The 104149-nt window shown below is 31.9% G+C and overlaps 6 protein-coding genes and 1 long non-coding RNA gene across 10 annotated transcripts; 4 read left to right on the top strand and 3 right to left on the bottom strand.

Moving 5' to 3' along the window:
- Positions 1 to 18549: 18549 nt before the first annotated feature.
- LOC139527667 (uncharacterized) lies at positions 18550 to 78389 on the top strand. Of its 2 annotated transcripts, XM_071323240.1 has the most exons (3): positions 18550 to 18699; positions 46593 to 46680; positions 74408 to 78389. In XM_071323240.1, the coding sequence occupies exon 3, from the start codon at positions 74529 to 74531 to the stop codon at positions 75954 to 75956; it is 1428 nt and encodes a 475-aa protein (XP_071179341.1). In that variant the 5' UTR covers positions 18550 to 18699; positions 46593 to 46680; positions 74408 to 74528; the 3' UTR covers positions 75957 to 78389. The 2 variants fall into 2 exon arrangements, with proteins under 2 accessions (XP_071179341.1, XP_071179350.1); XM_071323249.1 differs by lacking the exons at positions 18550 to 18699; positions 46593 to 46680 and adding an exon at positions 64668 to 64714 and having other exon boundaries at positions 74408 to 76743.
- LOC139527675 (cholecystokinin receptor-like) lies at positions 23156 to 24549 on the top strand. The gene has a single exon (XM_071323262.1). It carries the CDS (start codon positions 23253 to 23255, stop codon positions 24414 to 24416), a length of 1164 nt encoding a protein of 387 aa, XP_071179363.1. The 5' UTR covers positions 23156 to 23252; the 3' UTR covers positions 24417 to 24549.
- LOC139481546 (uncharacterized) lies at positions 50675 to 56540 on the top strand. The gene is made up of 4 exons (XM_071265331.1): positions 50675 to 50733; positions 53128 to 54916; positions 55932 to 56064; positions 56251 to 56540. Exons 1-4 carry the CDS (start codon positions 50675 to 50677, stop codon positions 56538 to 56540), a joined length of 2271 nt encoding a protein of 756 aa, XP_071121432.1.
- LOC139519272 (uncharacterized) lies at positions 56608 to 59373 on the bottom strand. Its single transcript, XM_071311241.1, has 3 exons — positions 58908 to 59373; positions 58064 to 58135; positions 56608 to 57713 (listed from the first exon to the last, which is right to left on the bottom strand). Exons 1-3 carry the CDS (start codon positions 59143 to 59145, stop codon positions 56701 to 56703), a joined length of 1323 nt encoding a protein of 440 aa, XP_071167342.1. The 5' UTR covers positions 59146 to 59373; the 3' UTR covers positions 56608 to 56700.
- LOC139527664 (uncharacterized) lies at positions 70701 to 72231 on the bottom strand. Of its 2 annotated transcripts, none has more exons than XR_011665412.1 (2): positions 72001 to 72231; positions 70701 to 71471 (listed from the first exon to the last, which is right to left on the bottom strand). It is a non-coding gene; the product is annotated as an uncharacterized lncRNA (long non-coding RNA). The 2 variants fall into 2 exon arrangements; XR_011665413.1 differs by having other exon boundaries at positions 72014 to 72231.
- An 8796-nt stretch (positions 78390 to 87185) lies between the features above and the next one.
- On the top strand, positions 87186 to 90207 carry LOC139527661 (toll-like receptor 4). The gene is made up of 2 exons (XM_071323210.1): positions 87186 to 87264; positions 87541 to 90207. The coding sequence occupies exon 2, from the start codon at positions 87576 to 87578 to the stop codon at positions 89130 to 89132; it is 1557 nt and encodes a 518-aa protein (XP_071179311.1). The 5' UTR covers positions 87186 to 87264; positions 87541 to 87575; the 3' UTR covers positions 89133 to 90207.
- An 8260-nt stretch (positions 90208 to 98467) lies between these two features.
- On the bottom strand, positions 98468 to 103371 carry LOC139527651 (uncharacterized). 2 transcript variants are annotated; one of them, XM_071323198.1, is made up of 3 exons: positions 103357 to 103371; positions 103003 to 103048; positions 98468 to 100454 (listed from the first exon to the last, which is right to left on the bottom strand). In XM_071323198.1, exon 3 carries the CDS (start codon positions 100346 to 100348, stop codon positions 98918 to 98920), a length of 1431 nt encoding a protein of 476 aa, XP_071179299.1. In that variant the 5' UTR covers positions 100349 to 100454; positions 103003 to 103048; positions 103357 to 103371; the 3' UTR covers positions 98468 to 98917. The 2 variants fall into 2 exon arrangements, with proteins under 2 accessions (XP_071179299.1, XP_071179289.1); XM_071323188.1 differs by lacking the exons at positions 103003 to 103048; positions 103357 to 103371 and adding an exon at positions 100554 to 100820.
- Between the last annotated feature and the right edge of the window lie 778 nt (positions 103372 to 104149).

Raw genomic sequence — 104149 nt, 5'->3', positions numbered from 1 at the left:
TTTAATTGTTTCAACCCACCATTTTTATCTTTAAAAATGTCCTGTACCAAGTCAGGAAAATGGCCACTGTTATATTATAGTTCGTTTCTGTGTGTGTAACATTTTAACGTTGTGTTTCCGTTGTGTCGGTTGTTTTCTCTTATATTTAAGTGTGAATTCACATTACTATAAGACGTGTCACGGTACTTTTCTATCCCAAATTCATGTATTTGGTTTTGATGTTATATTTGTTATTCTCATCGGATTTTGTCTAATGCTTAGTCCGTTTCTGTGTATGTTACATTTTAATGTTGTGTCGTTGTTCTCCTCTTATATTTAATGCGTTTCCCTCAGTTTTAGTTTGTTACCCCAAATTTGTTTTTTGTCCATAGATTTACGAGTTTTGAACAGCGGTATACTACTGTTGCCTTTATTTACCTATTTGCAGAAGAGCTTTGTTTTATTAGTTGTTAGTGGCTTTGAACTAGCAGTCAGAGTACTCTCAGATCTGTTCCTAGTGTCTTTTTTTGTCGGGATGTACAAGTACCCGGCCACGTCCACTTGTATTTTTGTCCATCTGATGAGTTAAGCCTTTTTCAACTGATTTTTATAGTTCGTTCTTATGTTGTACTGTTATACATAAAGGCAACAGTTGTATACCGCTGTTCAAAACTCATAAATCCATGGACAAAAAACAAAATCGGGGTAACAAACTAAAACCGAGGGAAACGCATTTAATATAAGAGGAGAACAACGACATAACACCGAAACGTAACACACACAGAAACGGACCAAGCATCAGACAAAACACCACGAGAATAACAAATATAACATGAAAACCAAATACATGAATTTGGGATAGACAAGTACCGTGCCACGTCTTATCTCAATTTCTCAAAAATAAGAGAAAACACAAACGACTCAACGTTAAAATGCAACACACACAGACACGAACAATAATATAACAATGGCCATCTTCCTGACTTGGTACAGGACACTTTTAAAGGAGAATAAAAGTGGTGGGTTGAACCTGGTTTTGTGGCATGCCAAACCTCGCACTTTAATGGCAAAGTTAAATATAACATTGAAATGACAACGTAATATTACAGGACTACAATACAAATTAATAGGAGAACATATTAGACAAAGAAAAACATGATTAATAGATAACAAAAAGCATCAGGTTTAAAATTCAATACGCCAAAAACGCGCCTTGTCCACACAAGACTTACAAGTGACGCCCAGATATAAAAGATCGAAAGTGAAAAAAGTACAAAGTTGTACAACACTGAAGATCAAAAGTTGAAAAGGTTTCGCCAAATACGGCATTGTTTTTATGCCCGGGATAAGAACATTCTTATTATATAGAACAATTCATGCTATTGCAAACAGTAAATTTTATCAAATGAATATGAAAGAGATATACATAAAGAAACTGAAGTATTAACTAATTACAGAAAACTAAACCCGAATACATAACGCCCAGATATAAAAGATCGAAAGTGAAAAAGGTACAAAGTTGTACAGCACTGAAGATAAAAAGTTGAAAAGGTTTTGCCAAATACGGCATTGTTTTTATGCCCGGGTCCCAGGTTAGGGGAGGGTTGGGATCCCGGTAACATGTTTAACCCCGCCACATTATTTAAGTATGTGCCTGTCCCAAGTCGGGAGCCTGTAATTCAGTGGTTGTCGTTTGCTTATGTGTTACATATTTGTTTTTCGTTCATTTTTTTATTTAAATAAGGCCGTTAGTTTTCTCGTTTGAATTGTTTTACATTGTCTTATCGGGGCCTTTTATTGCTGACTATGCGGTATGGGCTTTGCTCATTGTTGAAGGCCGTACGGTGACCTATAGTTGTTAATATTTGTGTCTTTTTGTCTCATTGGCAATCATACCACATCTTCTTTTTTATATTTAAATATTTGCTTGTCATCACATCGTCAAGATGGCATTTGCTAAATCGGGAAAAGCCTATTCTAGAATGAATAAATATGATCGAGAGAAAAGAGTTGAGATCGTATAAAACTACATTAACACTGTTAAATGATCATGAGTCTGTCCAAAGTAAGGAAGCGAGCCACAACGTTTGTATTAAGTTATACCTAAATGATTAGATTTAAGTCGTTTTGGGAATTTTAGTATCTTAAGCCTCGGTCACACCTTACCGGATAGCTCGAACGGACGCCTAACGGATAACTTTTTTTCAATCCGTTCATGTCCGTTAGACGTCCGTTCTTATCCGTTAGACGTCCGTCCATATCCGTTGCATGTCCGTAAAGCGTACGTTTTATCCGTCGGCGTCCGTTCTGTCCGGTTGAAAATTTTGAGCATGTTCAAAACTTTGAACGGACGTCCAACGGATAAAATATCCGTTGAACGTCCGTTAGGTGTCCGTTTTGTACGGTACTCGTCCGTTTCGTTTCCGTTTTGTATCCGTTACGTGACCGTTATACATCCGTTGGTGGTCTGGAAGATAAATTCACCAACGGACTTCTACCGGACGTTTAACGGATAAAACGGATGTTGAACGGATGAGAAACGGACTTCTACCGGACGTATAACGGATAAAACGGATGATGAACGGATCTGAAACGGATAAATGCAAATTGAAAATTTCGCTTCAGAAATGCCAATTATTGGTATGTCAGATTTCTTAAGGTTCATGAATTCTTATTATTCATAATCGATCTTAGAGTATAGGCACGTCTTCACAATCAAGCAGTTCTTATTCAGGCCAGACACTGCCCTTTGGCGGAATTTTGAAGAATAAACCAAAACCAGTTACACAGAAACATTTTGAATATATATGCGATTTACATGTATTATTATTGTCGCCTTTGATTTTTGTCGTATATCTTGTTCATCCGTTTTATCCGGTACGCTTCCGTTAGGTGTCCGTTTTATGCGGTACTCGTCCGTTGGATATACGTTCGACATCCGTTCTGTCCGGAACGTGTCCGTTTCTCGTACGTTGCATATCCGGTGTGTGTCCGTTATGCATCCGTTACACGTCCGTTTTATTCGGTCATTACATCAACGGACTTTCAACGGATAACAATTTTGTCAACGGACAACTTTTATTTTCATCCGTTAGGCGTCTGTTCGTGCTATTTGGTAAGGTGTGACCGAGGCTTTAGTCTGATAGATTTATTTTGTTTTTTTAGTTTCTGGACTTTTATATTGACATTTGTATATAGTCGGAGTCCTCTATGTGTCTATCTTTTGTTTACTTACGTCGTTTGGTTACTGCGTTATGTACATATATCCAACATCTGCTTTTATTAATAAAATCAGTCAATGTAAACAATTTCGTATAAACTATCATGTTGGGCGTTTTATTCAATGTTTGCCTTTCTTCAATATCTTAAATATATTGCTAACTGGATCAGCGCATACACTTATGCATGGCCGATCAAGATTTTTGAATACTCATTACGCTTATGTCATTAGTTGAGAGAAAGGTAATAGAAAGAATATGCGGTATGGGTTTTGCTCATTGATGAAGGTTGTACATGACCTTTATAGGCGAGTGACTTTAACCATAAAATTAAATTTTTAATGCACCTACCTAACACACGGCTAAATTATATATCATTTGAAAGCTACACATCTGTACTATTTGTTTTGCCCGGTCGTAAAAAAATCGTACGGTGCAATTTCTGTCAAATCAAGATCAAAGGCCAAGGACGAATAAGTGCATATTTTCTAAGATTTCAGCCTGATTACATAATATTACTTTTATATACTAAATTCACACATGCAAACAATTTAAACTTTTAGCAGAGAGATTAACAGTCATTATTCAAATGCATTTTTTAATATTTAAAGCGTGTTTTTGACAGAGAGCACATGTTTCCTGAAATTCGAGTAAAAGTTAACAAAATGTGTGAAAACCCAAATTTCTCTTTCTGGTGCAAATGCTAATCAATTAAAACTGAGTAAAACCCTGTAATGACTATCAAAGAAGTTTTTGACATCATAAAATTTCCTAAAATTATGCTTACTTCTAATCAAACAGCAAATCATAACAACTCATACAGTTGCCCAAAATACCGCCATCTGCGAAAAAACAGCTTTCAAGCATTTCTTCCTATTTAAACATTGTATATGGTCAATATAAGATTTAATAAACAAATTCTTAAGCATCTGAAAAATTTAGAGTAAAACAATATGTGCGCGAATCATCTTATTGCTTGAAATAAAGGGGGTGAAACTAAGAGATTGCAATCTGCATTGTAACTACCAGACTGAAATAAACATATTTCGACTTTTCTAATTGTTTGATTTGTTTACGTAGCTTCATTATAAATATTGATGTTGTGAAAAGACCTTTTATTTATTTAATGTGAATTGAAAATTTAGACCAAAATAAATAGAAAATAAATTGATGAAAATTGAAATTTCAAAGAATTTCAAAAACTAGTAAACACATTATAAAACTTGACTACTTGATTGCTTAAATTGCGTTGTTCATTGTTTACATGCATTAATTCATCACATAAGAATAATTTTGAAGAAAAAATAACCATTAATACGCAACGATTCTAGTTACAACTAGACTTCCTGAATAGCTTGAATGACTAATTCATTTTTCATACGAGGATGACTTCATGCAAGAGTTTCTGATGACGACTGAAAAGATGCTATCATTATCTTGAAACTTCACTTTCCATTATATAGATGATGTCATCTCACTGAATAGTGCAAAATTTGTGACAATGTTGGACTCGTATTTTCAATTGAAATTGAAAATAAAAGACTCAACAGATATAGTTTACTCTATCACGTATCTTGAAATAGATGATGAGGGTTGGTTGAGAACAAGTTTTACGACAAAAGAGATGAGCATAAAACAACCCATAAAAACACCCCTTACTACCTTACTACTATAAACTTTTCATTTCTATGTAACAAGATTATAGCAACGCCTGCATATCTATACTACTAAAGGAGGAGACCGATTTCATTGAGCCTCAACTCCTCTGAAATAAAGGCAACTATAGTATATCGCTATTCAATAGTCATCAATCGATTTACTAGTAACTGAAATAAATCCGGGTCACAAAGCAAAAACTAGGAAAACGCATCAACTATAAGAGGAACACAACGATATAACAGAAACACAGAACTGCTACAAAAACAAACGCCAACATACAAAGAAACAGATTATTCGATACCAACTGCCATATGCCTGACTTGGTAGAAGACATTTGAAGAAAAATGGTGGTTTAAACATGTTTTAAACCAGAGTTCAAAGTCAAAGTTAAAATCATCCCTTTGGAAATTTCATGGCGCCACTACGAGTTGGTTGACAATTATGAGATATCTGTTTCGCCAGATGACGACTGATAAGTTCCATCGACGTAACCAAATTGCCGTCATTTCTGCCGTGAATGTCACTAACCGAATAAGGCTTGGCATCGAGTTCGGAAATACATGAGCCACAAGACGGGTAAAAGAGAGCCGTGGTGTAGTGGTTAGTGCATCGGACTACTAACACAAAGGTTCCTGGTTCGATTCCCGTTCCGTGATGAAAATTTCAGGGACTGAATTTTCGACTCTTTCTTGACACCATTTGTGAGTATGGTCTTGAGGAAACGATGAAAGTCCGTCGGAAGGGGACGATAAATGGCTGACCCGTGTTAAGAGAGAGCCATATCTCTTGCACGTTAAACACACCTTTGTAGATTTCGAAAAAGAGCAGGCTAATGCCGCTACAAGGCAGCACTCGCACCCGCGAAGTGGAAAGCGATTAATTTAAGTTGAAAAGCTTGTTTCCCAATCCACTATAAATAAAAATGTTTAAACTAAGACGGGTGTCACATGTGGAACATAATCTGCCTACCCTTTGGGAGCCCTGAGTTCACTCAAAATTTTTTTGGGGGGTTTGTGTTACTCAATCTGTAGTTTTATATGTTGTGTTTTGTATACTGTTGCTTGTCTTGTTCGTTTTTTGCCCGGCTTTGTCAGTTCGTTTTTATGCGTTTGATGTCCCTTTGATATACTTCGTCACTATTCAAGTAGTAAAAGGTTTTAAAAATTATAGATTAGTGTGGCTAAATGTATCATGATAACGATTTAGTTCTATATATATATATCACCGTGAGCAAATTAAGCTATTTTCGCGGATATTTGTCTTATTGCGTTAATCTTCTTCACTTTACTTTGAGGTGATTTTTTGGCCGATTTTCATTACTGCAAGTTAATGTCTTTAAAGTAAAATAATACCAAAGGGACAATCAACATCTCAAACCATGAATCAGATAAAGTTAATTAAAACCATGAACAAAATAAAATTAAAGTCCAAGAGGCGAACGACAGTCCAAAAAACACAGCATACCATGAAAACGAACACTCCTAAAACAGCGAATGATCTTATGAGGTCAGGAAGGGTATTTTACTTTTTCATTTTGTTATTTCACAACTGCTTATAGTGTTTTACATACACAATGACATGCATTTGTATTTTTAAATTTTATGTAGAAAATACTCAAAGCATTCAAATAATTAAAGCGATTAAACTTCTAAACAAATTTAATATGACTTACTATAACACGATTTTAAAATAAATAAGAAGCAGCCGCATTTTATTTAGTTCGTTTACATCCCGCTTTAGACAACCAAGTGGTTCTAAACAAGGTTACTTATTTCAATGTTGCCTACGATTTAGTCGCAAAGTAATGTTTCCATTTAAACATGATTACAAAAAGTGAAAAAGTTTGACTTCGTAAAAAACATATTTTACCCTCAATTACCTCGCATATATTCTTTTCTTACTTTAAATACCCCTTCTTTTATTATGGAAAATCATTCTCCTCCCTGATATTCACAATTAGCGATGTGCTATTTTAACATAGATTAACAAAATGATCGCTATTTGCAGATGGCAGATTTTTGGGCAACTGCAAACACTTCAATAGAAGGCTGTTCTATGAACAATAATTAATAATTGCATCTTAAAATTACAAAACAAATATTCCTTGACCTAAAACATATACATTTATCTATTTTTTTAAGCATACAAATATCGATTCCCCAAGATATATTTTGCTTTTTGAATAATTTTTCATTTTTTTAGGATTTGTGATAAATTTCAATTTTCGGGAAATTTTGCGCATCGAATCTCTTATTTTTTGTTTGATTTGGAAATTATGTATCATGTTCCATAAAGTTCATATGATCTTTTGGAAAACTTTATGGTACAAGAATTAGAAAATGGCGTTTTATTTAGTAATCGCAAAAATTGGATGTTTTTTCATGACCTTTGACCTTGATTTAACAAAAATTGCACCGTACGATTTTTTTACGACCGGGCAAAACAGAAAGTACAGATTAACAGCTTTCGAATGATATATAATACAGCCGTGTGTTAGGTGGGTGCATTAAAGTCGTTAACTAAGCGTCTTTTTGAAATAAGTCACTCGCCTATTAATTGTTAATTTCTATGTTATTTGGTCTCTGGTGGTGAGTTTTCGTATTCGCAATCATACCATATCTTTTTTGTTTTATATTGTATTCAATATGCTAAACTAAGATCAATAAAAAATGTAATATACCGAAGTCAATTAAAAAACATAAGTCAAGTTACAAAGAATAAAGTAGGAGTTTGCATCATAGCAATCTCTTGCATTGTATGTATCACCCGTTGTGCACTTTTAAAGCCATATTCATGTCATTTGTCTACAAGCTGTACTTTCCGCTATATAGATGATGTTCTCTCACTAAATAATTCAAAATTTGGTGACTATGTTGAACGCATCTATCCAATCGAACTAGAGGTAAAGGATACTACAGATACAGTTAAGTCGGCCTCATATCTTGACTTACATCTAGAAATTGACAATGAGGGTCGGTTGAAAACAAAACTTTACGACAAAAGAGATGATTTCAGCTGTCCAATTGTGAACTTTCCATTTTTAAGTAGCAACATTTCAGCAGCTCCTGAATACGGGGTATATATCTCCCAACTGATACGATATTCCCGTGGTTGTATTTCCTATCATGACTTTCTTGATAGAGGGTTGCTGCCCAAAAGTTAGCTATTAAACCAAGAGATCCGAATAGTGAAGTTGAAATTATCCCTTCGTAAATTTTACGGACGACAGCATGAATTGGTTGACCGTTATGGAATAACCGTTTCACAAATGATATCGGATATGCTCCTTACGTTGTAACTACAGGCCCTTCCCTTTAATGAATGTGACCTACCGAATAAGACTATTTGCCGGATTTGTTATCACTTAAGCAACACAACCGGTGCACATGTGGAGCAGGATATGCTTACCCTTCCAGATCACCGGAGATCACCCCTAGTTTTTGGTGGGGTTCGTGTTGCTTATTCTTTGGTTTTCTATGTTATGTCATGTGTCCTATTGTTTGTCTGTTTGTCTTTTTTCATTTTTAGCCATGGCGTTGTCAGTTTATCTTCGATTTATGAGTTTGACTGTACCTCTGGTATCTTTCGTCCCTCTTTTGTCAGTGCATCGGTATTGATATGATTTATAACCGACCTTTATTAAATTCCCCTTTTGATAAATTAAGATAATATACGAAACTATGATTCTAACTCTTTCAGGTCAGGTTGACATTAGGTGGATTCAGCTATTATTTGTTTTAGCCGCTTGTCATTATATATTCGATGAGTCACACATCCTTAACTTCTTAATTCTTATGTTTGAGATTTCCTTATGAAGGCAGCCCAGCCCTTCAGTTTTTTTTCATATTCAGCAGCAAATGGCAAAGTTGAGTGGGCTCTTTTGTAAGGAATAACCCTTTCAATTCAAATGCTCTAAAATATAAAATATGAAGAATTAGAAATAACAAGGCTATGCTATTGAATATTTCAATTTAAAGCAACCAGTTATAGCTCTGTAGACCTATATTTTTTTATACTTAATATCGAAGTAGACGGTTATATAATATGAAGGGAAAAAAACTTGTTATAATTACAAAGAATCAATATTTTCCTCTCGTTTTGAGATTGATTTTGCTTACTGGATATTGATATAGACTAAATATCCACACATATATGTTAGTAATTACTGACATACACTTGCTATTCATTTTATATAATTAATGGTTCATCGGCTTTGCCTGATTTGACAAAAAGTACATACCAGTTGTGATAAAATATTGAACATTGAAGGTACAACTAATAGGCTTGTCTTGTAAAATTATTAACATCGACATTTGTCAGAACAAAAGATGGTGACCGTTTGTCGTCTAGAAATGGGTATATACAGACAGAATAACTAAATGCTCACTCGTAATTTCAGGCCCAAAGTAGACACAATGAACATTTCTAGACAGTATAGTTTGCTAGATTTCGATAAACTTCATCTTTGCATCGAAGAACTAAAATTCGCGGTTATATCCTCACATTAATTCCCGTTAAGATAAATTGATTTTGAACTTTCTCTCGACAAATCCTCTTTAAGTTAGGATTACATCCCTTATATTATGTATCCTGAAAAAAAATATGACAAAACTTCCGAACTACAAGGCAAAATCAAAATCGGAGCGTCCATAACAAACTGACAAGGCAAAAGTTATCAACCAATGGATCGAGTGAAAAATAAATGCCAAAATCCGAATATACATTAAAGCAATAAAAATAATATATGACCGACTTTTGAGAAAAGCTTAGAATCTTGATCAAAGCGGCAAAACTCAATAATCACTATTTAAAAATATTACCACAGTCGCTAAAGAAAATAAAAAACTGAATTCAAAAACAAGAAATGTAACATTAATGCATAAAACCCTTATCCTCCACAAGAGTCCAAATGATACCGACATTTTGTCTGCCAGAGTTGGATATCAAAACTCGTAAATCCATAACGTTTACCAGCAGTGTTATCTATCAGTTGTAATAAAGTTATAAAAATATCAGTCTTACATATAATTAAATATTTAGTTGTTTTTTTCACAATTGTTTCTGAGACCATTCAAGATTTCGGTAGACAACCTTAATATTTTAAATGATTTGATTATTGTATGAACATTTTGTTTACAGAAAATGAAACTATCTATGATATTTTTTTATCAGCAAATGATTGGTGATACCGTTCATGACGAAAGTCTCCCAATAGGAGTTTCGACCCTATCAAAAATACACCACAGATATCAGGCTTGTAAATATATCAGCCTATATCAGACTTGATCATTAGTCGCACTCGAATCAAGCCGTAGGAAAGCCAAAACAATAACAAAGTTGAAGGGAAATGAAAACCAAAACATGCCGAAAAACAAAAGTTTTGCAACATGTGCATCAGGCTATAAATCCCGAAGGTAGCAAAATAATTTTGTTTCGAAAAATTATGATAACAAAAATACCGAACTCCGGTAATACATTCAAAACGGAGATTTCATCTGAAAATTGCAAATTCAAAAGGTCAAATACATCAAACGAATGAATAACATCTGTCAAACTCTTGACTTGTTACAGGTATTTTCTTATGTAGAAAATACTGGATTAGACCGGAATTTATAGCTATATTAAAGGTTAAAATGTCGAAAATAGTGGTACACTATAAAAACAAATAGATAAAACAACATAGGAAAACAAAAAAGTGGAGTGCTTTTATTATCTTTTGAACAGGAAATTACTGAAATTTAATATAACTCAAATCAATCAAAGGAAATATACTTACAAGAACATATTAATGAATACAAATCACAACACTATCCAAACAAACAACACATGCAATATAACATACATATAGATTGATAATGATTGTTAATGATTTAGAACAAATATGGAAAATATTTTATAACACCAAAAGTCCACAAACTATAGTATTCGACAGTGATCTCCTGATTCAAATGATTAGGGGAAAAAGTCAGAGAGAATATTGGTATGAATCATGACCAGGCGCTATTTACCATGTTTACTGTAAATTTAGAAAATATTGCGAGGTTATTATTAATGCAAATGATACAACTGGGTGAGTATCTCAATGATAAAAATACGCATTTTACCAGATGATTCATATATCTGTATGCAGATTTTTCTAAATTTGCAGTTATAATAAATCTCGCATTTTTGTATTTTCCACGAAATAGTCATGATTTGGACAAAGTGCAATGCAACTCCTGAAAAAGCGACAACATTTAATATAGATCAAAGCAAACAAAGCAAATGTGTTTAAAGCTTACATAGAAAATATTAATGAATACAAAACACAAAGTTCTTACAATATCAACACAAGCAACACAATCTAACCTACGTACTGATGTTAATGATAAAAAATGATAAAGAACAAATATGGAAACATGTAAATAAAATGTATAAAAAGTAAACTACTGGATAAAGACAATCGTTGAAAACAACCCAATAGTTGGAACAAAATTGACAAGTCTTCCTTTCAAATTAATATTATGTTCCACATTATAACTAATCGTTGACAATGAAATTATTCGCCTACACTATCAACAGAAAATAGTAGGAGAGTACAGTAATGATGATGATAGAAAAAGTACTGACCGTGCATTTATACAATTGATGTTTGGGGCTGATAGGTTGAAATATTTATATCATTTTATAGGAATGCTTATGTAAAGGTCAAAATATGATAAAACAGGTTGTATGAAAAGTGAAATCACAATTCAACCGAACTCCGCGGAAAATTCAAAACGGAATGTCCCTAATCAAATAGCAAATTCAGAAACTCTAACACCTCAAACAAATTGATAACATGTGTCATATTCCTGACTAAGTTCATGCATTTTCTTATGTAAACAATTGTTGATTAAACCTGGTTTTATAGCTAGCTTAGCCTCTCATTGTATGACAGTCGCATAAAATATCATTGTATTGACAAACAAACAAACATAATAGATAAAAATTTGTAAAAGGGGGTACAGCAGTCAATATTGTGTTATAATCTAAATCACTATTAAAACAAAAAATTTGTCAAAAAGCAAAAACGAAAAAGTGGAGTGTTTTAATTATGGTTTGAAAAGGAAACAGTCACAAATCAGGCGTTCGTGATATTTCCTGTGAGCAGTATTATACAACATATTTTATAACCCGGAAGTCAACAAACAATAGCATCGACAGTGATCTCATTCCGAATGATTTCGACAAAAAGTCAAACAGAAAATAGGTATGAATCATTATCAGGCGCTGTTAACTGTAAATTAAGGGACTATTGCGAGGTTTAATTAATGCGAATAATGCGACTGGGTGAGTATCGCAATGATAAAATTTCGCTTTTTACTAGATAAACTGATCATAGATACCAGAATTGAAATTGTGTAAATGGGCCAGACGCGCGTTTCGTCTACAAAAGACTCATCAGTGACGCTCGATCAAAAAAGTTTAAAAAGGTCAAATACAGTACGACATTTCAGAGCATGGAGGACCAAAATTTCATAAAAGTTTTGCCAAATACAGCTAAGGTAATCTATTCCGAGGAGGAGTAGCTTTATTTTTTTTTAAATTCAAAGTTTTGTGAACAGTTAATTTATAATTATGACCCTATCAATGATAATTTATGTCAAGACAAAAGTGCTGACTAAAAATTAGATGATACATAATTCTGTATGCAGATTAGATGATACATATATCTGTTTGCAGATTTTTCTGGAATCGAAATTACAATAAATCTCTCATTTTTCTATTTACAACGAAATAGCATTAATAAATGTATGCTTCAATTTCCGAATTTACAGTATTGGGTGTTTTGGCACTACCTTCTTTTTAGTCATGATATTGACAAAGTGCAATACAACTGCTTAAAAAGCGAAAACAATTAATATGAATTTAAGCAAACAAAGCAAATGTGTTTAAAGTATCTAAAGGGCTTACACAGAACTTATTAAAGTCATAGGATACTAGTCACTGGTGAAAAATAAAGTTTATGCAATTCTTGAACCAATGCATGTATATATCATAAACTTAGTCTTTTGTGCACGATTTTATAAATTTTTACGCAAACATATTGTATGATCGTCATTTCTTTTCTTTCTGTCTATTATGATATGGCAGGTAATTAATTGTCGTGTTTTGAAGCCGTAGTTTAACGATTTTCACCTTAATGTAAACAATCAACAAAGAAGCATTGCTATTTGGAACGTGTATAGCATGTACAATCAGATAATAGTTTTTTGAATAACAGACCCATGCTTACTGTGATCACTGGATTTTTACTTACGAGAAAGGTCACTTTAAGGTCACTTTGCATACGGGAAAAGATGTCGAATCCTGGCAGCAAGCAATTTAAAAAAGTAAATTTCTTCAAAATGTGGACAAATCAAATTTTATTTTAATTTGAGGTTTCATATGACTTTAATGAATACAAAACACAAAGTTCTTACACTATCAACACAAACAACACATGCAGTCTAACCTACGTACTGATGTTAATGATAAAAAATGATAAAGAACAAATATGGAAACATGTAAATAAAATGTATAAAAAGAAAACTACCGGATAAAGACAATCTTTGAAAACAACCCAATAGTTGGAACAAAATTGACAAGTCTTCCTTTCAAATTAATATTTTATGTTACACATTATAACTGATCGTTGACAATGAAATTGTTCGCCCACACTATTAATAGAAAATAGTAGGAAAATATAGTAATGATAATAATAGACAAATTACTGGCCTTGCATTTATACAATTGATCCTTATGGCTGTTTTTATTGGTTAAATATTCATATCTTATCAAAGAATGACTATGTTATCTTAACAAGATGTCAAAATATGATAAAAACTGTTTGTGTGAAAAGCAAAAACGCAATATAACCAAACTCCGGCGAAAATTTCAAACGGAAAGTCCCTAATCAAATTGCCAATTGAAAATCTCAAATGCATCAAACGAATAGATAACAACTGTCGTATTCCTGACTAAGTTCAGGCATTTTCTTGTGTAGAAAATTGTTGATTAAATCTGGTTTAAAAGCAAGCTTGGCCTTTTACTTTTATAACAGTCGCATAAACCTTCATTGCATTGACAAACGAATAACAAATAGGTGAACATATTTGAAAAAAAAGGCGGGGGGGGGGGGGGGGGGGGTACATCAGTCAATATTGTGTTATAATCTTAATCCCTATAAAAACAAACCAATATGTCAACAAGGAAAATCAAAAGAAGTGGAGTGCTTTTACTAATTTTGGCTTTACTTTCCCACTAAGTGCAATGTAATTGCGGAAAAAAACTATCAAATATAATATGGATAATATCAGTCGAGGCAAATGTGTTTATTTCTCATTAAAATGCTGACATAGAACATTAATTATTACAAATTAGAAAGTTCATACAATATCCACATAACCAATACATGCAATCTAACATACAAAATGCATCTAAATAAATGAAGATGGAAACACGTATATACAGTATATAAAAAGTAAACTTCTGGACAAAGACAATTTTTGAAAAACAACCGGATAGTTGGAACAGAACTGACAGGTCATCCTTTCAAATTAATATTATATTCCACATTAAGAATGAGCGTTGACAAATGAATTATTCGCCTACACCATCGATAGAAAAAAAAAGTGGGAAATACAGTAATGAGAGGGAAAGACAAAATACTGACCTTTCATTTATACAATTGATCATTATTGCTGTTAATGACCTTTGTTGAAATATGTATATCCTTGGTAAGAAATGTTTATGTAAACTTAACCAGATGTAAAAATATGGCAAAACTAGTTTATGTGTAAAGTAAAATCCCAATAAAACCGAACTCGGGGAAAATTAAAAACGGATTAGTCCCTAATCAAATGGCCAAACCAAAAGCTCAATCTCATCAAACAAAATGGATAACAACTGCCAAATGACTTGCTTAGTTCAGGCATTTTCTTAATTAGAAAATTGTGGATTAAACCTAGTTTTATAGCTAGTTAAACCTCACACTAGTAAACCAGTCGCATAAAATTCAATTATATTGACAATAATACGTGACCAAACCAAACAGACATTATAGGTCAAAAAGTGTAAAAAAATGCGTTCAGGAGTCAATATTGTGTGATGATCTTAATCACTATAATAGCAAACTAATATGTGAACAAGAAAAAACAAAAAAGTGGAGTGCTTTATATTTTGAAAAGTAAATTAAAGAAATAAGGCGTTTATGAAATTTCATATGAGCAGGCTGATACGACATAGTTTTATAACACTGAAAGTCAACAAACAATAGTATCGACAGTGATCTCATTCCCAATGATTTCGGCAAAATGCCAGAGAGAAAATTAATGTAAATCATCGCCAGGCGCAATTTACTGTAAATTTAGAAATTATTGCGAGGTTTTTATTGATGCGAATAATGAGATTTGGTCAGTATCGCACTGATAAAAATTCGCATTTTACTAGATGATACTTATATATGTATCCATTTTTTTTTTAAATCGCAATTATAACAAATCTCGCACTTGTCTTTTGAATGTACAGTATTTCGTGTTTTGGCACTACTTTCTTTTCAGTTATGATATCGACAACTTGCAATGCAACTGCTAAAAATGCGAAAAAAAAATAATATAAATAAAAGTAAATGTCTTTATTCTTAATCAAAGGGCCCATACAGAGCAAACACATCAATATAAATCACAATGGTCATACTATATCCCCGCAAGCAGCACATTCAATCTAACATCTATATTGTAGGTAATCATTAAATAAGATTAAGAAAAATATTGCAACATGTATATAAAATATATAAAAAATAAACTACTGGATACAGATAATATTTCAGCCCAACCGGATAATTGGAACAAAACAGACAAGTTATCCTTTAAAATTAATATGATATTCGACAGTATAACTGAGCGTTGAAAAAGACATTATTCGCCTACACCATCAATAGAATATAGTGGGAAAATACAGTAATGAGGATAATAGACAAAATACTGACCTTGCATTTATACAATTGATCATTATGGCTGATAATGACCTTTGATTGGTTGAAATATTTATATCATTGTGTAATATATAAAAAAAAAGATGTGTATGATTGCCAATGAGACAACTATCTACAAAAGAGCAAAATGACACAGACATTAACAACTATAGGCCTTCAACAATGAGCAAAGCCCACACCGCATAGTCAGCTATAACAGGCCCCAATAAGACAATGTAAAACAATTCAAACGAGAATACTAACGGCCTTATTTATGTAAAAAAATGAACGAAAAACAAATATGTAACACATAAACAAACGATAACCACTGAGTTACAGGCTCCTGAGAATGATTATGTAAACTAAACCAGATGTCAAGATATGATAAAAACAATTTTGTGAAACATTTTTTGAGTACGTCAATGTGATGACAACCCAACGATACAATACAGCAAGACACCTCGATGTTACCTCACGTATGTCACAAACTTCTAGTCTATAGATAAAGTATGTCAAGTTCTAAAATAAAATACCCCATTAGCTTTGACAAATGTTGAAAATGTTTATAGACCATTTAACCAAAAATAAGCTTTAATACTAATTATTCTTCTTATGTCCATGTTTCTAACTAGTACATGTTAGGAGTCACATTTTACAGCTGAGTTTACTGTATGAGCTCAGTCGTGTTTTAAAGCGGCACAATGATCAATATGTATAAAGATCTTGGCATCGCTAAAAATAGTGGCACCACATTTTCCTTGCTGAAACATGCATATGATTGTCCTAGAAACCTATTTGAAACAAAAAAGCCTTCATGGTATGGATCAATCAACGTTTTAAAGGAAACAATGTCTAGTATATAAAACCGACAAAATATTCAACATGTAAAATAGACTGTGGTCAGATTGTTAAGGGAATCTTTATTGCAATTTGGGGAAAACAGCTAGATATATACGAAGATAGTAATTTACGAACTTATGCAATATTAAAGAGTTGTTTTGGTTTTGAAAAATATTTGTAAATAATGCGACTTTTTGAGCAAAAGAAATGTATAACTATATTAAGAAAATCAGTTTCCAAATAGCCAATCTAGCAGATAACAGGGTACTGTTCGACAAAACCAAATTTGTCTCAGGTGCATGCCAGGTAACGTCGAAGATGAAGATGAAGTTCAGTTTTTATTTAAATGGGCGTCCCATTTATTACAAAGAGAGTAATTGATGCAAAGTATATCAAAATCATGTTCAAATTTCCAATACATGTATTAACAAAATGACAACAAAGTCATTTAGATAATGAATAAGGAAGATCCCAATGTACTATTTACATTTTATAAATATATATAAAAGATACTATTTAATATGAGTTTGGATACTTTATTAATCCTACACTGACCATTAGAAGAATGTTATGTGGTACCGTGCCTAGGTGATCATTGGTGGCTGACAATAATCTTTAATCTTCTTACTGCAAATTTGTCTAAAATGTTTTCTGCATTACACCTCAAAGTTAAATATGACTCTTTTTTTAGAGATTCCTCCAAACGGCACACACTTCTTAATTCTCCAGTTTATTGATAGTCAAAATACATAAACCTGGTGCATTGAAGTCCATGTCAACACAATTAATTTAAATATAATATGCTGCATTATATATGTTATTGTTTGTAATGATATTGTAAATATGCTCCATGCCCGTCTTCTTTTCTATTTTATAGTTGCTAACATCCTAGTCATTTGGACTCTGGTGGATAATCGTTTCATTGGCAATCATACCACACATTTCTATCTTATATGAACATCTTCTTATTTATATGTTACAAATTTAATCTTATATTTTGACTCATAATCTGTCCTTTGAGACATCCATTTATGTTCACATTTCTTCATATATTTATAAATGGTAAATGAATGTGATTACTTTCTTAACACGACGTCGCTAGGGGATATCAGGAATTTAACTGCAGAATTATCGAATTATAAGCTGACAATTACAACAATAGTATTGTTTTTATGTCTAGCCTACGACAGTACGTAAGGTGGGAGCATCACGAATTCTAGTTATTTGTCCGTCCGTGCGTCTATACCGAATCAGGTTGAAGTTTTTGGTTAGACGATCGCTTACCAAGACGTTGTTGTCATAGAAACTTTTATATAAACAATTAAGATCATATAATTTTTAAAATGGGAACTTTTTAAATATATCTAACCTATTAATGTAAAATAAAGTTAGGTTATTTGCTGCATTTAGATTATTATTCAACGTTTACATTGTTAACGTACACTTACAAATATTCCGTGAATTTAAGGACGACGCTGCGATTAGAATATTGTATGAAACTGTTATTCTTTCATTACCAAGATTTCAGTGTGCAAGGAATCACCACGATAACTTCTTGATTTATTATTTGCATGACTTTAATATTGTGTTTAAAATAACGTGCAGATTGAAATCAACATGTTGTCTTTGATTCCTTACGAAATTATTTTTTCTTTGTAATTAACTGCTTTGTAAAGAGTCAAGTGTACGCTCATTAGTTAATTCAACAGAAAAATATACTTGGTAGAAAACACACATTTATGTATTGATTGATAAATCCTTGAAATCAAATCACTGAGGCAATTGGTACTTTCCTGATATTTTTAAGGAAAATTAATCAATGTTCACATGTCAAATCCTTTTACTTATCTAGATATAAGATTCAGAAGATTATTGATCACTAAAGATAAAGCTAAACGCGCACCTGTTTCCGGGAAAGAAATTGCATATCATATTGTTATTGAGTTTTTAATGTTTTGTTAACGGCAGTTAGAAAAAAATGATCACATATTGTGTTCCAGGACATTCTCCCAATTGCCAGTTTCAACGGTAAGTGGCATGTATGATTTTTCTTACTTATAAACAATATATCTACACTGAATACTGAAAATGAAAAACATTTTTTTTTCAGAATTATTTTACGTTGTATTTATGTAGATGCAAAATACTTCCTCAATTTGATTAATTTGCAACCGATTTCTAAGTCTTTCTTAGGTTTCTGTCATGCAGATACAAGATTATCTCGACGATAAACAGTTTTAAATTCCAAATGACATGTTTGTTAACCTCTCCCCTCTACTTTCTTTGACTCTCTGCTGTTATTTACCAAGGATGGGTCATACAGATGAACAAATTTGTTTTTGTTTTGATAATACAGTAGTAAATAAAATATTGAACTTTATACCCTGCAATCATTTATGACAGGAAATTGCTTAGTAGGTTCTTAGATTTTATAAATGAAATGGTTTATATTTAGTGATTTCCATCTATCAAACAAGAAGTTACAAACCAACACTAGCTTCAAATTGAGGAAAACAATGTAAATGCCTCCATTGAGGCGTGCAGTTTCCGATACTGTTCTTAAACCAAAACTTAATCCAGAATGATAATATTCAAAATCTTGATTTACGCTAAATCGGCTTGTAACCAATTTAACGAAATTAATGGCATTTTGTCGGTTCAATGTCTCAACTTTGTTAACTGAATGATTTTTTTTTCAAATTCTTAATTCAATGGGAAACAACTAAAAGAGAGACAAAAATAATAAATCAAAACTATAACAGGTATACGATACTAAGACGGCAATCATGAACCATTATTCGAAGAAAGAACAATACCTTCAGGAAGACTATAAGACAAAATAACAATTCACAATACACTACTCAGCAAACATACCGACTATACGGTATGAGGATCTTATTTTGTCACGGCTGGTAATCTACACACGCAGAACATTTGGTTGTGCAATGCAAACCGTGAGAGGATCTTCCGGTTGTGCTTGAGTGGAGTAATTATCACCGCTTCAAAAGGTATGTACATTTCTAAATCGTTTCTAAGCGGTGATAATTACTCCACTCAAGCACAACCGGAAGATCCTCTCACGGTTTTCATTGCAGAACTAAATGTTCTGCGATGGTAGATTACCAGCCGTGTTTGTTGAAAGCTGTACGGTTGCCTATAATTGCTTCAACCCATTTCATTTGAGGTTTGGTGGATAGTTGTCGTATGAGTAATCCTGCTACTCCTTATTTGTATAAAAAGATTGCAATGAAGGCTTGATTTACTATGTCCGTAAGGCAAAGTAGATCTATAAATTTCTACAACTTAGTTCATTTACTAAAGGAGTACATGTAAGACCAGTAAGACAAGAAAGGCCCTTGTTGGCTCCAATATAGTTTTACAACATTGATAAAATATAAACTTTAAGCTATTTATTGGAAAGAAGAATACTCTTCTTACATTAATTTGGAATGTTGTTGGCAATACAATGCACATATATCGGATACTAACATCATTAAGTCATGCAAAATTACTGACATCTTTAAATTTTAGCATTTGAGCTAATTTTTAGATGGTTTCCATTTTAAATGGAATTGGCCGCATTATTTGTTCTGTCTTAATATATAAAAGTATATTGTATTGGGTGATAAAACATAACATATATAAAGGTTGAGAAATGAACACAAATGCGGCTACTTTAATTTTTAACCAAAAAAAAACAACTGAAGAGTGACATTTTATGGCACATTTAATAGAATTTTTCATATTTAAGCTTAATTTTGAGGTCTTCAAAGACTAATTCAGTTAAAATCTTTCACATCCACTAATTGAATCGACTGAAAAAGACACTTACGTGTTTAAAAAGTGTCCAAATCTTTTATAAGATTTTCCTGAAATTTGAGGCCAAAATTGGCCATTACCGGACCTACTCCTTCGGTATATATTTTCTGATTTTCGATCGTCTCGTCAGTAGTATTATACAACTTGGTTTTCCTCTGGATGGTTCATGTTGTTGCTATCCCATATTGTTGAATAGATTTCATATTCACATGCATGCAATATTATTTTTGATCGTATTGACAAATATTTCAAAGGAACAAATAACATTCTTCGGTGTCAATCAGTGGCTTTTTATTCAGGCAGATAATGTGTAAATACTAAAATAACATTCTCTTAGTATATTCCCATCTTATATACATGTAATAGTATCGGTGCAAAAATGTCATATATAAATGCATATATAGATATATAATTTTGTGTCGCTAATTGAGAGGTACATTTGTATTTTCTTATCCCAGGCATAGATTACCTTAGCCATATTTGGCACAACCTTTTAGAATTTTGGATCATCATGCTCTTCAACTTTGTACTTGTTTGGCTTTATAACTATTTTGATATGAGCTCACTGATGAGTCTTATGTAGACGGAAGCGTCTGGCGTACTAAAATATAATCCTGGTACCTTTGATAACAATTGTTTTGTTTTCTTTGATTTTAAAACTAACATACCACAACATCTGCACATTATTCAACGGTATTTTTTTTTATGTTTACGTTATTTGTGCTTTCCCTCAGAAAAATATTGTTTAAGTATTACAACGCTTTTTTAAAGCTTTACAAAAGACCTTAAATTCTTACCAAAGTCAGTTGATCTTAAAAAAGTTGGACCGTTTTCCATCAACTGCTCAATAGCATCTTCAATATAAATACTTGAAAACTGCAGGAAATTTATTAACATGATTACCAATTATCAACAAAATATGCTTATTATGTATGTCAAATTGAATAAAATTAAGAAAAGTCGATAAGTATGAATATCTATGTTATCCATGTCTTTGTTTTACAAACACTCAAACTGACACGCCCTTTCGCATCATTCAGTTTTTTTTCTGCAATTACATATACATTATTTCTCAAAGGCTATCAGGTTTTCAATTAGTGGAAGATTAAGACGGAACATGTTGATTTTAGAAAATAAATATGGTTATCTGATGTAAAAATAGTGCCCCTTTTCAATTCTTAATCGGATACTAGATATTAATGCTAGTAAAGTACTTTTAACCCAATTCAGTCTTATTCAAAGTCGGATTGGGACCCAGTTATTTGTCCCTTTTTCCAAGCAAAATAATTCAAATGAAATATGGCCTTGGCTCATATGTAGATATAAATGACAAGATCCTAAAATAATACCTTTGTTGCATCATTTGCGGTTTTATTATAAAATGCATAAAGTTGTTAGCTCTAAGCAAATGTGTCTTTTAGACACATTTCCTTTTTCTTTTCTCAATTTAAATTTCTTGTGAACGTATGACGGAGCTAAAACAAATTATTTTCAAATACAAGATGTCATAAAGTGGCCATGTCAACTCAGCATTCGCTATATATATGCAATTCTACGAAAGCATTTAGCAAACTTATGCAATTTGAAGTTAGCACAGGATAATCTTTTCATACACAAATGTTTTAAGAAGTGAACAATTTACTCATATTGTCTTCCTTAATAATCATTTAAGTTAAAATGTTAAAAAAAACACCTATAAAAACTACAAATTAAACCGCCTTTACAAATATTTTCAACTAGATACAATGTCACAGCCAAAAGATAGAGAACCAGTTCATTCTAATGTACCGGACACGTTTCCTGTTCACTTAGGTCTTATTCCAAATATCCTTATGCACTTTCCCTTTTATATGAAATTTAATCATTTGTAATGCCTGCACCAATAAAAAAAAAAAAAGGCGATGTGGTATGATTGCCAATGAGACCATTTTTTCAATGTGTTTGAGATTTTGAATTTGCCATTTTTGATTATAGACTTTCTATTTTGAATTATTCTCCGATTTCGTTTTTTCACTATTTTGCTTTTTCTCATTTTCTATATTTACATGATATGAAACACATTCTTTGTCCTTCATATAGAGTTATTAGGTGACAAGACATCGTGAAATCAGCTAAACATTTCTCATTTCGTTCACATTCGCCATATCCTCTATTATGATATTACAAATTGTCATATACCCGTCAAATGACTTTATATGTTTTGTTAATTTGTCATTTTTTGAGGGAACAGGTCGCTTAAATAGAAATGAATTTGCAAACTAGTAAGAAAGAGGTTGCTTACACACAGACAAAGAAAAAAGTTAGAATGCCATAAAAACAAAATCTGATTGTGAGTTAGTAAAAGCATGTCATTAAAATATACATGTATTGAAATTGATATCGTTTAAACAAGTATAGAACTGTTTCAGTCAACGCCATCACCTTCCGTAATCCTAAACCAAACGTGACCACTTCATTTTCAGACGACTATAATAGCGTCAGCTATGCGTACATTCAAATATATATTAATTTCAACTTTCAATCGAGTTAACACGAAAAAGGAAGGTGATAGTTAAGTAAGATTAACTCTGACCAACCTTGAACACAAATATTTCCTTAACTGTCTTTTATATGAAATGAAACAATATTTTGTACACTTACTTTTTTAAAACTACCACAATAAAAAGGGAACAAAACAAAAAAAACGTTTTTAAATATATGTATGAAACATTTCAATCAGATCATTGGGGTTGTGACGACTGTATAAATTCCTCTGTATCGATATGAATATTACGGCTTTGGAATGGAATGATGAAATAGTGAAAAGTCTTATACCAAACATTGTCTTACTCTCTATATATATCATGACTGGAATATTTGGAAACGGTCTCGTTTTGATCGTTTATACACTTCGTATGAAGAACTTATCAGATGAAAGATATTTTATACCAATTTTAGCTGTTTTTGACATGATAGCAAGTGTATATCTTGGATCTTTTGCAACTTATGAGTGTCTAAACCAAGTAATTTTTTCAAACAGTATAGTCTGCAAGATAGCGGAGTTTTTTGCTGGATTTACGACTTTCGTTCCAATATTTGTTTTGCTCATTATTGCAATTCAGCGATATTTGAAAGTTTGTCATCCTCTGAAATCTCCTATACAACGTTCGGTAAAAAGAGTCTCATTGTGTCTCGCAAATTTGTGTTCATTTATAATTGCGCTACCTATACCCTTTGTGTTTGATACGAATTCCTTTTACAGCTCTGATTATGGGATATTAGGAATGCGCTGTGGAGGAGTTAAAGATGGTGAAACAACATTCCGGATTGTATACTCAATATTATTAGGAACGTTTGCCATTGTTGTTACATCAACACTTATCATTTTATACTCCAAAATTGGGTACACAATATATCATCAGCTTAAGGTCAATACAACGAAGAGCAAGCAGACACAAAACGATTCAGACCAGGAAGGAAAGACAATTTCGACCGAAATAAGTGCTGCTTCTCTGAGTGGAGACGTGCAACTAATGGAAACGGAAAATAATCAAGAGCAATCAACCGTTATTAGTGATCCAAATAGTTTGGATGCAAAGAAAAACATGACAACCTCGACTGTGAATAATTCCAAGCAGAGTGGATCCATGAGACGACAGAAAACGAATCGTCGAATTACCCATAATATAACAATTATGTTTCTCATCATAACCTTGATATTTTTACTTTGTTATATATCAAAGGTAATAGTGCTTATTATTGAAGGACTAAACAAGGATTTTTGGGAGGAAATGTCAACAGCGAAAAGATCAGGTGTGCTGTTTGTATCGGATATGTTTATAATTAACAATATTGTGAACCCTTTTATTTATGCTTTTATGGATACTAAATTTCGAAATGAATCCAAAACACTTTTAAAACGTTTGTTTATGTTTTGCTTGTGTTAAGATCATAAGTTTAATATACCACACATCTACTTTCTTTCATACCTAAATGTCACGCATCAACTTATGTTTTAAAGTGCAAACACATAAATTCTTGGTAAACACGTGCAATTATTTCTCTCCTTAACTTGTCAATTAAAACCCCATTTAATTATAAAATGTTTTGAATAAACGTTTATTGCTTATCTTATGCACTCTTTCAAATCCAATAACATTCGCCTTACACATACTGTTGTCTTCTATGATAATAGTGCATCGAAAACGTAAAGGATAATACCAATATTTTTTAGTTGTATACTGTGTTTAAACACCTATATATATATTCTCACTTTGGTGCTGCTGATACCTTTTCTATTTGTCAAAAGGAATTGGGACAAAAATCACTTGAATGATATAAACTTACTTGCCCGCAATCTTAGTTTTCTCTTATTAAATAATTCAAAATTTAGTGACTATGTTGAACAAATCTATCACACCGAACTAGAGATAAAGGATACTACAGATACAGATAAGTCTGTCTCATATATTGACGTACATCTAGAAATTGACAATGAGGGTCGGTTAAAAACAAGACTTTACGACAAAAAAGATTATTTCAGCTTCCCAATTGTGAACTTTCCATGTCTATGACGCAACATTCCAGCAGCGCCTGCATACGGAGTATATATCTCCTAATTGATATGATATTCCTGTGCTTGTATTTCCTATCATGATTTACTTGATAGAGGATTGCTGCTCACAAGGAACCTATTAAACTAAGAGTTCCAAATGGTGCAGTTAAAACCTTCTTTCGTAAATTTTACGGACGCCATCACGAGTTTCACAGATGATATCGGATATGTTCCTTATGTCGTTACTACAATACCCTATCCTTTTCATGAATGTGACCTATTGAATTTGACTATTTACCGGATTTGTAATAACATAAGCAACACAACAGGTGCCACATGTGGGGCAGGATCTACTTACCCTTTCGGAGCACCTGAGACCATTCCCAGTTTTTGGTGGGGTTCGTGTTGCTTAGTCTTTAGTTTTGTATGTTGTGTCTTCTGTACTATTATCTGTTTGATTGTCTTTTTTACAGCCATGGCGTTGTCATATTTTCAATCTATGAGTTTCACTGTCCCTCTGGTATCTTTGGCCCCTCTTTTATTGCTTCTTGGATTATCTTGTAGAGATTACAAGTTTCTAATAACCTTGGATACTGCTGTGGTTGTTTGTTATGTTTCAAAACATCTACCACCAACAATTATAAAATCTAAGTTACGATTGATGGCTAATGTCAATTCCTGTTCTAATTTATCAATCCAGTTAATTCATGAGTAATTTTGCACTAGTTATTATACAGGTGATGAATTTCATTTCTCCCACCATTGCGGAAGAAAAATAAATTAAGAAATGATTACTTGTATGAAGTTGTTTCTTAAAAACCGACCTTTTGAACTTAACTTATAAAACAAGCTACACAGTATATTATAAATCCAACAAGGTACAAAGTCTATGTTTTTTAAACAATCAACGGAAACGAGGACAAGAGACTCTTGATTTACCGATTGTTAAAAACAATGTTGCATGTATATGTCTTTAAACTTTGTTTTCTGTTTGTCAAAAGCTTTACTTGTATGCTTTTGTGCACTTAAGATTATATATCATTTACTAAAAGAATCCGTTTCAAATATCTTATAAATTCCCTCATTAATAGAGTCTCCTTTTTAGCACCACTTTTTGGAATTTTGGAGCTTCAATGCTCTTCAAATTTGTAATTGTTTGGCTTTATAACTATTTTGATCTGAGCGTCACTGATGAGTCTTATGTAGACGCGCGTCTGACGTAATAAATTAAGAGCCTAATACCTTTGGTAATTATTAATGTGACAGTACAGAGTTCTGTCAACTCATTACTTTTTAGAAACCTACCTATTAAAGGTTATACTCTTGGATATGCATATGTAGTCATGAATTGACTAATTGGTATTTGTTTCAAATCATCCGTTGTCAAAAAACACACTGTTCCCACATTTTTCGTTATAGCATCACTATGAATTGCTTTTGGTACGTATAAAAACTTGCAGAAAATAGTATTATTATTACCAATTATCATGCATATCATGAACATCTAATCTAAGAACGGTAGAAAAAATAAACTATCCATTCCCCGTCTACTCTATACGCATGCACTTACAAAATTCCAACCATTTCGATTTTGGTTCACATGTTAAAAAAAAATGAGAAAAAAACAACATCCACCATCTTATTCCTTGACAGATCAAGAAGGGAATCAGGGGAGTTTATCGAGGAAATATGAATATATGAACATAAGGGTAACAAAAATATAACAGTTGTTTATATCTGAATTCAGATCCCTATTTTATTCAAAGAAAGTATTATAGTTAGCTTTGAAATATGTATTAGCTTTAAAATATGGCCTGTCTGCAACTGTTATTTTCTACTTTTTTTCAAGACAATTTCATTGTAATGTTAGTGCATTTATTTTACCTATTTGACTGCTAATCTTACTTTAAACCCCGTACAATATTTCTGGTAAAATTCTGGAAAAACCGTCAACGACTTAAAAAATATAAATTATTAAGATTTCCCCAAGTAAATGATTAAAGATTAGAAAACCCGAGTTATGTTCCTCTTTATTGTGTGAAAAGAATTCTTTTCATTATGTTGTTCATGGAAGGAAACAGCTATATATGTATTATTCATAACATAATATGAGGAAGAGGATACAGAAATGTTTTTAATCTTTATATTGAAATTTATAAGAAGTTTATGTTATTTAATGTTCAACTAAATAAATATGAACATCACAGTTTTGGAATGGAACGCTGAAATAGTGAAAAGTCTGATACCAAACATCATCATACTCTCTTTTTATATCCTGACTGGAGTATTTGGAAACGGTCTTGTTCTGTTTGTTTATGCTCTTCAAATAAAGAACCTATCAGATGAAAGATATTTCATACCAATTTTAGCTGTATTCGACATGATAGCAAGTGTTTATCTTGGATCTTTTAAAATCATTCAGTGCTTAAATCAAGTAACCTTTTCAAACAATATAATCTGCAAGATAGCAATGTTTTTTGAGGGACTAACTACTTTCGTTCCAATATTTCTTCTGCTAATTATAGCTATTCAGCGATATTTGAAAGTTTGTCATCGGCAGATATCTTCTATGCAACGTTCGTCGAAAAGAGTTTCATTGTTTCTCGCAAATTTGTGTTCATTTATCATTGCAATACCTATACCGTTTGTATTTGATACGAATTCCATTTACAGCTCTGATCATGGGATTGTAGGAATGCACTGTGGAGGAGTTAAAGATGGTGAAACAACAGTTCGCATTGCCTACTCAATTGTAGTGGGAACCCTTGCTACTGTTGTAATATTAGCCCTTATCATTTTATACTCTAAAATCGGGTACACAATATTCCATCAGCTTAAAGTTCAGGAACCAAAGCTCAAATATGCGCAAAACGATGCAGACCTAAAAGGAAATACAATTTCGACCGAAATAATTGCTGCTTCTCTTTGTGGAGACGTGCAATTGATCGAAACGGAAAAAGATATTGAGAATCCAACCGTTATTCGTGATCCAAATAATTTAAACGTAAATCAAGACATGACAATTTCAACGGGAAATAATTCCAAGCACAGTGGATCCAATAGAAGACAGAAAATTAATCGTCGAATTACCCATAATATTACAATTATGTTTCTCGGCATAACCTTGATATTTTTACTTTGTTATATATCAAAGGTGATATTGCTTATTATAGAAGGACTAGACAAGGATTTTTGGGAGGAAATGTCAACAGCGAAGAGATCAGGTGTGCTGTTTGTATCGGACATGTTTATAATTAACAATATTGTGAACCCTTTCATTTATGCTTTTATGGATACAAAATTTCGAAATGAATCCAAAACATTTTTAAAACGTTTGTTTTGCGTATGTTAAGATTATTAGTTTATTATACCACGCATCTACTTTAAGGACTTAAATATCACGTATTCATAACGTAATCATCATCTTTAACGTGCAAACAAATGAACGATGAGGTAACACGTGTATTAATTGTTTACCTTTTCTTGTAAATTACAAAACGTTTTGAATAAACATTTATTGCTTATCTTATAGTCTCTTACAGTATTTTTGTTTTTTAAACCCAAAACATGTCCCGTAAAAAGTTTTTGTCATCATAGCTAAAAGTGCATCGAAAACGTTATGGATAATTATACAATTTTGTAGATGTTTAACAGTTTAATATGTTCATCAAATTGTTTACATACCTATTAAACTATTAATATTTTAAATGTGGTGCTTCTGAAACATTTTATATGTGTCAAAAGGATTTTCTTTAAAATATCATGTAAATGTTACAATCATTAGTTGGGGAAATTTTTTTTTTTTGCCCCATTTCCAAGTATAAAAAAAAACAATTGACATATGTATGAACCCTTTTTATTTATGTTTTCGAAGACAGGGGTACTTTTAGTCCATGTCCACCGCCAGCTGTTTTGCAATATATTTCATTCTTTCGATACGATATATGGTAACCAGAATTCAGGATAGTTGTAAATTAAACTATGTAACACATCTAAAGTGCTGTAATATAGCAGTTTTATTAGAAATTAAAACAAATCATCTATTATACATTCTAATATTGATACATGCATATCAAAATTTAGTCATAGATTATAAAAGTTAGTAACATCAATTTAACTGCTTAATGATACTTATATCTGTTCAAAAGAAGTGTTCAGCATTAAACAGTTGTCAAGGCACGAGTCCAATATCTCTGATTCCTGCAGCATTTATTTTTGGGCCATAGGCAAAAAAAAAGGCATCCTATGATTTCATTGTCAGTTAACTTGGTACTGTTATTCTTAAATATACAATATGTTTTAATTGTATAGACTGTTCGGCATATTATATGCTGCAAGAAAAAGAGGAGGGGACTTTGCGGATATGTATAAATACACAACTTCGTCTTCCGATTGGACACTTAAACACACTTATAATATATGGCTTTATCCAATTAAGCCTCGTTCTATTTTTAATGAAAATACAAATTCCCGACCAATCTTCCACTTTTGAGAACCTACCTGTTTAATATATTGTCTGCATTGTTCTCCTATTGAAAATGCATATGTAATGATAAATAATATTTGGTGTTTTTTTTTTAAATACACGGTATACATATAACATAACTGTTGATTGCTTTCGGTAGATCTATAAAAAAAAACCTGCAGAAAATAGTAATATGATTAACTATTATTAGCCATGTATGCATATCATGAACATATAATCTAAAGATATATCCATGACGATCAGAATAAATACTATATTATATTTTTCTCTTCTATCCTCTACACACGCAATCACAAAGTACCATAATTTCGATTTGTTATGTTTTAATTCGTGGCCACATGTAAAACATAAGAAATAACATCATACATCTTCCTCAGACAGATTGAGAAGAGAACAACATGAGCGAGCATATGAAGAAACTATGGATAGGTAAACATAAGATTAAAATAATGTGTATAAAAGTAGGTCTCTTTACACTTTACACCTGAAATCAGATCCGTATTCTATTTAGAGAAAATATTATCCCTAGTTTTGAAATATAGTCGGTAACTGTTTGTTTTTTTTTTACTTTTCTTAAATACAATTTTATTAAAATGGTAGAGCAGAATATTTTTTACAATTTTCTTTGTTGAATTTTTGAAAACCGTGACCGGCTTAGAAACACTTTAAATTATTAAAATTTTCCCATTTAGATCTCAAGATCAGGAAACTAAACCCTTAATTGTCATTAAGTGGTATGCCTTAACATTTTTCTCTCTTATTTTTGATTTTAATCAAGGAAGGGAATTCTATGTTTACAGCAACTATATAGATTTATAACATCATATGAGGAACAATACATACAAATGTTTTGATTTATAATCCTGGTACCTTTGATAACTATTGAATCTTTATATTCAAACTTCTAAAAAGTGTATGATTATTTTTGTTCGGTTTTGAATAAACATGAACATCACAATCTTGGACTGGAACACACAAATAGTGAAAAGTCTGATACCAAACATTATCGTTCTTTCTATCTATATCCTTACTGGAATATTTGGAAACGGTATTGTTTTGTTTGTTTATGCACTTCAAATAAAGGACCTATCAGATGAAAGATATTTCATACCAATTTTAGCTGTTTTTGACATGATAGCAAGTGTATATCTTGGATCTTTTGCAATTTATGAATGTCTAAACCAAGTAGTTTTTTCAAACAGTGTTGTTTGCAAGATAGCACAGTTTTTTGCTGGATTTACTACTTTTGTTCCAATATTTGTTTTGCTCATTATAGCAATTCAAAGATATTTGAAAGTGTGTCATCGGCAGAAATCTCCTATACAAGGTTCGGTAAAAAGAGTTTCATTGTGTCTCGCAAATTTGTGTTCATTTATTATTGCACTACCTATACCCTTTGTGTTTGATACGAATTCCTTTTACAGCTCTGATCATGGGATATTAGGAATGCGCTGTGGAGGAGTTAAAGATGGTGAAACAACATTCCGGATTGTATACTCAATAATGTTAGGAACGTTTGCCATTGTGGTAACATCAACACTTATCATTTTATACTCCAAAATTGGGTATACAATATTTTATCAGCTTAAGGTCAATACAACGAAGAGCAAGCATACGCAAAACGATTCAGACCAGGAAGGAAAGACAACTTCGACCGAAATAAGTGCTGCTTCTCTGAGTGGAGACGTGCAATTAATCGAAACGGAAAAAAATCAAGAGCATTCAACCGTTATTAGTGATCCAAATAGTTTGGATGCAAAGAAGAACACGACAACCTCGACTGTGAATAATTCCAAGCACAGTGGATCCCTGAGACGACAGAAAACTAATCGTCGAATTACCCATAATATTACAATTATGTTTCTCGTCATAACCTCGATATTTTTACTTTGTTATATATCAAAGGTAATAGTGCTAATTATTGAAGGACTAAACAAGGATTTTTGGGAGGAAATGTCAACAGCGAAGAGATCAGGTGTGCTGTTTGTTTCGGATATGTTTATAATTAACAATATTGTGAACCCTTTCATTTATGCTTTTATGGATACCAAATTTCGAAATGAATCCAAAATATTTTTAAAACGTGTGTTTATGTTTTGCTTGTGTTAAGATCATAAGTTTAATATACCACACATCCACTGTCTTTCATACCTTAATGTCATACAATCACTTATGTTTTAATAACGGGATCATCATCTAAAAGTGCAAACAAATAAATTATTGGTAAACTCGTGCAATAATTTCTCTCCTTAACTTGTGAATTTAAACCCCATTTTATTATAACCGTGTATTGCTTATCTTGTGCACTCTTGGAAAGGTTGTTTTTGAAATCCATCAACATACTGTTGTCTTCATGGATAATAGTGCATTGAAAACGTAAAGGATGGTAACAATGTTTGGGTTTTTTTTGTTATTAAGGTGGTATGGGAGTCTAAAATAAAAAAGATAGAATTTGTTCATACTTCGCCAAAACATAGTATCTATTGTTATATGTTGAAAAATATAATAAAAATGATAGGTCACTGCGCATTTTTTCAAGCTACAGGACGTGACAAAATGACACATTTTGTATGGTTTATACAGGAAAAAACACCGTTTTGGGATTAAAAACTAAACAAAATGATAGAATTGTTAAATACTTAAGCAACAGATAGCTTTCAAACAATGCTTTGAGAATATCAAAAGAAAAGATAGGGTCACCGTATGTTTTTCCGGCTAAAATTCAAAATAGGAAAATTCCATGTACAATCCTTCAGAAAATGCACTGTTTTAGAGTTACCTCCCCTTAAAATGCTTTTTTTTTTATAAACAACAAAAAATAATCAATATTTGCAAAAGTATTAATTCTTATAAATTGGTTCTTTTCAATGAAAATTCACATTTAATATCTGCATTCCTGCATCAAATTTTGCTAACTTGATAGAAAATCTGGACCTTTGTTTCCCGTCTTTTTACAATCCAAGATGGAGGAAGACACCCATACCACCTTAAGTTACAATTACAAATTAAAAATCCATGAATGTAGCAATTTTATCAAAGATTGGAAATTTTCCTCTACATTTTGTTATTGTTAAATGCGTATATAATGTTGGCATAGATTAGAAGCTACAGGAGAATCCATTCTACTTCGGAATAATGCCTATATCTGTTTAAAAGAATTGTTTAGTAGTAATTGAGAATTTCACTTGTTTTTATTGAGGTAATTTTGCATAATCATGGCTAATGTTTACATATCTGACTGTTCTTATGTTTGCAACACATGATGTAAAACAGTATCAAAAGTATTAAAAACATTTCATTGACATACTTAGTTCTAACATCAACTTCATTTAGAAGCTGATTGTTTTTTCTTGCAAGGATGGGTTAAGACTGTGAGTAATATTCACATATTTTTTGATGTTTTTTTTTTTAAATTTTACCAAGTTGAATAAGAATTTCTCATAATCATCAACCATAAATTTTTAAAACTTTTGTTAGTTTATTGTATTTCTGTATCATATTCCTGTCATCTATAATTTCATTTGTTAACCATTTCGGTCTCTTTTACTTCTTTTATTGACAATAGGTTAATGTTTATCTAGAGCTCTGTTAAATATGTCATAACACATTTGAATACTAGTACATGTATTATGATGACTTTCATGTTTAATTTTCTCTGAAAGTAAATTTGCTTAATCACTGCAATATTTTTCTAAATAAATTGCTTAAAGTTTCTGTATGAAATTGCAGTACGAATACCTTTTGTTTAATACGAGTGGCATTCCTTCTTTTATAGTTAAACAAACTGAATAATGATCGCTTCTTTCCGCAACATATTTAACATATGATTCTGGTATCATAGCCTTACTGGTGACATAAACATTATCAAGTATGGTGATAAAATTCTATTGTAAATCATGTTGCTTCTTGGATTTTTCATGTTGAGACTATATAAAGAGACTATAAGTTTCTAATAAACTTATCTATTGTTGTGCTTGTTTGTTTGATTCTAAAACATCTATCACCAACAATGATCAAATCTAAGTTATAACTGATGGTCGTTGTCTATTCCTTTTCGAATTCACTAATCCAGTAAGTTTCTGAATAATGGTCACTTCTTTAAAATTTAGCCACATATTTAACATATGCTTCTGGTATCATATCCTTAAAGCTAATCTTCCATGAGGCCCTCATGAAATACAATGAAATATAACAAACAATTACAAAATATCAAACAGACACACATGCATGAATAATGAAATAAAAAATTGTTATGAAATATACAATTTTCAAAACAGGTAAAAGTTACAAATTCATTTATGACATGTATAGTATTGGCATCAACAATATCATAAGTTTGAGTAAGTGTGTGAAAATTATTATGCATATAAAAAACGCACAGCTTCTTAATGTTCCATCAAGTAGTTCTTTAAATCTTTTTTGAATGAGCTTGTACTTGAGGTTGATTGTTTTAGGGATATTGGTAAGTTGTTCCATAAAATAGATCCTGAATATATAAAAGATTTCTTATAAATCTCTGCTTTGGCTTTTGGAACTTGTAAATTTTTGCAAGAGGCATTTCTCAAACAATATTGGTTTATTTCTGACATTTCTTTAAATTTTTCAGTGAGATATACAGGGGCTTCATTCTTAAGGCATTTATGCACCAAAACTGATTTGTGGTATGATATTCTGTTCTCTACTGTCATCCATCAAAGCTGTTTAAACAGTGGAGCTGATGATGAAAGTGGATCTGCATCTAAAATAAGTCTTGCAGCCCCTTTCTGCAATTTTATTATTCTGACTAGCTCATTGTTAACACAACCACTCCAAATAATACAATAATCTATCAGTTGGAGAATATAACCATTTTAGAGAGTAAAAAAAGTCTAGATGAAATAGATGAACATAAGTAATTAATATGGCCTGTCCAGGACAGATTAGAGTCAATTCTAACACCTAAAGTTTTTCAATTGATGATTTTTGAAGAATATTATTCTCAATAGTTAGAACTGGTTCTGCTTGATTTAAACGCAGCCTTTGTCTTGTACCTATAACCATACATTTCGTCTTATCCGAATTTATGAACATGCTATTTTCATGACACCCTTTTTCAACACTTGTACTTTTAATTGCATATCAGCAATAGTCTTTCCTGATGTATGCATAGTTGTGTCATCAGCATACAAGTCTGTATGGCAGTTTTTGATGTGTAATGGAAGGTCCTTGGTGAACAAAACATACAAAAAAGTATTGAGCCCTGTGGAACACCAAAATTTATGAACTTTTTATCAGAAAACTAATTATTTATATGGACTTGCTGTGTTCTTTCACTCAAATATGATTTTAAAAAATCCACTGTGTTTTCATGGAAGCCATAAATTAGAAGTTTTTTACATAGAATTTCATGATCAACAACATCAAAAGCTTTCTTAAAATCCAAGCGGACTGCCAAATTGATATTTCCATTATTCATTTCATGTAGCCATTTATCAATAATATAAATGAGGGCAGTTTACATGAAGGGTTGGGTCAAAAAACCAGACTGGGAAGGGTGTAAAATATTAAACTTTGTACAATATTTGTACAGATGTCTCTCTATTAATTTTCCTAATATTGACAAAACAGATATTTGTCTGTAATTGCTAGCTACATTTTTTTCACCAGATTTGAAAATTAGAGCTACTTTGGCATTTTTTAAAACAGATGAATAAATACCAGTATCAATCATTCGATTAAAAATGTATGTTAAGGAAGATGCTATGAAAGGAGCACTCCGTTTTAAAATCTTTGTCAGAACCAGAAGATGTCTTAACATCTAATCTAGTTATTTCAGCAAATAGTTCTCAAACTTTTACTGGAGGAATGATGAATTTATTATGCCTTTTTCAAGTATTTCATTTGTACATAGTCAGAGTATTAAAATTTGAGTTGCTTGGTGCCCTACTATGGCTTAATTTTTCAACACATGAGGTGAAATAATTATTGAACGTATTAGCAATTTCTTTATGATCGGTTGTTTTATGGTCTCCAGTTGTAATAAGTTCATGATGGATTAGATCGATTTAGGTTGTGAATACATTTCGTTTTAGAATCGTTTGAGTCTTTTATCATATCATTATAATATTTCTGTTTAGATGTATCAATGATATGTTTTGTTCTGTTTCTCCAGAATCTATATTCAGCCCTCATTCCTAGTGAATGATATTTATCTCTCAATTTATTTGCATATGAGATTTCTTTATTGTACCATTAAATGAGTTATTCATGAGGGTTATAGATCAAGTTTAAGTTTCGTTCCGCTAGGCTAATTTTTGCTGTAATTTAGGGCTTTGGACTTTGATAAATTTTTGAAAATCAAAGTTATACGGACCTTTTTTCTAAATGCTTTCAGATATTAGGCTGATTTTTGGTATGTGAGCTAAACATGATGCGTTACATATCAAGTTTAAGTTTCGTTCCTTTCCGCTAATTTTTGCCAAAATTAAGGGTTTTATACAAGTGCAAAGTCAAGTTTTCTTTTTAAAACAGTCAACGGAACTGAGGACATGAGACTCTTGATTTACCGATTATAAAAGCATGTTGTACATATGTATTGTGCTATTGTATTCTGTTTCTCACAAACTTTTTATATGCTTTTAGACAATTAAGATTATATATTATATATAAAAAAAAAAGAACCCTTTTCAAAACTCTAATAAATTATGCCTATCCTGAAAATGTAATCTAAAGATATATCGATTGATATAAAAACTAAATTATCCATTCCCCATCCTATACGCACGCACTCACAAAATACCGACCATTTCGAGGTTCTATATAAAACATCAGAAAAAAATCAAACATCTTCCTCAGTGATAGATTTAGTACGGAACCAGGGGACCTTATCAATCAAATGTAGGTATATACATATATATAACAAAAAAATCAGAGTTTTCCTCTTTACATTTGAATTCAGATCCGTATTCTATTTAAAGATAGCATTATCCCTAGCTTGGAAATAGAATTAATTGCATAACAGTGTGGTCGACAGTAAAACGTTTGTAGGGTGTAACTTGTTTGTCAACGGCTATAATTTTATGCTCACCCAGTCTGTCAGAGGCCTTCCAGTGGGGATTGAAATATTCACTTGTTACACATTCCGATACATAAAATGAAACTTTCTTTTTACAAAGCTTGAAAGGAATTTGTTTTAAATGTTTATTATAATCATCACATACAACCGTGTCATTTATAAGAATAATAATGTTCAGAGATGATATTATTTAATAATAATTAAAAAAAATAGGTTTATCCATTGTAAAAAAACCTATTAAGTTGATGGGGTTAATTCACAAAATATCTCATTGATTAAGAGCACAACTACTTCTACGGTGTGCTCATTTAAGGTTGGCCTACTATTTATTCAATGCGTATACATGTGGGTTTTGTTTGTGAAGAGTTCTGGATAATTAAAAAATCATTTGATTTCTTTGTTTAATACCATAAAACGATTCATTCTTTCAGATATTTGTCACTTTGCCTTATCTTCAAGTCCAACACAATTTCTCACGTTTCTTACAAAACTTATATTCTTGTGATGTATTCTTTTGTTGAAAAAAAAATGTATAGATATAGATAGATATAGGAAGATGTGGTATGAGTGCCAATGAGACAACTCTCCTCCCAAGTAATTTATAAAAGTAAACCATTATAGGTCAAGGTACGACCTGCAACACGGAGCCTTGGCTCACACCGAACAGCAAGTTATAGAGGGCCCCAAAACTACTAGTGTAAAACCATTCAAACGGGAAAACCAACGAGAAACGAAAAACACATATGAACTACATAAACAGACGACATCATGCATTGTAACTTTTAAAGCCAATTAAGTAAAAAAAATAATCTGAAAGAACGTGCGATATCATATTAGGAAAATTGATGGTCAAACCATAACAAAAAATCAAGTAAAGAATTTTAAGTATTCAACCGTTATAGCTTGCTGTTCGGTGTGAGCCAAGACTCTGTGTTAAAGGCCATTTTTATTTATTTTCAAATTACAAAGGTTATTCCTGATTAGTATTTTTAATTATTTTATTTAGGCGTTTAGAACCTTTGGTGTCCTCACAGTTTAAATTTCTATGATAAGTACGTCGTGAGCAGTGGGCATTACAGACGAACGTTCACCTAATTTTCCCCAGTCAATGAATGGCCATAGCTACACTGTTATGAATTTCATTCTATGTCCCTTAGCTGTTATTTTCTAATGACAGTGCCGATTTTAATGTTTTTTATTTGACTGCTTGTTTTACTTAAAACCTCTTACAATATTTCTGGTGATATTTTTGAAATGCCGTGACCGGCTTCAAAATATAAAAAAAAATCAAAAAAATCCAAGTAATGATTAAAGACTAGGAAACCTAGCCCTTCAATGGCTTTTAGTGGGTTGCATAACATTTCTGTTCCACTTTATTGTGTGAAAAGAATTCTTTTCATTATTTTGTTCAAGGAAGGAAACAGCTATATATGTATTATTCATAACATTATATGAGGAAGAAGATACAGAAATGTTTTTAATCTTGATATTGAAATTTCTAAGAAGTTTATGGTACATAATTTTCGACTAAATAAATATGAACATCACAGTTTTGGAATGGAACGCTGAAATAGAGAAAAGTCTGATCCCAAACATCGTCATACTCTCTTTTTATATCCTGACTGGAGTATTTGGAAACGGTCTTGTTCTATTTGTTTATGCTCTTCAAATAATGAACCTATCAGATAAAAGATATTTCATACAAATTTTAGCTGTTTTCGACATGATAGCATGTATTTATCTTGGATCTTTTAAAATCATTCAGTGCTTAAATCAAGTACCTTTTTCAGTTGGGAGGAGATTTCAACAGCGAAGAGATCAGGTGTGCTGTTTGTATCGGATATGTTTATAATTAACAGTATTGTGAACCCTTTTATTTATGCTTTTATGGATACAACATTTCGAAATGAATCCAAAACATTTTTAAAGCGTGTGCTTATGTGTTTCTTGTGTTAAGGTTATGCATTTAATATACCACACATCCACTTTCTTTCATGCTTAAATGTCACGCGTTCACCTATTTTTTTTTGTATACCGTAATCATTATCTTTAGTGCAAACAAATAAATCCTGAGTAAACACGTGCATTAATTTCTCTCCTCTCCTTGTGAATTAAAACCCCATTTAAATATAAAATGTTTTCAATAAACGTTTATTGCTTATCTTATGCACTCTTACAAAGGTTGTTTTGGAAATCCAATAAGATATGCTGTAAAACATTGTTGTCATCTGGTCTTAAAGTGCATCGTAATCGTACAGGATTATAATAATATTTTTTAATTGTTTTATATGTTTATCAAATGTTTTTCATTTATATAAAAATTAGGGTTTACACAAAAGTGACTAGTTTTTTGTCTCTACATTTAGTTTTCAGAAAAACAATCATATGCTATGATAAGTTGTGTAACGATTTGCATGTGCTTAATGATACAAGCAACAAGCAAACGGAAACTCGTTATGATTGTTCGATCTTGGGGACTTTTTATCCATTTGCAGACAATTTTCGGGATGGATTTCTTTCTTTGGATTAGATATATGAAATCTTATTTCAGAACAAATGTATATGCAGATTTATCAGAGATTTGAAAGTTTTCTGTACATTTTGATGCAGTTAAATGCATATTCAAATTGAAGAATAGATAAGAAAATATAGGAACATCTATTCCACTTCTGAATAATGCTTATATCTGGGTAAGAAATGTTAAGCATCAAACAGTCGACGTGATGTACTTGTTAAATGACCAGATTTCCCAACATGAATAAACTCATTATAGATACCGAGCTAAAACAAAGTATGACCCGCGCGTTTCGTCTACAAAATCTCATAAGTGACGCGCGAATCAAAATTATTGAAATGCCAAATAAAGTACGAATTTGAAGAGAATTACAAGTAGTATTGGAAGTTATGCTTTGAGGAAATGACGATTGAACATATTATCGTTTGAGTGTATGAAAAAGCGATTTGAATTTCAAACATTATCCTATCAAAATCGATTGATTTTTGTAGAAATACAGTTGATAATACGTAACCTAGGAAAAGTATTTCCAGACTTCTTATTTCGGCACACAAACTTATGATAGAGCAGAAAGTTACTAGCACCTAGTTTTCTACATCTAAAATTCCTATCTGTTCGAAGTTCTCATACAACAAATTGAAAGATAAGACCCATTTACTCCTTTTGTCTACCAAACATGCACATAACCATACCCATTTATTTGTTTTAATCTGTAAAAGTTATGCACAATTTACAAATCTTTGGCCAATTGACTGTGAGGTTCTCTTCTTTCTTGTATATATGTATAGCTCAACTAATTCCAATAACGAAACAATTAAATCATATTTTCATTCTGTAACACAGACATTCTGATTTTACATTTACAGTTACGAGGAGTTGTATTGTGATCGTGTAATGTGTGTTTCCCCTTAGACAATAAACACTTGTAAGTTAAGATACTTATTCGAATTATTGCATTGTCGCTGATCTGAGGTGTCTACGATCTACTATTGGTATCCCCTGCTAATTGAACATCTCTAAAAGAATTGGGCATCATAAGTTGGTGTTCGGTATTTTGCTATCACATTTTTTTATGTTGCAATATTGAATACTCGTGTGGTCATTGTTGAATCTGATATAGGAAAATATCATATTTTTTTCTATTTATGCTGTAATTTTTATCATTGACTGTATTTGTTTTATACATGTTAATTGAGTACTTTATATTCATTATTATTAGCTATGGTGTATGACTCTTGTCTTCCTTTAATTAGACAATAAAATATGTATAATACATCATTTTATGATGTCGGATCTTTATTGGTTAATATGCACATACTAGTAGGCATAGGTATAACAATCGAAGATCAAATTCTGCTGTACATGATTGAAAAATCTGCTGTCACTTTAGAATAATAATATTTTACTGCTAATGCAGAACACAGATTCTATTCTATAAACCAGTAAAAGGGTGTGTTACGATGCTGATATTCTACTCCTAATCAAGATTCAGTGGGTAAACGAGCTCATCATAGATTCAAGATTCGCATTTACCATATTCTTCTATAAACCAATAATAAAATCGCTAAAATCCATAATTAAAAAGACAATAATTACAGAAAATTCACTTATAATGAATCAAATAACACATATCTATATACGAAGGTGATAGAGAAGATATTTTCGCATCGGTTGATTATGTATTTTTCTCGGGGTAACAATCTCCGTGTTATTTATGTACAAATCTATTCTAATCCAAATAACTTTTATATTTGTTATACTTTTGTTATCTCAATTTGGAAGTTCAATTCGAATCCTTATTTGCGGATATGCCAAGCCTTCTGTCAGTCAATAAATCTTTGCAAAATCTCTGAGAGGTATTCGTAAAATAAGATGTTTATTAAAGTTCTGCCTCTATCTTAACCCCACCCCTCCCCCTGTTCCACCCATTTTTGAAAACACATATCTCCGTTTTTACACGTAATCAGTTTAAGACAAGTTGATATTTGTTTTTATGTATTTGTTGCCAATCAAATATATGATAATTATAGTTATCAAAGTTACCAGCATTATAATGATATATTATATTGATAAGTCATTTATAGAAAGAACTATTCGAAGGTTTGTTTACGCAGCACGGAAGGCAAATAACTGCACAGTGTATAACAAAGGTTGTCCGTTTCTAAACACTTCATATCAGCGACAATGCAATAATTCAGATAAACTAATTAAATATGTGTATCTTAACTTACATGTGTTTATTGCTGACTATGCGGTATGTGTTTTACTCATTGTTGAAGACTGTACGATGGCCTTCTGTGTCATTTAAACACTTTTGAAGAGTTGTCTTAATCGCAGTCTCAACTCATCTTCTTATAATTATTATTACCAATCATATCTGTTATAGTTGCTACTCCATTAGTTGGTAATATTAAAGTAAAAGATAACTGATGCTGATTATGTTTGTGTTATTCAAGTCACAAGCAATTTCATTGGCCAGTATTCAATGCACATTAATAAATTGATGATCGGTGAATTTGTATCCGGTAAAATGTATAAGTGTTCCTTTCAAAACGATTGGACGGTTGATGGTTCTCATTCAGGGTGCATACACCTGCCATTCTTTCCCAGGGTTCACTGTCCATAGATTGCGTCTACAATATGAATGAAACTGCAAAAAAAATCATAGATGTAAGCGTTTACAATAAACACTGTTGATTGTTTTTGAAATATTCATAGCCAAATGTTGCCTTTCAGTGTATTAGCTTTACAATCATTTTATAATATCAGTGTCTATAACTCAGCATGCAACACAACTCAATTAACAAATGTATATGTATCTGCTCTGGGGACAAACTATTCATTTTACAGTGTCATCGTCATCTATATTAACACAATAAGTTATTAACTGGAATATGTCTGTATTCTTTTATGAATGCGTTGTGGATTATTTTGTTTGGTCATATCAGTTATGGTCAATTATTGTGAAACTTGAAGAATATTCACTGAAGGTAGGAACAATTATAATATGTACTGTGAATTCTAATCAAGGTTTAAAATTTACTTTTGAAAGATTCCTTTCATAATCGGCTACGAGACGAGCTCTTCAAAGTAAGGAAACTTGTGAAAATTGATTTTTATATTCAAAATGACATTTAGAAAAATGTATTATTTATCTGTTGGAAGTATCTTCCTGATTAAGTATCATTATGATATTGTTTATGTCCGTCGGGGCCAGATTTTTAGTTTATAACTGCATTTAACGCACTTTGCTCGAGTAATATTGGTCGTCTTGATCAAGTATAACTTGATAGACTCTTACCAATCGCCTTCATCACGTACACCTTGATCGAGCATTCTTGGTCGCTTTCATCGAGTACACCTTGATCGAATAGTATCGGTCGCTTTTACATATTCTAAACTTAATTAACTTATTATGTGTATAGATGTATGTAAACTTGTTGATCTAAAGATGCTTCTTGCAATTATAAATTATTGGATTAATTTTCAACATGAAAAAAAAAGCGTATGTGACTGTGGATAAATTATGACAAATGAAGCATATCCGTAATTCTCAGTTCAACAGGTATTCTATAACGATCAACCAAATCATGATTGCATCCGTGATAGTTTATATATATGAAAGACTTAATATTATCCTATTCAGAAACCTTTGTTCAATAAATTGCTTGTAAGCATCAAACACCAAGCAACAATACGAATTCCGTTGAGAGACAAAAATTTGTCAGCATAAAAATCTATATCTTACACTGTGCGGTGTAATTTTCAGACGTTATAAATATTTGTATAAACCCTGTATCTCAAACACACTCTTAACACTGCATCATTAAAGTGCACCATAATTGTACACATTTGCATTTTTATTAGTATTTGATAATACAGCTTGCGTATCCTGACATTTGTCAGAGTATACTTTAGTGTTATATACATGGTTTTCCCTTTAGTTGTAATTGGCTTTGGACTAGTTTTTACTAAGTGCCACTGTGATTACTCTCAGATTTTTGTGTTTGTATTGATATAACGAGTTACAACGTACATTTTTCATTTCGCCTTTTGTAGCTTGCTATGCAGTACAACTTTTCCTCATTGTTGGAGGGTGTTGGATGACCTAAAGTAACTTGTAAATTTTTTAGCTAAGCTTTCACGTTATTTGGTCTCATTAACATCTTCTTATTTTTGAATTGTTACGTTTGAATAATTCTGAAGATGGTCAGCCAAATAAAATCATATATAAATTACATAGTTGTAACAGTTATTAAATATGACAAACAAAGTTAAGTCTTTTATGATCATGAAGTTTTGAAAATATCATTTAACACAAAAGTATAAATGACAAATGTTGCATTTTCCACAGTATTGGTGTGTTGCTGGTGTTTATGTTTTTCAATGATTAAACGAAGCTGTATATCCCTTACTAGACATACAGATATTTAGATCGGGAAAATATGACCATCTCATTATTATGGAAACATTTTTGTCTTCTTCTTCAAATAGTACTCCATAGCGCAGTTCAATGTACGACTAGTTAAGTAGCTATATAAAATAAACATTCCTAGAGATCAACACAAAAATCTTTGCAACAATAGGAATTTGTGTATAATATTAGAGGTGGTAAAGGAAACATACAGGATAAACAATTAATTGGCATCAGCTGTTCAGATAAACTACTCCGTGTCATAGAGTTTATAAAGGAAATCAGCTGTCAAACTGTGTTGGTCATGCTATATTTATTTGTTACGTGTTGATGTTTTTCTTTTAGTTTTGGGGCAAGTAAGAAACATGTTTATTGAAGAGAAAATATGATATTTGTCAGTCGTAAACAATGTGTTTCCTGTTGCTCTTTGTTTAGTTTTTTTTTTATTTGTTTTAGGGAGTCATAGTGCAATTCTTACTGTGTTGTTCAACTGTAAAAGTCAAAATGAATAAAACATATGTATGGTCAAAGACACTGCATTTCAACCAACTGAAAAATCAAAGCAAAATAAATCTAGAAGTTAACCTTTTAGTCTTCCCTCTATTGATATCATTATTATTATGTTGTTTTTGTAACTAGCCTGTTTAAACCTTAATTTACAGTTTCTCTCCCAAAATGGCACTCATAAATATATAAAACTGGCTGTGACGCAAATGCCTTGCATAAGTAATCCTCTATAATATCAATACCGGAATTTTCTTTGTGCAGTTATTAGAAGTAAGGAATTAAAGAACAAAATAATTAGGGGCCACTTCAGTTACAGAAGTTTAAATCAAAAATGTTTTTATTAAATATTATTCTATATAAAAAATGTTATGGTTCCTTGTCAAAGCCAGCAGATCGGGGTGTATATATAAGATCATTTCCATGCAGGGTTTCGTGAGAAGTTTGTCTTATGTAATTCAATTTTGAGATCAATTCATATACATATTGACTTCATAAACTACATACTCTGTAGTTAACCTAGCAATTTCGCAGCAATTTAATGTTTATGTATGTGGCAATATGTCATATTTGAACAAATATGATGCTCTGCTTCATTTCCTTATCTGATATGATAGATTTGATGAGTTTACAACAGGGGAATTGGTGTTTTGATTATTTCTTTATAATGATTTTTTGTTCAGAGTCAACAACATGATAGGGCTGTAGCGACTTGCGATTTTGACAGATTTAAGAGTCTCGATGGTGAAATGAAATGACCTCGAGTTATTTATTTCATTGAGGATAAGTTCGATAGTATATTGAAGATAATTTCACTTTTTCAGGAGACAATTCCCTCATGGCAAAGAAAACATCGTTATTGAATTTGTATGTTACAGATTTGAGAAGTGAAAGAAATTTACATAAAAACGATCAATTAACTTCAGTACATACAAAACGTTATATAATTAATTTCACAGTCAAGTTCTTATTCAATTTGAAAAAATAGAATTTATTTTCTCATTGGTATAAGCGACTTATTCGAAAATAATCTGGATAATGGCAATCCTGCATGATCATTATTATCAAATTTTGTATTGCGTGTCAATGGGATAAATTTGGTTACGTTGAAAACAATCTTCAGATGAAAGATCTGAACATTGATTTCCTCTGCAGAATATCATTATTGTTTTCGTCATTTCAGTCAGTCGAACATTCACAAACGAATTTCTCCTAATCTTATTATTCATAACTATACATATACATGTATGTCCTAGAAGAAGAAAGTTCAAAAAGAGTATTCATGTTCTAAAAACGTTTAAAGGTAAAAACACATATTGCAAACTGTCAAACATTGGTTTCCACAGAAAATGAAATAACAAACTTAAACTATAAAATACTGATATATTTAGGGAGTCCATGTACATATTTTTTTCTGTCTTTAAAGAAATAACATAAAAAATTTTGTTGCACACTGAATAATCCATGTAGCATAAAACTATGACATAAGGAAGGAACATGGAAAATTTGACAATATATTGGTTAATAACACTGGGGGTTTTGCTCATTGTCAAAGGACATATGGTGACCAGTGGTTGTTTACATCTTTGTCATTTGGTCTCCATTGAATACTTGTCTCATTGAAAATCATACCACACTCTCTTAATTTTTTTTCATTTGAATTTTGCTCAAAATGTATAATTTTGAACAAGGACTCTTTACGAAACGAATGAATTCAGCTGTATTTAAATTGCTGTAAATCTGATTTTATTTATTTCAAATGTTTCTATATTTTTGAGTAACGGATTTGATTACTGATTTTATCAGTTTACAACCTAATCGATGATAATAAAAGGTGCGAATAATTGTCTTTTAACAGTTGCCGACTTGAAAGAAGCAATGATCGCTATTTTACGAAGTTTGGCTTGAGTACACTTATCCGTTAAAGTTATTATATAAGATTGGACAATTATTGTAAATATCTAACAAGAAAACATAGTTATCTTTTCATTCAATTAAGTTTCAATTACAGATAGCCGCCCAAGGATTCTGAAACTTAAACTCATTTGTAAATAAATCGGAATATATTGAAAGCATTATGTACTTCATTCAGTTCATTAACAGTGTCGAATACTGATTAAACGGACTTTGATGCACCAACCAAATATAGGGTTATTCATATTCAGGACTAGAGCAAGAAAAGGTAGGTCTGTAATGTAGGTGGATCAGCACAAAGGACTGAAAATTGAGAATGAGAGTTGAAATTTTACCGTAGTTATATATTTCGGAGACTTGCTATACGGTGTTGCTCGTTGTCTAAGGTCCTATGGTGACTAGTGAACAATCGACCTCATTATAGACTATAACGACTGTTATGTTCTTTATAATCAGAGGGATAGCATGGCAGGGTGTTATTATTTACGCCGTCCCAGCCACTAAAACAAATTTTCTTACATATTTAAACTTACATGTATTTTATCAATATTGTCTATATATTAATCACTTGTATAACTATGGTCAATTTTAGACATTGCCCTTTTTTAAATTTAAATCTATTTCACATGTTCCTTTAGCACACATTGTAATTGATTTTCTTTTGTTTCTTTATGTTTCTAGTCCACTGTATAATGTGAATTGTCCAGATGTCCAGTACAGAACCTGTGACGTATTAAATTAAGGTGTAAGATATTGGAACACAATGCAGGTGAGTTGGTCATTTGTATATTTGTAGCTATTTCTTAGTATATTTGATGAGAAGAGAGCAATAGGCTTCTTTGTCATAGTTAAGCGTAAGAATACACGCATTTTGTTCATAATGAAGCGTAAGAAACGAGCATTTCAATTGTTCATAATGCAGTCTAAGAAACAAACAAAAAAATTCATGATGAAGCGTAAAAAACAATAATTTTTGTTCATACTTAGAAACAAGCATTTTGGTTATAGTAAAGCGTAAGAAACATGCATTAAAGTAATAGCGAAACGTAAGAAACATGCACCCGTTGGAGTGTTTTTTTTTTCTGAATTAAGAGCCGCCAGGATTGTTGGTGATTATATAAAATGGCTTATATAACTTATATAAAAATAAATTGGAAACAATCAAGAAATAAGGGCGACTTAAACTATCAAAAGTCGTATAACATTATTTAAACTTGCCATATGTATATATTTAGAACTAAAGTTATGATATTAAATAAAATAAAATGGAGATGATACCAAGCGGGCACATTAAAACCAAATGTTCAATCAAAAACATACAACACCATAGTCCAAAAAGAAACATGACAGTCCCCAATATATCACATAAAGACTATAGACGGAGCAACTACGATCCAGCCAAAAACCAATAGGGAACACAAGAGATCAGAAAGTGTGTCATATGTACTATTGTTAAAAATTGAGAATGGAAATGGGGAATGTGTCAAAGAGACAACAACCCGACCAAATAAAAAACAACAGCAGAGGGTCACCAACAGGTCTCCAATGCAGCGAGAAACTCCCGCACCCGAAGGCGTCCCTCAGCTGGCCCCCAAACAAATATATACTAGTCCAGTGATAATGAACGCCATACTAATTTCCAAATTGTACACAAGAAACTAAAATTAAAATAATACAAGACTAACAAAGGCCAGAGGCTCCTGACTTGGGACAGGCGCAAAAATGCGGCGGGGTTAAACATGTTTGTGAGATCTCAACCCTCCCCCTATACCTCTAACCAATGTAGAAAAGTAAACGCATAACAATACGCACATTAAAATTCAGTTCAAGAGAAGTCCGAGTCTGATGTCAGAAGATGTAACCAAAGAAAATAAACAAAATGACAATAATACATAAATAACAACAGACTTGTTTGTCTGTTTGTCCTTTTCATTTTTAGCCATGGCGTTATCAGTTTATTTCCGATTTATGAGTTTGACTGTCCCCCTGGCATCTACTTTCGTCCCTCTTTTAGAACAATTTATTTTTACAAATTACAAAATGTATCACTTAAAATCAATGAAAATGTACGTAATCACAAAGCGCTAGGGAGATACATACACTAGCAGTTTTAACGACCCAGACGTCGAGTGGTAATAATTTATATTAGAATACCGATGTTGCCTTGTGTTTGAAGCTGTTCTATGAATTAAAACTAATGTAACAAAATCTGAAAGCTTAAGGTGTATAAATACGTTAGCACCTTTAAATGAAAAAAAGTTCATACTATAAAATTGCATACAATTCTAGAGCCAACTGATTGAAAGATAGACATGATATTTTGTTAATTAATCCATCATACATTCCCTGCAGTATGGTTGTATTCTCATTTTCCCTCTCCTTCTTTCTCTGAAGCAGAATTATCTAACAATTACAATATCTAGTATGCCAAAACAATGCCAGTAGGGAAAATGGTATTATAAAGTTTCAGTATCAAGTACCAGTTCAGAAGAAATAAGTTATTCAATTATAAAAAAAATATCAGTGCATAAATCTGCAAAATGTGTCTCCTATGACCCATATATCGACTGATAAGTCTTTCTTATACTCGTTTATAAAAAAACACAAGTAAAAATTAATCATTTATGTTCAAGTGTTTTGTTTTAATACGGTCGAATGTATCCTTGACTTTGCTATTAACATAGAAGCTAATATTCTATTTTAATTAGTTTGCATCTTTGGTGCGTAATCAACATGTTTGATACTAAAGTAATCAACATGTATCGATTTCATGCATGATAATTAATTTCTTAAACTACTTAAACGTTGTATTAAAACCAAGCAAAATAGTCTTTTTTAAACTAAGGATATACAAAAGTACAATGCACTCTATACCAAAGAATAATACTTCACAAGAAAATATTTAATGTTTATAAATAAACATGAAATGTCTTTGTTCTTTTGTTTAAAGGATGATCTTCCATTTGAAAAATGGCAGATACATTTAAAACGAGAGGATATACGTAACAAAAATAATCTGCATTCAAACTGTGAGACTGTAATTTCGAACATCAATTTCGTTCTGTTTTAGAAAAATCCTTTCAGTATAACTGTGAGCATTCATTGATGTGGTGTTATTTAGTGTTCTTTTGACTATTTGCTCTCTCTGTCGAACCAATTTTGTTGAAAATCCTTTTAAATAACGGAGTTTTTTTCTTCTGGTTTTCCCATAAAGAGCATTAAAACAGGACAGGACAAAAAAATAACATAATAAGGTGGTAATGGTGGTTGTTTTTTGTTTTATATTTTATTTCATTGATAGATAGTTTAGTTAACAGAGGCCTATACGTCCTCAAAACAGTTAGAAAATGAAAAAAAGATCCTCAATATACAAAGTAAACCTCAGTACTTGTGCCGCATGCAAGCTGTTGACGGAGACGGCCATGTTGCATTATCTATAACATACGATTTCTTGCAACTCATAAATATAATATAACCAAAGGAATCACAAAAATAAAACGAACGTGACTTCGTACTCTTTGACAGGAAACACCTGATTGTTTTGGGTGATTGTTTTCGATTCAATGTTGTTGTTTGGTCGCGGTTTTATTGACATATATATTACGACTCTCCTTTTATGCAAATTGATATCCGTAAGGAACATTTGTCCTCTAACAACCAAATTTGAAACATGATCTAGATGACAGTTATAACGGCAAAATCCTTTTAGTTAAGTTGACACAATTATGATATCGAAAATACATAATTTGCTAAAAAATAATAAATGGCACATAAAATCATAGAAATATCTCCTTTGCTTTGACATGTTATTTTTATACTTTATGATTGACAAATCTGACCCTTTTAGATATCCTAAATTGCTCTTGGGAAATTTAATTGCGTAAAGCTCTCAACAACATATGTTTTCTGAGGTAACAGGGAAAATCGTCATGTTAAATTCATTTAAGAACAATAAGCTTTTAGTAATTATGGATTTGCAAAACTTTTTAACAGATCAACGTTGATGTTTGAAACTCTTATTTTTAGTATATAAAGATGAGCATGCATGCAAGTTCTAATAATGAGACTTTCAATTTAGACGATCCTGCTGGTAATAGGTTCGTTGACTGGTTTAAAATATATGTGGTCGTTCTCATACGAATATTTACGCTTCAAGTTTTGATTGTTTAGAAAGACTAAATACAATTGACACTAAAAAGAGGTGTACGTTAATTTATTGTTTACTTCGTCGTCAATTTTTCTTAAGATATTATGTTGCAAACTTACATTTATTCAGTTAACAATTCTATGGTCTAGAATGTGGAGAGTTGTATCATTGGCAACATACCATCTTCTTTTTATGATAAGCTATGGAAAATCTTGAATAATTCCCGGAATAACAGATATGATACAAATGTGGTTGGGTACACGGAAGATGCCAAACATTGCAAAGAAATTGTTCAAATCAATAACAGATAAATATGTCAATAGTTTTATATGTTCAATTTATATCTTTTACACTGGTCATTTATCATAGAAGCTCTTCTGATTTTCTATCAGCGATAAGTGAAGTTATTTACTAAAATGATATATTGAATTGATCGCATTTCACATCGTATTAATTTGTGCATTTATTACGGTCTCATCCAGTTATCATAACATATTATGACTTTGTATTCTTTTATCATATATATATCTTCCCGTGCACTAGCACAATTTTTGTAATGAAGTTTCTACCATTTTCCGTCATTCTAAGACGTTATGTCCCTTTAAAACCTCTAAAGATGCAAATGATTCCTGCAGACGACACACTACGTGCCTCTGTGATGGTAACCTTCATCGGGTACGTTCGAAGTCAAACATTTGAAAAGCAATAAAATACATGTTCCGGACCATATGAGTATTTGGACCATACGCGTATGGTCATGACCATATGCGTATACTCATATGGTCCGACCATACGCGTATGGTCCGACCGTACGCGTATGGTCGGACCATATGAGTATAATACTTGTTTGGTTATTAACGGGTCGGACCATATGAGTATTTGGACCATATAAGTATTTCTTTTAAAATACATTACAAAAGTTTCAATAATCCAAAAACTTAATCTAAAAAAACAATGATGGTTACATGCCAATTCTTTTATTTTTTATATTTCAAATACTACGTAAAATTTAATGTTGATGCCATAGTTAGTTTTCATCGATAATTACATTCTTGCATGTAGGCTTGGGGTGCCATTTTCTTCCACATGGTATAATATTTTTTTTGTATTTCAAGTCTTGGTTGTGTACGATCATTTTCATTAGCTAACATTTTTATTATGATAAAATAATAAAATTACCTAAATAATAGCGTCTTTTTTTATGAACGGTCAAAGTCGGTCATACTATATGACGAGTTTAGAAGTATTAAAAGTAAACTGTAACAGAGTGTTAATTACCCCGACCATACGCGTACGGTCGGACCATACGCGTATGGTCGGACCATATGAGTATATACCCATATGGTCATGACCATACGCGTATGGTCCAAATACTCATATGGTCCGGAACATACACAACGCTTAAGTGCAGTAAACAAAATCGACTTCAAAACTGCGAAAACCGTTCTTTAGATTAAGTTTAAGCAAGGAGGTTATATTAGAAGGAGAGAGAACACTCTGCTTGATACAAAATTAGCATCCCCAGGATAGCAGTTCGATCAGAGAAAATTGATCAAATTATAAAGAAACCGACATGTTTATCACCCACTTGACATCGCCCTCTGATGTACCAGGCTGTTACCGCGAGCAGTTCGGGCTAATAAATAAATTGCATATGTCACGTGGTTTTTATCAGTGAGTGGGTCATTAAAGTTCAGGTGTATTTTGGTAACAATGCAGTATATAGGTGTTATTGATGTGGAAAAAGATTTGACGCGCAATTTCAAAATCAACCGTCTGTCTACGGTGAAAAAAGATAAAGAAATGACAAAGTTATGAGGGTTTAAAGGAAAGTAAGTATGCAATTTTCATTCAACACTACATTGCTTTAAACAAAGATTTTCGCTTCACCTGTCAATTTCTGTTTATGAGAATTGGCAGGTAATAATCATAGAAAATATACGAATATGAAAAGTACTTTAGTTACGGTGACCGGTAACGACCGGAAGAAATATTTGCAATTGAAACATAGAGAAATTTATCGGGAACAACGTGAAAGTGACTTGCTGTAGATATTAACATTGACGGCAATGAGACGGATATTCGTTTCATTGGTAATAAGTTTACTTTTAACATAAAATCTTAATTTTTAATAACTTATAAAAAAATAATCACAATAAAATATTTTTAACATGCCAATAATATTGTGTATTATCCGGAGGCATACATATACATGTGTCTGTTATTTAAAATTGCATATTTGGCAATGGATAACGAATTTGCAGTTTGTGCATTTAATAAATAGTATACTTGTTTTTGACATTCAGACATGCAAATTCCTAACTCATTTATTTGGATTGTGATATAACACATACGTATATGTATATATACATATTTTATATAAAAAAGAAGATGTGGTATGCTTGATAATAAGACAACTCTACACAAGAGACTAAATCTTACAGAAAAAAAAACTACAGGTCACTGTAAGACATCAACAATGAGCAAAGCCCATATCACATAACAATTATCCTTTCTTCTTCTTAATTTACTAGAGGTCTATTCAAGGAATTGTATAGTGAGAATCTACTTAATAAATGGTATTCCGTGTCCGTGTTTGTCACTTTGAGGAGTAACCATTTGATTCTTGGGTTGGTCTGGTTGGCCTGGTTAGTTATAGCAGAAATTTAATACAGCTAGCATAATACATGCAAAAGCAGTTAAATTTTCGGTCCAAGAAATCTTTCCACCAAGAAAATCAATTACATGTAGTTCACTTGAAATCTTCCTCGTATATATTATTTAAATGTAATTGAATGAATACATTAATAGGAAACATTGTTAATATCCAGTGTGTCTTCGCTCTTATGTTGTGTTAAAAGATAATTCAAATAAATTCAACATTGATACATGTGATATAACTAATACTTTACTAGTATACAATATACATGCTCCGTGTTGAAGGCCGTGCATTGACCTATAATGGTTTGCTTTTATAAATTATTATTTGGATGGAGAGTTGTCTCGTTGGCACTCATACCACATCTTCCTATATCTGAATATATGTCTTAATGTATGATACATTTTCAGAATGGAAAACACGCTCATATGTAGACTATGTGGAAATGGAGTGAACAATTGTGTTGACAGAACTCCCACTCATAAGTCATGTTTTGAAAGAGACATTAAAAATGCTTTAAAGATTGACATTACTGAAGACACTGACAATCACCCATGTTTTCTTTGTAATTCATGTAGATGTAAGCTTCTGAGATGGCGAAAATTAAAAACCAGCAACAAGAAAGATATTAAGATTAATATTACGCTTAAGTCTGCTGCAAATAAGAATGAACAATTGAATATGAAACTTCTAGCAGATCTTGGAAAAGAAAATGGATTTTTTTTAAATGAAGAGACCCAGTCCTACTCCGAGTTGGTAAAAATTTACTATGAGGAATATATTCTTCGAATTAAGATTCACCTTAGTGGAAAGTGGGAAGCATATGTGAGAAATAAGCCGGTAAATATAGATTCATCATTTCAGACATTACCTGAGAAAATAACAAATTATTCTATGGTAGACTTCGTCCAAATGTTGAAATTATACAAAATATGTAAAGGAAGCAACCAATTTACCGATGTATGTCGAGATACAAATGAATACGGCTTAGCAGTTTTTTTCAGTTCAGATGGGTTAGTTAAGGCACGCGAGGAAGAATCCGTGTATGGAAGGACAGTACGAACGGAAAGTTGTGAGATACTGACATGTACTGAAGATTGTTGTGCTGTGTGTAAATTGTACAGGAGTGATCTTGTGCAAAAGAGATCAAGAATAGTAAAAAGTCATAAAAGCTTTACGAATTGGAAATACTTTACCTCACAACAGTTGAAGGACAAATATGACCAACAGAGGGTAGAGATAAAAATACTGAAAAGGAAAATTGGACATTTAGAAGAGAGAGTAGAAGACAGCTGTATTGAAAATGGAATTCATTTGGACACTGATCTAGGACAGTCTTTCTTGGATATAATCCAGAATAATGACAAAAGTGCATTGGAATACTTTGAAGCAGGAAGTCCACAGCATGTACTTTGGAAACAACAGAAGCTGGCGGCAGAATCCAAACACATGCGTCAAATGAGATGGCACCCTACTTTAATAAGATGGTGTATTGCACTTCATTCTAAGTCACCAGCAGCATACAAAATGATTAAGGACAGTAAATTCTTAGTGTTGCCCCATGAATGTACTTTGAGGGATTACACTCAATTCACAACTCCCGGATGTGGCAGCAATCCAGAAGTTCTTCTTCGCATTGTGCAAGAACATTTGAACGAGGTACCAGACTTCAAAAGAAATGTTTCCCTCTTGTTCGATGAAGTTAAAATAAAATCTGGACTGGTTTATTGTTCTGAAACAGGTAACCTTATTGGTTTCTGTGATATTGGATCGGTAGGGAACGATCTAGCTACATTTGGAAGACAGTGTAATGAAAAAGAAGAAAAGAATGAACTTGCAACACACATGTTAACATTCATGGTCAGAGGTATTTTCAGCTCTCTTGAAAGTGTGTTTGCATATTATCCTTGTACTGGATTCAATAGCCATCAGTTATACTGGGTTGTATGGGATGCAATTGGCAATTTGGAAATAGTTGGTTTCAGAGTCAGAGCAATTGTGTGTGATGGAGCAACACCCAATAGGAAATTCTATAGACTGCATAGCACAGCTGTTAACCAAGGGGTATGCAACTATACAACTAATTTGTATTTTCCCGAAAGAAGGATTTATTTCTTTTGTGATGTACCCCACTTACTGAAAACCACAAGAAACAACTTAGAAAACTCAAATTGGCACAACAAGACGAGAAATCTTCATGTAAGTTAGTCATAAATATAGAATCAAATAATTAAGAACATGAAGAAAGGGCTTTACATGTTAAGGTCTTAAGCATGCTGCAATGTATGTGTATTTATGGTATGGGTTTTACTCATTGTTGAAGGCTGAACAGTAGCATTTAATTGCCTATATCCACATCATTTGAATTAATTTAGTGGATAGTTGTCTCTTTTACAATCATACCAAATCTCTTTAATTTTTATATAGAAAATGTATTGGTTCCTGTACGGTAATACCCAAACCTTTTTTAAACAACATGCATGCATCACACAGGACCACACATGAAAAAAGTCATGAAATTGAAAATATATGTCTAACTACAAAATGGTCACATTAGGACCGTTGGCAACCACTTTTTATGTTATTACATATATACAGGGAATAAAATTTCAGTGTTTCCTAAATGTCCAGTTGCAAATATTTCTGGAATAATCATGACGAATTAATTAAAAAAAAACGTTGTTTTTTTAATACAGTATAATGGTCAATCTCTTCAGTGGACACAAATAGTGAGATTGGTTGAGAATGATCTTCAGGGTCTTGGATGTAGTGCATGTTTGTATACATGTAAATGTTGGGATGTATAAGTACCTGACCACGTCCACTTGTATTTTATTTCTATCTGATGAGTTAAGAATTTTTTAACTGATTTTTATAGATCGTTCTTATGTTGTATAGCTGACTATGCGGTATGGACTTTGCTCATTGTTGAAGGCCGTACGGTTACCTATAGTTGTTAATGTTTGTGTCATTTTGGTCTTTGGTTGATAGTTGTTTCATTGGCAATCATACCACATCTTCTTTTTGATAAGTACTATATAAAGACAAGCAATATTAGATACAAATAGATATATGTTGTTGATTGCATTCTCGTCATAATGGTCATACACTGTAATTATGTAATTTTAAATGTGTTTTCATTGAATGACAATTTTACATCATTCATGATAATTATATACAAAACACTTCCAATTGATGATTTTGAATATTTCAGTGGCTGGAAAAAGATTTCATTGGGTGGCTTGATCAGTGGGAAGCCAGTTGTCAGCAGCAGCCAGACTTGACACAGAAGGAAAAAAACAAGTTATGCTTGAGCAGAGAGACTTTAGAAGGATTTCGAATAACTGGTACTATTACAGTTCATATTTTTCAATTTGTACAATTAATAACAGTTTCATTATCTCAACTTTTTCAATTTTTGATAAATATCATGCCCAAAGGAATACACACATGCTCATAAAAAGACAAAATATTGTAAGATAGAAATTGTATGTAATTAAGTTTCTAATTTTTGTACAATTTGTTTCTTTCAGTAAAGTCTTTTGTGTCCCTTGCAAGAGAGCTTTTACCGCTTGATGATGTAAAGTTCTTAGCGAGCCACAAATTCAACCAGGACCCATTAGAAGCATACTTTTCAAAGCAACGTGGAATGGGAGGTAGATGTGATAACCCAACTGTCCAAGATTTCCAAAGGAATGCATTAGCCTTACATGTCACAGGATCGCCAACTGTTATGGCCTCAGCACGTGGAAATTGTCAGCTAGGGGAAATGAGAGACTTTCAAAACAATCCCATTCCTCGAAGAAAAAGACATTCAAGATAGTCAATAATGCTTTCTTTTATTACAAATTTTATAAGTAATATGAACATGTTTGGTAAAAATGATAATCTTGATACAAAAATTCGTTTTGTTTGATTTGTTTGTCATGACAACATGATCATGTTAAAGAACCAATCCATTTGTCCTGTTAAGGAACATCAATTTATTTTTTATTCTCCTTATTCAATTCTTTTCGCATACTTTTCTGTGTCTTCCTAGACAATGAAGAATCATTCTTTTTCTTGGAATACATGTATGCTTTGCTGAATGCATTCATTCGAAGATCAATCCAACAGGAGACAAACTTGCACAGAAGTATTAACTTAAGTTGGTCATTATCAAAGCTTTGTACAATTTCATTAAACCCAATGTTTACTAAGCTGTTGTTCATAATTTCTTTTTCAAGTATGTCTTTTGATACACTTAGGCTAGCATCCGAGTCATTTAGATATTGCCTAACTACAAGCTCCATTCTTCTAAAGAAGATGAAAACATCATCATTAATTTCGTAGACTCCTCCACGATTGATTAAGTCAATCCATTGTTTTGTGTAACTTAGGAAGTTATAGGTTCTGGTAATTGAAGATTTGTGGAAACTGTCAACTATTTCAGAGCAGACTTTGTCTGTTTCATTTCTTGGATATCTCTTGAAGTGTCTTGATAATTTCCTGCATACATATCCTGCTGTATAACGGAGCACTTGCTCCTCTGTTCTGTCTAACTTGAACACCTTTTCTGGCTCAGCTGTTGGCATTTCTTTTGTTCGTTTTTTTATCAACACTTGAAATAGTTTTGGCAGTAAAAATTGAAGAATGAACATTGTCATAGCCCCATTTGGAACCTCAAGAACTTTGAAAAGCTCTTTCATCTTTAAGATCATTGATGGTGCAGATCTAATCTTGTGAAATAATGCAGTCTTGTCTTCCAAGCGAGAGTTTAACATTGCTTTTTCATCTGAAGTAACAATGGAGGGCCAGATCTCTGTAATAATATTACTACATACATTTTTTACTGACTCCATGCATCTTAGTTTAGGGTTTTCCAAATTTGAAAGGCAAAGTGTCACTGTCTTCCCAAATTCAGGATTCAGTTTCATAGCAGAATCCTCCATTAGATGCTTGATAGAAAGTTCAATCATGTTTATAGCATCTGCTTGCGCGTCTTCTAGTGAGAACTCTAAAAAAAAATACAAAAAATAATTATTTTCAAATTGATTATCTTACATGAGAAAGAATTAAGAGAATAGATCAAAGCTAGTCAGTTGGCAGACTTGTTCCTAATGAGTATAAGCGAGGACATAAAACATTTTTTATTTATACACAGGAAGAAGTACATACAAGCAACTAGAACAGTTATTGGGACATTACAAACTTTTAAAGCAGAATTAAGTGTCATGCATTTATTTAAATTTAATGCATTTAGTTTTTCGTACACATGATTTTAGCTCATGAATGAAGTTGTATATCGAAAACAATAGCCACACTTCAACCTTGCTATTCACATGTACATGTATATACACTGCTTACCGTTGTATGCATAGGTGCGTTTTGTCTTCTTGCCATGAGTTTGCTCTTTTTGTACACATTTTTCAGGAAGCTCTAAAAAAACAAATATATGTATGTCTTTAAATTGCTGTAAGGTAATACATGCAAAAACCTGTTTGTGACTTAGCAACAAACCTGATCAAACATTAGGAACTTATACTCTTTAAAACTATATTTCACAGAACGTAAAAATTCATGTATGAAATAATTAAGACCATTTGATTTTCATTTAAATCTGAGGTGGATTTAGGGGGGGGGGGGATACATGTATGTAGGGAATCATTAAAGCTTGACATGAGCAACCTCTCTTAAGCAGTTAATGCCCCCCTTAAATAAATTTCTGGATCCTCCACTGTAAATGTATTGTGATGTTCAACAAAATAATGTAGCAACAAAAAGAACAAAATATTTTCCTGCACTAACGAAGAACATTAACATCAAGGTTATATACATGTATGACCTCCTCGTTTAAAATGTAAGAGCGCATGGATGGTGAAAAAGGGGGGGGGGGCTTATTTTTGTAATCTTTCATTTTATTCTATAATCTCATCAACTTTATTCATTATATTTTAGTACCTCGTTATTCTCTCTAGTTTAAATTTATGTTCATTATTCTCTATTCTGTAAACCCCAATACATTACGAGCAATACATACACTCATGCAAGGTGAAACTCTACATTATATTTACTACCGTTTGAAAGACATTTTATTCAAATTACTCGGTATATTTATTACCTTTTCTTACTTCCCAGTTAGAGGCAGTATTTACGAATATATTGAAATATTATTATTAAATAAGTACAGAGAAACTTTCGCGGGAATTACCTGAACTGTAAAGCATCTGTGGGTGTTGGATGCCACGACAGGTGAAACAGGTCCATTCTTCATTTACGGGTGGTTCACCTGCACATTTTCTGTGATAGAAATTAATTTCACAGTCATCATTCGAACAGCAAATCAGGTCTGTGGAGTTATTTGACTTGCATATGCAAAACGTTTCGATATCGAATTCTTTTTCAAGCTCCAAGGCTTCGGCTTCACTTATAAATATATCGTCGTCCATGATCAGCTGATGACTGGTATATGGTAACTGTAAACATCCGGTGTATATCCGGTCAGTTTATGACACCTCGGGTGTTTCCGTTCTTACTCGGGTATGTAATTAGGACAAAATCTCCCTCTGTGACAGAGTCGATCTCAACTAATTAACACCCACTTACTGAAAAGTCGGTAACATTTTATGTGTAATTATCGTCTTTCGTCCTCTCTCCTTCTAATATAACCTCCTTGGTTTAAGTAAAACCGGACTTGCAAATACTTATATTTGTATATGTATGATATTGGGTATACCACATGATTGAGCATATGAGAACATTTATATATCTTATTACTTTAGAACAGAAAAGCAGAACTTGTGGTTTTTAATTCCGTTGATAGCAAATATTCACCAAAATCAATTAGTTGAGTATAAAGTACGTAAGTCCTTCGTTAAATCAATTAAACTGCAATTTTTATCTTCAATTTATCTTTTAAATGATACACAAACACCGTGTAATTTCAAAAAGACGTATTACAAGTCTGATAAAATCGATTCCTGACGTACTTATATTTAATTCCACACCGCATTGCTGTTTGTAAACACGATAGTTTTCAATATATCGAAACAGTTTACAACTAACATCTTATCTAACAGGATCAAGAAATATGTTCGTTTTTTTTGGGTGTATGATCTTTTGAAGATCAATGTCTGGTTTACAGAGTAAAATAATGTTGCAATTAGTTGTTTTTCCTTTAAAAATGTCCTGTACCAAATCAGGAATATGGCCATTGTTATATTATAGTTCGTTTCTGTGTGTGTTACATTTTAACGTTGTGTTTCCGTTGTGTCGTTTGTTTTCTCTTATTTTTGAGTGTGAATTCACATTACTATAAGACGTGTCACGGTACTTATCTATCCCAAATTCATGTTTTTGGTTTTGATGTTATATTTGTTATTCTCATAGGATTTTGTCTAATGCTTAGTTCGCTTATGTGTGTGTTACATTTTTATGTTGTGTCGTTGTTCTCCTCTGATATTTAATGCGTTTTCCTCAGTTTTAGTTTGTTACCCCGATTTTGTTTTTTGTCCATGGATTTATGAGTTTTGAACAGCGGTATACCACTGTTGCCTTTATTTATTAGGTCAATTTAAAAAATATTTCATTGAGAGTTGAGATCAAACTGTTGCGTATACAATTTACAGGAAGACGTATACCAGACATTGGTACTTGACATTTATATACTATAACTGATATCAATAATTTAATGAATATGATATACGATATAAGCATTTGTATTCAATGATTCTGTATAAGTTATCAAGTGCTTATCTGAAAAACTATTTTATTGCATAATTCATTTTTAATATACAAACATCTAATGACAGTCTCGAGTGGTAATGAGATACTAGTAATTAATTTTGTACACTTCAAAATTCTGACATAAAAGAGGGGCCAATAATTTTCTTCATATCAGATGATTCTGTTAGATAATAATCAAAGACATCGAAGAGGATGGCAAGGGTTTTTCTTGCTATAGCTAATGACGCGCTGTGAATACATTTTTATTATCAATCTTTTTGTAAACATAGAACCTGCTTCAGAATAGGGTTATTTGGGTGCATTGAAAACTGTACCATGCTTGTTAATTTGTTTGTTATAAAATATCAAGTAAAATTTCGAAATCGGTGAATACTACATAATATGGTATCTCAGTAGCTATAAGGTCGAACCTGCAATCGTTAGGTAATATTTGCGTCATTGAAGACCACGGATATATCACATCTATTGAGCGTAGCCATAATTATGACCTCTTTTTCTCATCTATGACATCACTGAACGAAGTATCAATTGATTTTATCTTAAGATGAGAAGCACATCGGAAGTCACTAATTGAACCGAAAGTATATGCCCTTTCGGAGAAGCCGAGTTACATTTAATATTTTCTATTTAGTGTTTCGTGAACTGCTATTTGTTTCATCTTCATCTTGTAATTTTCAATGGCCCTTGAATCTTCTCTCCTTTTTCAATTAGATATGCTGAAGGTTATTCTAGCTTGATGTTCGATATAACTTTTTTTTTATAATGTATCTTATTTAAAATATCATACCAATTTGGCATTCCGTAAGTTTGAACTCTAGTTTTGGTTGTCGAAAAAAATGCGGATGGGGTCCGAGATGCACAATTGGTACTAATACGAATACGAATACGAAAGTTTTATTTTGACTCAGTTCACATATAGCAATACAAACATAAGATCTTGAGAACTGTTTACCGAATATAAATATAACATATACATAGAATTAAATCACAGTACATGCAAACGAGCAGCAGTTACTTTTTTCAAATGCAAAGAAACGACACAGGCATATTGACGTACATGCAAAGCATTACTAAGCTACACATCTAAACATGCCAAAAACCGAAGCATAACACAAAATTGAAGCACAAGTAAAATTCATGCACAACTAAAAATTAAGCACATACAAAAATACATACAACATTTTTGGTAAATTACAAACATTTGGACCAAGGAGAAGATTTTGACCACTTTTTAAACACTTAAGTGTCTATTTCATTTGATTGAATTAGTTTATTAGAAAGATTTTAACTGATTAGGCATTAAAAATGATCCGATTCAAGCTCAAATATGAAAAAATCTAACAAATATGCCGAAAAATGTCACTTTTCGGATGGTTTTTGTGAAAAATGAAAGTGGCCGCATCCGTGTTCATCCTCAACCTTTAAATATGTTATGAATTATCATCAAATACAACTTACATTTTAATATTAAGGATGAACACGAATGCGGCCACTTTCGTTTTACACGGAAACCGTGTAAAATTTGACTAAAATGCTAGAATTGTGATGATTTCAGTAATTTAACCTGACTTAATGGTGCTCGTACCCGATATTTGTGCATTGTATTGTCAAAAACAGCCCATATTTATGAAGCAGAAGCATTCTACTGTCCAATAAATAACTAAAATTTTACATTTTAACAATTTTGTAAAACTGCTATATTTTGGGGCCAAAAAGGGGTCTTACGGGACCTACTCCTTTGAAACAACTTATCTACATGCAGAACAACAGCATTTTGATCAATTCCAGGGATGTATACGGCCCTTAAATTGAGAAAAAAACCATTTCAGTCTTGAAATGTCAGGAAGGCTGTTCCACAGAATAACAACTGTAAATATAAAACTTTTATTACCATGTGGAATTTCCAGTATATTACTATATCTAAAAGAATATTTACAATCTTTTACATTTAAAAAAATCACGTAACCAGACAGGTGCTAATGTATCGAGTATATTAAAAGTTTCAATTGCCATTGATCTTTGTCTGTTAATAGAATGAAATTCAAAACAGTGTAGCTGTGGCCATTGATTGGCACATTAAATTCATTCATTGACTGGGAAAATTTAGGTGAACGTTTGTATGTAACGACCACTGCTCAATATGTATTTTTTAAAGAAACTTAAACTATGGGGTCACCAAAGGTTCTCAACACATAAATAAAGTAATTCGAAAAATTAATCAGAAATAACACGATGTTTTAATTTTTATATATTATATAAATCAAAACATAAAGGTTATTCCTGAATTATTTTATAATTAAAGGCGTTAAGAAACCTTTGGTGACCCCACAGTTTAAATATCTATCGTAGGTACGTCGTGAACAGTGGTCGTTTCAGACAAACGTTCACGTAAATTGTCCCAGTCAATGGATGAATTTAATGTGTCAATCAATGGCCACAGCTACACTGTTTTGAATTTCATTCTAAACACTGCAGTGAAACCATCTTAGACTTTTCAAGCAACTGTTAATGTTTGAGCTTGAATGATCTTTTTTTGCAGTTTTTCTATATTTTCATTTTATTTTTTGGTATAAAAATGCCATGCCAAAAATAGACTAATAATAGGTCGCATTGTCTTTGACGATGAACGTTTACTAAGAAAATATTTTTTAACAAATGACAAAATAAATTTAAAAGACCCAAAATCTATTTCAAAACAGAAGGTGATATGTCTTATCTAACTGTTTAATTTGCGGTACTTGTTGTGACTTAGGTTCGTGTTGATGAATCTTTGATTATATCCGTACAGTCTAGTAGAGTTTTGTGGTTTGAGTTGTAGATGTTCTTAATTTGAACTTAATATGTTTGCTTATTTGTTAAGTATTACACAAACCCTGTTTAACTTTAGTAAATATAGAAACAAATTAGTCAAGCAGGGTTTTTCGGTTATTTCCTAAAATACCTGCTGCTCAACAATCTTTAGGCAAATAATAACAATAAAAATCGTTAGTCGAAAACAATGGTGATATTGATTTTTATTTATATTTGGATCTACACAATCAAGTACAAATGTTGAAATAGCAAACATTTATATTAAAAGTTTATATTGACGTAGCCGAAAATCTATTTCATTACAAAATACACAACACTAACCATGAGTAAAAATATAACAGTGAGCTTCAATTTGTATTTGATTCCTCATGATTCGACAACTAATGCACTAAAGGAGAAAGGGAATATTAAATGCGATGGAATTGAACCATTTACCATATCCCTATTTGAAAAGTAGTTAGCAATATTAAAAAAAAATCTGAAGACACTTTCGATGGCGTTATTTTCAAGTTCTGTTCGCGACTAATAGAATTGTAAAGGATATTGGGGTATCCATCTACGATACAAAATCAGTACATACACAGCATTAAGGTAACAAAAAGCAAAGAAACAGCTCTCTAAATGCTGTTCTTCATCTTAGAGGTACCAAAAATTAGGCCTTCAACACGGAGCAGAAAAACCCTCTCAACCCAATACAAGTTTAACACGGCCCCTAACAACACTGTATGCTCATTTTAAATCGCCATCACTATACGATAACAGATAAAAACCAATAAGAAATAGATTATTTTTTTATTTTTGTCTTGGTTTATGTATTGTTTTATTCGTCCCTTGGTATCTTTGTCTCCTATTTTCATCTTAATTTATCATTTTTTTTCTTTTTTCTGGCCTTAAATTTTTTACAACCGAATTTCAATTAACTTGCAATTTTTATCATATATTTTGTTATTGCTCAGAAGCTGTATTTTCCCTTTCTTTATCTGAGAGGAATCTATTACCTTTTCTTTCAAATAAAATGTAGGCAAAGTTTTGACATACAAATGTACAACTTCAAAGGTTTGACGCATAACATTGTTATACTTAAAGTTGAACTTGATAATATTTTAGAGAGATTAACCTATAACGATTTTTTTTTAATTCAGGTTACGATTCTGACTTCTTTCATCATGCTATATTATCGGCCCGTATATACAGTGGCATTTCAAAATTACTCTTTATCAAAAATTTCAAACCAAGTATTCAATTAAAAAAGTGTAGATTAGAAATGATAGATTCACACGATAGAAGTATTATCTATCCAAACCCTACTGACAGAAATGATAGGCAATGTGTTTTTGTAATTCACCTCCGATAAGCTATATCATTTTAGTAGGGCTCCAATTAAATATAAAACCAATCACCCTCATAAACAATCATTACAAAGAAAAATGATCTAGAACAGCGGGTTTGTTACTTTCAAAGGTATAGTTTGTTTAATTTATTTATATTTATTATCTCATATACTAAGTTCTTTTTTTTATTTAAAATATTTATACCCAGATATAGTGGAATTATCATCTTTTAATAAATGTATGTTTAAATTATTGAGATACTTTGTTAATTCAAATTTACTTCACTTGTTTTATGGGGAAAAGGTTACACAATTCTTAGACAATTTTTTGTCATTTTTCCTAATAAAAGTGTTAAATTCATGACCAAGTATTATATTGAAAAATTAGACAGAGATTTGAATGGCAATTCAAATGTACCTGTGTAATTACAAATCAAATGTAAAACTTTGATAGAAATTTGTGAATTTTAATGCAGGGAAGGGGGCTTATTTCAAATGATTAATTGTATTATTATAATGATTATTATATGTGTTTATCTCCCTCTTGATTTCTGCTAATGAAGTTTGTATTCCATGAAGGTATCAGCAGTCCAGTAGTCAGCACTTTTGTGTTTACATGAATTATCATTGATTTGGTCATGATTATAAATTAACTGGTTACAAAACTTTAAATATTTGAAATTCTAAAGCTTTTCTACTTCAGGAATAGATTACTTTAGCTGTATTGGGCAAAACTTTAAGAATTTGTTTTTTGGACCTTTTTAACGTTTTTTTATTCGAGCATCACTGGTGAGTCTTTTGTAGATGAAACGCGCGTCTGGCATATATACAACAGTTTATCTGAGACAACGTGGGGCCAAATGACATACAAATATATAAAGTAAGAAATATTTTATTTGGCAAAAGTACAAAATTGTACGGCCACGGCTTGACAAAGAATGGGACTGCCGAGAAACATAATTGGCAAGTCCCTAGTATATATAATTAAACCTTATAGTCCATTCCTTATTCCTTATTTCCACATTATTGTCCATTCCTTATTCCTTATTTCCACATTATTGTCCATTCCTTATTCCTTATTTCCACATTATTCTTATTCCTTATTTCCACCTTATTGTTATTCCTTATAATGTCATTTCCTTATATATCAATATAATATCCTTATTAACATTATTGCTTCCAAAATATATCGGATGCTGGCCCTGGGAAACAGAAGCTCAGCGGATACATAATTCCATTATAAGAAGCATAATATATTTGTAGATGTTGTGTCGCTATTTTCGCCATTAAATGGTCGGAGTCTTTGTCTGAAGCCGTGACGAAGGATTGGGATTACAATGGTCGGGGTCTTTGTCTGAAGCCGTGACGAAGGATTGGGATTACAATCGGAATAAGCTACCAGTCATTTCAACCTGAAAAATAGAACAAAAACAGCAGAAAAACGAACAACATGATATAACATAATATAACATTTAATACATGTATATCAACTACATTTTAAGAGTATGTCTTTAATCTAAGTGGTGGGTGGGTGGGTAACTTTTGAAACAAACATTAGTTAATTCATACGGAACCCAATTTTTTGCGTCTTCCCTCTGCTGTATCGTACGTGGTAAAGAAAGAATGATGACGTCACAGTTATCAAGGTTAAAATAATTAACGTGACTCATAATACATAACAAGTTCCACCACGTGTTCAAAGCGGGACAACTCCCAAAACGTAAGCCCACTTTCCTCCGATAACCGGATTTATTCTTCATAGGAATAAATCTTATTATCTGAGACAACGTGGGGCCAAATGACATACAAATATATAAAGTAAGAAATATTTTATTTGGCAAAAGTACAAAATTGTACGGCCACGGCTTGACAAAGAATGGGACTGCCGAGAAACATAATTGGCAAGTCCCTAGTATATATAATTAAACCTTATAGTCCATTCCTTATTCCTTATTTCCACATTATTGTCCATTCCTTATTCCTTATTTCCACATTATTGTCCATTCCTTATTCCTTATTTCCACATTATTCTTATTCCTTATTTCCACCTTATTGTTATTCCTTATAATGTCATTTCCTTATATATCAATATAATATCCTTATTAACATTATTGCTTCCAAAATATATCGGATGCTGGCCCTGGGAAACAGAAGCTCAGCGGATACATAATTCCATTATAAGAAGCATAATATATTTGTAGATGTTGTGTCGCTATTTTCGCCACATGGTCGAATTCAGTGGCTATGCCAAGAGTTATTGGACACTGAGTTCGACCACCGCCACAAATGCGGTAGCGACACAACACACCCGCCGTGACCGTACTTTTAAATGACCACACACATATATTTATATTTAAATTACCCTGTAATGAAATAAGAAAAAAAAACAATTGCCCACATGAGATAAAGTAACGCATTCAGATGTGAATATATCGGGCTTATTATATATTTCAGGCTATTTTATGTAACAACCTCCCAATTGTATAATTTATATAGCTAAGCGGCAAAGGTGTACATTCTTGTGGCTGCTTTATTCATGCTTATTGGTTTTTACCATATCTCCGATTCAAAATGAAACTGAATCCATTATTCCTACATGTATTCAAACTTTTAAAACTTAGAACACATGAACACTGGTACTTGTCACCAGTCAGAGAATAAGGGGACTTTAACCTTTGGTCTTTGCATTTCATATTTTTAACAAATAAATTAGACAATATTCTAGTTTAGTTTCTGTTATTTCTATACATGTACCATGACAACATTGATCCGTTTTTGAGAATGGGATAACAATAATAGCAAAATTTTGCAACGTGATCTTTCTTTACGGATAACAGTTAGCTGTCCTATAAACCCATTTAATTTGTTTCAAGTGACATATAAGCAATAAATATAGTTGCATGCAATAAAAAGGCCTTAAGTGATTCTAAAAGTGGTGGCCAAATGATATTATCATAATTATACAATTTACGGAACGCTTCGAAAGCCACTAGACATGTACACTATGTTTCTGATGTATCTACTTGATACCAATCAAAAATACTAAAAAGGAACAATTTACAGACACTGTGTCCTATCAATGTATCTACTTGATACAAACTAAATTATCCTTAAAATACACAATTTACACACACCGTGTCATATCAATGTATCTACTTGATACAAACTAAATTATCCTTAAAATACACAATTTACAGACACTGTGTCCTATCAATGTATCTACTTGATACAAACTAAATTATCCTTAAAATACACAATTTACAGACAATGTGTCCTATCAATGTATCTACTTGATACAAACTAAATTATCCTTAAAATACACAATTTACAGACAATGTGTCCTATCAATGTATTCTACTTGATACAAACTAAATTATCCTTAAAAGACACAATTTACAGACACTGTGTCCTATCAATGTATCTACTTGATACAAACTAAATTATCCTTAAAATACACAATTTACAGACACTGTGTCCTATCAATGTATCTACTTGATACAAACTAAATTATACTTAAAAGACATAATTTACAAACACTGTGTCATATCAATGTATCTACTTGATACAAACTAAATTATCCTTAAACGACACAATTTACAGACACTGTGTCTTATCATTGTATCTACTTGATACAAACTAAATTATGCTTAAAAGACACAATTTACAGACACTTTGTCCTATCAATGTATCTACTTGATGCAAACTAAATTATCCTCATAAGACACAATTTACAGACACTGTTTCCTAACAATGTATCTACTTGATACAAACTAAATTATCCTTAAAAGACATAATTTACAGACACTGTGTCATATCAATGTATCTACTTGATACAAACTAAATTATCCTTAAACGACACAATTTACAGACACTGTGTCATATCAATGTATCTACTAGATTCAAACTAAATTATCCTTAAAAGACACAATTTACAGACACTTTGTCCTATCAATGTATCTACTTGATACAAACTAAATTATCCTTATCAGACATAATTTACAGACACTGTGTCATATCCATGTATCTACTTGATACAAACTAAATTATCCTTTAACGACATAATTTACAGACACTGTGTCCTATCAATGTATCTACTTGATACAAACTAAATTATCCTTAAAAGACACAATTTACAGACACTGTGTCATATCAATGTATCTACTTGATACAAACTAAAATATCCTTAAAAGACACAATTTACAGACACTGTGTCATATAAATGTATCTACTTGATACAAACTAAATTATCCTTAAAAGACACAATTTACACACACTGTATCCTATCAACATATCTACTTGATACAAACTAAATTATCCTTAAAAGACACCATTTACAGACACTGTGTCATATCAATGTATCTACTTGATACAAACTAAAATATTCTTAAAAGACACAATTTACAGACACTGTGTCATATCCATGTATCTACTTGATACAAACTAAATTATCCTTTAACGACATAATTTACAGACACTGTGTCCTATCAATGTATCTACTTGATACAAACTAAATTATCCTTAAAAGACACAATTTACAGACACTGTGTCATATCAATGTATCTACTTGATACAAACTAAAATATCCTTAAAAGACACAATTTACAGACACTGTGTCATATAAATGTATCTACTTGATACAAACTAAATTATCCTTAAAAGACACAATTTACGCACACTGTATCCTATCAACATATCTACTTGATACAAACTAAATTATCCTTAAAAGACACCATTTACAGACACTGTGTCATATCAATGTATCTACTTGATACAAACTAAAATATTCTTAAAAGACACAATTTACAGACACTGTGTCCTATCAACATATCTACTTGATACAAACTAAATTATCCTTAAAAGACACAATTTACAGACACTGTGTCCTATCAACATATCTACTTGATACAAACTATATTATCCTTAAAAGACACAATTTACAGACACTGTATCCTAACTACATATCTACTTGATACAAACTAAATTATCCATAAAAAACACAATTTACAGACACTGTCCTATCAACATATCTACTTGATACAAACTATATTATCCTTAAAAGACACAATTTACAGACACTGTCCTATCAATGTATCTACTTGATACAAACTATATTATCCTTAAAAGACACAATTTACAGACACTGTCCTATCAATGTATCTACTTGATACAAACTAAATTATCCTAAAAAGACACAATTTACAGACACTGTCCTATCAACATATCTACTTGATACAAACTATATTATCCTTAAAAGACACAATTTACAGACACTGTGTCCTATCAACATATCTACTTGATACAAACTATATTATCCTTAAAAGACACAATTTACAGACAATGAGTCCTATCAACATATCTACTTGATACAAACTATATTATCCTTAAAAGACACAATTTACAGACACTGTCCTATCAACATATCTACTTGATACAAACTATATTATCCTTAAAAGACACAATTTACAGACACTGTCCTATCAACATATCTACTTGATACAAACTATATTATCCTTAAAAGACACAATTTACAGACACTGTCCTATCAACATATCTACTTGATACAAACTATATTATCCTTAAAAGACACAATTTACAGACACTGTGTCTTATCAATGTATCTACTTGATACAACTATATTATCCTTAAAAGACACAATTTACAGACACTTTGTCCTATCAATAGATCTAATTGATACAAACTAGATTATCCTAAAAAGACACAATTTACAGACACTGTGTCCTACCAGAATATCTACTTGACACAAACTAAGTTATTCTAAAAAGACATAATTTGCAGACATGTGTCATAACAATGTATCCGCTTGATACAAACTAAATTATCCTAAAATGACACAATTTACAGACACTGTGTAAATATTCGTCCTGATAGATATGCCTGAAATATTTGCCACTGGATATTAAGCAACCAACAATCAATCAATCCTATTAAAATATCAACTTAGTACAGAGAAAATTTGTGGTCTAATACATTATCTGAATTAATGAAATATATTGGAATACCCTTTAACAAGCATTGTAATAGTAATTTCAAACAGAAACTAGTAGATTTCTACAAAATTAAATTAAATTTGAACTATCTAAGATAAAAGATGGAAACTGTGGTTAACTTTTTATTTATCACTAAATTAAGAATAAGTGCACACTCATTATCAATAGAAACTGGTAGGTATGCAAGACCAACAATACCCTCTAATGAGAGATTTTGTAAATTTTGCACTGGAAACACGGATACACAAAATATTTTAACATGTATGTATTCGGTTAAGTTAGGTGCATCTTCTAAATGTACACCAACATAAATACTTATGTAAATAAGGAAAGCATCTATCCATGTGTTAATATCAGTAATCTTTTTACTTAGTTTAGTTTGGATAATCAGCTTTCCATTTGTATCTACTGTTCTGTGCCTGAATTTGTATTAAAGCAATATATACCTAAATCTACATATTCACCATTAATTATTTTGTTCCGAGTTTTGTGAAACATTTAAACATAGATTATCATTTGCACTAGTTATTGGCAAATATTAGAACTTTGTGTTATACCTGTATTCGATTGTTGCCTTTCATTGACTGAGTCAGGAGATGTAACACTAACAGTAGCTGGAGAGTGAATAAGGGCATTGCCATTGACAATCTGAACAACTTCATTCCTAAGTTCTGGAGTCATCATACATGTAGCTAAAACTTGCGTGGAAGTATGCTGTCCAACGACATTGCTAGATCTGTTTCCCAACGGTGTCGGTACGCCCCTCTGCTGTACCCTTTGCCTTTGGCTGCATTTATAAGGACTTTTAGAGGGCCTTTGTGACATACGATCTGCTTTCCCGATTTCCATAAGATGTTTGGTTTTTAAAACTGAAAAATTACTACAATAATATTAGTGAAACGACCGTTGAAAAGTTATAATATCTATACAACTCGTCTAAACATCAACCCAACAATGTTAGATATGTATATTTTATAAACTTCATACATTTATTCATTATTGGTTTCTCTTTAAATTGTTTGCTGTGTAGCAGATGAAACATTTCATATAACGATAGTTTTAAAATCGCAGACGTCCATGCGACACGTGTCTTTAAAACCATGTGCGCAGTTTTTATCTGAAATTACGGGTCTGTTAAAATTTATATTTTTGGAAATATAATTCATGATTTCCACTGAATTAAACCAACAATTAAAAATTTACAATGCAATATTTAGAAACTCTTTACAGAAGAAACAACAAAAGATATAAAATCTTTAACACTATTTTATACTGGATCAAAACCATGTGCTTTTCCTATCTTTCAAACTTTCCGAACCTTTTCAGTAAAATAAGATTTTTTGAAAGACATCCATTTCATATACCAAAGACATCCATTTCATATACCAAATCAAAGAAATATTATTAACTTTTGAAACAAACATTAGTTAATTCATACGGAACCCAATTTTTTGCGTCTTCCCTCTGCTGTATCGTACGTGGTAAAGAAAGAATGATGACGTCACAGTTATCAAGGTTAAAATAATTAACGTGACTCATAATACATAACAAGTTCCACCACGTGTTCAAAGCGGGACAACTCCCAAAACGTAAGCCCACTTTCCTCCGATAACCGGATTTATTCTTCATAGGAATAAATCTTATTAATCATGGTATCTACGATGATTTTTTTTATTATTATTATTGATTTGATTTTGATGTGATGAGAGTTGATTTGAACCGGCTTTTTGTGGGGATAGAGCATTATGTTCCAGCTTAAAATACAATATGGACATTGCATGTAGGTTGGAAGTATATATATGTTATAACTCTATTTTCCAAAAGGAGTAAAAGTCGCTATAGTTTAACAATAAAAAGCCTTTAACCGGTTGGCTCATTCACATATTTATGATTGCTTATTTTTGATAGTCAAGTATCACATTTTATATATTATTTGTCTTCAAATACCAAAAGTAGAATTTTAAGTTTGGTTCATTGTGGCGTAAGACGTAAGCGAAATGACGCAATAAGCTTAGAAGTCTTTTATTATTGCATTCTTCTGGATCGTAATAGAACTAATTAAAATCTTATTGTCTTATTAAGGTTTATTAAGGCGGGTTAATAATCAAAAGATCGATGGAACAATCTGCGGCTGATATTTTATGGCATATCTCAAAAGTGTCTGTTACATTTTTCTTACTGGTAACTGCCAAATCATTATATACAATTCCGATCTTTTGTTTAATTTTCCTTTATGATAAGTAGGTGATGAAAGTTAACTCGTACCTGTTAATTGGTTTTACTAATCATTAAAGAGAATAATGATGGTATAGTTGATACAGACGCTATCACCTGGCTCTTAACAATATCAACTGCTACTTCGATAAAAAGAATTTAACTCTTGTATATCTAATCAATTCAAATACATGTACTTGAAATAAATAATGCACATGACATGTAAGTTCAAAATATTCAAATAAATCTATAGTTTAGTTCAGATATTTGGCATTAAAACGTAGGGTTCTTCGGATGACTTTTAAACATGATCATAAAAACCTTTTACATTATCATTGTATGTAAGCATATGTGTTTGCTTTTGATTCATCATCTTTTATACGCATTTAGAAGTGCATGTGTACGGAACAAAGAACCTTTTCTATTAAGAATGATTGGACAATTCAAGAAATTTATTTAAATTAAAAAAAAATATGTATTTGATGAATACCCAAATTTGTATAGTTATCAGAAAGTCACCAATTGTTTCCTCACAGTTTTATTAAAATTAACTTTTTAATTTGAAATAATATTGCTCATTCTCAAGATTATCTGCTCTTAAAGCAATTTGACTTTTATCTGGATGGTTTAACGCAGATGTCGGTTATACAATTGAAACACACTGACGCGAGCAATACACTTATCGAGCTATACATTATATGACCAAAAGCATCGCGCATGATAGATGATGCTGCTTTTTTTCAATACGGTGAATTTCAATAGTCGATAAACAAATTGGTACTTAATGTGCGCCCTACTAGTTGATTCGTTCTTGTACTAATAAAACATATACAATTAGTAAAAACCTTCAAAAAGACAAGATATAAATTATAACATTTTCCCAGTATTATTAGATATTTTGACGTTGCTATTTTACTCAATAATCACAATTTCATTGACAACTTGCATCTTAAGGAAACTACAGAAACAAAATGATGCTTTGTATGATATAATTTTGTGTATTAAACGCAATCTTATTGGTTTTTATACAGTCACCTTCCTATAAAAATTGTTGCGTATAAAGTACAAATGACGAAACATTTTTTTTGCGTACCTTTTCATATCACAAAAGCAAATTAATCTTAAAATACATTAACATAACAAATGTATGTTTGTTATTGCTCTTTTCGATTTTCATTCAATTGTATGTTAAAAATTCATGAGTATTCATAAATATAACTAGAATACTTCTTTAGTCATAGAAATAAGCTTTAATGCATCGTTTAACTGAAATTTTACATTTGAAACTATTTTCAGATTTGCTTGATGGATATTGGTACAATCTATTCTTACAACAATTATGCATATGTACTATAAACCTTAATATAATTTTGTCATGATCATAGTGATCACGTCATATCTCCGTGATCGCGTCACATCCCCGCACTTACGTAAATAAATATATATATATATATATAAATTATATAAAAATGATATATATATATATGTAGTCCCAAACCTTTGAGAAACAAGAATGACTTATGATAAATAATTTGAAATACAAAGGAAGAATGATTTAATGTCGCATATTTTCTGTAGTTCTTCAATTTTCTTTATATTTAGGTGTACGGGACTTTAGAGAAGATATCGTGAAGTTTGTGAAATAATATTAACAACTGTATTTACATGACAAATTTCTACAAAACAAGGAACATGATAACGTAAAACATGAATGTAAGTGACCATGTTTGTGCCTCAAGCACGGATAAAGCTTGGAACCACAAGACCAAGTTGGTTTGGCGGACCTTCTAGGAAACGAAACTTACCAAAGCGAGACTTGAAATGGTTCGAGTTTATCCGAATGCCATATCTAGTTCCGAATGTTGTAGGATCTGTTATTGGTTTTACTGTATTGTGTAGTGGTGCACTTTTGTGTTACATTGGATATAATCCACAAAAATTCTTCGACATTTCTGCAAACTCGTCTATTTACAACAGTACAAACACATCGAATGTTACAACGAAAGTTCCAGTTGAAACAAAATATACGCAGTTGAAATCATTAGCTTATGTTGGTCCAGTTCTAATGGGAATTGGATTTTTTGTGCTGATGGTAGCGGTCGTGTTATATTGTGAAATAAGAGATAAATTTGTTCAAAGTATTCTTCCTAGTAGAAACCTATCGAATACAAAGAAAGGTGTATTGTATGACATGGTAATCGACGAGTTTCGAAAGAACTACTTCCGGGGTATCGAAGTGCCGATTAGAAAACCAAGTAAACGTTCTAATAAAGTTGCTTCCAAAATGCCAACATTATATAAAGCGTTGAGTATCAGTACACCTGCTTTATTGATAACACCGGAAATTCAAAGAAAATGGCTAAATGACAAAAAAGTGATTCAAAAACCCAAACGAAAAAGGTGTTTAAGTGATCACGAAACATGGTTAAAAACGTCATCTATGCCAAATATCCGTCCGAAATCATTCAGGCGAATACAGCGAAGGTTTTCAAAATATTCTAAATACTGTGGTGAGAAGAATATTATTCCAAAATTTAATCATTGCAACACCGATGATAAGTCCGCACATGACATGGGAACATCAGAGAAAAACTCCGAGACTTGTTTTTCTAATCCAGCGTTCCGCGGATCTTCTACGGAAACAATAGAACTCGACGATATTTCAACCGATTTTCTGCATGACAAATCGATTATATCAGACAAACCCCGTCAGTCAGATGTCGTTATTCACATTGACGCAGACGACACTGTGTTTGATGGTCGGGAATATTTTGAAAGGCGGCATAGTTATTCAAGCAAAGCAACAAATTCCAGGAAAATTGAAGCCAAACAAGATATTAAGGACGTTTGTTCGGACGTTTCAGATATTCCTACGAAAAGCGGTACAGGTGCAATCTTAAAAGTTAACAAAAAGAGGAAGAGTTTACATAAGAGCCAGGATCGACTTGATGTTATTGGTAAAAGAGGTCCTTACAAGACCTGTATTGGGGTATTCAGAAGTGAATCTTGCTTACATAGAATAAGAAATATTGTTAACAAACATGATAGAGATGATGGTGAAAATTCGTCATTAAATTCGTTGACCCTTAACGAAGAAGTCATGAAATTTTTTGAACCTTCACCTTTAAACAAAGACATTCCTAAAACTTAATTATCTATTTATACATATGTGTAAAGTTTTATACTTTGCATCATTTATTTGTTTCTTGTAGTTAAGACTTATTGTTTCAAGAGGTATAACATTACATGCAAATTTTATTTTGACTGAATAGCAGTTCCTCCTGCTTTGATTATTATAAATGTACATCGCTTAGCATGTATCTATCCATTTTATTGCAGGATCTGTGAGAACTTTAGAGCAAAAATACTTTTCAATCTCAAAAAAATCCTCCCAAATTGACTGATTCAGAAGATAAAACTTCAATTTTTATCGGTTTCTTTTAGGTGTATTACATTTTAAAAACTGAAACAGTTGTTATACACCATGGGAAATTTGATAAGAAATGCAAATGAAAAAAAATAGTAATCAATAAGCAATATTCAAGTCACCATTTGCAATCCTAAAAACTAGAAACAAAATTTGGAAAATGAAAGATTGTCCTAGTCGCATTTAAACTGGCAACCCTTCTCCGCGCATTTTATTAAACGATGGTTGGTCGTAAACTAACAGTCAAATAAAAGCCCTAAAGGGCACCAGGAAGTCATCTAATAAAGATCAGATATCACTGTTAAAGAGCAGATGTCACTGATAACAGATCCAATTTGTTTTGCAATAACTAAACTAATACCAAATAATATACAAAGATTTACTAAGACCTCAAAATGTCAGAATCCCTATTTTTAAAAATGTTGTTATTTTATTTAGGTAGTACTGTTTTTGCTTGTATCATTTTGTTTTACTGTGTATTGTTTTATGGATGTGAATGTTCAGTTACTCTAATTTTGTTATTGTAATGTATCAAATACAGCATATTTTATTTCGCACCACGTTTGTGGCGAGGTATGTTCGACCCCAATCGTAATTGACAATGATTACCAGTATTCCTACCGAAGGTCGGTTGTCCTCTTCGGGTATATACTTTGATTTGCTCCACTTATAATATTTGGTCATGATATAGACTAGGTGGTTGAAAGTGGCGCCTAAGAATGGAACACCACCAACAAACAAACAAATACTATGATTAAATAAATATTACTTGTTCAGACCGTTATATATAAAAACTTTTACGTTTCTCTGTCAATTTACTTGAGAAATCAGATGTTGGTCTTATTTGATTGAATATGTGACAGTGTTTTGTCAGTTTTTCACTTATTTCATTCTGAAACCAATCTATGGGAAAATGTTTCTTATTGATTAAGTTTTCTCTTTGATTAGATCCCTAAACGTGATCCACTCAATTTATGTGATACTGATATTGAGTGGTCAGTTTTTGATGGATTATTGTGCATTGAGAAACAACAATATCCATTTCATAGATGATCACTTGCAAAATATTCTTTTCACGCGTACTTTGACATCTTTGTTACAAACCAGGAAGGATAAATTTTAAAAGTAACATTATATTCAAAGAGAAACTGATCATTGCAAAACATTACTGGACGTACAAATTAAACGATAGAGTTTAAATATGGTCAGTGCAATTTATAGTATAAGTGAAACTTTGAATTAGATATATACATACAAACTTGATAAACAATAAACATTTTGAGAGAGCATTGAGACACAAAAAGTGAGATATAAAATGGCCAGGTTAAATTCTCAAGTTTAATCCAGTCTTGTGATCACGGCCCTATCTTAAGACAAGACTGTCCTCAGTGATTGTATTTAGTTACAGTACAAGGCTTTGTCCTTTTGTTAATTTTTATACTCTTTGAAAAAAGTTATCAAAGGTACCAGGATTATAACTTGGTACGCCAGACGCGCGTTTCGTCTGCATAAGACTCATCAGTTAGAAAATGTTTGGTCGTATTTATAAATTATATTATATCCGCATCATTTTTGCTTAATTTGACCTTGACACATTGCAAAGGTACTTGTCTATTGCTGAAAACAGCACGTTTACCTTTTATGAATTTTGGATTTGTTGTTGCTGTTTCATTGATGCAGACCTATATGTCCTTTTATTAATAGCCTAAAACTACTCAGTGTTGATTGGAACGATAAGAGAATCTAGAAATGTCAATGAAACAGCAACAAAACGACCAAAATAAAATAAACACACATAGAGGGCAAGTTACAGTCTTCAACATTTGACAGATGCCCATCTACAAATGTTGAGTTCTTCAGTTGTCTTTCTGACGAACAACAGTAGCTTAATAGCTAACATAACCTTCAAATGTTAGCCTTTAAACCTTGTTTGTGAAGGTAAATAGCTAACATAACCTTTAAATGTTAGCCTTTAAACCTTGTTTGTGAAGGTAAATAGCTAACATAACCTTCAAATGTTAGCCTTTAAACCTTGTTTGTGAAGGTAAATAGCTAACATAACCTTCAAATGTTAGCCTTTAAACCTTGTTTGTGAAGGTAAATAGCTAACATAACCTTCAAATGTTAGCCTTTAAACCTTGTTTGTGAAGGTAAATAGCTAACATAACCTTCAAATGTTAGCCTTTAAACCTTGTTTGTGAAGGTAAATAGCTAACATAACCTTCAAATGTTAACCTTTAAACCTTGTTTGTGAAGGTAAATAGCTAACATAACCTTCAAATGTTAGCCTTTATACCTTGTTTGTGAAGGTAAATAGCTAACATAACCTTCAAATGTTAGCCTTTAAACCTTGTTTGTGAAGGTAAATAGCTAACATAACCTTCAAATGTTAGCCTTTAAACCTTGTTTGTGAAGGTAAATAGCTAACATAACCTTCAAATTTTAGCCTTTAAACCTTGTTTGTGAAGGTAAATAGCTAACATAACCTTCAAATGTTAGCCTTTAAACCTTGTTTGTGAAGGTAAATAGCTAACATAACCTTCAAATGTTAACCTTTAAACCTTGTTTGTGAAGGTAAATAGCTAACATAACCTTCAAATGTTAGCCTTTATACCTTGTTTGTGAAGGTAAATAGCTAACATAACCTTCAAATGTTAGCCTTTAAACCTTGTTTGTGAAGGTAAATAGCTAACATAACCTTCAAATGTTAGCCTTTAAACCTTGTTTGTGAAGGTAAATAGCTAACATAACCTTCAAATGTTAGCCTTTAAACCTTGTTTGTGAAGGTAAATAGCTAACATAACCTTCAAATGTTAGCCTTTAAACCTTGTTTGTGAAGGTAAATAGCTAACATAACCTTCAAATGTTAACCTTTAAACCTTGTTTGTGAAGGTAAATAGCTAACATAACCTTCAAATGTTAACCTTTAAACCTTGTTTGTGAAGGTAAATAGCTAACATAACCTTCAAATGTTAGCCTTTATACCTTGTTTGTGAAGGTAAATAGCTAACATAACCTTCAAATGTTAGCCTTTATACCTTGTTTGTGAAGGTAAATAGCTAACATAACCTTCAAATGTTAACCTTTAAACCTTGTTTGTGAAGGTAAATACAGAAATATAATATTTATAAAGTGTTGTTTTAAATTTATTACAGAAGAGTTGATTTATCATTGAATTATGTTTTTGATATGGATTATTAGTATAAATGAATTACCAATGAGTTCTTATTAGGAATGAAAACACAATGCTCAAATAATATAAATACGATAGATGGATAAGCATTGGTTCGTTAAAAAGAAACCACGAACCCGGAGTTTGTATTGATATTTACTGCTAGCATAACATTGAAAATGGAAATGGTGAATAGGTCAAAGAGATAACAACCCGACAAAAAGGCATAGTTTAATTTAAAGGCCTCTTTAGACAATATTGCTGTTTGATTCTTACAGCAGTTCTGTTACTTTTATTCTTGTCTTATTGCTTATAACTTTAGTGGAAATGCATTTGATTATACAATTTGATTGTAATTTATTGAAATCAATACTATTTGTTTTTTGTACTTGTATAGTAACGACACTTTTTTTTTATTATATGACCTATGCAAGTATTAAATTGTTTAACTACATTTTGTATCTCTAGTTTTCTTTTGCCTTGTCGTAAACAAATCGTTTTAAATGCTAAAATGATGCGAATATACACATATGAAGAAAAAAACGTCACCATAGATACCAGCATTGAAATTTAGTATTTGCACCAGACGCGCGTTTCGTCTACAAAAGACTGATCAGTGACGCTCGAATCTAAAAAAAATAAGTTAGAAATGACAAATAAAATTCGAAGTTGAAGAGCATTGAGGACCAAACATTCCTAAAGGTTTTGCCAAATACAGCTAAGGTAAACTACTCCTGAGGTAAAATAGCATATAATAGTCGCATAACAATTAATATTTGGAGGGTGATCTTCAGGAATATGACAGCTGTTTCGCCATTCGTTTGGTGTGTTTGAGTTTTTTATTTTGCCATTTGACAAAACACTTTACATTTAAATTTTCCTTGGAGTTCGGGATTTTTGTTATTTTACCTTTTTCGCAATTTCAGTCAAAATATTTTAATACCGTCCCCTGCAACATGATCATGCGCTTTCTGTCATCGTTATGCCATTTTTCTGTTTTTGATGTTAGTTGGATATCTGTGATAATCTCTGTAAAAATTAATTCACAATTTTTTTGGATTTCTGATTAGTCATTCTGAACGCTTTAGAGTGCAAACATTGTATAGAATAAATTTTATAACAGAGTACACATTGATACATGGTATTTTCGTGTATGTCGCTAGGATTTCCCGCCATTACAGTATGTCAGAAGCTACTTATGGAGATATGCATACCATATATACACATTTCCATTCATAAAACAGAACTTTGTATAAAAGTTAACAGGAATTTGTTTTGCATATGATTTACATTATCACATCATTAAATGTCTTTACAGATGAATCGTATGAACTTGAAATAGGAGCAAACGAGTCTTCGCCAAAAATTTTGACGAAGCTCAAGTTTTCGGAAATAACATCCCTAAAGTGGAACTTGTGGAAAATAATCCACAGAAATATTTGGATCCAAGTATTTACCTGGTTTCACATTGGAAACGGTCAACAGTGATTTTTCATTACCTCAAACATTTGACATTATCCGGTAATCATTGTTTTCACATATCAGTGTCTTCTTCGAAGTCCACTTGTATGTACACAAGTTTTGCGTTTTGTTTGATGTATGTGCAAAATTGTTGCCACGTAAAAAGTTAAAAACCAGAACCTTGGCATTATTCCTGAATTGATTAAAGGGTCTCTGGAATAAATCGATTTCAGACTGACTCAAATGAGAAACTTAAATGGTCTATCTAAAATTTTAAGCGAAAGATTTAAGTAAATTGTGGAATCAAAATCCCTTACTTCATAATTTTTTTTGCCCAAAATAGCGTTCATAAAATCTATAGCGCCACTACCGAAGAAAGGGCATATGAAAATATACATATGGTCAGAAAATGTCAAAGAAACATCACCGTCCAAATAAGAATAATTAGCAATAAGGATAGAAAAATCGTCTATTTTGTTGTAAATTTTTGTAGACAGTCTCATATGTATTACTTAAATATCAAAATCTAGAAAAGAACCATGATTGCTGTTATAATTATAATGATTTAAAAGCCAGTTATTTTTTGGAAAATTTCAGCAGTATAATAATGAGAAGTCATGGTTATCTACAGCGAAACATCAGTAATGTTACGATAAGGTTTATTACATTTATCAATTAAATGGAATTTAGGCGGCCCTTCCGTTAGTTTCGTCATAAACTGTCACTTATAATACAGAAACAAGTCTGCTATTTGAGTGGCGCAATTGGTGCACAAAGGAAAACTTAAAACAAAACATACATGTATTTGCAACACGGTGACCAAAAGTAGATTATATCTACGTCATTTGATTACTGATTGATTACTGTCTTATGTGGTATCACAGGAGAACAGCTTCATCTTTGATAATCTCATAACAGTTCCAGTAAGTATATAATCATAACGACCTTTTTCCCTACAGAGAAAGCTTTACATGAGTTTCAGCCAAGCAATCTGAAAGAAGATTTTTCAAAAGGACAGAATGATTAAATAAGAAAACTCCTGTTTGATAAGATTCTCGGAGATGTATTGCAGAGAGTGGGAAAGATGTAACTGCCAACTGAATGAAAAGTACCATAAAAACGCATAATTTCTATACAATATCCAAAGAGTAAGTTTTCAATCCATTCTCGTACAATGCAATAAAATTCCTACACAATAAGTTCTGAAAAAAAGAAATGGAACTAGAAAACGTAGAACTATCAGTAATAAAACCTCTACAGAAGCAAAGAAATTACAGTCACGTCTGGGTTACAATTTATTATCAGTAACACATATCAAAGTGATTTATGAAGCGGAAGTTAAAATGTATAGCAAATGTTTATGAAAGATTCTGGGTCCAAAACATATAATATTTCGCGATTTATTATTATCTTTATTTGTAATTACACTTTATCAGGAAAGCTGTAGCTAACACTTGTTATATGTATTCGTGCAAACTAATGGTAAGATTGCGATGTGTTCGTAGCGAGTGAAAGCGTGATAATTTTTTTTCCGTTGTATTATTGTTTAATTCATATGATTATTATAAGTAGCCAAGATGAAAATATAATAGGCATGGTTTTGGTTATCCAATACATAGTAGGGACCTTCAAATGTTCAAAGCATGTTTGGGTTTAAAATGGTCAAAAAGGAAGGAATGTACACAAAAGAAAATAGAAATATATTTCTCATTGATTTAAAAAATTTGATAATGATATAGTACATTGCATCTAACTTTTATATAGAGTATCCGGATGACACGTATTGGATAGTTGTATTTTGGCATGAAATGATAGAGGCTATAAGTGCTTTTTCAATTAAAATACTGAATTATTGGGGTCAAGTAATTTGCACAAAAATGCCCTTCGATTATGAATGTGAATTTAAAATTAATCATCGTTAATTATTACATTTGACATCATATGATATGTCGGCATATGGAAACATTTTGGAAAAAAGTAAAATCACGAAAATATTGAACTCCGAGGAATATTCAAAACGGAAAGTCCCTAATCAAATGGCAAAATCAAAAGCTCAAACAAATCAAACGAATGGATTACAACTGTCACACTCCTGACTTGGTACAGGCATTTCTTATGTAGAAAATGGTGGATTAAATCTGATTTTAAAGCTAGTTAAACCTCTCATTTGTATGACAGTCGCATCAATTTCCATTATATTGACAACGATGTGTGAACAAAACAAACAGACCAACAGGCGGAAACCCGGTTGAAACAGAACAAAATAATCGAAATTCTTTGCTAGAGGAGGCGATAAATGGCTACTGTAAAGTTTACTATAGTAACAAGATTTTTATAAGTTAATAGAAACAAATAAAATGACAATTTTCTGCTCAATTACGAAGTATAATATTTATAAAAACACCATTTGCATAAGTTTTCAATTTATCTATTACATAGTTAATCAGAACAATAAGTTATCAAGTCGACGACATGGTGGGTATCTATCAAGTGGGATGTAGAAAATGCATAACCTCCAATTAAAAAAAATACCACGGACGGAGAACATATCAATCTATTAGTTCAGTAATTTTCGGGTCTGCCCTTCCATTATGTGACTCAAGAAAAAAAAGCGGATGTATAGAATGTAGCGGAGGGCATATATGGGGCAATGAATAGACCGTCTCAATATCATCATCCTAAATTAACTTTTCAATTAAGCACGTTTACCTGAAATTTCATGAATATTACTTTAAAGTATAAACCATCTTTAACTTTTAGCAATACGTATAAAAATCTAAACTTCGCCTCAAACTTAGCCATATAATGTTAGCTTCTTCGGAATGTCCCCCATACTTCTGTTACATCATGGTTTCACCGTCTGTATAGTGCCAAGAGACCTAGAGCACTCTGACAACTATTTCAGTCCATTGGTCAAAGGTTTTATACTGCTGTGGTTTTTATAATTTTTATCTTCAAATTATTTTAATTTTTCGTCTATAAAAGTTTGAGATGTGAACAAGTAGATTTCATAAATTCGTTTCCACATCTGTTTATCAAAGTGATGAAGAAGGTTTTTTTTTTTAATTTTTTATGTAATATGAAGATAACCCCCAAAAAAGACAGAAAGCAACATCATGTGTATGTTTTATTTATAATCCAAATCATGTTTTAACGTGGATAATTTCCGCGTCCATGAGTTCTTACGATATGATTTTCATTTCCTTCCGTCCTTAAAAAAAAGAGTTTAATTTGGATATATTTGGTCTATTTTGTTTTGAATTTTGAAATTAAACTATAAACTTTCTCATGGCTTATATAGCATTTCAAAAAGTCTGGTTATTTGTTTCTTATATAAAAATCATACATGGAGGGTTGAGATCTCATTAACATGTTTAACCCCGCCACCTTTTTGCGCCTGTCCCAAGTCAGGAGCCTCTGACCTTTGTTAGTCTTGTTTTATTTTTTATTTTAGTTTCTTGTTTACAATTTGGAGTTTAGAATGGCGTTCATTATCACTGAACTAGTATATATATATTTTTTTTGTTTGTTTTGTTCACACATCGTTGTCAATATAATGAAATTTAATGCGACTGTCATACAAGTGAGAGTTTTAGCTAGTTATAATAACGGTCTTACCCATCATTTTCTCAGTACACAAGAAAATCATGCCTGTGAGAGTTGTTGTCCATTAGTTTGATGTGTTTGAGCTTTTGATATTGCAATTTGATAAGGGACTTTTTAAATTTTCCTCTGAGTTCAGTTATTTTTGTGGTTTTACATTTTACTCTATATCGATTTTGTGCCCTTTATGCATAAACTGCTCCAAAGAACAGAATAATCACGAAAAACAAAAATTTTACGATCACAACCACGATTAGGTTTACCAATACAATATATCCGTTTTTCAACTCACTAGTGGTAATTTTTCGCAGTCTCATATCTTCAAACTGGTAATCTAGTCTAGTCTGTAGTTTAACCGAGTTTTTCCTATTTTCGATAAAATCATTTTGATTTGGTATGGATTCGCTTGGCGGGCAACACATTCATAGAAAGAAACGCTAACCTTGTTGACGCAAATGATTTTTCTTTTAGGCCTAGGGTTAATGCGATTCAAATTTGTTTTACCTTTATTTGTCTTCTAAATAGAATCGTGAGATTTTAATATCGACTAACTACTGTTGTCTACATTAAGCAAGAAGATCTAAATTGACAACTGATCAAGGTAATGTGTAGTAACATCGATGGCATTTAATAAGTTTACGAAACAGCTGTTCTTAGAACTAACTAACATTTAGTTAGGCTAAGCGTAATAATATTTAAGAAATAATTGATGCAAGCTATACTTTATTGTAGTTTTAACATGGGTAGGCATTATATTCCTGATTATTTTTGCCCGAGCGATAGTGAGGGCTTAAATAACACGAATATAATGCCTACCCATGTCCGACAGAAGCACTGTGATTTTTCAGAGGGAGGAGTTTGAACAGCCAGCATGAACGGTTGTCATATATAGGTCAGATATGTCAATTTCGGAATGCAACACATTACAGTCATAATAAATGAATTAGTAACATCATGTGCACCATTTAATAGTTGGACAACACTTCGGTGTTGACATGAATATCAATAATGTGGTCATTTTTATAAATTTCCTGTTTACCAAAGTTTGAATTTTTCGAAAAACTAAGGATTTTCTTATCCCAGGCATAGATTACCTTAGCCGTATTTGGCACAACTTTTTGGAATTTTGGATCCTCAATGCTCTTCAACTTTGTACTTGTTTGGCTTTATAAATATTTTGATATGAGCGTCACTGATGAGTCTTATGTAGACGAAACGCGCGTCTGGCGTACTAAATTATAATCCTGGTACCTTTGATAACTATTGAAAGTGTTTTAAAGTTAAGGAAATATATTAAGTGCATGATAATTTGATAGAATTCATTATTCTGAAGAAGTCAATATACGCATGTACAAACAAATTTAACTGGATTTAGAGCTTGGGTTTGTTCACAAAGCGAAAGAAGCACTTCATATTAGAATGTAGCAATTTTCATAAAATGTGTAGTTTCTAAAATAAAAAAAAGCATTCTAAGCTTCGTAGTTGTTGAAAGTCTGTAGTTTTCCCCTTTCATGAATGTGACCTCTCGAATTAGACTATTTATCGGGTTTATAATAATATGAGCAACAAAAAGTGTGCCACATGTGGAGCAGGATCTGCTATTCATTCCGGAGTACCTGAGATCACCACCAGTTTTTGGTGGGGTTCGTGTTGCTCAGTCTTTAGTTTTCTATGATGTTTCTATTTCATTTTTAGCCATGGCGTTGTCAGTTTATTTTCGATTTATGAGTTTGACTGTTCCTCTGGTATCTTTCGCCCCTTTTCCAGGTCGTTTGTCCCAACAGGTTCTTGCAACTATAGTCGATACAAAATTGTGACTATAACATAACGTCACAACTGTACAATGTCATGAACGATTAGTCGGGTAAACTTTTTTCTAGACATACAGTACAGCAATCCACTCTACTGTAAGGTGAACATTGTTGTCTTACTTTCTCAAATTATTTATTAAGTTCACGCGTTGATTTGTAACTGCATGACAATAAGTTGACCCTTTTACCAATACATATAGGGATGGCTGTCATATCGCTCCAATGAAATAGCTAATATGAAATAATTAGTTTTGTTCTAAAGTGATTTGTATGTGCGTTGTTCTATGTATAAATATAAGGAAATGTGTATCCTGATTTATGCTAAAACACAATAAACGAATAACAAATACGACAGACAGTAACCAACAACAACCACTGAATTGGGGTAAATATATTTGTACATTTTGTTTTTCTTAATTGAAATAGCTATTTGTTTTGGTTTTATAGTGATTTATATCATAACACAATGTTGACTGCTGTTTCCCAACTTTTGACAATTTTACCTATTATGTCTGTCTGTTTTGTTCACACAGTGTTGTCAACATAATGGAATTCTATGCAACTGTCATACAAGTGAGAGGTTTAGCTACCTATAAAACATATTTTAATCCACCATTTTCTGCATAAGGAAAAGCCTGATTCTAATCAGGAGTATGACAGTTGCTCTTCATTTGTTCGATGTGTTTGAGCTTTTGATTTGCCATTTGATAGAGGACTTTAATTTTGAATTTTCCTTTGAGTTTGGCGTTTTTGCTTTTTTACTTTTTCATAAGTTTGATTTCTACGTTTTTATTGGATATTGAACTCTTGATTTCTCATTTATAGTTTCCACGTGTTTGTTTTTTTTTTGTTTTTTTTTTTATTCGTTTCCGTCCTTATGGATATAAATAAATTTTGAACTGTTTACTCTATTGTTATTTCTATCATTGGCAATATTATATTTCTTCATAGCTTGTAGTGCAGTAGTAAGAGTCTAGCTAAATAGGTAAAGTATTATCTTCCTTCATATCTTGTATACATATTTAGCTTCCTAAAGTCAATATATATTAGCACATATAGAAAGTTCTCAAATCAAATTTTAAAAGTACAATATAAAATGATATTGTAAGACCATGTGATATTGAAGTTATAAAATGAATTATTTTGGCTGTTTTAAGATTATTTCAATTATTTTATTTCAAGAAAGATCTTAAAAGCCTCTGCAATGATCCCCTTCCATTGACCTTATTTTCCACTGAATAATTGTGTGTTTTATTTTCAGGTTCACTACAGTTGAATCATCCAGTATATGTAACTATGCGCTTAAACGTCCATCATCATATACTCTTCATGTCAGTTTTGGTTTACAGTACCTTTTGTTTTAAATGTTCGTTTGATTCAACATGTGAGTGTTTCTTAAACAAAACAACAAATCTTATCTCAGCAAAATGCTCTGATAGAGGTCTACTAGCTCTTCCACATTTTGGAAACACATCGCATCTTCTTGATTCATTTGATGGAAGCCATAACAAAATCGATTTTATACCGAGCTATATATTTGGAAATGCTAAAAGCTTAATTAAACTGGATCTATCTTATAACAACATATCGTTAATATTTCTGGAATCCTTCCATGGACTTGAAAAACTCGAAACTTTAGACCTCGAATCGAATAACGTTCAGTATAATGTCGAGTTCATTCCTCCGAACTGTTTCAAAAATACTCCTCAATTAAGATACCTCAACCTAAAAAATAACGTAGGTTTTTATCCATCTGCCCAACGATATCCAAATTTGTCTTCACTCACTGAACTTGAAAATCTAAAATTAGATGGATTACCACAGGACAGTTTTCAATGTGGATTTGAAAAACTAAGCAAACTTACCTACTTGGATCTGTCGAGTAGAGATTGTGACATTGGGATAATTCATTCAGAGTTTTTGCATTCCCTTTTACATCTCCAGTATATGGATCTTTCAAACTGTTCAGTGGTAACAGTTTGGAAATATAGCTTAAGTCATTTGAAAAATCTGACACACCTCAACGTTTCTTATAATGAGAAGTTGAATTTCGCAGGTATTGAAAATATAACTAATGACTTACAGTTTACATCTATTGAGGTACTTAAATTCAACAAAGTACATAAGACATTCGAGATGAACACAGAAATAGGTCACCGAACATTGAAATACCTCCAGTATACGAATCTAAAAGAACTGCACATGGACAGCAATAGATTTCAATATGTTAAAACAGGAGTAGTTTCAATATTGCCGAAAACCCTAGATAGACTGTCAATGGCCGATAACATGCTCTCGTTTGGGGTTTATATTTTGGAAGGAAAAAACACAAACATTTCTTTTCTGAACGCGTCATTTCAGTTTACTTCACATACTCCTTCGTTGGGATCCTTTGAGTTCATAAACAGATATAAATCTCAATCCAGGACAAATCGAACAAAAAGAAACGTTGGAGTGAACTTTCCTCTTCCGTTCCCAAAGAATATTCGTGAAGCCCACATGAGGAGAAGCCAATTACAATTTGACATTCCGAGGTTGGAACTAACGGAAAATAGGCTGGAATATTTTGATGTAAGTCTCAACCTTCTTGCAAACTGGTGGGGACCAACAGTGAATTTCATTCACCTAAAGTTTTTGAATTTATCCAGTAATTATTGCTCTAATATATCAGTGTATTTTTTTGAAGGAATGTCAAATTTGGAAGCATTACACATTCAAAATAATTTGCTAGGATTCAATATTCCATCTGATGTAAAAGGCGAAATTTTTAAGCCGCTAAATCATTTAAAAACTATTGACCTATCGCAGAACAGAATACCTGAACTCCCGCCTTTGCTTTTTCATATATCTTGAAAAACTCGAAATATTGAATTTACGAGACAATCAAATTGAAGATGTAGACTTCAAATTGATTAAAATGAAAAACTTATCTAGTATCGATTTATCTAAAAATCGAATACAATTTGTCGGTTCTTCAGCGATAAATAACTTGGAATCCGTTGCAGACGATCGCAAATTCTCCTTAAATTTGAACGGAAACCCGTTTGTTTGTTCATGTGCTTCATTGGAATTTCTGAAATGGATATCGGAAACAAAAATCATTTTACTTGATCGCAGAGAATACGAATGCAAGTACGAAAACGGAACAAAAGCTTCACTTGCAAACGTCAACAATATAATCGATAAATTGAAGAAGGAATGTTCTTCGTATCCAGGCATCATCATAGGAATCACTGGCACCATATTTTTGTCTGTTTCAATTATTTTGTTTGGACTATTCTACAGATATCGATGGAACCTGCGATATTTGTATTATATGACTAAAAATAAATTCCGTGGATATGTTCCTGTCATAGAGATTTCAAAAAAATCCTACATCTACGACGCTTTCATATCTTACGCAGAACAAGATGGCAATTTTGTTCACCATGATGTAATTGACAATCTAGAGAAAGAAGGCAACCTAAAGCTCTGTGTCCACAGACGCGATTTTCTTCCTGGAAACGAGATTTCCGCAAATATAACAAGTGCTATCCATAACAGCCGTAAAACGGTAATCATTCTAACCCGCCATTACTAAAATTCCCAGTGGTGCATGTTTGAATTCAATATGGCAAGAATGGAAAGTATGTACTCACGAGAAATTGGGAACACACTTTTTCTGGTTTTTCTGACCAGCATTCCCCCAAAGGAACTACCATTGGTTCTGATGGAATACATTCATTCTAACTCATATATAGAATATCCTAGTGACGAATATGGGAACGTTGTTTTCTGGCAAAAAATGAAAGAGGCTCTACGTGCTTGATATAAAAATAGAATAACATTTACTGTGAAAATATTTCTTATTAAAATATGTTCAAGTCGATTGAGGCTATATAATTTCTATGAACTGTAAATAAGTGACTATATTTCTAAATAAAATCTTTTCAAATTGGATTAAAGTAATTTCTGGAGATGAAAGTAAAACATTAAAATTACCTTACGTTTATCAAAAAATGTGTACTTCCTCGTCACGTGTTGCTAGTTGTTGTTTGTCTTTGTTCGCATGGCTTTTTACTCAAGTTTCATATGAAAAGCTACATGTATAAATGTAAGCATACACTACGATTACAATTACTAATTTCAATTTTAATTCTTTTCAAAATATAATGCTTTCTCGATTTGCTTATTTACCTAAAGTGTAATTTTCATTTTCAATTATATTCAATATTGGGACCAACAATAAAAATTGCTAATGTGCTATTAGCATTCAGAATTCGTAAAACTTAGCTACATGTTTTACATTATTCTGTATCATGGTTGATATGATAAGGTTTAAAATAGATCTTGCTTTTGCGGATGTTTGTGATGACATGAAAAGAACTGTATGGTTTTTTTTTTCTTATAAAATTTCTAATTGAACTATTTTATCGGTCAACGTGCGACCATTCAAATTATGTTCTGTTTTAATCATTTTCAATCCTCTTCCGAATGTAAGTCTCATTTAGTTAAGTTGTTGAAGTTGGGCAAATGTTTCCCAAATATTTTTTTTTGCAATTGGTAGAAATTATACATAAAGATTAACAGATCTTTACAAATTTCCTCAGTTTTCATAGAAAAATAAAATTTAATTCACAAACATTTGAAAACTAACTTTTTTGGTGAAAAGCAATATACAAAAACCTAAAATATTTCAAAATAAAGAATTGAAATGCGCCAGGCAGTATAATTATTGTATAGCGACATCCCGTCAGACATCCAATGCTTTATTTGATATAAATCTTTGATAACTAGAGTTCTACTAGAGTTGTGTTTCTTATATTACGGATATTTTATATTCAGTCGTAAGTATATTTAATTTTCCATCCATTGCATCAAATGTCCATGCAGTAAATTTTATAAATTGTCTTACGTTCTGTAAGAAAGTTCTCTGATTATAAAAGATCTCTTTTTTTTTTGGCATGGGGTTACTTGGGAGTGGTTAATAATCTAGACTACATATATATATATTTATCTTACCTCCTATACATTTCTAGGAATATGATTGGTTAAAAGCAACCTCGTGAAGACCGTGCATATTCAATATTAGGTTAGTAGGGAGGCGGGGCTTATTTCAATACACGGTTAGTAGTGAATTTGCGACTAAGGCACTGTTTGATTAGATAAAATATTGAGAGTTCTGTTTAATATTGATATATCAAGGTTGTTTATTATAAATATTTATCGTTTACATTAGTTTTTTTAGTGCATATCAATTGAAGAAGGTTCTTAAAATTGAACACCTGAACACTTTAATACAGAAATAAGGAGATGTGTTATGATAGCAAATAAGACTACTTTAGTCTAAATTCAACACATAAAGATAGTCGGTAAGATAAATTCGTTACATAGTGTGCTAGTGACCTAATATAATATATACAGGGTCAGTAAATTCCATATGGAGAGCGAAGCTTCGCTCTCACCCCATATGGAATTTACTGACCCTGTATATATCATATTAGGTCACTAACACACTATGTAACTAATAATATTCAACTCGTCTAAACATCAACCCAACAATGTTAGATCTGTAAATTTGCTTTCGCAAATTTTTGGTTCTTCCCTCGCCGGGATTCGAACCCATGCTACTGTGATATCGTGACACCAAATCGCCTGCACTGCAGCCGTCCCGCTAGACCACACGACCAACTGGGCTCTCAAAAAAAGAGCTTTCGGTGGGCATGTGTTACCTTTCCACGTCAGTTTTAAGGGCATACGATACAGTATTGAACCTGTATTTACGAGTTGATGAAAATTTGCATATAGGCTATTTTTTACCTCATTAAATCAAATATGTAATAAAAAATATATCTTCATGTGCTACTTTTTGAGTAAAATGAGTTCGAAATTTTGTATATTTGCTCAAAATTCAGATTTGTGTCCGTATTTTCTTTTTCGAAAGAAAGACATAACTTTTTTGTTTTAAAAGATAAACACAAAATTGTTTTTGTTAAATAATCGGTAATTTCTATATTTTATAAGTATCATTAAAAATTATGCAATTTTTATTCCGAAATAACTCTATATTTATCAAATGTTCATGAATAGAGGAAAAAACGTCATTTTTTGCTGCATGTTTATCAAAATTAAAAAAATTGCGCTATTTACAGTTTTATAAAATTTGGGTCACATAATCTCCTTGCAAAATGAAACAAATCGCTGTTTTAAAAAATAGGGGTCCATGCACTCGTTTTCAAATTAAATCAGTTTGAATGATAAAAATCAGTCGAAAAATGCATCGTACATTGACCTATAATGGTTTACTTTAATGAATTGTTATTTGGATGGAGAGTTGTCTCATTGACACTCGCACCACAACTTCCTATATCTACCCATAAGGGTCTCGCACGGTCAAAATTGAGTCCAAATAGCGTATTCATGTATAAGCTTAATAGGGACGGATCGTGCATTATGTCTTTAATCTCGTCTTCTATTTCAGCATAGTAAATACTAACACAATATATTTTGGCAATATAAAACCCCAAATTGTATTGTAATGAGAAATATTTTATTACAAGACCTGGGAGAACTATAAGCAAGACATGACTATCTTTACATATTCGAAAGATAATGATTCAGATTGACGAAACATGTGTTACCTCGTTTTATCTTTTTGGTTTGGCTTTGTAAATAATATCTATCCCATTGTACAAGAAATAAAGGATACCACAGGTATAATAATATCAGCTTCTTTTCTGTAAAACTGACTAAAAGGGTCTGGTGAGAACTATGCTTTACGACAAATCAGATGACGTTTTTCTCGTTGCTCGTGGTGAACATTACAGAAGCATCAGCATATGAGTCACACATCTTTAGGTAATATGATATTTCTTACAACATTTTGTACCAATGTTTCTTAAAATGGTTAAGTTGAAATCCTTTCTATGAAAATTTTCTTGTCACCATTATGATTGTGTTAAATACTGTTATGGAGTATCTGTGTCATTGATGACCACGGATATTTCAATTGGTCAAAGTCACAATTTACCAAGGAACTGTGGAAAACCATGAGAAAGTGTTATTATTTTCAATTTTTTCATTCGGTAATATTTTGAGGATATATCATTGATAAGTACTGACAGTTTATTAATTTGATATCATAGAGCAAGACAGGAGACCTTTGCCAATCGGCTATCTATACTTTTTAACTCATTGCAGTCTTATTCACGTGTAAGGTTTAATGAAGATCACGACGATGCCAAAATATATTATTGTCTGTGCTTTTTATCAGGGTAATACCCCGTGTTAGTTCTTTTTCCATTTATAAAACTTAGAATTAAACCATTTCAACATTTCTTCCATTTTGTATCTTCGTTTATCTGTTGGCGCAGTGTCACCATGACTCGCAGGATTTGAAATCTTCTCGATCACTCTGTGATATTGTTGGGATGAGATCTTATTTTTACGTCCGGACCTGTTATTCAGTTGTTGTTATTTGTTTGGTTTTCGTGTTTGAATGGTTTTACGGTAATCATTTACTGAACTCTATCTTTTATCTTATCTAACAATATTCATTGTTTTATCAGATTACTAAATTATAGGTTTCTCCGGTCCGCGTGACTCTTCGCATAAAATTCGTAAAATATATATGATCAATTTTCAAATAAACTTTATAGGGTTATTTTATGGAACATTTCATTATCCAATTTCTTTAAAGATTTTTCTCGTTTTATGTACAGGAACTATTCATAAACGTGGAAACGACGATTTCCTCCTTTTAACACATACCGTTTTGGTGGTAATTATAAGGGAGAAGTTTATCCAATATGCGTTTGTGTGCTTTATATAACCCATCTATTGGATTGGTCAACGTTCATTAAAGATTTTTCTTTGTACGATAGTTTTTGATCCTTTATTTGTACGTCTTCTCACGAAAGATTAATGGTCTTTTGAAGAATTCAATACACACAGAGTAAACAAACCTTTGAAATGGTTCTTTATTTAATGTACTTGATAACACTAAAAAATTTTGAATTATTCAATATAGATATTTTTGTTTCTTTATATTTGACAGAACTACACCAGTAGGTGTCAGAAATGTCCCATTCCATTATCTATATTAGTTCTATGCAAATATTAATTATACTTTCCATTTTGTTTAACTTGTCTAAATATTTCATGAGAAACACTGTTTAACGATATGAAATATTCTTCAAAAATATGTCCATTGTTGCATACGATAGTTGACTGTTGTTTGCTTAACGTCTAGCGACAAAACATTCAGTGCAAATTTGTTTTTATGTACAATCATTGTTTAAAAAGAGAACCAACTGAAGTTACCATTAGATGTTTTTGATTTTTCCTCAAGCTCAAATGAAAATAAAACGTCATTAAACCAATTTACGAAAAATATTTTGTTCATATGAAAAATATTTATATATATATCTGTTACTTAAATAATTAACTTTACATCTTATCTATAGCATCATTAATGTTCTGACTAAATATGAAAATGGGGGGAAAACCCAGAGATTCAATCAACTGTATAATACCACACAGTAGATGACTCTTTTTTTTTATTTTACCAATAATGTTTTATTTGTCTTTTGGTGTTTCAATGCCACTTGTAAGCACCGCTTTTGGTCTATTTCACCGGCGGCCAGTTTTTGTTGGCGGGGGGGGGGGGGGGGGGGTGCTGAATGCCCAGAGAAAACCACAGACCTACGATAGGAAAACTGATTTTCCTAGTCAATTAAGATTGGAGTCGAGTGCACCCGCAGCACGAGCGGTGTTCGAACTCACAACCTCGGTGTTGACTGGCTAGTGTTTACAGGAGTAATTACTTAGACCACTCGGCCACCCTATAATTGTATTTGGTATATAATACAAAAAAAGATGTGGTATGATTGCCAATGACACAATTTTCCACAAAGAACTAAATGACACAAAAATTAATAACTATAGGTCAAAGTACGGCCTTCAACACTGAGCAAAACCACTACCGCATAGTCATCTGTAGTCATAGTATATTTCAGTATTGTCTGTATACGTGACACTAAGCTATAACCATATTTTCATTGGTGGTGTTATATGTACATTAACCTATAATGGTTTACTTTTTAAATTGTTATTTGTATGGAGAGTTGTCTCATTGGCACTCACACCACATCTTCCTATATCTATATGCTCGGAGTAGTTATGCGGTCGCGTGTAATTCTTAACAGTACTGTAATACTGCCGTCTTGGTCAAGCATGCAACAAGAAGGTCAATACTTAATCTTATTGCACTCAGCGACTTTAACTTTAACCTTCAAGATTTTCAAGCAATAATTTCATGAAGCATGCGTTAAAAAAATAACCGGATATGCAATTATTGCCCATTGTAAATATATATGAAAGGTGTGAACCCTAGTAATTGATAAAGTGGAATGAATTTTTAATATATTTTCTTAAAGAAAACCTGGCGATTTAAAACACATTAACTCACCATCAACCAATTTATAAAACTATTCGCTTCTTACGGTCTTTGAGTAATCTTCGAATCATCCTTTAATATTATATTAAGATCATTAAGGTGGCATATATCTGCCCCTACTTGTCACTTAGTGAGTCTTAATTATCTAAACTAAATGACAAAATGAAGTGGGGGCAGATATATATGCCACAATAGACGTATGTTCTTCGTAAATTCAAAAACTATCATGATGGCATTTTTTTAAAAAGAAAATTATATTTGTTAAAGCAAACTTAATAGTATGAAATTCAAAACAGTGTGGCTGTGGCCATTGATTGACACATTAAATTCATCTATTGACTGGGGCAATTTACGTGAACGTTTGTCTGTAACGACCACTGTTCACGACGTACCTACGATAAACATTTAAACTGTGGGGTCACCAAAGGTTTCTTAATGCCTTTAATTATAAAGTAATTCGAAAAAATAATCAGGAATAGCCTTTATGTTTTGATTTATATAATTGGTATAAATCAAAACATCGTGTTATTTCTGATTAATTTTTTCGAATTACTTTATTGAGGTGTTGAGAACCTTTGGTGACCCCATAGTTTAAGTGTCTTTAAAAAGTACATAGTGATCAGTGGTCGTTACATACAAACGTTCACCTAAATTGTCCCAGTCAATGGATGAATTTAATGTGTCAATCAATGGCCACAGCCACACTGTTTTGAATTTCATTCTATGTTACGGAGCTGTTATCAGAAACGACACGCTCATGACAAATTGTTTAATGTGATGTCGATTGGCAATATTTTTTGTAGCGTGATCAATGATTTCTGGAAGTAATATTGAAAACAGTTTATAGAACTATTGTTCTCTAATGTGTATTCCGGCAATACAAATTCAATAACAGTAGGCGGTAACACTTATAATTATGTTATATTCTAATTGATTTTCAATTTCGAGTTCTTTGTAATTACAGTTTTAAACTTGTAAATTAGCAAGCAAACAACAGTGTTTTAATAATCCTTTAGTCGAACTTGTTGTTATCTGCTTTTATGACGAAGAACAATTTAAATACTAACATTCAACTTAAAAATGGCAGAGGAAAGAAGGAACGAAAAACATATCACGGTTGTTACAGCATGTGCTGAATGAGACAATCTTGACAAGTCTGAGTCCCCTTACATTAAGTAAAAATACATACGTCGATAAGACACCAATCCAACAAAACAAACAGTTGCAGGCATACCAATTTAAACTCTTTTGAAAATGAACCTACTCTAAAAGTATCGTCAGCATCGTCGCTTCTGTAGAGTATGCACGTAGTGGTAAATATAATCAGTTGCTTCAACCTCATGTCTTCTTACAATTATATCGTAAAAAATGCAAGGCAAAGCAAATTAAAGAAAAAATCATGACAGTTTCTGGCTTGTACATATAGAGAGAATGTAAAGATGTTTCAATTCCGTTTAATTTTCCTATTTTTTTTTTTTATTATTCGTTACATCTCATGCGAAACAAAAATCTATTGTTCAATATCTTTGAAAATGTACATCCGTACAACACACAAACACAATTGGAATGAATGCTGGACACACAAATGTTTAATAGTACCAATATCTTAATCTGTAACCACTGCTCTGACTATAAGATTCTTGTATTGATACACTCATAGACCGGAAACGACGATGTTTAACAATGTCTGGAGGATTTTCCACTCAAATGATACATTTGTGACAAACATGACAGCTAAAATTATCCAATGAAATTACAAAGATTGCTGTTGAGGCATGTGTCTTCGAATATAATGATAAAAAAGAAAACTTTTAAGACGCATTGGTGGAATTTGGCAGTTTTCTGCTTTGGTCGAGTTGTTGTCTCTTTGACACATTCCCAATTTCCATTCTCAATTTTATTTCTAGGGATTTTAGATAATAGATAATATAATTTTTGTCAAAATTGCACCATTGGTCCAGTCGTTTCCAACAGAAAAACAACTAGTAACAAATTCAAGACCCATTGGTGGACTTCGGCTGTTGCCTGCTCTTTAATTGGTCGGATTGTTGTCTCTTTGACATATATAATATTTGTGTGGCCATATTGAATGCCAGGCAGGGAATTTGAAAGTAAAATTGCAAAAATAACAAAGCGAACTTCAAGTATTATCATTCTAACATTTCCATTTATTTGTGTTGTAGTAACGACAAACTGATATATTCTTGGGACGGCGAAAAAACTATAGTTCTATTTACAGTAACTCCACCCATATTGTTTTATGGCAGGAAACATTTCTTTGTTTACATCTAAATTTAAACTAAAATTCGTAAACTGTGACATTGTGGTCATTTCATGTTTAATAACTTGTCTATTTGTGAATGTTTTTAGATTTTTTATAACTAATAGACACCAGACAGAAACCATATTGCCCATCGTACACTTGCACTGGGACAGGCAAGCTTACATAGTTTCGAAATATAAATAAAAATAGATTTGTAGTCGGCCAAAATATTATGCATTCAGAAATTTATCTTTTCACTCTCGTGTTTCAATCTTTCAAATCAAATATAATTCCGTCTTCAATGGAACAAAACAGCGAATTCAAAAATATATATGCTGTTTGAAAGACGATATATAAGGATTCCTCCTTATTTAGTTGGGTATAAAAGAACTATATATATTCATTTTCTCTATTAGTTTATACCCTTACGAAACGGTAAATTCTTCTGTCGTCAAAACAGTCGAGCTATTTAAACAAATAATCCATTGGTAAGATAGTTAGTAGACTTTTATTCAAATTATGAAAGTTGTTCACAAATTCTTACCTATTTTATTATGAGAGATAACCGAACCATGTTAAGATGATTATGGGGTGAAGTGTTTATAAAACTTATCATTCTTTAAAAGCCTACCTGTATGTTCACACATCATGTACAATATACAAGTAGGTAAAACTATTCAAAAATCAAAGTTACGACTTTAAAATGTCTTTAATGACTTGATATGAATTTAATATTGCGTAGAGTTATGTATAGTTCTTATGTCAGTGAGTCGGCAAATTTACAAAACGTTAAAAGTACTGGATTATTCACCAAACTATAATACACTAAAATAGAAGCCAAATTGGCTTATACTCGAGTTATCTAGTTTAAACACTTATTTCAAATTGTGTCCATGAAAATTTTATCACATATAACTACTTCCTTAAGTGGCACTCTATCTAAGATACCCTTAGTTTATTGGCAGAATGCTCCCGATTAGATGCACGACTAGTCCGTCCATTTGGTATAATTTGCTGGTCACTTGGCACTTTCAGTCGGTCTTTCTGTGCAGAGAGCATTCGTTTAGACGATGTTCCGCTGCTCAATGATTCACTGCTAGATCCCAAAGATCCATCTAGAGAAGTTGGCGAATGCGAATGTCTACCTACTATAGACAACTTCCGTTTGCCTTGTTGCGATGTCTGTAGTTTTCGTTCTCCATGTTTAGAACTGTGTTTTCTGCCCTTTTTGCTTCCCTTGTCGAAGTCCTCACTTTCATTGTCCGTCTGTAACGGTGAATTGGATTTGTCCTCTGTTAGACTTAAGGTTGGTACAGTTTTCATAGAATCTCGATACGATTGTGTACACTGATATTCATAATGAACATACAGTTTCTTAAACTCGATTCGCCAATTAAAAAACGTGCCTCCATTGTCTGATACTGGGGATGCTCGATTCGGCAGTGCTGATTTTGAGCGCCTTGGATTAAAGATGCAAGTCGTAGGTAGAACTCCAGGTTCTAATAGTTGATAAAGGTATTCCGGGTGGTTTCTGAAATCTGTAGTATCCGCACAAAATATCAGTTTTGATGGATCTTTCTCATTTGGTTGTAAATCGCGTCGGGGTTGTCGTATAAATTTGCGTGGTTCTGGAAATGGATACAGTAATGTACTAGAAGAATTTGACATTGTAGAACATTCCCGGGGAAATTCAGGTTTGTGCGAAAAATGTGCTGTTTTTGGTCTGTTCAAAGTGCGTCTGAAACTGAAATCCGAAACACTCCGAGAGGACAAATGATCACGTGATAGTCGTAACTGTGGTACGGAATGTTGACTTACAGACTCATCATCGCTGTAAGCCGTGGTATGTTTTATTTGGAGTACTGCTACACATGCTGATTGTGAGTACCTGTAGCCTTCATCCAATGCAGTCAGTCCTTCTTTGTTCTTAGTTTCTAGTGTATATTTGTAATGCAAGTATGTATCTTTGAGTATCTCAACTAAGGCACTATTTCCACTTCGTACGGCGTAATGGAGGGCAGTGTTTCCCCATTTGTCGGTATGAACTAGATCAAAATCAATTGCATGTAAAAGAACTTTTACTAATTCTAATCTGTTGTATATACACGCTAGATGTAAAGCGTTCATGCCATATTTATCTTGACTGTCAATTATTGCTCCCTTTTCTATAAGTAAACGAGCTATTCCAGTTCCCCATTGTGAAGGTTCCATAACCGCACATAAAACAAGAGGAGAACGATTGTTGACATCTTGTTGGTCTATATCAATTCCCAAATCAACGAAAAAACGAACTTGTTGAAAATATCCTCTCGAAATGATATCAGTTAAGCGAGCTATGGGAGCGGACTTCCCTCTCCCTCTGTATTTCATTTTCAGAAAGTTTTTACAAAAGTTAAATTGTAAACTTCATTTTTATCATCGAATCACATTATCCAACTTCCATCTTTCTTTTTTATGTGGGTATACATAGTTTAACCTGAAATATAAACAAATAATGAAACACATATACATGTATAAAGTTTAAATAGAAAAGTATACAAAACAGTAACTTTTAAATATTTAACGATCTACCTACCTTTTACAAATCGTTTATAAATATTTTTTTCTCTAACTTAATCAAAATATTCGTTATATTCTCTCGAAATGTTTGTTCACAACATGTATTTTATGTCCGGTTATATAGAGGTATATTTATCCCTCCGGTGAGATCTCCTACCGACAGTTCAATATTTACTAAGCAGGTCGAAACTCGTTGCTATCTATGGAGAGTCACTTATCTCAACACATTGCATGTATGAATCTTATTATTTTTGTAGGATTTAAAAAACGAAAGAGTATAGGTGGAAAATCAATCAATTATAGCTTTGTGTAGAAATTAAAAATATTGTTGAACATCTGACTTCAGGATATTTTAATCAAATTACCAAAATATTATTATTGATTCGTAGATTGTCATGTTGTTTTTCCATATAAATTATGTTTTCTTATGTTCAATAAAGCCGTAGTTCTACGGTCTGGATTTTTAACGGAGGGTCACACTGCTAATGTCGTATTCGTGTTTTTATTAAAGGGATACATTAACTTATTTGTTAAAAAATTTAAGAAAAAAGGATTATTTGTATATCTTGATATCAGTAAGACACGAACACTTTCAGATTAATGTTAGAAAAAAATGAACCCTGCATAAACATTCTATTATATATGGATGGTATCCTTTTTGTATCGAAATAAAAAAAAATAGCCATGAATTGATACAATACACTTCCACTTTTCCATTAAAACACAACAAATATAATTAATAAAAAAATACTGTTTCTTTCATATTTGTTTATTTTTAAGTATATCTATATAAATTTTTCACATTACGCTCCCTTCCTTCCTTCTGGCCCAAAATTTGGACAACTTTTACAAACAACAAGCAAGATTTATTTAAGTTTTCAAAGATTTTTTTTTAAATTTAACTAAAATGTTTGATTATACTCCCGTATGTCCCATGAGAGGTGGAAACTCCAGCCCCCCTTTTTTATTTTTGGATCCTCTTCTGTTTCCTTTGATCTCCTTTAGACAACTGGTCATACGATTCTCATTTTCTTTTAAACCAATTATAACACGAAGGGATCAAATGACAGGATTTGAAGAGAACATCAATAATAGATAAATTGTCTAAGATAGAATGCAATATAAAGAGGTAAATTTGTTGAGAATTTATACGCGATCGATTTTACGACAAATTATTTTATTTTTCAATTCCCACCTGAGCGCGATAATACCTTTGTAAATGGAAACGACTGGTGATAAATCTATCTAATATTACACATAAATTCTTCATTCTGATTTGGGAGCATTTCTATCAGTGAACTCTGAACTTAATTCATTCAGACACCTGACTTTAAATAGGAAATGTTTGATACTACATGTAGTTTCTAACTTACCAAGGATTAGAACTGTGAAGTAGAAAACCACCTCGGTGCCAGTAGACAAGATAAAGCAACCACAGTATATAATTTTTGAACACTATATGCTTTATTAAATTGGTAACAATTGTATATATATATGCATTTGAAAACAATTGTCTTTCTAAAAAAGAACACCATGAGAAGGCAAATGAGACATCACTTTAAAAATGTGAACCTAGCTGCCACATGGTTGTCTGCTTAGTTTTCATGCTGGTTTAGTACTAGTGCATGCGAAAATTGTTTGATCGTGATATATGAAAAATGTATCAGCGGTTGAAATCAGATAATCTTTTAACGTTTCTTACGGTAATTGGTTCTCCTTAACAACTATGAAAATGTTGAAGTATGTTCACGTTAAATTTCAACACTACAAAACTGTCATTTCACGAGTTCTTAGGTACAGAAAGAGGCAAACGTTTGGATATTTAAGAAAAATCAAAAGCGTTGTGAGCAAAAATCCAAAATTATATGTCAGAAGTTCTCTATAATATGAAAACATTTCTTTAGTTTTGATAATAAAAATGTAGTCGTCACCAGGCCAGGGTTTTGTTCTAAAAACCCTCCGTGTTCATGCGCTTTGTGGGACTTTCATTGTGTCAATAATATATAATGTATATACAATTTCGAAGAACAATTGAATGGTACCTAGATCTGAACTATCATTAAAAAATGTTACCTTATAAAAGGAATTTACCGCATAACATATCTAACATTTGCATTTTGAAGGAAACTGCTATCAAAAATATCTACGATTTATCTAAGAACAAAAGAATATAAAATGTTTGCTGACAACAAAGTCTTGGTATTATTGTTTCTTAAGTTTTGTACTCTAAATAATCATTAAAATATCTTTCTGAAAAATCGTTTCTCTTTTCTAAATTGACTTCTTGTGGATTTTTTTGTTTTGTTCCAACATATAGTTTAGATACAATGAAATTTCAATATATACTAAAAGTAAAGAATCAAAGTATGTTAAGGTGATGAATTGAACTGAAGCAAACACTCGTGTAGAATTAACTATGTAGATTAAAGCAGACATAAAAAAATATATATAAAATCTTTACTTACCATTTCTTTCGATTACGTCACCCGAACTAAATTCTTCCTCTGTCGTCTGCAAGTTATAAAGAATAATGCAAGCCAAAAGAATGATTTATACCTATTATACAAATACAAATAAGTTTTTAAATTGTACATAAACCCTTTCAACTTCTGATGGAAATATTTTGACAACATAATTTTGTTTAAATGTTAAAGAACAATATATTCTTTCAAACTAGTAACTTTAATGGGTCCTTGGGTAAGTTCGGGTATTTTTCTTTTTTCTTTCTGATCGATGACATTTACAAAATCTGTGTCTATTTTAAACTGTATTGAAATGACAATATAAATTGCATTGAACCTTCTCTTTGAAATACTTACATGTAATCTAAATGACTCAGCATGTTTCATTCAACTTTGTGTTGGTCGATCCACACAACAATGTCTGAAAATTAGCGGAAAAAATGTTCTATGAACGTTTTTTTTATATATATATATAAACAAGTCTAAATTTTTTATATATATATATATATATATATAAACAAGTCTAAATTGAAAACCTTAGTATGATTGCGTTGGATAAAAACCGCAATTTTTATACGTGTGCATGTGAAACAATATATATATACAACTTGTCTAAACATCAACCAAACAAAGTAACAATGTTAGATCTCTAAATTTGCTTTCGCAAATCTTTTGTTCTTCCCTCGCCATGATTCGAACCCATGCTACTGAGATATCGTGACACCAAATCGCCTGCACTGTAGCCGTCCCGCTAGACCTCTTTTGGTGGCCGGGTGATACCTTTCCACGTCAGTTTTAATTTAGCGTTGTACTACAGTACATGATATATCAGGCATGAAGATGTTATTCTTACAGATCAGCTAAATTATCTATAGTAAAGGATCCTACAAATTAATGTAAGATACAGTGACAGAAATACTTATATGTATAAGTACGTCTGAACCAGTGACAACTCTACAACAAATGTATCCATTGGATCACCAGCAGTGATGGTCATACCTAGCTGTCTACATTATGTATATATAACTCGTCTAAACATCAACCCAACACTGTTAGATCTGTAAATTTGCTTTCGCAAATCTTTTGTTCTTCCCTCGCCGGGATACGAACCCATGCTACTGAGATATCGTGACACCAAATCGCCTGCACT

This window comes from Mytilus edulis, chromosome 1 (genome assembly GCF_963676685.1).
Source record: "Mytilus edulis chromosome 1, xbMytEdul2.2, whole genome shotgun sequence".
Taxonomy (NCBI): Eukaryota; Metazoa; Mollusca; class Bivalvia; order Mytilida; family Mytilidae; genus Mytilus; species Mytilus edulis.
This window is presented reverse-complemented; position numbering and strand designations above follow the sequence as displayed.

What these genes read in the sequence shown, in the direction of transcription:
- LOC139527675 (XM_071323262.1), top strand. Translation starts at nt 23,253, where the DNA reads ATGAATATTACGGCTTTGGAATGGAATGATGAAATAGTGAAAAGTCTT.
- LOC139481546 (XM_071265331.1), top strand. Translation starts at nt 50,675, where the DNA reads ATGCAAATGATTCCTGCAGACGACACACTACGTGCCTCTGTGATGGTA. An exon ending in GTGATGGTAACCTTCATCGG is followed by an intron (nt 50,734 to 53,127) that starts GTACGTTCGAAG and finishes ATACATTTTCAG; the next exon opens with AATGGAAAACACGCTCATAT. An exon ending in ACAAGACGAGAAATCTTCAT is followed by an intron (nt 54,917 to 55,931) that starts GTAAGTTAGTCA and finishes TGAATATTTCAG; the next exon opens with TGGCTGGAAAAAGATTTCAT.
- LOC139519272 (XM_071311241.1), bottom strand. Translation starts at nt 59,145, where the DNA reads ATGGACGACGATATATTTATAAGTGAAGCCGAAGCCTTGGAGCTTGAA. An exon ending in ACAGATGCTTTACAGTTCAG is followed by an intron (nt 58,136 to 58,907) that starts GTAATTCCCGCG and finishes TTGTTTTTTTAG; the next exon opens with AGCTTCCTGAAAAATGTGTA. An exon ending in ACGCACCTATGCATACAACG is followed by an intron (nt 57,714 to 58,063) that starts GTAAGCAGTGTA and finishes ATTTTTTTTTAG; the next exon opens with AGTTCTCACTAGAAGACGCG.
- LOC139527667 (XM_071323240.1), top strand. Translation starts at nt 74,529, where the DNA reads ATGTTTGTGCCTCAAGCACGGATAAAGCTTGGAACCACAAGACCAAGT.
- LOC139527661 (XM_071323210.1), top strand. Translation starts at nt 87,576, where the DNA reads ATGCGCTTAAACGTCCATCATCATATACTCTTCATGTCAGTTTTGGTT.
- LOC139527651 (XM_071323198.1), bottom strand. Translation starts at nt 100,348, where the DNA reads ATGAAATACAGAGGGAGAGGGAAGTCCGCTCCCATAGCTCGCTTAACT.